This window comes from Pteronotus mesoamericanus, unplaced genomic scaffold, assembly GCF_021234165.1.
Source record: "Pteronotus mesoamericanus isolate MK-2021 breed Mesoamerican mustached bat unplaced genomic scaffold, CSHL_Meso_final scaffold_45, whole genome shotgun sequence".
Taxonomy (NCBI): Eukaryota; Metazoa; Chordata; class Mammalia; order Chiroptera; family Mormoopidae; genus Pteronotus; species Pteronotus mesoamericanus.
Window position 1 is genome coordinate 2,776,815 of NW_026555317.1, and position 144,179 is coordinate 2,920,993.

At 37.6% G+C, this 144,179-nt stretch overlaps 1 protein-coding gene across 1 annotated transcript; it reads left to right on the top strand.

The window, feature by feature from the left end:
- The first annotated feature begins 21,507 nt into the window (after positions 1 to 21,507).
- Positions 21,508 to 73,141, top strand: LOC129086821 (septin-7-like). Its single transcript, XM_054593540.1, is given in 7 exon segments — positions 21,508 to 21,543; positions 37,030 to 37,131; positions 38,121 to 38,277; positions 71,834 to 72,314; positions 72,316 to 72,382; positions 72,384 to 72,498; positions 72,501 to 73,141. Coding segments are annotated over 7 exon segments (1,599 nt in total).
- The last annotated feature ends 71,038 nt before the right edge of the window (positions 73,142 to 144,179 follow it).

A 144,179-nucleotide genomic window follows, 5' to 3' on the forward strand; every position in this document is an offset into this window, starting at 1 on the left:
GCAGTGGGTTGAGGGGGAGTCCCACACTCCTGCCAAAATCTCGTCACTTTAAGAATCAGGCAGCTGGACAGTCACCAGGGAAGTCAAATATGGGAGAATGTTGGCACTGAGACCCGATACGGGAGATAATATGAAACTTATATGCATATCCAATAACAAGTTCAGAAGCCCCAGTAACCTGTTACCTTGGAATATCAAGCAGGGTTGTCTTTTACATTTATACTCTGGCTGGAATGAATGTATTTGGGAACAGAACAAGCACCAAAAGGTGAAGACAGGAACTTCCTAAGCAAGCTAGTTTCTCTTTCCTTCCTGGGCATCTCTCCCCACCTTCTCCTACACCCAACATGTTTGTCTGTATGCAGTAGAATCCAGGTAAAAACAAATGCAACTTTAAGGATGACAAATGGTCAAAGAGGGACTCTTTTGAGATATTTGAGCTTAAAAATGAAAGTACAGGCACAAAGTTTAATTTACCCTCAACCCATGCACCCATTGGGTGCACTTTCCCTGGACTTAACCAACAGATGGACACCCTTCTTCTTAGTACAGCAATGCAAGTTTTTTTGTTAAAAAATCATAACAAAATATTGAACTAGAGAGAATAAAAACTTGCATTGAAATATCCATTCAGAGAAAAAATCGAGATGGCTCTATATGAAAACTCTCAAGTGTAGAATACATGAATATTTTGAATAATGTCCAAGTCATGAATTGTTAAATTTACTTCAATTTATACTCTGTAAATTATACTTGAAGAGGAAAAATATTCCTAAACAATATAAATATATATTTTTCCTTAAATTCTACTACTACTTTTGAATAAATATAGAGCCATGCAATGTTAAAGTGTTAAGAAAGCTTTAGTTGATATAACAGATAAATCCCAAAATTTCACATACACTAGAAGTCTTAAGGCCAAGAACAGCACTTAGGAATTCTTGTGTTCCATTTGGAGCCCCAGGCTGCCATCTGCCATCATGAATGCATGGCTCCTAAATGTTCCCTGGGCATCAGCATGTGACCAACAGAAGGGAGAAGAGAACGTGGAGGGTCGCAGGGTGGGTGGGTATTGGTTACAAGCCAAGCCTGATAGTTGTAGTCATCCCACGCATCCTACAATGCATTGGCCAGAGCCCAGTCACATGGCCATATCTAGATGCAAAAGGAGCTGAGAAGAGGAGTCCTTGGCTGAGGAGCCATGTTCCAGAAACAAAACTACATTATGGAATAATAACCCAAATCAGAGCCAGCTTTCTCTGCCAAAGCATATAAGAGAACATCTCTCTCAATGCTTTTCAAAATAAGCTCCTCAAAGTCCTGCAACTATGCTCCCTACTCTCATTTTACCTAGAGAAGCTTTCCCTTTATCAGTTTTAGTTACTCAAATTTCTTTTTGAGTTTCAATGGCTTTAAAAATGAAGGATGAAAATCATGATCATTTCGATAGGTACAGAGAAAAAGGATTTCACAAAATTCAACATTAATTTATGATAAATACTATCAACAAAGTGGGTGTAGAAAGAACATACTTTAATATAAGAAAGACTGTATATGACAAATCCACATCTAACATCATAGTTTTAAAAACTATTTTCCCATTGAAATCATGGCACAGAGGATGAAAGATCACATCCAAAACAATACCAAAAAATAGAAAACTCTAAATTTAACCAATAATGATATCAATTTTCATAAATTTTTCTTTTTTTTTTTCATTAGGGAAATCCTACCTGCACATTTGGGTCAAAGTGGAATATTCAGACATATGAACATAAGGAAATACAAATTAACTATAATCTAATAGTCCAGCAATAACCACAATTATCACTGTGCATATTTGCTTATACTTGTATGAAAAATATAGCAGACTACACATACTGCTTCATACTTCCCTTTATTCATGTATCATTCCATGTAAATGAATATATTTTTAAGGTATAACTTTTACTGGCAAAATAATCCATTATATAAGTGCATCATAATTTAATTAATTAACCTTTTAACATTAAACACGTAGGTATATTCCAATTTTTCACACTTATAACAAAAATACTGTGATTCTTTCACTCATTCATTTATTCAATAAGTATTTGTTTATTCTTGATGCTATAAATACTACAGTGAATAAACCAGGAAAAAAATATTTTAAAAACCTGATTCCAGTGAAAGGGACAGGCTATAAATAAGATAAATGAATAAAATATATGCACATTCAATGGTGATATGAAAAACAATAAAAGAGGAAAAGAAGTGAGGTAAGAAATGAACAAGTAGGTAAAGGGAGGTTAGAGAAGGTCTCACTGAGAAAGCAACACTTTTTATAAACTTCATTTTTCCATTATAGTTTTCATTTAACATTATTTTGCATCAGTTTCAGATCTATAACATAGCATTTAGACAATCACATGCTTTACATAGTGTTCTCCTCAATAATTCAAGTACACTCCTGGCACCACACATAGTTATCACAACATTATTGACTCTATTCCCTGTGCTGTACTTTACATCCCCAGAACTGTTGTGTAACTACCAATTAGTACTACTTAATCCCTTCATCTTTGTCACCCTCTCCCAAACCTCTCTCCCATCTGGCAACAGTCAATCTGTTCTCTGTACCTTTAAGTCTGTTTCAATTGTGTTTCTTTGGTTATTTTGTTTTTTAGGTTCCACATATAAATAAAACCATATGGCATTTGTTTTTCTCTGTGAGGCTTATTTTGCTTAGCATAATGCTCTCTAGCTCCACCCATGCTGTTCCAAATGGTAAGATTTCAATCGTTTTTATGACCAAGTAATATTTAATTGCATATATATATACCACAGATTTTTTTCCCACTCACCCATTTTTGAGCACTTGGGTTGCTTCCATATCTTGGTTATCGTAACATTTTTTAAAGGCCTAAAGGAAGTAAGAAAACAATCTGTGAATATTTAAGGAAAGAGCATTCTAAAAAGAATCAACTTCAAATGCAAAGGCCCTAAGGCAGAGAATGCCTGGCAAGTTGAGAGGGTTGGAATGGCTGGCACTGGTAGGAGATAAGTCAGAGGTGTAACATGGTAAAGGATCATATTGCACTTGTTTTCCTGGCATGAGTATTGATAATGCTCCACTTTCATTCTTAAACATGTTTCATTTGGGAGGGTAAGTTATAGAGTTGCCATTCTTTCTTTTTTTTAAATCATGTTTATTCTATTAAAGTTATCTCAGTTTTCCCCCCTTTGCCTTCCTCCACCCATCCCTCCCCACCTCCTTCTCCCATAGTCAGTACCCACTCTGTTGTCCATGTCTATGCATCATACATACATGTTCTTAGTCTAGTCCTTTCTCCTTCTTTCCATCATTGTTCTCCTTCCCCATCATTTCTGGTCATTTTCGGTCTGCTCCATGTAGAATTGTCATTCTTAATGCTATTGTAAGGTCTTTGACTCTTTTGTTTAAATCGGAAGCCATTTTGAACAAAAGAATGACATCTTATATTTTCTGAGATCACTCTGTTTCTTGGTCTGAGAACAAAGTATGGGAGAAATATGAAAGCCAAAAAACCCATTAAGAGGCTATTTTATTAGCCACACTAGAAATGGTGACTTTGACTCTGCTGGAGAAGATGAAAATGGATAAGATTCTTGTTATGTATGTAACATATGGCCTATAAGACTTGCTGACAAATAGGATATAAGATAAGAAAAAGATAAGGGAGGAGTGAGGAGCAATTCCATTATTTTTACTCTGAAAACTGGAGTTGCCATGTACTAAGTTGGACAAAACTGCAAGTAAAGTGGATTTAGGAAATGAGATGTTAGAAGTACAGTTAGAGAGAAATTGAGATGGCAGAGGAGTGAATGGAAGTCATGCTGACTTCCTCCCAGGACCAATGTGGAATTACAACTAAATTGTGGAGAAATTACCTGGGACAAACAACTGAACAATTATGAGAGAAGAGCCGTGTAACCTTGGACAGACAAAAGAATCAGCTTTAGCACAACCTAACTGGTAAGGAGTGCAGTAGAGACTCAGGAAGGCAGTCAGGGTGCCCATAGGTGGCAGCACCAGAAGGATATTGAAATGGCCAATTGGATCCCCCTGAGAAGACCAGGGTCTAAACCATAAGCAGGGATCTCCAGCCTACAGCACCAGAGCCCAAAAAGTACACAGATAACAAGCTGCAAAAAGCAGCAAGGTTGCTCTCTGCGAGAGACAGGTGGCCAGAGATGCAAATAGCCTTTTAAAGGGCCAACACATAGTTTTTATTTTCAGCCACTTACTCTGGTCTTTGGCAAAGGCAGGGGCAGAGTGGGCTAGAGACGCCTGAGAAGAGACTGGGGAAGGAGGCTTTGGGGTGAGAACTGAGAGAGTAGCCAGCAGGATCCCAGTGTTGACCCCTCCCCCATATGGCAGCAGCCATCTGGCTCAGGCAGACCACACCCTTGAGTGGCAGCAATAACCGTGAGAGGACTCAATAACCCCATTCCCAGGAGGGACTCTGCCCTGCCCAATGGTGTCTAAGCCTAACTGCTGAGTGCAGAGTGACTAGATTAACAACTGAAGGATACAGCCACAGACAGTATATTCCTGGAAGTCTCAAACAGACTGCCTAAGGTCAGACAAGGTCAACATCTGACATCATCAGAAGCAGATCCAGAAAGAAAAAAAAAAGAAAAAAAAAACAGCAGTACCCTACCATAGAAGTCCACACCACAAAGTCAGGAAGTCAAGACAAATCAATTTAAGAAGCAGAAGAAAAAAAGAAGAGTCTCACGAATAATGGGAAAACAAAGAAACAACCCCCAGTCAAAAGGAAAGGAGGAATCTCCAGAAAGAGAAATAAAAGAAATAGAGGCAAGTAAACTATCAGATATTGAGTTCCAAACAATTGTAAGGAAGCTCAATGAGCTCAGTGAGCTCAGAGAGTATTACCAAAAACTACAGGGGAACTATGAGGAACTTACTGCAAACTATGTCACCATGAAAAAAGACATAGAAACTATCGAAAAGAGATAAGAGGAAATGAAGAATACAATTTCTGAATTGAAGAACACAGTAGAAGGAATCAAAGCAGGCTAGATGAAGCAGAGTAACGAATCAGCAAGCTGGAGGATAAGGGAGAAAAAAGGTCCCAGAAAGAGCAAGAAAATGAAAAAAGACTCAAAAAGAATAAAAAGGCATTAAGGGAAATGCCGGACAACCTGAAACATAGTAATATCTGTAAAATAGGGATACCAGAAGGAGAAGAAGAGGAGGAAGGGATAGAGAACCTGTTTGAAAAGGAATGATGGAAAACTTCCCTAATTTGAAGGGAGAAAAAGTCACACAAGTCCAAGTAACACAGAGTCCCATTCAAGAGGAATCGAATGAGACCCACTCCAAGACACATTGTAATTAAAATAGCAAATATCAAAGACAAACAGAATCTTAAAGGCAGCAAGGGAGAAACACGTAGTAACATAAAGGGAGCCCTATTATGGCTAGCAACTGACTTCTCAACAGAAGCACTACAAGCCAGAAGGGAACGGCAAGAAATATTCCAAGTCATGAAAGACAAAGGCCTGCAACCAAGACTTGTCTACCCAGCCAGGCTTGCAATTAAAATGGAAGGTAAAATAAGGAGCTTCTCAGACAAAAGAAGGCTAAAAGAATATACCTCCACAAAACTAGCATTGTAAAATATGTTAAAGGGACTGTTTTAAGAGGATGAAGAAAAAGAGTCTATGAATACTCAGTTCCTTTCACAGTCACCAATACTTGATATTACCAATATTTTTAATAGTTATTAATCTGATTTTGACAATGATGTGTTATTTTAATTGTCACTTTGTTATTTATTGAAACTAAACATGTTTTTGTGTATTTCTTGTGTATCTCTATTATTTTTAAAAAGCTTTAAATGACTTTTTATCCATTCTTTAAAAAATGGTATTCTTTATCCATTTTTTGATTTAATGTTTGTAGCACTTTTTTCCTAAAAAAAAGAAAACTATTAACCTTTTTTAGATGTGTTTCAAATACTTTCCTATTCTATTACTTGTCCTTTAACTTTTTTATATGTATGTTACTGTATAGTCTTAAATGTTTAATATAGTCATATTCTTAATATTTTACTTTATAGCTTCGGGGTTTGAATATTCTATTTCAGAGTAAGAAAAATATTATTTTGTATTTTTTCTCCTAAAACTCCTTAGATTTTACATATTGATTTTTAACTCATCTGAATATTTTTTGAATAATTTGTAAAATAGGTCTCTATATTTGTTTTATTTCAAGTAACAGTGGTTCATGAACCTTATTTGTAGAATGAGCCTTATTTTCCCTATTGATTTGAAATATCAATTTAATCATATATTACATTGTTAGACAGATATATATGTTTATTTCTAGAATGCTCAATTTATTTCATTGATCTACTTGATTATTTCAGTGCTGGTGTCATGTTGTTTTAATTGCTGAGACTTTATAAAGGTTTTGATTACAAATTCACCCATAAATGGAATCTAATCAACAAAACAAACAAGCAAGAAAAATATAACCAGCAACATTGAAAGAATAAACAAACCAACAGTAATGAGAGGGGAGGAGGAGGGAGTAAAGGGGAAAAGAAGGGGAAGGTTCAAATAAAGGAATATTTATAAAGAACCCATGGACAAAAGCCAAAGGCAGGAAAGATTGAGAATGGGAGGTGGGTAGGGTAGGGGAAAGTAGTGGTGGGAAAATAGAGACAAATGTATTTGAACAATAAAAAAAAAAAAATTGTAAATAAATAAATAAATAAATTCTTCACATTTGTTTAATCTTAAGAATTTTTTTATTTTGCTATTGTAATTAGGATATTTTACTTTCATTATAATTTCTAATTAGTTTTTATTGGTATAAAATGTTACTAGCTTTTGTATATTTATTTTATAACAAATCACCTTTATAAACTCTGTTAGAAATTCTAATAGCTTTTTAATTAATTTTCATATGTTTTTCAGGTAGACAAGCATATCATTTGCAGATAAAATTATTTGTTATCTTCTCAATATTTACACCATTTATGTCTTGCTTTGCCTTATTGTTTTGCTCAAAACGCCCAGAACAATAAATATAATTATAGTTATCCTCACCTAATTTCAGGTACTTATTCTAGTGTGTCATTGTTAAGGATGATGTTGCGTGATTATTTCCGACATTTTTGTCATAGTAATAAACTTATTTTTCTGCTCTACCAAGATTTTTCTTTTAATCACTAAATATACTTAATTGTACCCAGTGTCTAATAAGAAAAGCCTGTATACTTTTGTCCTTTTTCATAATGTTAATCCTTTCTGGCTTCTTAACTAAAGTCAGCTTGGTCATTGTTTTTTTTGTTTGTTTGTTTTTGTTTTTTAATTAATTAATTTATTTTTTCAAATACATTTGTCTCTGCCTACCCCCCACCACTTTCCCTTGTTTATTATCATTTTACAAACTTAAGTTGTTAATACTTTAGGAGGATTTTCACATTTATAGGTGAGATTAATGGCCATTTTTCTATTTTGCAATATCATTTTTAAGTTTTTAACTGAAATGTTGCCTTCATAAAATGATTTAAGAAGTTTCTATCTTCTTCAATGTTCTGAACATGCTTTATTCATTTTCCTCTTTCAAGTTATTTTTATATTTATCAAATAACGCATGTGTATAATTAAAAGATAGAAAAAAGTTACTAAAGGCTTCTAATGAAATAAAGCAATCTTCTGACCAACACTTCGCTTCGTCCCACACTCCTACTTTCTTAGCTATTATTTTTCTGCCTCTATATTCCTGTATAATTTATACTGTTGTTCCTTGATTTACCAAAATGTTAATATTATTTATAATCTTATAGTTATGGTAACTGTGTTTTATGTACCCTCTAATTTTCCCTTCCCCAAAACTCTCAACATCATTTTATTAATATTAGTTTTTTTAAATAAACAGTTTATTGTGGTATGTTATTTACCACTGAGCCAGAGTGTTCTATGATCATGCTTATCTCCTAATACAATTTTCTCTGCTTTCAGTAACTGGTATTTTTTTTTAATTTATATATTTTCTCTGTGCTTTTCACTAATTTTTAAAAATATATCCATTGATCTATCAATAATTTTTTCCAAATGCTTAAGTACAGACCCATGACTCAGTTCTTTGTAGACCTAGCACACAGTTGGTCATCTGCAGACCTCATTACTCCTCTGTGATAAATGCCCTGTTTCTTATGCTGTGTCTCTCTCTGTCTTGTTTTATTCCACCATTTCACTAAAGAACAATTCAACAGTTTCTGAAAAAGAGTACATGAGAGATAAACTTTTTCAGTACTCTCATATTTTACCATAGGACTAGTCAGTTGTCTGAGAATATACAGTTAGCCACTAAAAATAATTTTCACTCAAATGTTAAGGTTTTACTGGACAGGTTTCTAGCATTCAGTTATATTTTTGAAAATCCCAGTATCATCTAATTATTACCATTTATTCATAGGTGACTTTTTTCTTTTTTTCAGAAGCAGCCTCAGATTTTGCTCTACAGCTGTTCTAAAGGGTCATGATGATATGGCGTAGGGTGAGCATTTTTCACTCACTGAACTGGACACATTGGTCCTTACTGTCTGAAGACTTGGATCCTTCACTTTTGGGATTTTTCTTCATGTTACTTTTTTCTGTTTTCTCAGTCGTCTGGTCTTAAAATGTCTATTATTTAGAAGTTGGACTTTAGGCAATGATTCGCAAATTTTATCTTTTCAACCTTTTTGTAACCTTCTTTTTGTTCTCATGTCTAAGTTCTTCATTTTGTCTTTCAGCCATTCAATTAAATTGATAGGGTTGCTTTATTTGAAATTTCTAAGACTTCCTTATGTTCTAATGGTCCTTTTCTTAAGAGATCATCCATTTATTCATGAATGCAATATTTTATCATATAACTTTCTTCTTATCTCTCTGAGCATGTTAATAACTGTTTTATATTTTGAGAGGGCAGCATAGTTTTCTTCTGTTCTTGATTTGCTTTTTATTTTTCTCAAGGTCATTTCCCCTAATTGTTTTTTTTGGTTTGTTTTTTGTTTTGTTCTGTTCTCCATCTTTATTTTTAAAAGCACTCAAATATCTAGTATCCTTTGGCTGTCTCTTCATCTATGAATAAGTCAATAAAGTTTTTGGAAATTTGGTGGGCACATGCAGTCTTGTTGAGTTGTGGTCACTATAATTCAGTGAGCCAGCATCCCTTATTCTTTTTGAGAAACTCAGGCCTTTTCTCAGGGGCTGTTCAGTTTCTCCAAAAGACAATCGACTCTCCTGCATGAGGAGCAAAGGGCAGCTTTGATCCTGACTGCGTACTTTCCAGAGACAGAGTTTGAGAAGGAATGGTGGGGAGCAGAGAAAAAAGAGGTGGGAGAACGTACCAAGGCATACTTGTTCTGTTTTTAGTATAGCATCTTTCATTCTTCACTATTCATAGTGTTCTTCAATACACTATGGTTCTCTGGTTCTATTTCTCCTCAGAACAAGATTTATTGTCTTGAGGTAGAATTCACATAGTAAGTGAGCGGCTACTGGCTATTATGTGGGCATAAAACCATTCTAGTTATTCTATGGACTTTCAGCCAATCAACGATCATTCAGCATTCAACTTTCTATGTCTTTCAGGATGCTGAGCCTTTCCTGAGTTTTGCTGGATGAATCATTAAGCATCTCTTCATTTTCCTCTTATGCCAAGTCTTAATATTTCAGCTTCCCTATGCTCTGTCCAAACAGTTTCCTTTCTGCAGCCATGTTTCATCTTCTAAATACAAGTTGAAATTTCTCTTCCATTCAGCTACTGTCTTTTCCCCAATTTTCTTTATCCTCACAAGTTTTCTATCCTTTTTATTTTTATTATTATTTCTTGATATCTTTTTTTGAATTTGGAAGAAAGGAAGACACAAATGGTTGTTTAAACTACTTAGTTTATCTGAAATATCCTGGAACATTTTTAAATACTATGAGAAATAACTTTGATTGTTTGCCCCAAATTCTCCACTATATCATTAGACCCATGCGTTTATGGGTCTACATGCACTGACAATTTTTCTCACTCTATTCTATTTATATATTTAGATTTTATGTTTTTGATTTAATTTTGTTCATTAATATTTGCTTAGAACACTTTCTAAGTGTTCCATTCCTTCAATGATTTTGAATCTTATTAAAGTACTGTATATAGCCATGTGTTACAGTTTTGGAAATTTTGCTATTCTTGCATATTATACTCCTGTTTTATATTCCTCGTGTACATTTGTCTGCCATTCTTAATTAGCTCTGTCAGAAACCTATATTTCTATTGAATGTCTATATTAAATACATATAAATATTCATTTTCATCTTTCATTTTGTAGTTATTGTTAGTTTAAATCAGTGTATTTTTCTTACATTTCCTAAGGTTATTTTATTGACATTTTTAAAACTTCATTCATAAAATGTCTTTTTTATTTTCATTTTCTCTATTTTAACAATAAAAGGACATAAGGCTACATGTATTGTTTGTCATTTATTTCTAACTACGTAGGCTATAAGTAAATTTTGATTTTTTTCTCTGTCTTGAGAGTTTTTTATGAAAAGTTTTGTTTTTACTGTTAAAATCTTTACTGTTAAAATCTTTCAGATTTCTGGTCTGGGAATATTTTTAAGACTTTCTTTGTGACCCCAAAATGGGTTTTTTCCCCTAAATATTCTGTAGGAGCTCAAAAAATACATCCTCACTGTGTAGCATCCACAGGTGGATGTACTTACGCAATTTTGTTGGTCTTTCCTGTCATTTTGCAGGAACACATACATTAATAACCACTTAATGGGAAAAAAAGGCATGAAAGAAAAATGTGTTGAGTGCTTGAGTATCTGAAAATGACTTTATTTTGCCACTTGATTGGTAGTTTGGCTGGAGAGGCAATTATATATTAGAAATAATTTGAAGGCATTGTTCCTTTGTATTCTAACATCCAACATTATTTATATACTCTACATGCAGATTTACTTTTGTCTACTTTATTTGGTAATGACTCAGGGAGAAGTTTGAGTGTCCCCATTCATCACATTTCTGTCAAATTATCCTTAGATGCACATTTTTGTTTCCTCTGTTTCAGTGTGACCTGATTTGGGGAATAAAGATTCATGATGCTTCACTTATTATAAACTTTACTTTTTATTATAAAATAATATTCACTATTCTGCTTAACATTTTTTCTGCAAACTTTACCTTACAAGATTGAATAATTTTGTTTGCATTTACCAAACTTGCCCTTGGCAAGCATTTATGGTAAATAATCTGTGTCATTTCTTAAAATATATTCTATTTTGTGAGGAAGATATAGTTAGATTTTGTTTTTTGAGCAAAGAGGTTGTCTATTAACAGAGGAGTGTTTCCTATTTTTTTACTTAGTTATATTACATTGGGTCCCACCTTTGACATCTTTAATGTTTCCTTGCTATTTTCTATCTTTTATCCATCTAAATTTGCTTGCATTTTCTTCATTAATTTAGAAAATATATATCATAACCATATTTAATTCTAAACTAAATGTAAATAAGGATTTATTTCAGTAATTTTTTAACTTATATTTATTTATTTCATGTTTAACCAGGACTACAATGGCCCCATTGCTCCCTCAGGTAGCTGTGTTTTCCTCCTTCGCATATATCAAACAGAAATTCCCTTTAGCCACAACCATCACCCCACAGTCAGGCTCACTATCTGGACCGTGATTCATCACTGAGGACTTGCTGACACACACTGAAATAGTGTTAATTGGGTCAGAGTGCTAAACAATTACTAAATGAAAAGTTGTTGGGCTTTTTCCTCTTTTTCCATAGAATAAAAGGTGCAGAATAGTGGCCATTTTTTATAATAAAAGTACTCGAATATGCATTTCCATTTATTTAAGAGTCATTAAGGAGTGTCTGATTCTCTATGGATATTTTTAACTGGAAAATTACCAATAACATTTATCCAGCAACATTTTATATCCTTTCCCATTGAAAACTATTAATTTGTATCAAACATGCTTTAAGGAAGTATATGGGGTATAATTTCAACAATGCAAAGCAAAAAATTAGGGATACATACTAACATGTTAACATTAGATATCTCTGGTAAGGATGCACTGTGACAGTGACATTTTTTTCTTAAAATTTTATATGTTATTCAATTTTTACATAGTATGTATCACCTTTATTATGAGAAATTTGCACATACTACATTATAACAATTATGTTCAGTATATCATAAATTCAAGCAACACTGCAACTTTTTTTTAATCCTCACCTGAGGATACATTTATTGACTTGAGAGAGAGAGAGGAAAGGGGGTGAGAGAGAGAGAGAGAAAAACATCAATCAGTTGCCTCCCATACATGCCCCCACCAGGGATAGAACCTGCAACCTAGGTATGTGCCCTGAATGGGGGTCAAATGGGACAATGCTCCAACCAATTTAGCCACCTGGTCAGAGCAAATAACACTACATCTTTGAGTCAAGGAAAAGATGGACTTCTTTTATTTAGTCTCAATTTAATCTAGCAGTTTCCTTATTTCTTCCACCCAAATTTCTACCTCTTGCTGGTAAATGAGAAAAAAAAATAAAGAAAGCATTAAATTGATTTCTGCTTCTGGCAGTGGTGAAGTTCTAAGAAGCAAATCTATGTTCATATTGAGAGAAGCTAGATAGTATTTTTAAGTTTTTCCCAGTCAAGATGGTGGCACAGGTAAATGCGGTACTCGAATCCTCCCACATCAAAATCATAACTAAAGTACAGAACTGTCCTCATTCAGAACCACCTGAAATCTAGCTGAATAGAAGTCCTACAACTAGGGATTTAAAGAAGAAGCCACATTGAGACTAGCAGGAGGGGCAGAGACATGGAACAGGCTGGTCCCAAACCCATGTGTGGCAGTAAAAATTGGGATGGATATCTTAGCTGCAGAAGGTCCCCTCTGAGGAGCAAGAGGTACCAGCCCCACACAAGGCAGCCCAGCCCAGGGTTCCAGTGCCAGGAAGAGAAGTTCCCATAACTTCTGGCTGTAAAAACCATCAGGGATTGTGGCTGAGTGAGACAGAGGACTACTGAAGTCCCGGGAAGCACCTCTTAAAGAACCTGCACAGAGTTAGACTTACTCCCTCTGAGGTCCAGTACCGGGGAAGCAGCTTGAAAGGAACCCAGGACATACAGGGAGGAACTGAATTGTCTGGCATCAGGTCAATACCTGGAGGGGTAGCTTTCTCACAGACAAAAGTTCTGGGAGATGCCTTTGTTTCTTTTCTAAGATCCTCCCTCCACCCCTTACAGAGCTGGCAGGTGGGCACCATCTCTGTCAACTGGATGACACTGTTCACCCCACCCTGGTGATTCCCTGAGGCTCTCCAATCCAAATTGCAAGCCCGCCCAACCTGTTTCCAGTGGCTTTTCTGTATGTATGGTCTGTCTTGGCTCATGCATCAGACTTTCCTATAATCTGTCAGACAAGCAGAATCTGACCTCAGTGTGCCCCATATCTCTTGTTAAGTAGCCCCGGGCCCAGCATTAGCAACAGCTGGACTTGGTTTGTAGCTTGGCACCTCCAAGCCCAGCGCAAGTAGTAGCCATATGCAGATTACTTTGTAGTTCATTCCAGATGGAACCAGGCAGAACACAGGTGACAAATGATCTTGGCTTGTAGCTCCCAGAAAGCTCCAGAGCCAGTACACCAGGTGGACAGTTCCAGACTGCACCACAACGCCACCGAATCACACCCACAAGTGACACATTTGAGAGGCAAACTCAGCAGGCACTAGAGCTCCATTGAAGTAGGCAGCTCTGTGGGATAATCTCTGTTCATAGCCTTAGCAGCTGATCAGACTGGAGAGAAATCCCTGTCATTGATGTGCTAACAACAAAGATTCAACTACAACAAGATGGTTTATGGAGTACCCAGCTCCAGTGACTGGAGAGGCTGTGTCGCTGGTTCCTATAGGACATCTACCATATAAAGCCACTCGACCAAGCCTGGGAGCCACAGAAGCTCTACCTAATACATAGAGACAAACACAGGGAGGCTACTAAAACAAGGAGACAAATAAACATGTCCTAAATGAAAAACAGAACAAAATTCCAGAAAAAGAACCAAATAAAAGAAACAATCTACTAGATGTATAGTTCAAAACATTGGTTATAAGAATGCTCAGTGACCTTAGTGAGAACTTTAACAGCATAAAAAAAACAACATGGAAACCATAAAAAAGAACCAATAAGAAATGAAGAATATACTTACTGATGAAGAATAATTTATAGGGAATGAATAGTAGAGTAGATGAAGCTGAGAATCAAATCAGCAATTTGAAATACAAGGAAGCAAAAAACACCCAATCACCTAAAGAACAACAAGGAGAAAAAGGAATTTTTAAAAATTAAGATAGTGTAAGGAGCTCTGGGACAACTTCAACTGTACCAATATTCACACCAAGAAATTGAAAACTTGTTTGAAAAAATGGCGGAAAATTTCCAATTTTTGAACTGAAGATAAAGTACAACATTGAGGCTGAGAGAGGATTCTGAATCTTTGTATGGATATTCTGGACTTCTCTAATATAAATTTATGCTCTCTTGCCCCTGCTGCTTGTACCCTTCATTTACAATAAATCTCTGATGTGTGTGTGTGTTTTATGAGTCTGGTAGGTTGCTGAGAACTAGACAATATATTTTTTAAAGCAATGCAAAATGCTTTTGCCTCTTTCTAACCACTGAACCATTTCTTTTTTGTTTTCTTTTATTAATACAGCACTGAGGTATTTCCAGATTCTACTAATGAGAAGCAATCTCTGTTATCCATTTATGTAGTCATTTAATGCATGTTGAGCATCTGCTCTTTACAATCCTAAAGCTTAGAAATTAAACTATAATGGTAGGAAAATATTTGATATGGAAAAGCAGTTGCAGAACTTCTGAGGAAATTGGAGAAAATATCTTGATAATTCAGGCAAAAGAGGAAACATTCTCTTTCTACTCCTGGGCACAACTATTTCATCAGAACATTGATGAAGTTAGGCCATGTTAGGCCAGCATGTATGTTTTTTTGCCCTACAATGTTTATTAAAATAACTTAAATACTTTTACTTGAAGCATGAACTCTGTAATCTGGCATGCTTTTCACTACTCCCTAATCTTTTATACCTTGCTTATTTTATTTATTTATGTTGATGATGTTTGAGTTTGTGGTCCTGAAAGCTTATTTTAAAACAGAATTGACACATGGAGATATGCTTAAACTTTCTAGTCGATGTGATCAACAATTACTTTAGTAAGCATTGTGTCACAGGTACTATTTTTTATTGCAACATGATAGTGACTATCAGTTTGAAGACAGCTGCTAAATTAAAAAGTATGTATCTTATTATACATTTTGAGTACCTTAATATAATGTTAGGTTTTAAAACCAACCTGATTATTAAAAATAAATATTATATGAGAGGGTGTCACTTTTACTTTAGATGTAGAAAACCACAATAGTACATCACTCCCACTCTCACAAGGAGAAAATTCCAGGTAGTCCACAAAATCATAACTCTTCTTGAGCTTATTAGAAAGCTGAAGTTGTAAGGCAACCAGGTAAACTAAATTTCAAAGGGTCCTTCCTAGGACAGGTGCAATACTATAACAGTATCACTCTTTGCAGAAAATGGTCAAAAAAGAAATAACCATCAAATACATCAAAATGAATACCTCAATTTTTTTTAAAAAAAATGCATAAAAGTTTTGAACAGACATTTCACAAAGAATACACTCAACTTCATTAGTCAGTATAGAAATGCACGTTAAAGCTTCAATGAAATAGCACTTCAAATGTACAAGAATGACAAAAAAGTTTTAAATTCACAATACCAAGTACAGATGAAGAAGGCAAATTCCAATACTACTAAGAACTACTCAAAAAAATGAAAATTGTGTTTACAGAAAAACCTACACACCACTATTTATAGGATTTTTATTCATAGTTACTCCAAACCAGATATAACCCAATGTCCATCAACTAGTAAACGGATGAATAAACTAGTTCAGAACTACTACTCAGCACGAAAAGAAACTATGATACATCGTCAATGTGGATGAATCTCAAAAGCATCATACCAAATGAAAAAAAGACAGACACAAGGCTACATAGTGTACAGTTCTCTCATGTGATATTCTAGAAAAGACAAACTATGGGGACAGAGTAAAATCAATTGGTTGGCAGAGCCTGGGAACATGGGAAGGGATTAACTATTCAGGGACATGAGGAAACTTTTTAAGATGATGGACATCTCTTATTTCTTGATGACAGTGGTAGTTACATGGTGTTCATTTGCCAAGATTTGTAGAACTATACATCTTTTAAAAGATAATATGTTAGACTCGATAAATATTAGCGAATAAATAAGATACTTCCAATATTAGCTGAATAACAATATTGCCATTTTAACCCCTGGAAATCATTAAAAATAAGAAAACCACATTACATATGTAGAATGATGCAGATCGGGGTACGGAGGTACGGTGAGTAAGGTCAGAGAAGGCACCTCTCTTGAGAAAGAAGACGGCATTGAGAAGTTTCTTATGGAGGTTATTTGAAGAATCTCCACAAACATGGCGCACAAAACTACAGAACCTTGAAGACACGTGAAATAAATCAGATAGAGAAAAAAATCAAACTCCTAAAAACAGATCGGTGTTACCAGACATGAGGGGCTGGGCTGGGGGAAATGAGTGAAGGCGATCAAAAGATACAAACTTCCAGTTATAAGATAAGCAATTCAGGAATCTAATGTATAGCATGGTGACAATAGTTAACAATACTGTATTGTATATTTGAAAGTTGCTAAGAGAGTGAATCTTAATAGTTCTCATAATTTTAAAAATATGTAAATATATAAATGCATGTATATACATGTATGCATATATATATATGTTGTACACCTAAAATTAATACAACATTACATAGCAATTGCATTTCAATAAAACTACAGGGAAAGAAATCAAAACAAACAAAAGAGTTTGCATTTGGACACTGAATATGATAGAGAAAAGCCATTTCCAGATTCTGAAAACATTTGTTATGTGAAAAAATTGCCTCTCAAATTGGTAAGACACAAAACAATATATAGAAGACAAAGATATATAGCAAAGTTGTAAAGGAACGCCTGAGTATTATGAACTCCTAATTCTGAGCAATAGAGATCTCTGCCAGCAGCAAAGGGAATGGTAATTCCCAGACTGCTTTTGTTATATAGATCCCTCCCTATTGCAACTGCAAAATTACAGAGCTCATTAGGAAGAAAAAGAAAATTTGACCTGACCTGACATGAGAATTCAAAGTCTAAAGTTATCTCATTTAGGCTAAATAGTCAAAAATTTAGGTTGTAGAAATATTAATGTATTTAACTAGAGTTATGGTCCCAGACCTCACAGGAATTCTTACATAATATATGGATTGTGCACAATATTAGGTTTTTCAAAATTTGAACTATTCTGAAATTTAAAACATAACGGGTTTTAAATAAGAGCTATGATAATGATATATTTCTTAGGCTGGGTAACTGGGACATAAATGTTGTAATTTTCTTCATGCCTTTTTTATTATATAATAAATGGCTAAAACATTACAATATTGCCAATTTACCTGGAGTCTCTTGACCTCCCTCCATCCCTGCCTTGGAGAAAGCAGGACAAACAACTGTTAAGGGTACAGCGGATCGAGCTTTCGTCCCTGCTGCCCCGCTACCGCCACCACCACCCCAGGTTCCCAAGGCTCCAGGTTATGTCAAGCTGAGAAGAGAGACTCTTTGAACTGGATGTGAACTGGAATTTTCATGCCCTTAATAGTGAATGAAGAGTTAAGGCTTCTACAAGAGATTTTGTCCAGGGGTAAGGGAAAATTATCAGAGAATGTCCATAGGCAGTGATGGGAAAAAAATAAAACTGACTCCTGATTATTCCTCCACTAACTTCAGCCTATTCGATAAAATGGTTGCTCAGAGTCCAAAACAAATGCATGTTTTGTTAATCTTGTCAATAGTCTCAGTGTTATGGCTGATTTCATTATTGTGTTATGATCGTAAAATGCAATCATCATAAAATTATGGACTTCAGAAACTGATTTCTGTAGACAGTATTGTGGTCATGGCTTTTCTCTCTCCAGCCAAGTGAATAAAATGCACTTGCTTCATTAATTCTCTAAATTCACTTCTCCTGTACCTTTGCTAATTGATTAAGAAAATATTTCTGACACAGTCAGAATATAGAATCTTTCTAGAAAATAACATGTATTTATTCTTATCCATATTGATTAATTCGGCTGGAAGACACCCACATAGCAAGACAGCTGTGGGGTAAGGCGATGACCTCTAGGGCACTGGCCCCCAAATCTGACTGGGTATGACAATCACTGAATGTGTTAAATTAATATATAGATATAGTGACACATATATATGTGGTGAATTCTAATTCACTAGGTTTGTAATGGGGCCTAAGGATCTATATTTTTTAAAACCTCTCCAGATGTGTCCTACATGCAGCCAGGTTTAACAACTGGTACTCTGAAGTTCTCATGTGTTTTCACAGTGACCTTGACGTAGCAGGCCAAGAAAAGGAAAACAATGTTTTATTCACTGAGCTGATTCATTCTTGTTCACTCAGCTAAGGCTTTCAGCACAGATTCTATGTATGTTGTCACTTTGCTTGATGAAATTCTTAAGATACCAGGCAATCAATAAAAATTAAATGAATTCTTCCTCTAAGGTTTTTTTCTCCCTCATTATTATTAGCAACACATGTGGTGGAGCTATCCCACATGCAGGCAACCTTAAGCTAACACATACCACTTTGTGTTCAGAAAAAGCAGTCCATCTAGGCCTCTTAAAATACATTATAAAATAAACCATACACATTTTGCTGGTAGAAAGTAAAAATGCCAGTTTGTATAAAGATGAAACACTACATGGAAAAATTGCATGCTGTGCCCCAGCTACCTGTGTCTTATAAAAATCAGCAAATGCCCTCACAATTCTGTGACTTCTTATCTGCCATTCCTCCTGTTTGGAAATTTTCTCTTCATTTTCTTTGTCCAATGCACCTTATTTTTTAAAAACTCTTAGGACTAGACATAAATGTTAAGTCTTTGTGACTGAGATTAGACAATGATTTCTTAGATATGACATCTCAAACACAAGCAATGAAAGAAATAGGTAAATGTAACTTTATCAAAATTAAGATCTTTTTGTGCTTCAAAGGACACTATCTAGAAAGTGAAAAGACAACACACAGAAGGAGAGAAACATTGCAAATCATATTTCTGATAAAGTTCTAGTAACCAGAATATATAGAGAATTATTACAACTCAACAATTTAAAGACAAATAATCCAATTTAAAAATTGGCAAAGACTCTGAATAGATATTTCTCCAATGAAGATATAAAATGGACCATAAGCACATGAAAAGTTCAACATCCTATTCCTAATGGAAAATGCAAATCAAAACTACCACAAAGTACCACTCATACCCAATAAGATGCTATAATCAAAAAATGAAAAATAACAAGTGGCGGTAAGAATGAGGAGAAATTGGAACACTCACACAGTGCCAGTAGGTTTGAAAAATGTACACCCACTTTGGAAAACAATTTGATAATTCCTTAAAAAGTAGAACATAAAGTTAGCATATGACCCAGGACTTCTGCTCATAGGTATAGATAAATAACCAAGAGAATTGAAAATAAATGTGCACACAAACACTTGCACATGAATGTTCTCAGCAGCAATATTCATAATAGCAAACAAGTAAACAGCCCAAATGTCCATCAGTTGATGAATGAATTTTTTTAATAAATGCAATATTATTCAGACATTTTAAAAAATCACTAAAACATACTACACCATGAATAAAACTTGAAAACATCCTAAGTGAAAGAAGCCTGACACAAAAGGACACAAACATATTAAATGATTCCATTGCTGGTTCACAACCTCCAGGGCGTCCCAGGTGAAATCTGAAAATGGCCCCAAATCACATAGTGCAAAGAGAAACTGAAAAAAGAGGCAGACCATTCCACATTGGTAGTGGCAGGTTTAATAAAGGAACTTACTTACAGGGCTTGTCTTGCGCGCTGCAAGCTGAGTAGATCTCTGTATCTACCTGCCAGAATCTTAAAAGTTTATATAGAGGACTTAATTGAGTCCAGTCACGTATGCAGTACAGATGGTCTCAACAACACATTACTATCTCTGTCCACAGGGCTGCTTCTAGAGAGGGGAAGACAAGCAGAACACACATTCCAAGGGCAGGGGAGGGGGTGAGGAATCTTGGATTGCCTGGGTCCAGCTGGCACGTCCTCCCGATGACCTTCTCCAACATCCATGTATCTGAAATACGCAGGGTATGTAAATCCATGGAGACAGAAAGTAGACTAATGGTTGACAGGGTTTGACAGGAGTAGGGAGTGGAGACTGTCTACTGACAGGTAGAAGGTTTCTTTTGGATTGAAGAAAATAAACTGGAATTAGATAGCAGTGATGGCTGTACAACAGTTTGAACAATCTAAAAACACTGAATTATATGCTTAAAAAGAGTAGATTTATGGCATATTAATTATATCCTAGCTCTAAAAAGTAAGATAAAAATTAATTTAATTTCTGCAACATTTTTCAGACATGGTTACTAGCCAGTTCTGTAATTCCCCTTGCTACTCTTTGTATATCTCATGAAAAAGTTGAACTGCTGTCATTTTCATATGATTTTTCTTTGAAGCCATGTAAGATAACACTTGTACATGTAATTGGGGAATTCCTTTCAATGAGTATAAATGACTCTAGGAACAGACAAAGCCTGGGACAGAAAACCGAAATCTGTAAAGCACATTTGGGATGAAAAGAAATGAAATTCCTATTTCTTTCACAAATGTCTTGTTGCTCTCTTGGCCTGATACTTCATGAAGTCCAGGAAGGTCTGAAGACACTCCCAGGCATGGAAGAAAGAGCTAACCGACTGTGGAGGGCTAAGTCGGTTGTCTAGGGTCAGTGTCCTCTTTATAAGGTCCTGTTTTTGGCAATAAATCTATAGTTTTGTCCTGATTTATTTGCTCTTCCATTTTGTTACACATTGCATTTTTTTTCTGCATTCCTAATATCAAACGCATGGCAAGAAATCAATAAATATTAGTGGAATAACTGACTAAATTACTGAAGTGGAGATAATACTTTTATAAATATATTAAGTTGCTTTTCTTTGACTTTTTCTGGTCTGTAACATCCCCCTTGTTATGCCAGAGACCCAGGAAGATGATGATTATCACAGTGGGAATCTGAAGGGAAAAAAGTAGGTTTCCATTTTTGACATATAGAATAAGATTATTTTTAAACTCAGGATATGTTACAAGGGAAAGCATTTGCCACAATGAAAGGGTGCTAGCGCAGCCTTCCAAACCAGGAGACACAGAAAAGAGAAAGGGAAATGACAAAAGAATTGTAATCAACTACAAACCCCCATGGGGTTTATCCTGCAGGCAGTAGAGAAGATTATGGTAAGAGCACTGAAACAAGTGTGGGGAAATCGGGAACAGTGGCTGAGTTCTCTGGGTATAGTTTGGGGTAGCTTCAAGCCTTCAGAGGAAGCACTGTATGCGGTTTGTTGTCCATCCCAATGCAGAAGTGGAGAATGGGGCCAACTTAGATCGCTGAGAAAATGTTCTGGTTCCCCATGGCCAGCAATGGATCCAGATGTTCCCATAAGCCCCAGCGCAGGGACAAAAGGGTGCTAAGAGGGCAGTGGAAGGTGGGCAAAGATGTTTCCATAATAAGAATCAAATGACTGAGAACCATGAGCTTCATTCAGTAGCTGGTGTCCAAGTAATACCTGCAAAGGCCAGAGGGTAACAGTGGAACTCAGGAAGACTTTTGAAGAGGAACAAGGACAGACCTGCCTGTGTCGTGAAGGTGGCCTAAGGGCTCCTGCACACAACTCAGAGGCTCCCTGTCCCAGACACCTAAGGTCATGTAAGTCCCTTCTCCACCCTCCTTAAAATCCAGATGATTTACTGGTGAGAAGCAGGGAGAGGAGGAAGAATTCTGAAAGGTTGAATATTTATCTGAAAGAATCAGAGTTACTTAAAAAGACGAAATCAGAAGAACCAAAGCAACATCATTTGATAAATTTAAATTTTCTTTCTTTATCCAACAGAGTTGAGTCTCTTTTAGAGTTGAATTTATTCAACTATTAAAAAATAAGACATTTTATAAAAATCATAGCAGTGCCAGGGTGCAACTCACCCTAAGGAAAGGAAGACGAGGAAGCGGAGATCCTGATTTCTATTCCCAAATCAAACAAAACAAGCGGCACAACCCTGGTCAAGAGAGTATTGTGTACCTCCAGGTACTTAGTGACTCTTTATTATTCATGAAATGAGCTACTATAAGGAGGTAGGATAAGGAAATCTGTAAAGAAACAAGTAATTCTGATATCCTAAGATTTATGTAAACACACAAGTTAAGGAAATACCATTTTTTCTGAAGACCATTTGTGAGAGACGCCATTGCTTGTTTGTATGGCAGGAGAATGACACTCTTTTTCTGATTTACACATAGGTTAAGACTCAAATCTCAACTTCATTATAATGCTACCTAATTGAATTAATTATTTGGTTACCTAGACTAAGAGGTTTATTTACCATCCTTCGTCTATTAAAGAAATTCAGCAACATTTGATCTCAATAATAGCCTCCAGTCCAATCACCGTGAGAAATATAGCAAACTCTAGAGAGTTTCCTAGATAGAACATTTAAATAATACAGTGATTATCTACATGCTACACAAGTAACATCAATGAATTGTTTTAATACATCTCTAGAAAATGCTTCCTATATAATGAACAGCACTTTGGATCAAAAATGTGATTGCACCTCATGTTAATTTCCAAATTTTCTCCCAAAAACTGTTGATCATTGCTCACCACAATATCTAAATGAGCTTAAAGAGAGAGAAACAAGAATGGCGAGAGCGAGAGAGAGAGAATATGAACTCATTCTAGAAAGTTTTTGCCACTTGTGAAACATATTGAAGTAGAGATCCACAGAAACACATTCAGAGGCATAAAGGAAAAAATTCTACATGGGAGGTGAAATGAGAGCACACACCTTTCATAAGCATGCCACTAACCACCTTCTCCGCTTCAGGGTATGGCAGTATGCCTTTAGGACTTCTCTCCCTCAGAATCAAATGAGCACCAGCATTGGAAAATAGAAAAGATTACAGTAGCTGAGGAAAGAGGAGAGCACCCAGTCGACAATCATCTATTGTCCAAGAAGTAATTTGAAAAGTAATCAGACATAAAGCCCAGTAGATGGAAAAGCTGTGATGTTATTGATTAAATTTAATTATAATTTAATGTAGGTTATTGAGGAAGCAGAGCTTTAGTCTTACAATATGTTATGTTGTAGCATCAAGCTGGTGTGCAAGTTTAAAACTGTGTGTGTGAGACAGGAAGAGAGAGGGAAAGACAGAGACAGGGAAGGAGGGATGGGGAGAAGGCAGAGACTGTGTGGTCATTCAAAACTGTTGTAGCTGGACTCTCTAGGCAAACATAACATTACTTACCTAAATTTTACTGCTAGCTAACTCCAATATAAAGAAATTGTAACAGCACTTTACAGGAAACACAAGCTCTCTCCAAATATCATATTTTACAAAGTCTTTACTTAGCATTTATCTTATGTTTCTTTTGAGGAATTCAGGATATAATTAGCAATGCCTGAAAACTTACATAATTATCAAAAGATCTTGCACTTTTGTTTTTAGTGCCTTTTAAACCCGGCTTTCATTCCCTTAAAATAACTACAGTAGTATTGTTTTATATACTTGTTACAAAAATAATCATGTGTCCTCATCTGCTCGAGCTGCCATAACAAAACTATAGACTGGATCGCTTAAACGATAGAAATTTATTTTGTTTCCAGCTCATCAGGCTGGAAAGTCCAGGATCAAGGTCCCTCAGGTTTTAGTTTCTGGTGGGGGCTCTCTGCTGCTTTGCAAACAGCCGCCCCCTCATTCTGTCCTCACAGAGTGGAAAGGGAAAGCAAGCCCCCCAGTGTCTCTTCTTACCAGAACACTAACCCTATCAGGGCAGGGTACTACCTTTATGACCTTATTTAACCCTAATTACTTCCTTAGAGGTCTGTCTCCAAATACAGTCGCACTGGGGATTAAGGCTTCAACATATAAATTTGGGGAAACACAAATACCATTTTATTTACTGAAGAAAATTTAGTAAGTTCCAATAAGCAAAAAGATAAAAAAGCTTAACCATAATCAGCACCCAGTGATGCCCACTGTCAACTGTCTAGTATATTTACTTTCAGGTTTCTCTTTAACCTATACACATGTAAAAACATTTTTGATAGTATTATATCAAAGCTAATGTTTTCAAATGCTTATTTCATGTAATGATATTAAGAAAATTCAGCAAGGGAAACAATAGAGACATGGCCTAAGGCACAGGTACTAATGGAAGGAAATCAGTAGCCATTACAAAGACTTGAGCACATCATTTACACTTTCAAGGTGAAATAATAAGATTTCTTAGAAAGCCCATCAGTAGCTAAAATTGCCTTCCCTGATCACTCTGTCAGTCTGCTCAAGGGCAAACTGCTTTTAGCCATTCCCCCAACAGGAGAAAGAGTTTTGTCCCACAGATCAACTGTGATTCTAATTTTCACCCAAAATACAAAACCAATTTAATAGGGAAAAAAAAGATAATTATATTAGTCAGGGTTCATGCAGAGAAGAAGAACCAGAACAAGAAATTGGTTTGTGTAATTGTGGGGGCTAGATAAGCAACCCTGAATCCATAGGCAGATGTGAAGGAAAGATCACACACAGTCCAGAACCCCAGGAGCATGAGTAGGAACCCTGCTAGCATGGACTGAAGCCAGTGTTCATTCTTGTCGCCTCTGACCTTGGTGATGAGAGTACCTTATAAAAACCAGAGCCCTTCATCATGGAGCTGAATACGTACACTTGGCCCAGGAGTCAGAGAAACTTAAGAAATACAGGAGGGAGGGACAACAATTGCAGCCCTAGCTGCTGCTTCACACCAAGGTAAATCAGCAGCTCAGCAATGCAAGGTGATTGTGAGGGTCTCAGAATGCAGAAACATTCTACAGTTTTCTTCCCCCTCTGTATTCTGGGGCCCCTGACTCTCCTGTGAAGGGCCTTAAAGTCCCTCTTTAAAAGGTTTCCAGTTGTTTATGTCAAGCCCACCCAAAATATTCTCCTTTTTTATTAACTCAAAATAAATTGATTATGAATTTTAATTATATCTACAAAATCTTTTTACATCTACACCTAGATTAGTCTCTCATTTGAATAAATAGGAGAAAGTTTGTATATGCTCACATTTTATACAAAAATTGGCTCAAAATGGGTCATGGATCTAAAATGAGATAGGAAAATATAAAAGTTTTGGAGAAAATCTTTGTGACTTAGAGTTAGGCAAAGTGTTCTTCCATAGCACCAGGAGCATAATCCATAAAAGAAAAATTTGGTAAGTTGGACTTCATAAAAAATAAAAACTTTTGTGCTTTAATAGGCCTGTTAATAGGATGAAAACAAGCTACAGACTGGGAGAAAATATTTCCAAATCACATATCTGACAACGGATTTGTATTCTGACTATATGAATAATTCCCAAAACACAACAGTATAAAAACAAAAAACTCAATCTGAAAAACTAGCAAAGAAATTGGACACCTTACCATTAAAAAAAATCTGAAGATAAACACATTAAAAGTTGTTTAAGATCATTTGCGATTAGGGGAATACAAATTAAAATCATGAGGAGACACTATAACGCATTTACTACAATGGCTAAATTTGACAAATGTTAAGAGCTAGTGAGAAAATAGAGCAACTGGAACTCTCAAATAAAGTTACTGTGAGATCAAAATGGTACAACCATCCTGGCAGTTTCTTATAAAGTGAAATATACTTTTAATTTATAACCCACAATCCCATCCATACATATTTATCCTAAGAGTTATTAGTTTCCTAGGATTGCCATAACAAAATACAACAGAATGGATGGCTTAAACAACATAATTTATTTTCTCTCAGTTCACAGGTTAGAAGTATGAGATCAGAGTGTTGGCAGAGTTTGTTTTATCAGAAACTTCTTTTCATGGCTTATAGATCACCATCTTCTTCCTGTGTCTTCACATGGTCTTCCCACTATAACTGTCTGTACCCAAAATTCCTACTATTAAAAGGATACCAGTCATATGAAATTAGAGCCCACCTTAACAATGTCATTATTACCTCTATAAAGACCCTATCTTCAAATACAGTCACATTCTGAGGTACTGGGGGTTAGGACTTTGATATATAAATTTGGAAAACATAATTCGGCCCATAAGACTTTACCTTTTGGCCCCCCCAAAATTCATGTTTGTGTCACATGCAAAATGCATTCACCCTATTCTAAGAGCCTCCAAAGTCTTGACTTATTTTAACATCAACTCTAATTCAAAAATCTTATCTAAATAAAGTGTGTGTGAGACTTGAGGTACAATTCATTCTGAGACAAAATTCCTCTCTAGCTATTAACCTGTGAATCAAGAAAACAAATTATGTTTCTGATATACAATGGCATGGAATAGACATTCTCATTCCAAAAGGGAGAAATCGGAGAAAAGAAAGGGATCACAGGTCCAAAACAAACCCAAAACTTGGAAGGGCAATTTTCATTAGCTTTTGAGGCTTGAGAATAATTCCCTTTAACCCAGTGCTCCATCTTTTAGGCCCACTGGGGTGGCCCTGACTTCTCAGAGCACAAACATGGCAGCCCCAAGCGGTGGCCACTTGGTCCACTTAAACCAAGGAGATGCCCACATTCTCTGAAACCTAGGAGGTGACCCTGCCCTCTGAAACCAAGAAGGAGACAGTCTCACCTCCAAGGCCAGTATCCACCCTAGTGATCACTAAACCACCTTCAGGGTTATTCTTCCCTTTTCTGGAAGTATAATGCAAGTTACGGCCAAGCAGCTCTATTGATCTATCTTGTAGAATCCCTGAAACCCAGTAGCCTGTCTTCATTTAATCCTGTCTCTGTCCCTTACAGTCTAAATTGGTAGCATTTCTGCTAGTATGAAATTTTCAAAACCCTTGTTAGCCTCCAAGGCAATTAATTCATGGGGACACAAGCCGTCCATAAAGAGAGTCATCCACAGATCTTTCCTGGATCCTGAATCTATTCCTGGCTTCAGCTGAGATGATTGACTGCATCCAAGAGTCACACATGTAATCTCTAACACATGGTTGTCTACCACACCCCGGATGTTTGTCCCTAGAACATGTTTTCTTATATTTTGCCATTTGGATAAGCTGATTATTTTCCAAATCTTAAAGTTCTGGTTGCTTTTTGTTTAACAATTTCTTCTTCAATTTATCTCTGTCCTCTGGAATTTTACCATAAACAGCAAGGAAAAACTAGGCCATGTCTTCAACACTAAATATCCAAGTTCATTATTTTCAATTTCTACTTTTGCAAAACACAAGAACATAATTCAGCCAAGTTCTTTGTCATTTTATAACAAGAATAATCTTTCCTCCAGTTTTTAATAACACAAAAACCTGTCCACAAATTTTATAGCAACTATATACATAATTGCCCAAAGATGGACAGAATCCAAATGTCCTTTAACAGGTGGCTGAATAAACAAACTTGGAGACATTCATCATGGAACTCTACTCAGCAATAAAAAAGAATGAACTATTAATACACACAATAACTTTGATTACTCTCAAAGGTATATGTTAACCTAACAAGGCAATTTTAAAGATTATATATAGTATAATCCCTTTTATATGATATTTTTAAAAAAAGACAGAACTATAGTGGTTTCCAGGGGTTAAGGTGGGTCAAGGATGTGGCTATAAGGAGAAAACATCGAAGGAATTTTTTGAGTGGTGGACTGTCCTGCATTCTGATTGTGGTGATGGTAGTAGGAATCTATATGTTAGGGTGGTTGGTGACCTGGGCTCTGAAAGAAATCACAAAAAGAAGTGCAGGAAGGAAAGTTTTTATTTTTACTTTCCCAAAAGAGGGAAAGGGCTAGGTGAGGAGAAAAGCACCAGCACCAGCCCTGAGGGGTGGGGGCTGTGAGTTTTTATCAGGTAACAGGGTGGCTGCAGAGCAGGATGTTTCAGTTAGGCTGCCATTTGTTTCGATGTTATCTTTGGGTGCAGGGTCAGTGCCCTGGCTGTGGTCAGTATGTCTTGTTTTTGTAAGTTCCCGGAGCCTCTGAGCCTTCAGGGCACTTCCAGTAATTTTCTAGTCCTGAGGATAAAGGCTCATAAAACAATTAGGGTCAATCATGCTTTATGGGGTCCAGCCAGCTCTGGGAAAGAGGGTCTGAGAAAGTGGCTCTTGTCCTATTACTATACAGATATTGAAATTCCTAGAACAATACACTACAAGAAAAAGAAGTCAATTTTGCTGTGTGATGATTTTTTTAATAAAATAAAACTGTCAAAATTTTCAAGAAGTTAATCTCTCTTGGCTTAAGTTTCTAATCCTATCCTAAAGAAACTGATTTACACCATAAAATTCCCTTAAACTCTCACCATACATCATTATTACCAAAGGGGAGGAGGGACTGTAAAACCCAGATTGACTCAAGCTCTGACAGATTTTATCTTGCTCAATTCTGACCTTTGTGATCCTAACAATATTAATATTACTGTCATATGCCCAAGAGATGTAAGCTGCCTTCCAAGTATCCCCAGATGTACTTCTGCATGATAACAAATAAGAAGGGAGGATATATTGAATAAGATATAAAAATCTGCCTTAAAGGGACCACTTCAAGTACTTTTAACCCCAAATCCTGCTCTTAAACTACAGGTCATACAACAGTGAATTCTTGTTTCCTGATGCAAACAATGCCCTGGATCCTATAACCAGGTTGTCTGTTTCCTCTGGAGGGCAAACTCTATGGCTCATTAAAAAGGAAAGAGGAGGATGAGGGGCAGGGCAAGGAGAAGAAACAGAGAGCTCCCACAAGAGTGGATTAAAGAGAGTTTTACCCATCAACTTTTAAATCGAAATGAATGTTTAAGGCAAAGGGCTTTGTTTACTTCTCTTACTGCCTGATTCTTTTCTTTCTTTTGGTTCAAAATAGAGGGCTACAATTCCCTTCCCCAGTGTTTTCTACAGCTCTCTTCATTGTCTTTGTTCCTATAAAAACTGAATTACATAATTCACCTCTCCCAGAGTGGCTGTCAACTTTTCTAGCTGCCAGATTTGTCATCCAGCCCCAGATCTCCATAGTAAGAAACTTATAGCTATACCCAGAAGTCCAAATGCCACTGCACTTCACCCCAAAACTAATCAACACATCCCCTCACATATTGAGCATAGAAATATCATTAACCTTGACATATCTTAATTGGACTTTAATCCCCAACAATCAACTGCTTGTATACATGTCTCCCAAGCCTCAAAGAAACCTGAGAAACATCAGAGAGAAGAATGGTTATCGTCCAGTTATTTTATCAAGAAGCTCTTTAGAAATCAATATACAATCTATTTAATTTCATCTAAGGTGTGTGTCCTCCACAATGATGCTAATTATGTCCAGAGAGTGCTTGACACTGATCTGTTACACAAACAGTACATTTATATCCTCTCAAAGTGTACACTCAAGAATATTCTTTTGTGTAATCAGTTGACCCTTCCAAACTTAGCATACACAATTGAACTACCACTACTACTCATCTACCATCTACCTCTGTTGCTCATCTTTCTCTAAAAGCCCAATATATTGATTCAATACAAGGGGTTTGAGGTTTTTAATTTCCTAGATTATAAAAGGACTTCTACTATGAATAAAAATTAATGTGCAAAAAATGTATAAGCTTGAGTATTTTCCTAAATTACCACCCAGATAGCAAATGAAATGGCTCAGACTTCAGAAGCAAAACCAGCATAAACTCACTGATTAAAGAAGTCCTGTAATAGATGTGTGCCTGACTACTTATTGGCCAGTCAAAGCAGAGTCTATGCAATTAATAATATATGTTACTGTGCCTGGGTGACCACTTCAAGGAAAGGAACTCAATCCATAAACTAAAAGAAAGAACTACTTCATTACCTAAAGTTGACCAAACTATCCCATAGAAATTGATCTCTGGTTAGTTCTAGTCCAACTAGAACCCTGAATATGAAGTGGGTTCTAATATTTTTGTTGTTGTTGCCTCTGTACTTCTTGCTTCTCTACTTTTAATACCCAAGTGCTTAAATGATAGTAAATTCTTGTTATCCAAAACCAATATCCCCCTGATCATGGTACATTGAAAAGGGACCAAGGTTCTCATCATGAACTTAGTATCACAGGGAGCAAGGGTTGACTGAAAGGGGGAGACAGACATCACAACACAGGCAGTGGTGTAGAGGCAGCTAAATTAACTGAGGTGATGGTGTTAATGGAAGGACATCCACAGCCAACAGATAAAAACGCATCCCTTGTGCTCCACAGCAGTCACAAGATTTCCTTGGAAAGCCACAGATAACTGCAATTGCCTTTCCGGAAACTCTGTCAGCTTGCCTAAGGACAAAAAGCCCTCTTTGATGGCTTTCAGTTGTTTGGCCTACCCAATGGGAGTAAAACATTCTGTTCCAGAGATATAGGCAAATTTGCCTTTTTAAATCTGTCCTTATTTAGTCTATAAGGAATCTATATTTGATATTTCCCCCTTGTATGAGTTAACTTCATGGTACTCCACTAAGTATATTATGGTCAGCTTATCATGATATAGATATATATATATTCCACTGTACATATTAAACAAATTTTAGTGAACCATGCCTTAATGTAAAATTAGTTTACTTTCACTATTATAAAGCAACATTGTGGAAAATTTTTTACACTTTATATTTTCCAGATTATTTCCTTTGAGGAATCTTTGAAAGTGGATATACTTGATAAATGAGTGTTCAAAATGTTGAAAATTTGAAAGAAATTACCAATTTGTGTTCCAGAAAGATTCTACCAAATTTACTTTCCTGCTAGTAATATATGAGACTCTATTTTACTACATCCTTGCTAGAGACAAACATTATTGCTCATTTTAATCTTTGTAACTTGGAAAAAATTTTGCCTTTTCACTCTAATTTGTATTTTCACTTTAATTTGTATTTTATTGATTATTCTTTAGCTTTAAATCCTTTATGTAAGTTTTCTATGCCATTGGCCTTTTGATTCCTCCTCAGCTAATTTGCTTCTCATGTACTTTGCATATTTTCTTTCTTTGATTATTGATTGAAATAGCTTCGCATATATAAGGGATATTAAGTATATTAATTTAATGCAGTAAAATTTTACAAAAATATGTATTCTTTACACATGTAATCTCAATCAAAATCACATTAGGAATTTCTATGGAACTTGATGACCTGATATTAAATTACTCCATAAGAATATATGAGAGGAGTTGAAACATTTTGCAAAAAAAGAGTTCACTTCCCCTACTGAATATACTATATTATATAGCAGCATTTCAAAAATAGAACAATTGCCTATCCCTAAGGGGGAAAGAAAAGGGTGTTCTACTTCATGCAATACAACAACAACAACAAAGACACGTGTTTGGTCTTAATTCTAAAACTAAATCCCAATCTATAAACACAATCAGAGAAAAATACATTTTAAATATAATTTTTTATTTTAGAGTAATTTTAACTTTACAGGAGAGTTGCAAACATAATACAGAAAGACCTCTGTACACCTCCCACTCAATTTCCCTTATTGTTAATATCTCTTAATACCAAGGTACATTTGTTAAAACCAACTACCAAAATCTTGATTCATTACTATTAACTGATTATCAGACTTCATTCAAGTTTTACAAGTTTTTCCACTTTTTCTTACACATGATGGGAAATCTTATAATGATGAAAAAACTTTTCTAAGGAAGAAATGAAACACAGATATTATAAAGAAAATATGAATAGATTTGGCTACATAATAATAAAAATGTTTACATATGAAAAACCTTGTGCATTTAATGAAAAGCCAATTAAAATTTCAGTGTATTTTATTAATATATTCATCCATTCCAAAAAATATTATTGAGACCTTACTCAGCCCTGGAGACAGAGCAGTGAACAAAATACACAAAATCTTGTGTATCCACAACACTGCCTTTTAATAAGAGAAGAGACAAACCAAATACATAGTACAGAATCTAGTCTATTAAGAGATGTTAAGTGCTATAAATAAATTAAGCAAGGCAGGAACGGGAGTTCAAGGTGGGAACATGCGGCCAGAAACAGTATATCATTTTGAGCACAGTGGTCAAGCTAACCTTCAATGAAAAAGTATGGCATTAAAAAAAAAAAAAAAGAAAAAAACTTAAGGGGTAAGAAAGAAGAAAACTGTGTACACCTTTGGGATATTGGTCCAGGCAGAAACAAGAGCCACAACAAAGTCCTGGTGCATGTTTCCCTGTAGTTGAATGGAGGACATGGGAGAGTCATCCCAGGTGTTATCTGAGAGGTAACAGGAGCCAGATTCAGAAAGACCTCCAAGGCCAGTTAGGATTTTTTTTGTTTGGTTTCTGTTTTGTTTTACTTGTTTTAATGACAAAATGTAGTATGTCTAATATTTAAAGCACACACAAATAACAATATTATTAGCAACTTTTAGGAAAAACACAAGTTAAAACTAAGAAGTTTAACTCTCCTTGTTGAAAATTAGGGAAGAGATTTTTCTCCATTCCTTCCCCTTACAACACTTATTTTAAAATACTTGCAATTGTACCATATTTTCTCATGTCTTTGAAATGTATATAAATACTTTTTAAAACTACATAGGTCTTCTGATTCAGAACTATCTTTTTCCAGGGACTGGGAGCTGTCTTTTTGAAGCATAATCATCAAAGGAGATAGCATCCCATCTCCCAATCTTGTTGGAAACTAAGAGCCTAAATTTGATGGGCACCTTGCTCCAAATTGCAAAATTTCTTCTTGTTATAAAAATTTGATGTTTGTTTTTTCTCTGGATAAAACCAGTTAACTAACTCTGATATTCACCGCAATTACCAGGTGAATCTAGGATAAACCACGTGTGACATACGGTACTGTCTATTCCTCTTACTTAAGGACTAGTTATTGTTTGCCTTGAAAACATGTATGGAACAGGTTGTGCCTGCTTGGCTATGTGAAAGGCTATGCAAAGACAGATTTCTTTCTGTCTTTGCAATCACTTCATGGATTTTCTGTAATGTGAATCATATTTTGGTTAAATGCTTTTTCAATATTAAAAATGTTTTCTTTCTGTGGAGAAGTTTTCTGGTTTAGGAGACTTTGTGATTATATTTCCCCAACAAAATCATATTGAGTGCTTGCTATGTGTTAGGCACTGCGCTGAGTATTTAACGTATTTAACATCCTCATATAATCAATAAGAAGAGTCAAACGACCCACCACTAGGAAATTAAGGAAGGATATTCACATGCAACTAATGGAAGAAAGAAATATAAATGGCAAATAAACATAAAACTATATCAATCTTTCTACTGATAAGAAAACTAAATCAAATTAGTTTTCTTGATTGACAAAAAAGTTTTTTAAAAAAGTAATATCCTTGGTTTGACAAGCGCAGGGAGACTCACATACTACTAAAGGGACTCTAAAGTATGAAAAAACATTTAGAGCATGCTGGCAGGACCTATCAAATGAAATCAGAGGTATGCATACACACGCACATATGTATATAATTTTTAATGTGTTTTTCTCTTTCCCTTTCCAAAATACAAGACTTTTACCTTTTCTTCTGTAAGCATCTATCTGCCTGTGACAACATTCATGTTTACTTATTTTATTTTATATTATTTATTTTTAAAAAGATTTTATTTTTTATGCTATTAAAGTTGTCCCAAGTTTTTCCCCTTTGCTCCCCTCCACACTGTTTATTTAAAAAGAAAGACTAAGAACATGTAAAGCTTGTCAAAATAGAAATACAAGGGTGGGCAAAAGGAGGTTTACAGTTGTATGTATGGAAAATAATACAATAATTAACAAACAATAATACAAGAATAAACAACTGTAAACTTACTTTTGTCTACCCCTGGATATAACAGACAATAGCTGGGCAAGTCAGGATACTGCTTTGCTAAGTACTTCCCAGATTCCTTCATGTCTCTCCAGTATAATAACCACCAGGTTTGGAGAACTTAGCTTATAAAGTTCTTTTCTAATCTAATCTGACCCTGGTAAGCCTTAGCAGGAGTCACAAAGGGGGAAAATGTTACTTGAGAAAAAAGAAAGGAAACCTGCCTTCTCCATTCAGGAACATTTTGCGGGGAGAAAGGAAAAGATGTGAGTTAAAAAAGAAAAGATGAGTGGCCTGCTTTGCCACTTCTGGGTTCTAGCTCAGAGATAGGAACGTATATTATGTAATGTGGGATAATAATAAAGTTTAAAGGAGAGCTATTACCCCACACATACTGAGAAATCCAGAGAGAACCCCTCTGGCTGCTGCCTATCCCTCCCCACAAAATCTGCTGGCGCAGCATTACTCCACAGGAGGCTTAGGCTTCTCCACTCACTCTCAAGTACCAGGTGGTGTGGACACTAATAATCGCCAGGTTTGCCGTGGAGGCCGCCAGAGCAGGATGAAGTCGGCCTGCCGCGGAGGCTGAGGGGAACTCTACTCGGCAGAGTGATGGAAGGTTCAGCATTCCCGCAGGGGCCTGCAGCCAGTGAGATGTGAAGCAGGGGCAAGTCGGCCAGAAACTCTGCTGGGCTCCAACCAAGCCAAGAGAGAAAAATTTTGAGTTTTACCAGCTATAGACTCCAACTAGCCATAAATGTCAGCAGAACAAGTGGCTTCAGGAAAGGCTACTTAGAACACTTGTCTCTGGCTCTTCTCATCTCCAGAGTTCAATTTTGCAATCCCGTATGTGAATACTCTTAAACAAAAAATTCTGCTCCTGGAGTACCTATTATACAAAAATTCGTGCATATGTGCATGAGGCATTTCACTGTAGAATTATTTGCAATCACCAAATCTTAGGACAAAAATGCAATGCCCAAATAGAGAAGAATAGAATTAGATACATTATGGAACCACCATACTATAGAGTACTATTTGAAAGTTACAAATAACAAATAACGTGTAGCTCTTTATATATTGTCACAGAAGAATGACAAAAAAAAATTTTCTATTATAAAAAATCAGATTGCATAACAATATGTATAAATTGATCAGATTGTTATACAACATATGTTTACATTGTAGCTTTTATCCACATGGTGGTTTTCTCCATTGCTTTATGCATAATTTTTCGTCCTCTCACATATTTATATAAATCAGGATAAAGCTAATATGTTGTAACAAAAATACCCCATGACACAGTGGGGTATTTAAGGAAGAAGTTTCTTACTCACATAACAGTTTATATGTGAATGGTCCGGGTCAGCAGAACCACCATGTTCCTCATTGAATGAGGAACCAAAGTTCCTTCCAAGGCATTGTCCCCCATGCACTTGGGCATTGTTGCCACCTTCATGGTTAAAACTGAGATACTTCCATATCCAAAAGGGCATGCCTAATGTCTTAAGTTCCAGGCCTGAGAGTGGAATCTATCATTTCTGCTCTTTTCCTTTTACAAGAAGAGTCAATGGGCACACATATTCATGAGAGTGAAGTATGTATAACCTACCACGGAGACCACTACACGCTCCCTTTCTGTCTCAGGAGGGCTGAATGGATATCAGTGGACAATGAACAATCTCCACCACACCACCCTTACCTCCTAACTTTTGTAGGAATAATGTGGAATAATTTAAAGATATTATTTACTATTCCATTCTAATTCTATTTTTCAAAATCCTACAATAATAATAAAAATACTTAGCTTTGCCTCTGTTTTATTGGCTTTCTCACTGCCATTTATGTTTTTCTCCTTTCTCATTTATAAGTTCTTCATTTCATTGCATTTCTCATTTAGTTACAAATATTTTATTGATTTATATTTTCAGGAACAGCACATTGATCATTTTCTTTCTGATTCCTTGCAGCTCTCAGAATGGCTTTCTTTTGCTCTTGCACATGAATAATCTTTTTTAATCTTGATTGGATACATAATTCTTGGGTCACAATGAATTTTGCTACAAAAGTCGGACCGTGCTGTTTCATTGTCTTCCAGAATTAAATGTTTCCAAGGAAAAGTTTGATTGGCAGCCACCAGAATTTTCTGCCCAGATACAGAAATTTCAATAAGGTAGTCTGCATATGGGTCATTTTAATTAATTTTTCCCAATTACATAACTGATCTGAACATTCGAGTCTCTCTTGAGCCTCAGGAAATTTTGTAATTTTTTTTCTTTATTGTTTCTCCAGAATCATCTCTCTTTCTCCATCTGGAATTCCCATTACATTCAATTTCACTAATAAGTTGATCATAAGTCTCTCAGTTCATGGCAATTATCATTATATCATTGTTAATGTGTTCTGTGTTCTAGCATTCACATCTAGCTTTCTGCTATAGAGTACAACTGCTCTATCTGTTCAGTATCACATGCTGGTGAGGGGAAAATTTTTATTTTGATTAAATTCAAAAGCATAGAAAAATTCTTGTGGTATTTTTATGTTATAGGGCATGAGGCTGGGTTTTTTTTAATCATCTTTTACCTTAAAGTGCTCCCTTTTCATAGATGTAATACCTTTTAAGCCTTTTCAAAAAAAAAAAAAGTTTCTGAAGTTACCTCCAGTTCCACATAGCAAGTCCGCTTCACAGGGAGATTTTTGCTCTAATTCTTTCAATCCTTTTCTCACGAAGGGCTGTGACTTTTTTTTAGGTCTGTTGACTTTTCTCTACACTTTTTGTCCATAAAGTGTGGGTGACTGTTGGTGGTTGGGTAGGAGGTAAGAATAATCTATTGTCCAGAATTAGGAAAGGAGGGTTTTTAAAAGATTGTCTTGTTCTCTTTGTGAATTCTTTGTAATCCCTATAAGGGAAAGAAGTCAGCCTTCGGCTTTGCTGTGTTCGTTTCCACCGACCAGACCTGGACCGTCTGTGTGGAGGCAGAAGATACAGAGGGGCAGAGGTGGCCCCAGGTGAGGACCTCTACAGCTGTGGTAAAGAGCTCCTTTTCAGTTTGTCCTCGAGTCCCTAAGTGAGCAAGAATGTTCCTTTCCTTTTCTAGCAGACATGAATTCTCCTATTGGAAGCAAGACATGGGCAGGACCATCTTATACTTAGCTCAGCCTCATTACGGATTATCAGGGAAAAACCAAAGCGAGCCACAAGTTCCCCTTAACTCCGTCCAGGGAATAATTTGTATACATTATGAGAAAATATTTTTAAACTTTTTTATGTAAGGTGTTTTATGTTTCATATGAAAACCATTTTCCTAGGTATAATAAAGTTCCTGTAAGAGAACTGTGCAGGTGTACTAATAAAGAATAAATCACATATGTAAATCTAATGCATGCTATATCTTGATTAGAAAGTTTGTAGATGTTTAAGGCTTCTTTATGAATCAAGAGGGAAGCTGAAGTTTACTCAAATCAAATGGGATCCAACCAGGCAGGTTTAATAGATCATTACCTGAAAAGAGGCCCTTTATTATTAAACACTGGATGACTATGAATAGATTTCAACATCAGGCAAAATCTCTGCCCTCTGTCCCCTGAACAAAGGAGCAGAAATGCTAGAAGAGAAGCCCAGCCAGCCCACTGGGACTCTCTTTCCTGTCATTACTCTCATCTCCTTTCTAGCACTGTGGGAACATGCAGTTCTGGGGCAAAGGACCTTCAGACAAGTCAAGCCTCCCACCTTTAAGCCGAGGACTAAAATGAGAAGAAACGGCCTAATATGTGTAGGCATTGCAATCGTTAAGAAATACAAGTGTGTGTGACAACTGTTAGACAGACTCTGACTATGAAACCCAGAAATTTCACTCTCAGGTACCTGATGTAGCCCTGAGAGAGAAACATTCCCACTGCTAGCAGCTCCCTAAAGCTCATCCTTTCTGCATCCAGTGTTAGCTGAGAATGGACGCAGGGGACTCTGACTCTTTGTTGACACTTGCTCATCCTCACAGGTTCTGGAAGAACTGAAATTTGCTCGCCACCATAACTTCTCGGGCTGGCTCCTGCCTTCGCTCTACACGGCTCTCAGCACAGAACGCTACTCAGGAAGGACTGTATCCACTTACTCCACTGGGCAGCTTTACCTCCGACACAGTGATCTGCAGCTTGGTCAGAGCCCACTGCTCTCACTTGCAGTGTCTCTTCCAGAGATTCCTCTGGCATGTGGAGTGCACTCGTTCTTGTTCTGCAACTCACAGAGATTTTTTCACGTTTTGTTTTTGTATTCCTGTGGCCATGTCAGTGGAATTCGGGAAAGAAACAGGACTTGAAGTCATGGAAACAGTTTGTCTTCTTGAAGCAGGCTTCAGATCATTTATTTTAGACTCCTGTCCTGAAGCCCTGACAGCCCATTACAGTGTTAGGTGAAAGTGTTTGGCAGCTAGTGCTGTGGTAAGGCCACTGGACCTGATTTACAGAAGAAACTACGAGGCCAAGATGAAGAGGAAATACAAGCTGGTATTTCACAGGGCTGGGAATTAGAAAGCTCCGAGTTCTTGTTTTTGGCATTGAGTCGGGCCATAATTCAAGGCCAATGTCCTCATTTCTGCATCTCAACCTCACCATCTATAAAGTAAACAGAAATGCACAATCCAGTCCCTGATGCCACCTGCAGGGAAATGACTGTGCATAAGGAGCAGAAGGGGCAGCCTGTGCATTAACATGAACAGTTAGGCGAGCCAGCACAGGCAACACCAGCGCGCAGAATAACAGACCAAATCAGGAGTGCACCGCAGGATGCTTGCTACCTGGCATCCAGATGGCCTGAGATAAGCAGCCAAAGTGATTAGTGTCTCAGTCTGCCGAACACCATATATTTTTATTTATTTGTGTATTATTTTCCTATTTTCCTTCTTTTCTTCTTGTAAAGACATTTAAAAACATCCAACTGTACAGAAATGCATCACTGTCATTTATCACATACATCAAAAAGCAAATGAACATTGAAAAGGAAGAATAATTCCAGAATTAGAAATCTGACTCTTTCTGGTTTGGGAGCAAAACACCACACATTTATACAGGGTCAGTCCCTATCGCACTAAGAACAGGGTGAGTTATAAGAGGCTACAACCGGAAATTAAACTCACATTTCTTCCCTGACAACATAGCATATTAGACTCTAATCATTCAGTGTTGCATTGTTATTTACTATTTTCCTGCCATCCACATTCATGTATATTTATGTGAAGTCCAAAAATATCCAGCAGCATTTACTCCCGATGATTATCTATGTCCTAATCAGAAATACTAATCAGGAAACACATAACATACTCAAACCCAATTGTGTAAGACAAACAACACCCAGAGTACAGAAAAAAAGTCCTGCTTAGATAACATGTTCATCAAAGTATCTTCCGCTTTTTACAGAAATAAGAAGAGAAAATAAAGACCATTTTCTCCTTGACAAAGATAAAGATGGATCTTTTGCAGGATCTTCTAACCAGAGAAGAGCAGAGATCAGCACAGTGCTAATTCAGACACACGTTTTCTCCATGCATTCAGTCATAGAGAGCAAAAGTTGATTACATAGATCCTCAGATGTTTTCTTCTATACATAAATGATTCAGCCATTCTAAGGTATTTTACTACTGTTAATAATAGCCTTGAAAACCTAATGACTTTCCTAATAAATTCAGCTCAAAAAGCAAACTATTTTGAAATGAGGAATTATGAAGTTTTATACAGTACAAAAGTTTAACTAGTTGGATCTTTCAAAACCTTCAAAGCAATTCTGCATGTCCATTTAATGTTTGTCTTTCTTAAACTGAACAACCTGGTGCTTAGAAAATTCTTTTATATGTTGCACAATCACCTCTTTAAAGTTTTCTCCAGGTGTTGACAAATGATCCCGTTTGTTTTTCTTATTTATTGCAACAGAAGTGGAAACATCTATATCAGAGCATTAGACTCAGGCCACCTACTCAAGTTTCACAAAGCTCTCCTGCTCATTCAATCCACTCTCCTACTGCTCTCCTGAGACTATAATTTAGAATTACTGTAATCCTCTCTTATCCACGGTTTAAATTGCTGCAGCTTCAGTTACCCATGGTTAACTGAGGTCTGAAAATATGGAATGGAAAATTCCAGAAATAAGCAATTCTTAAGCTTTAAATTACATGGCATTCTGAGTCATATGATGAAGTCTCCCACCACCCCACTCCATCCTGCCTGGAATGTGAACCGTCCCTCTGCCCACCACACCCACACTGTGTACACTCCCCACGGTTAGTCACTTAGCAGCCGTCTCAGTTATCAGAATGATTATCAGGGTATCACAGTGCTCGTGTTTAAGCCTATTTTACTTAATACTGTCTCATTCACCTCACTCCATGTCATGACATAGGCATTTTATTATCTCACTTTATCACTAGAAGGGTGAGTACAGTAAAACAGGTATTTTTGAGCGAGAAAACAGACCCCATTCATATAACTTTGATTATGGTATACCGTTATAATTGTTACATTTTATTAATAATTATTGTTGTTAATCTCTCACTGTGCCTAATTTGTAAATTAAACTTTATTATAGCTATGTATATACAATTAAACTTTATTATACCTATGTATTTTTATAGGGTTCTGTACTGTCCACAGTTTTAGGCATGCACCAGGGATCTTGGAATGTGTCCCCTGCAGATAAGAAAGGACAACTGTATTTTCTTTTTATCTGGATTTTAGTCTTTAAAAAGGTTTTTTTTCCCAAACACATGTATATATTATATGAATTTAAATGGTTACTACCAAAATCTATAGCAAATTCTCCTGTGGTCTTACTACTCAGAGCATGTGGTTGTTCAATTATCAGTACAATTGAAGACAAAGTTTTTAGACAGTGGAGCAGTGTTCTTTCTAGATGCTATTTAATAACACTGATTTGCATTTATCAGGAGTTAGGCTATGGCTAACCACCTTTTAAAAGGAAATCGTTGCCGGGTCAATCTGGCTTTTTGGGGCTGAATCCGATTGTCCATCTCTTACCAATCCAGTTGGTTTCCATTCAATTGCTCACTGACAGAACTGAAAATCTGACCTTGACTATTTTACCATAAATATTGGTCATGGCAAGGAAACATAACCGTAACATCCGAAGTAATTTACAGAGGACATGTTAAATTGAAAATGGGGTAAATTCATTTCCATCAATGCCAACAGGTCACTGTGTAACACTGAAAAAAAAAATGAGGAGAGTAGCTAAATCTCTCTATGGCTTAATATATCATCTTTGAAAATAGTTTTAATAATTTTATTTCTCCCATTGGTTGGTAGGTGTGAGAGATCATTAAGGAAAAGTCAACCACTTTTTAGGTGCAATAGAAGAAAATCCATCTATCTAACATTTATGAGAATGAGGTACAAACAAGAATGTACCTCATTCCCCAAATACTTTCATTTGGGTATGAGAGTCTATTAGTACTCCTGATATCTATAAATTATCAATCTTGGACTAATGCTTTATGTAAACCAGAGTTTTATTTACTTGGTTGTTTGAGTCGTTGGTTAGTGTTTGTTGGTTTGTTCTCTACAGCCCGTATCTGCATACTAAGTACAGTATTTGGCATGTCTGATCTAAAAGCTCAAGAATTTGCCCTGGCTTGGTGGCTCACTTGATTAGGGCATCATCCCATGCACCAAAAGCTTAAAAGTTCAATCCCTAGTCAGGAGACACCTACCTAGGTTATGGGTTCGATCTCCAGCCTGGTGCATACAGGAGACAACCAACAGATGTTTCTCTAACATCAATGTCTCCCTCTTCCTCTCTACTGAAAATCAATAAACATATCCTCAGGTTAAGATAAAAGAATATTAAAGATAAAATAATAGCTCAAAAATTTGAGTAGTTATAACTTTTTTAAAAATTACCTCCAGTTTGATCTAAAAAGAGAAAAAAGCTTAATTCACCAAGAGCATAGTTGTTCCTTAGCCCCGAGTCTAGTTACTCCAGTCCTTGACCTCGGTGTACCCAGGACTAGACGGTAATATGGGAAATGTGAGATGATTAGAGCTAAACCAGAGGAAACACTGTAGTGATATTAAAAATGAACAATACATAAAAGAACATTTCAGTTTATGAAAATGAAAGCCCCATGAACAAACAGTAATGCAAATGTCATCTTTAGGATGACAATCAGTGTCATAAATGCACAGATCGGTGAAGTTACAGGCAAGAAGTTGGTTACACGCAGTCCTGCAATGTCCCGCAGTGACTGCATATAGATGCATGTATTTGAATTGCATTTTCAGATTGCTTAGTCTGATCCTTGAAAGCCTCTAACAAAATCCACCCAATCCTATTGGTTTATTACAGAGACTGACTCTTCATAGCAGTTGAAGATTGTCTGAAAATACTGTCTCCCAGGTTCTTAGCAAAGCATATTTTTCATGCTAGTATCATCTTCAAATGAGTAGCTAGAGAAACAAAATACTTAAATAAAAATGTTACTGAAAAAGTGGTTACTAAATTCAGTGATTTCTCCAGATAATAGGAGTTCCTTGGAAAACATATTAAAGAATACCTGAGGCTTAAACAATTTCTCCTTAGAGAAAGTCTACATAGTTAAACCTTTAAAAATTTATTTGTTGAGAAGATTGACTTAATGAAGACATTCTTATTTGATATTACATTCATCTGTTTTGTGAAATTACAAAGAAACAAGAACTAAATAATCTATGTATATACAGAAAGTTGAGTATTAATGAACCATAGCCATTTCTCATTTTTATGAATGCTTTAAGATGTTTCTAGCAATGAACTCACCTTGTAGTAGTTTAAATAAATAAAGGCTTTTTTTTTGCAGGTATCAAGAAGACTGAAGGTAGATGATTACAGTATATTAGCTGCTGAAAGGTGTCATCAAGGACCTAAGTTCTCTCTCTCCTTCTGCTCTTCTATCCTTAGCGTGCTGGCTTTTATTCTACACTTGTACTCTATGACTACAAGATGTCTACTTTAGTTTTGAACATCACCTCTGCACTCAAAACAGAAAGGAGGAGGCCGGAGGCAGGAGGGAGGCAACAGCCTCATTTATATTCTTATTGTCTTAATCTGCTTGGGCTGCTACAATGAAATACAATAGACAGAGTAGCTTTAAAAAAATGAATTTATTTCTTATAGTTCTGGAGGCTGGGAAGTCCAAGATCAAAATGCCAGCATTTTTGGTGACTGGTGAGAACTCTCTCCCAGATTTGTAGACAGTCACCTTCTTGCTGTGAACTCATGTGATGTTCCCTTGGTGCTTTCTCATGGGGAGAAAAGAGAGAAAGAGAAAGAGAGACCCCATTCTTTCTCTTCTTATGAGGGCACTAATTCTACCATAAGGGTCCTATCCTTGTCACATAATCTAAACCAAATTATCTCCCAAAGGCCCCTACTCCAAATACCGTCACATTAGAACCTGAACGTATAAATTTGGTGGAATACAAACATTAAGCCCATAATAGTCAGGGGGACAAAATCTTACCCAGGAATAGTCAGCAGAATTCTACTTAATTTTATTGGTAAGAACTGTTTAGATCAATCCTTAGTATAAGGGCCGGGAAAGTGAATGTTTAATGGAGCACATTTTTACCTGAAACAATATTTACTTCCCTAGCAAGGAAGTAAAGAAAGAAAATAAACACTTCTGATGTCTGCTATACTTGCCTAACCCAGTAGAGTATGCAAAAGTTCTAAGATTTTTTTTTTTTGCTCTAATGAAAAAGATGCAATTCCTAAAAATTTGCAAGATTTCAAGAAAAGAGCAAAAAGAAAATAAACTAGGAGCAACTTAGAAATCACTCAATAACACAGCATTTCGTCCTCCAAATAAAAAAAGTTACAATTCTCTTGAACTTCTGTGATGTTTCTAAATCACACCATGTATACTGTAAATATTATATATATACACAAATATATATATACACACACACACATATATATGTCTTAGAAATTATTAAGCAGTTTTAAGGATTTCAACTTTGTATTAGTGTATTGAATTTATAAAAGTTGCACCATGAGACAGAGGATGTCATTCAGTAAAATGCTGTGTCTGGAGGAAGTAATAAAATATTTCTTATTTATAATGAGGATAACTGTGATGAAATAAACCTCTACCAGCATCAGTCCTTTTTACTAATGCTTAAATCCTGTGCTGCAGAGAATTCTCTTTCTAAATAAAATTCTACTGAAAAAAAAAGTTTATATTCTAGGGTTTAAAGCCTTCAGAGCAGTTCTGGGGGGCTTCACTGCATGCAACTGTTACATTTCATGGGTTGGAACTAGGCAGCTCTGTATCTCCATTAATGTAGCAAGTCAGCTTTATAACAGTGTCCTACTTCATTCTTATTTTAAAGTAATGCCTTGAAAGAAATAAAAATAAGTTTCAAAAGTGAAGAAAGCATCCCATCATTGTTCCTAAAGCAAACCCAGTACATAATTGTGGCACCGAGTGTCTCATTGAAACACATTTGAATTCACCATGCTTGCATGTCTTATCCACAGGAAAGCTTGTTAGATAAGAGGCTGGCTCTCATAAGTAAATTTGGCTTCTGGCAACAGCAAATTTCTTCACCACTTCCATCCATCCATCCATCCATCCATTCTTTAAAAAAGAAAACAAAACTCCTATTGTATGTCAACTATGTAATGAGCACTGTGCTGGAACTTGGAAATACAGAAAAAAATTAGACACTACCAGCCTTCAAGTTGTCCAAGATCTTTGGGGACAACAGACACATAAACCATTCAAGCCAATAGCCCTGGCTGTAGCCACATCTCTCAACCTTTCCGATATATAGCCTCTTTCTCTTATGCACAATTGTCTGTGGGTGCAAAAACCTTTCATGAAGAAACACTCCTGCCCCCAATCTCCCTGTGAAAATTCTAATTTCCAATCAAGTTCATAATATTTTCCTAAATTATATTCAATACTATTCAGTAAAATTTGATAAAACTTTGCATTGTGCTTACTATTTTTTCAAATTGGTCATATATTCTACTCTGACATAAATACAAGCAAAGAAATCAAGACAAAATTCCCTCAAAGATAAAACTCCTCTTACCTCCCTCACAGTCAACATTCTACTCACCTTGTATTTTTCTGTATTTCGCAGCAACTAAGAAATATCATTTCTTCAACTCCTAGTCTTTGTGCAAAAATAGACGAACAAAAAGAGTAGAAAGAGAGACAAGTTTAGCAAGCTAGAATGAAAGAAATTGTTGAGAAATTAGGTTTCAGGTATTTTTTTATAAAATATACCTAAGGTAAAAGTGATAAGGTCTGTTTTCTGCAACTCACTTATCCAGGGATCTTAATTTTACAGGACATAATTAAGAAAACAAAAAGAAGCAAAAATGTCTATGACTGGCCAGGGTAATTGCCTCATAGTACAAACTCCTTGGGATGTTGTCTAGTACAAACTAGACAAACTCCATAGTACTGATGCTAAGAACAATGATTTTATACATAGTTCTAGGGAGTTTGGTTGTCTAGTTTTCTAGTCATCAGGATATTAGACTTTGAACATTGGATATGGGTAGTAGTAACTAGCTTGAGAGGCAATCACAGAGAGAGGAATAAGAAGTGACAGCTAAAAGCCTATTGATGATCACAAAAATGTAAAACTGATAAAAATTAGATACAAGAGCTCAAAAAACCACTACAGATGAGGCTGTAGGACAAATATCCTTTAAACATCAAAAGTCCATGAGTGCCTTCAATTCACATGACAACACTGAGTTATCTAGAACAGCTTGAAAAATATTTAATATCTTTTGTTATAGGAGTTTATGATAATAGCGATAAACAGGATCATGCAAATTGCAAAAATTAAGAAGGGTTGTATCAGACAATGGAGACAGGCTTAGGTCTGGGTGAAGATTCAATCCCTTCCTCCTCTGTGTTCTTAGAGGAGTTACTCAATCTCTCAGAACTCTAGTTTCTTCCCTGTAAACTAGACAATTAATATACATTTTTAACATGTATATTAATACGTATTTTTTATGGTTATTGAAGGGCTAAATAAATCAAGGTCTATTATACATCTAACACCATGCCTAACAAGAGCTCAAGAACACTAGCAAGCACTATTCTTCATTTGCCTTAAAAGGGTCAATTTTAGTTATCTGAAATTCATTCCTACGAAACAACTTATTCTACTAAAATGTCACATTAACAAGGTATTCTTGCAGTTAGCCCACGTTCCAAAGGATGAGGTGATTTAGCCCATTTTATCATGCTTACCTGATTCTCTTGGTAAGTTGAATGAATGTTAAAGACTATACAAGCAATAACTTCTGCTTTATATATTAAAAATCTCTGTAGCTCTGGTTTCTCCTGATTTTTTTAGCTGAGTCTTGCATCTATAATGCTAAAATTATGGGAGCTCACTAATGAAAATGGCTGTTATCATCTATTGTGTTACTATTGTATTATGGGAAGAGGACAGTGAGGAGAAGAGACAATTTGGGGGCAAAACTGGCCAAGATGGGGCCCCTTTCATAGGGAGTTCAGTAGAGTCTTGAAGAATACACAATTAAGAAAGAGGGTCAGAAAGTCACTGAAAGGGTAAAACGAGACAATAGAGTGAAGGTAAAAGCTTGGAAAGCATCAACAGAATGCTGGGATTTCTACTAGACAAACATTCCCCCCTCACTGGGTGAAAAAAAATTTCTGTAAATTCCTTTTAATTGCAATTTGTTACTTCAGGTGTTTATTTGCCTTTATTCAGTTTTTGTCATATTTCCTTGAAGGTGTCATAATTTTCTTAAGCATTTGATAGATGCTAAAAGAAAAAGATGCCTTACAATTTAATAAAATTGATTCCCCATGCCCCAAAGTTACAACTGCACCAACCAGAACACATCGGAGTCTCCCTTTATATCTTTTTTTAAGATGTTTTTACTTTTAGATAGAGGGGAAGGGAAGGAGAAAGACAGGGAGAGAAACATTGATGTGAGAAAGAACTATCAACTGGTTGCCTCTTGTACATGCTCCAACCCAGCGGGACTGAACCCGCAACCCAGTCATGTGCCCCCACTGGGAAGTAAACTGGTGACCTTTTGCTTTGCAGGATGACGCCCAACCAACTGAGCTACACCAGGCAGGGTGTGAATATCCCTTTTTATCTTCTCATTAATTTCAAACCATAGTGGCTACCTCATTACCATATATGTGTGTGAGTGTGGGGTATGTGTGTGTAATTGGGTGTAATTGAGAGAAAGAATAAATCAAAGACAGAGAGGCTACATCAACTCACCAGTTACCAGTAGGAATGTTCTATAGTCCACTGTAATTTGTAAGGGACTCTAGAGTTGAACTAAGCTATCCACTTGAAAGAGATACTTTCTCCCCCAAGTAATTTCCTTATAAACATGGATTTATTGTTTTGTTGGTGTAGAGCAGGTTCACAATTCTCTAGATTATGAGTGGCAAAATATCATCTTCTTTCCACATCTGACAAAATGTCAATATTTACAAATGTATTGCAAATTTTGTAAATAAAGTTTTATTGTAACACAGCTGCACCCATTTTTTTATGCACTATCTGTGGCTGCTTTCACACTACCATGACAAAGTTAAACAGTTGCAACAAAAAGCTGAAAATATTTGTTATCTAATCCTTCACAGGAAAAGGGTACTGACCCCTGTTCTGTTGACAGGTCTCAAATCCAGTCCAGCTGATCCAGCAATGTGAAATAAAATGTTGACAGGTCTATTTTTACTTATCTTTTCCCTCCAAACAAGTAAAAAATTATACTTTACAATTTTTTGATTCATGGATTGATCAGGATATCTCCTGCTTGTCCATGGGTCACTTGGTCACATTTATGTGAGGTGGATGAAGTGTCCTAAGGAAAGAAGTTTCATAAATGGGAGGATCAGTTCAGCATCCTTTCTCACATGCTCACTTCCAGTCCATGGTGACATAGTACATTTTATGTGTGGTTAATTAAGTGGGAGTCAAATTAGCTGATCTGTCCAAATCAACCCCTACAAAATGAGCAGTTCACTTTAAAGATTCCTGCAAAGAAACCAAATGGCATTCTAAACATGCAAGCTCAAGCGACTAACAAGTAAATAACAGAACTGATACCTCCTTCTTCAAGTACGATACTATCTAAAACAATGACAATCTAAACAGGTTTGACAAAAAGTCAGCTCAGATCAGTCCACAGTCTTAAGAAGGCTAAAGTACAAATTTACATCCTCAGTCATTTCTGATAAAAGTAGCCCTATATTCAGATTGTGCTGTAAAATCGGAAAAGTATAATAACCTGAAACTATCATACTTACCAAAAGATTTTTAAAATATAATTTACTTAACTTTTACCTCAATCTTTTTATATCTATTTAGGGCACATTTTATAATATGTAGTAGAGGGCATGTTAATGTCCACACAGAATGTATAAACAAATACACATAAAAGGGTGAAGAATCTTTTTTTTTTTACTGATAAGGTGTATAACCTAAAAGTGTTTGTACTAGCACTCTAGAAGGTAAAGGGAATTAAAAGATAACTGAGGCATTCTAAAATTTTGAAGGACTCATGGACAAAACCAAAGGGGAAGAGCTGAGGGAGGGAAGGAGGAAGGGGGCAAGGGAAAGTGGTGGGGGGTAGGCAGAGACAAATGTATTTAAAAAAATAAATTAAAATAAAATTTTTAAAAAATCAAATAAATAAATTCCTATTTAACTGGGGAAAAGAAAAGAGTTTATTTGAGCAAAAAGTCAATTTCAATCAGGCAACCCTTAAACCCAAAGTGGTTAGGAGCACTCTACCAACAGCAGTTAGAGGGAAGACTATTATAGGAAAGACATGGAAATCATTTGATTGGCTATTGCCTGAGAGGTTGCCTTATTTGGGAAGGACTGGTTGGCTGTTTATGAATTGTTGTCCTTAGGTTTTCATTTCTTAACTTTGAGGCATTTATAGCCTTAGATTTTGGTTTGTATAAGTAAGCTGCAAAGACATTAGAACCGCCTCAGCCTAATGGCCTCCTTGTTTAAATTTCACGAAGGGTAGAGAGAGAGTCACCTTCTGTCTAGACCTCTGTCTGCAGTTAATTTTTGAAATCAGAGAACCAGAAGTTTTTTCAGCAGAAGATCTACTAAAATCAGGGACACAGAAGCACCTACGTTGCTTTCCTTATTAAAACAAAATAATTACAGTCTTTATTTCAACTATTTAACTAAAAGAAAAAATCTTTTATTGTTCTCACAGTTGATCATTTATTATCTGTGACAGAGAATTACATTTTGAAAACCCATTATGCTAGACAAAGCCCCAAATCCATGACTGTTAAACAAAGACTGATTTTAAAGAATTCTAAAGCATAATAACACTTAGTTAAGACCAACCTCAAAAAAAGAATTGGTAACAGAGATATAAAAGAAACTGTACTTGGAAAATTAAATATCTCCTTAGCATCAGGTTAGTCTGCATTGATATATAAATTGATAAGCAATTTTTCCTTCACAACAGTAAATATTCTTAAGTAATAGATTATATCAAGAGATTGAGAACCAGAGGACATGCATCTGTGTTAAGCACCTACTGTGTACCTGGAGTCTGCAAAATTTGCCCAATTCATGCTCATCATACTCTGCATTTTATATATTAGAAATTTGAGATTGAGGGAATGTGACTACATGGCCTAGGTAACCCAGTTTATAAATAGCAAAACTGAGATTTTCACTTACACCTGTCTGGTACCCAAGACAGGGCTCTTTCTATCAAAGAATGCTTTGCTGAAGGCTTTTCTCCAGGAATTACAAAAATGATAATACCTCACAATTGATTCAGTGGCCTTAAATACACTAAAATCTTATACTGAAAACCATTTGTTCAAAACCTCTCCACTGACAAAATGGATCATGATTGGGTTGTCTGGTCCACACAAATCTATCTACCTAATTGTATATTTGAACAATAATTGTAGGTGCTTACTGTTTGCCAGGCCTGGGTCTAGAATCCTTATATGCATTAAATCATTTAATTCTCATAGCTATATAAATATATCTCATATTTGTCAATTTTTAACTATTTTGTCTCAATTGGCAAAAAATTGGAACATACCAATGCTTTCATTTACTATTTTAAATTCTCACTGAATCCTCAATCTTTTACCATAAACTGGTTTAGAGTATAAGGGATATCCTTCTCAGACAGTCCAAAAAGTTTCTAGATTTGACAAGAACCTCTATGTCAGATAGCTTTATTTTCCCCTCCCATAAAGAAGGTATCACAGGCAAAGAGATCCTTTTTGTGGTGCATGGAAATCTCACTGATGAATCCAACAGAAATGTCAGCCCCAAGGACATGTTTGATGTGCTTCTCGGTGATTTACCCAGCATCACACAAATGGTATGTGCTGGTATGTCACATAAGAAGCCAACTCCAGCCCCTCAAAATGTCAAGATGTTATGCTCCCTAAGAACTAACAGCTAAATTAGTGTCTCATCAATAGGATTGACCTTAATTAGCTAAGCCATCTTGTGGTTCCCATCAAAGAGTAAGATCTCCTACGTTACCTGTTGCTCTCTTACTCTTTTTAAATTTTGGGTTTAATCCATTTCATTCTCGTTTGTGTAATTTACAGCATTTTTTTCTTTCTGAAACTTCTCATTCTCTGATATTATCAGCAGGTATTTTTAATTTCCTCTGATCTGTACATGATTTCCCAGTAACTCTGAAGAAAGCAAAATGAGGCAGAACAATAAATAGATTCTTTTTTTTAACATCTGTTAGGTTTTCTCTCCTTTCATCTTTAATGACAATTTCATCACTTGGACAACTGATGCTCTAGAATTTGCAATTATAATCATGCTTTTAAAAACCAACAGAGTGAAATTAAGTAAATCAGTGCACTTTACACATGGAACAAATTGAGTAATTTTTTTGGCAATTTAATTCCTCTTCCTCTTAAACACCAAGGCTTAATCCAACACATTCAGTATACCTGGCCTAAAGATAAACATTTCACTCTAGTGGAAACTTTGTGAACTAATACTTAAACCAGAAAGCCCTTCTACAAATTGTTCACTTAAAATCATGTGCTTAATGGAAATTTAAATTTAAATAGATAGATCAAAGGGAAAAATAATGTTACCACTCTAAATAAGATGAAAGTACTGTACAAACTTTTGCTTTCTGAAGGCTTGACCTTTAAAGACAGAATCCATTCCTCTATCTGAGTCATAGGGAAGATCAAAATGTTATGAAATTCCATCTTACTCAGTCCAATAAAAACACACTTTAGATTTGTGTCATCTTTTTACTATTTGCAGATTGTCACTAGCCCTTTCTCATTCAGTTTTAAACTTTGTTAGTCAATTAAAATCACCCATGTACAAAGTTTCCTTTTTCTTAGCAGTTTCTTGTTAAATACTTTAAACATAATAATGTTACTGAAATTACATTTCTTTTTGTCCTGAAACATCAAAGAAAAATTTTCTAACTTCTGACGAGAATACCAAGCAACAGTTATTTCTCTTTATTTCAACTCAGAAATGAGGTTTAGAAGGAAAAGCACCAGAAGATGATATAATTAGATGTTCTTTCCTTTTAATGATGAGCCATTTGTTTCTTATTCTGGACATTTTTTCTTCACACACAGAATAAAGTAGTAAGAAAAAACTTTGGAGGTGTTTTTAAAGAAGCTCCATCTCTATGTTTCACAGAAGTCCTTGATGATTTTATCTTCCAAAATCATAGAGAGCATTTTGTTGTCATTATTTTTAAAATTCAACAGAAAATGGCCCACATACTTGCATATGCATAAGCACACTCAAGTAACAAATACACACAATAAGCTCATTGCATATCCTCTACTGCTGAATGCCATACTATCTACACACATACACGGATATATTAAGCCAAAATCAAATGCATGTGTGGGTGGAAAAACTTTCTTGCAGTTCCCTGCTCCTCTTGAGTCATAATTAGTTGACTGAATAATTGCTAAAGTTCTTAAGATCTTAGTTGACTCAAACTTTATTTTATATAAGAATAACATAGTGTGCTTGTCAAAACAGATCAAATTTCCAGGTCCCCTTGAGAAAATTCTAACTTATTTTATCTCTTTTGGGATGCCCCAACACTGAAACAAGTGGTCTGTGGACTATAATTTGATAAACATTCTCCTCGACATTTTGCCCTCATTTCCAAAGGCTATTTATAACTTCTGGAAGGAAATTGGCTCTTGCAATATTCTGCTACCTGAAAAATTATCTGAAAAGTCTTCCTCCAGAATCTGCCCAAGTATCACCTCTTTGTGACAGTTTCCCAATTGTCCAAGGCACAATCTATCCATGCGCTAGCACTAGTAGTAGCAGTGATCATATTAGCAGCATACTTCATGTATGGTCAATGAGTCATTTCTTAGGTAGATTCTGACCAACTGTCAGAGTCTCAAGCAGGGCAGCAGCAGGCACAAGAGCTAGAGTTTCCTCCCAGGGACAGTAGCTGCTTCTGACTTCTTTTCTCCTTCTTCCTATTCTCATTCATTGTTCTTTTGTTCTTCCAATCCATCCACTACCTGTATATCCAACATCTTGTTTGAAATATCAGGAGTGGTTACCAAACTTTTCTTCGTTAATTGACCAAAATCTGACCTCAACAATGACCTAAATTTAATGTTTTGAAAATGCGATATTTTTCTTGGCATAATTTACAGAAAGGATTCCACACCCTGTCACCCAATAAAGTCAATAGGGTACTCCCTTCTCAAGGGCAATGAGCAAGGTATTAGTGACCTACAGTTCTGCATTTTTGACAGGAGCCCCAGTATCCTTGAAAAGTCCTGCGGCAACTGTCACTCATATATGAGGAATGACAGTAGACGATCCTGTTATTATACTGGACACTCCTAATTTCAATAGAGCCAGGCGTGAGTGCTTAACTGGCAAGTATCATTACTAAGGCAAGTATAATTACCCTAATGAGTAATAAGGACAAAATGGTGATCAGAATGCTTTGTCACATAGGGATCTTTGTGGATGACTAATTGATTATTGTATTTTTATGAATGAAGTAGATTAAAAAACATATATAATTTATATGTTTTTATATATTTTATATATATATATATATATATATATATATATATATATATATATAATGAGGGGGGAACCAAAAGAAAACTGAAATTATCTTCTGAAAGACAGGCCCCTTGTAATACAGGCTTCCCCAGCTAGCTAGGTGAGTGTTCTAGGAATCCATCTGTGCCAGTGAACAAGCTGGCATTGTTGTGAGAGGATGTGAGAGGCTTCAGTGAATTTTTTTTAAGACTCTTTCAACATGTTTGCCTATTTCATAATGGGTAATTTTTGAGCACACCTGCCCACGCCGCAATGAGTGTTCAGCAGTTCTTGACCAAAAACAGCATGATCCCATGACCCCACCCTCCCTATTCACCTGATCTTGCCCCAAATTACTGTTTTTTGTTTCCCAAGATGAAAAAAAAGTCCTCAAAGGAAAACATTTTGCCAATGTGGAATAGGTGAAACAAAAAACCACAGAAGCACTAAAAGACATCAAAGTCGACGTGTTCAAAAACTGTTCTGAGCAGTGGAAAAAAATGTCTCGATAGGTGTATTGTATCAAATGGAGAGTACTTTGAGGGTGACTGAAGTTTAAACATGTAAGAATAAATACACAATTTTTATCAATAAATTTAGGTATTTTGGGCTCTCCCCTTGTACATAGTCTAGATCTGATGAGCAGAAACTTTGAGGAGTCATGGCCTCTTAAGCCAGTTCAAAGACCCAGGGTTCCCTGAATAAAGTTGAGGAAAGGTCACAGCGAGGAAGAGCCTTGCTACAGTGTTACAAAATATATTCGGTGACTTTCTCTAAATATTTTCCCCAGAAGAGTCTTGACCCTGTTTACTATGATGACTATACAGAGGAGAAAGGGTAGTAATCTTGATCATCTGGAACTAGACATAGGCTCTGAGTTCATCCTGACTTCTTGATACCCAAAAACACTTCTATTATCTGCCTGACCTAATAGGTGGTTATGGAGGTCACGTGGTAAAAAGATGGGCTCAGTGTGGGCTCTCTGGGTCTATAAACCATCCTATCTTTATTTTCCTAGTTCTTGATTGTGCAGTCACAAGAGTCATATTGAAAGGATGACAAAAATTTTCCTCTGGTTTCCTGATAAATGCAATGATGGCTATAAGAAGGACCAATGGTAAGTTCTTCATCTACCTACACCTATTAGAACAGTAGACCAAAAGCAATTCTACATCCATGGAGGAATTGCATGAATAAGTGCCACCATCAAAAATTTGAAAGGCTATGTTTTGCAGTTGCCATCATCACCTTATTTGACCTGTGCAGAAGATATAAGACTCTTAGATAATGACATAAATGTAATAAAGTGGTGATTTTAATATTAGCTATTTTCTAAAGCTAATCAACACAATAATACTTTTATTATTTATATCATTTAGCAAAGGCCACTATAAGTAGTTTGGTGTACATGACAGGAACCTCTAGGCTACGTTAACTTTTAGCTTTCTATCATAATCCAACACTCAGTTTGAAATCCCATGAAACTCCACAAAGACCAGCAGTGGTCGGTTTAGCCTTTCACGTCTCTCTCATGCTGACTTTCCTGCTTCCCTCTAACACATTTAAAGACCCTTGTGATTACAGTGGCCTACCCAGATGATCCAGGATAATCCCTTAAGATCAAATAATTAGTAACCTTTATTCCATCTGCTACCTTAATTCCCTTTGGCCGTGGAAGGCAGCATCTTCACAGGTTCTGGGGACTAGGATATAAACATCTTTGGGAGACAATTATTCTGCCTACACTAAGGCCTTGTGGCCCAGCAAATTCAACAATGCTTGAAGTCCTGTGGCAAATTAGGGATGTTCTATGAAGATTCTGGAAGTCCCCATTAGAGAATCAGAGCAGAACTCCCTAGGATTTTGGAGTAAAGCCATGTTCTTTTATGCATATAACTACCCATTGACAGAACAGCTCCTGTCTTTTAGTGAGTCCTGTTACAGATGAATGTCTAACCAAAAGATACTACATGATCCAGCATCCAATCTATATATAATGAATTGAGTGCTGTCTTAGCCACAAAATTCATGAAGTTGGCCATGCACAGCAATATTTCATCATCAAATAGACACAAAATTGAAATTGAACAAGTCCTGAAACACAAGTAAAATTCTCTCAAAACTTTCTCTTGCTTCTCTCTCAACCCACAAGTACTGCTTTATAGATTATTCCATATAGCCAATTGACTAAGGAAGAAATATCTTGGGGCTTGTTTACAGATACAGTGGCATGACATGCTGGCACATGTTAGAAGTGGGCTGCATGAAAGTTGCCATGGAAGGCAAACCATCCTAGTGAGTAGAGCTTCAAGAAGTCTATCTGGCTGTCCCCTATACATAGACAGAGAAAAAGCCTGATGTTCAGATCTTCAGTGATTCATAGTGAATGCCTCTGGTTTAACCAGGTAGTCAGAAATTTGAAAGATACACAACAACCTGAGTGGTTATAAGAAGGTCTTAGGAAGAGACATGTAAATGTGTGACGCAGAATAAGCAAGAATGAAAGAAAGTCTGGGTCTCATGTTAATATTCACTAAAGGCCGTCTACTATAGAGGAGGCTCTCAAAAATCATGAGGACAAGATTATACAGCCTATAGGTGAAAACAAGTCCTTTTTCCAGCCACCACAATGCTTATTCAGCATACAAAGTGTACACCATAATAAGTAAGGAGAGCCCAACAACATGTACTTCCCCTCACTGAGGCTATTTAAGTAACTACCCCCAATGAATGCTCTACCTACAGTTATGTCACATGATAAGAATATATGTGCTCGTCTGTACTGTAGTTCTTCAGATCTTCTGTGTCCAGCCTCCCCCCAATACCTGTGCCCACTATGCCTGAGTTTTTCCATCCCCTGCAGCTAGCAGCCAGGTTTGGAAGTTGTTGAGGAGATTTAGAATTTTGTACATGACAGTCTTGGGGAGTTGTTCCCACCATAGCATACACAGTGAGACCCCATATTTACTTACTCTATTTATCAATATGACTTTCCCAAAGCACTATTATTTATTCCTACTGCACCTGTGCAGTAATGCTGTCAGAGCATTAAATGGTTCTCAGAGGTTTCTCAGTGTGGCTAGGTCTGCAAGTGTGAACGCTGCTGTTGAGTCATGTGTATATGTTTCCTGTTTTTAAAATATACATATAGTGTTAGGAATAAATTAAAATGTGTGTACTTACATTTAAAAAAAAAAAAAGGACAGCACAAAACAACGTGGATCCCTCAATATGGGATCAGCCAGAAACCTAGTGGCAGATTAATGACAATAGATCCTTTTTATCAGGGCTCATTCACAAGGGGCTGTATAATGTAATGGGTTGAATAGTATCCCCCAAAATTCATATCAACCCAGAAACTCATAATATGACTTTATCTGAAAATAGGGTCTTCACAGTTGTAATTGGTTAAGGATATCTCAATGAAATTATCCAGGATTTGGGGCAGGCCCTAAATTAAATGACTGGTGTCTTTATAAGAGAAGATAGATATAGGAAGAAGATAGAAATTTGAAGATAAGATTCATTGGAGTTTGAAGATTAGAGTTCTATGACACAAGCCAAGGGCCATCGGAAGCTGGAAGAGACAAGGAAGGATTTTTCCCTTGAGCCTTTGGAAAAGGCATGGCCCTGAGGTACCTTTATTTCAGACTTCTAGCCTCCAGAACTGTAAGAGAATAAATTTTTATTGTTTAAAGCCGTCCCATGTGTGGTTTTGTTTTGGTAGCCCTATAAAATTAATACAGTACCTTATTTATTATCATGGTATCTCATACAACATAGCTTCTCACCAAGGAGCTCATTTTACATCAAAATAGTGTAACAATAGACTCACATCCAGAAAATCCCCTATCATTAACATGGTGTTCCTGCAACTAGAAGCAGTTGGTGTGAAATAATAGTAGACCAGCCTTTTGATGACTCAATTATATGAGGGGGAGATGTTGTCCTTCACGGTATGGCATATATTTGAACAGATCACTAATGCAGAGTAGGGCAAAAGTAGGTTTACAGTTGTATGTGAAACAGTTTATTCTTGTATTGTTATTTATTAATTATTGTATTATATTCCATACATACAATGGTAAACCTAACTTTGTCTCACCCTGTATATCATGCTGTCTTGCCATGACCGTAAAAGACAACTCATGGAACAAAATGGTGGAATTGATAGTGGCTCCTCTATTAACCCTAATAACCCACTAACAGAATTTTTGCCAGTCCCCTATAATATTGGTCTCTGATATTTTACAGGCATTCATTCCCAGGAGAGAAACAGTTCCACTGAGGGCTTCAACAAATAGTTCAATTGTGTGAAAAGTTGAGACCACCACCCAGGCAGTTTAGGCTTCTCATGTCACAGAATCAAATGGCAAAAATGGTAGTTAATTATTTGTCAGAAGGAAATTACACTGCCATCACACAGAACAAGGAACACTCTTTGGGAAAATTTGGGATTTCCTAATGCTTCTCTTACGATTTACATTCCAATACTAAAAGCTAAAATAAGACAATAGCAACCCAGGAAAGAAAATTAGTAGTGATTCAGATACTTCAGTAATAAGAGTGTATAATTTTGACCAAAATGGAGACTGCCTCAGAGCACAGAAAAAAATGAAATGTTAGTGGAAGAAGAAATGTATAAATCTACATAGCCTTGTGAGAAATTACAGAAATGATGACTATAACAACTAGAAATATTTTACTTTTCTTCCTTGTTTTTTAAGTACATATATTTGTGTATATCAACCAATTTTACTGTCCCCTTTCATCCCTATTTCTTTATTCAAAGAGAATTTGTAATAGGTAACTTTATAATTTAACTTGTAACATATGAAATACTCTGGAAGAATTATTCAATGAATTAGAAGCAGAAATTGCATCACTATTTATTTTAAAATATGCATTAAATCAGACAGAAGTGGAACCTTGTATGGAAATTAAATGTGTATAGTAGGAGAAAAATGGATGCTGAATAGCCAATAAAGTGGACAGTGTCAGAAACTTGTGTCTCTGCTGTCAGCTGTTATTCCAGCCCTTCTTTGCTCTGCTAGGAATAATAGGAATTGTGGAAGCTTGAAAACCACATATCCTTGTCTCACTTGTCCGCTGGACTCCAATTAGATTCTGCCAATAAAAGGCAACATGAGATAATGAAAGGAGAAAGAGGGGAGAAGAGAACCTGTCTACAGTTATTAATAATACTTTGGCAGCAAAAGCAGTATCTACAGAACAGCAATGATGATAGCATTGATGGAGGTTCTAGCCCCGGTTGAGAAAAAGAGGATTTCCAGAAACCTTCAGCAAATTTGGAACCAATGGCTACAGAGTCTCTAACACTAAAGCAGTATGTGCAGACATATTGATTCTAGCCCAGAACACTAGGTGTGCTTCTTTACCCCTGGATATCATCTTGATTTGTGTTTTCTGCTCCAGTTCCATTCTTCCTCTGTTTCGCTCTCCCAGTTTTTCCAACAAATGTGTGTAAATTCTCTATATTAAATTCCCTGTCTTTGACACACCTAGAGAGGCTTCTGTTTCCCTGATTAAACTCTATTATACCATTGCAGCTTTTGGAAACCTGTCAGCCCTCCTGGTGTAACTTTAAACATTAGAAGTTACACATCCTACTTTTCACAGGCAGCTTGACTTTAGCTTTTGAGTTTCTAGATTGTGGAAAATGCCAAAGAAGATTAAGCTATTTATCCCCCAGGTCTGTACCTGTGAGAAAGTAGCATTGTCTATTTCGAATGTGCCCAAAAGTCCTTCTTCTGGACCTTCACTCCTTTATTTCAAAAACTTATTTTTCTTAAATTTACTTCATTTTTCACCAATTATTTTTCTAAATTCAAGAGTGATCATTGTAGAAAAGATTTCCATAGTGACACATCCAGGTAGCCATCTATTTATCTTTGCATCTAGAGCAGGTCATAGTGGATAGGAATAAAGACACTGCAGTCAAACAGACCTCAGTTTGAGCCCTAGCTACATGGCCTTGAGCAAATGAACTTCTCTAAGCCTCAGTTAAACGATCTGTATAATAGGGTTAATAAGTGTATTAACCCTATCTCATAAAGGTGTTGTAAATAAAGAAGATAATGAATGCAAAATAATTAGCACAGTGCTTGGCTGGTGCCATTACTTATAATGCCTGTTATATTATCTGTATAATATCAAGACCCTTATTGTTGAATATTTAGTTTGTTTATATCATTTTTATTAAATAAAGCACTGTTATGATAACCCTTACTGCTACATTTCTTCAAGCATAAATTTATTATTTTCTTTTAATTAATTATTTATTATTTCTTCCAGGAGGTTGTGACTCTGAAATAGTTAATATGTGTAAAATAGTTAATAGCTCAAACATACCAGACACTAAGTGTTGTTAGGCATGCATTTTCCTCCATCTTTCAGTGGAACTAAAATTTTGATTAATTTTTTGATTAATTTTTAAGTACTGATATTCTATTTTTTAACCTTTTTGATTGCGGAAAATGACTTTCTTATAGTCTTTCCACATGAAGGTCACCATGAGTCAGTAATAATTCTTTAATTTACAACCTTTCCCATGCCCTCCATACTCTGTGGATGTAATGCCATTGTTTTCAGTATTTTGAGTACTATTCAATATACCTATTCCATTCAATTTTTTAAGTCTCTTTTTAATAATCTGCTTTTTTGCTGGTGGATAAATGCAAAAAGGTTACAAACAGGCCATTTTCAAAAGAAAAAAGAAAGTATATAAAGACAAATGGGAAAATGTTCACTTTTATAAGTAAGCACAAAAAGTGAAAATTAGAATAACACAATATCCTTTAGCGTAGCAAGTTACCAAATATTAAAATAAAATTACACAATTCTGTGGCAAATATTTGGAGACATTCACACTCTCATTTCCACAAGCGAAAATGCAAATTAGCATATCTTTTCTGGCACATAGTTGGCAATTTTCTATATCCGTTAACCATATAAACCTACTTTTAGTTATTTATACTAAAGGAATGGCTACAGATCTATAAAAATGTTTTAGACATAATAATTTTTATAATATTTATGTCTAAATATTACCCAGATTCATTACAACATAAAATCAAAAAAACCACATACATATCTGACAAAAATAGAAAAAATATATAAATAATAATACATCTAATCACAAGATTGTTAAAGAATCATTAAAATAGAATAAAATAGATATACTAGTGTGGATCAATGTCTTGATTATATAATGAAGTGAATAAAGCAGTTTCCAAAAACAAAAGTTGATGTTATCTCCTTTTGTTGAGGAAAAAGAAACACCTTCATCTGGTAGATTCCAAAAAAGCAAAAATAGTTACCTAATGTAGGAATGGGAAGTTTTTGTTTAGTTTGTTTTGTCTATTCTTACTTTTCTAAAATTAAATTATGTCATTTATATAATTAAAAAATAAAAATTGCTGTCATGGTGAGTTATACTATTCATAATTAGCATATCAAAGTCTGTCTGGAAAAAGTCCAGCTGTTGTTAACATAATGAGAACAGTTTGCATGACATCAATGTAACCTGGCAGCCAAGGAGAGTGGACTGGAATGCACATACATGAACAGTGAAAACTTCACTGTACTAGTCAGTGGTGGCAGTAGACAACATTGAGTGAGCATGTGTACTCTGTGGCTATGGCATTAAAAATGACTGAGTGACTAGAGCAATAATCTGCACCAAATTTTGCATTAAGCTTGAACATTCTTCTGCAGAAACTATTCAGATAATTCTGAAGGATTTCAGGGACGATGCAATGAGCACAGAGTAAATAAAAGTGTGTCACAGATGCTTCAAAGATGGTTGAGAATCTGTTGAAAGTGATCCACACTCTGGATGGCCTGAAACAAGCAAAACACCTGAGAATGTTGAATGTATACAAGCTGCACTCAACAAAAATTGGCAACTTACAGTGCAGAAACTAGAAGCTTATCTGGGGATTCCAAAAACTACTGTGTCTGAGATTTTGATGCAGGATCTTGGCATGAAACACATTGTAGCAATATTCATTCCATGGCTTCTGTTACTAGAGCAGAAGGATCATTGTGCTGCAGTTGCTAATCACTTAATTCAAGCCACTACCAAAGAACCAGATTTCCTCAAGAAGGTAATAGCAGATGAATCATGGGTCTATGGCTATGATCTAGAAACAAAGGCCCAGATTTCCCAGTGGAAGTTGCCTTGTTCTCCACGCCTGAAGAAGGTGCAGCAAAATCGCAGCAAAGTTGCAGCAAGGTAGGGAATGTGTTGTCCATCACGAGTATGCTCCTCCTGGCCAAACAATTTAATAAAAAGTACTACCTCAATGTTCTTCATTGGTTGAGAGATGTGATACAATAAAAATGGTCACAGCTATGGGCAACTTGTGATTGGCAGCTTCATCACAACAATGCACCCACTCATTCATCACATCTTGTGCAGAGTTTTTTGGTGAAACATCAAATCAACCAGGTGATTCAGGCCCCCTACAGCCCAGACTTGGTTTCCAGCAACCTCTGCTTTGTCCCAAAACTAAAATGACCTTTGAGAGGGAAGAGATTTCAGACCATCGATAAGATTCAGGAAAATACCATGGGGCCACTGATTGAGATTGGGAGAACTGTGTGAGGTCCCAAGGTACCTACCTTGAAGGGGACTGCGGCATCATTGTCCGATGTATAGTGTTTCTTCTGTATCTTCTTCAATAAATACCTCTATTTTACAAAAGACATTGATGGCTACTTTCTGGACAGACCAAGTATATCAAGATGTTTTTTCTTTTTTAATATATTTTCAGTTTACCTGTAAGGCTTTATTTCCTAGGGAAAATGTGTGCTTTTAAAGCAAAAGAGATTGCCATAAATTATTTCAAACCTTGGAGTATTACCTATTTGACAATTTATATATTGATACCCTTTATCCATAGAACTGAAATGTCTATAAATCTATGCTGAGTGACATGACCAAATGAAGAAAGAGACAAAGGAGGCCCATTCTATTCTTATGATGAATATGATTATGGTAGCAATCATGGACATATCTGACTTGCATTTGCTGTGCAATACCTTCATATAACAAATTAAAATTGTTTCCTCAAGAAAAAAATCACAGGGTAGTTTTCATTATATTTTCATAAAGGCAATTTATCCAAATCATTTGGGAAAACATATTAAAATAAAATAATGACAGAAAGAAGATAAGCAGTAGATAAAAGCAAGGAAGGAGACTAAAGTAAAAAAGTATGGGTCTTCACTTGATCTTTGCCCAAAAATCAATACTATTTGATAAAACTCTGTACCTTCTGAGAGGATCTAAATTATGTAAAGTATTGCTCTGGGTTAGAAATCCAAATCAATTCATACTTCCACTCTTTATCAGCACCTTAAGGATCCATATGCTAGTTTAGCCAGTTTCAATAATGCAAGAATCCAGTGATCTATGCTAAGAGGGAATTTTTTTTCCCCAGTCGAAGCCAGCACTATTAATTTTTCAGCATCCATTATTGCTCTAATGAGCCATTTCTTATCATGTTTAGATGGTCTTGGTATGGGATTCCTATAACTTAGAACAATAATTTAAATACTAAGCTAGATAAAAACAGTTAACCAAAATGAAATATAATTTCTCACACATTTGCTTCCATTTTTTGTCCTTTTTGTTTTTGACAACACTTATATGGTCTAGGCCAAGTAAAGCCCACCACTGAGGAAATTATAACTCAGCACCCTACATATACTATCAGATGCTGAACTTCCTAATTCCAACTCTTTCTTCCTTTGGTGAAATTATGCACTAAAATACTGAATTAAAATGTTATCAACAATAGACTCTATGTCTGTTTTAAAGATTAAAATTTCAGCAGAACAAAGAAAAATGTTAAAAATGAGTTGTGAATTTTTGGAGAAAACAGTACTTTAATCATAGTAATCATAGTAAACAGTAATTTAATCATAGATAGTAATCATAATAATCAAAGATTGATTTTATATATATACATATCCTTATATATATATTTAAGGAACATCCTTAAATCAGTGTTGTTATACTGAAGAGGACTCAATCTAAGGTGAGGGAAACTCACACTGTCTTTTCTGATTCAGCATCCATGTTTCACAGGAAGATAGAAAAAAATTCTCGCAGCACATTACCACAAACATCCTTAACCTGAACAGTCAAAACCTTGGGGTAAGGAGAGGCTACAAGACGAATGAAGAGCAATCCTCTTGAAACTCACAAACACTCCTACAAAACATACCTAAATATAAAACTAAAAAATTAAAATCCATAAAAAGAAAGAACATAAGAACAGCTTTGAATATCTCCTCCCCAAAGCTAAATTCCAGAATATAACAGTACAAATTTTTTTAGAATACATTATTTTGTCCCAAGACTCTATAACTAGTCGAGTCATTCTTTAAGTGAGGCCCCCTCTCACAAATATTACTTATCTTTGTTCTGAAGGTTTTACTTGATGTGAAAATATAAGGGATGTAGGCAGAACCATAAAAGTAACTATACATGATGAAATTGTACAAAGTAATCTTTGTTCCATTACCTTTAAAATTTTTGGTCAAGACATTAAAATCTCACTTGCTGTCAGTTATAAGTTTATGAGAATAGAAAATAATAAAGCTAATATTTATTTAATACAGTGTAATTTAAAACATTAGCAGTATTGAGAATTAAAATGTTTTATTTATTTATAAAAACCTTATCAAGTTTCAACAGCCCCTTCTCATTGTATAACTTACTATACAGAGCAAGCATCGTCTTTATGTTTTGATAAATTATGTTCTTTTATGACTTTGGATCATCTTCCAACATTTCATCTTTTGTACTTTCAATGTCATAAAAAATCTCTGAGTGTTCCTATAAAGTTTTTTCTCTGTGTCACCTCCTCTAGGACATATTTATCCTTCCCATGACATTTTCTTCATTTATGTCAGTAAGTTGGCCTTCACTAACATGCTCTGGCTGCACATCTAGAATCACTGGAACAGCAACAACATCTGCATTGCCATGATCAATTATTTCTTCTCTAATTTCATTTATGTTCGATTCACATTTTACTTCCAGTGTTATCAGTTTTTGTTTCTTTGCTACACTTAAATCTTTGCTGATGAAAGAGAGCCACTTCCTTCTTTCAATTATTCATTCTTGTAAAATGTCACATGGGTTTTTCACAAGGAGACAAGAAAACAGGCTAACTATATGTTCTGTTGTCTCTGTGTGAACTAACAGGTACACAGAGACAAATCACTAACAGTCTGTGAAAGAAGTGATGTGATTGGCCACTGTTCATGGTGTGCACCTATTGTTAGGTAGCAATTGGTAGACTACAGAGCTAGCAGAAAATTTGTACTTTAGGCAATTATAGTTAATATCTCATTGTCACTGAAATTTAATCTGTGTTATCTGGGGACTGGTGTTATTTAACTAAAGCATGGTAACTGGCTAATACTATGAGTTCAAATCAAAAGAGTAAATTGAAAATTTACAGCTATTATAAATCTGGCAAGATAAGAGATAACAAGATAATTTTATAAAATTTAATAACTGTCCTAGGTTGTAACAACCTCTTTTAAGATTTAAGAGTAAATGATCAATTTCACAATAGCAGCATGATGTGAAATGTGTAGAATGACAGATATTGTAAACCCGCTCACCTAGCACCCATTTTTATACCCTTCTAGCTTGCCTCCCTGTATTACTGAGACTAGAAGCCTTAAATCTACTTGTTCCAGCCTCTATTGCAGGTAAGCTTTGATAATGTGGCCTGGTTTCCCCTAAGGAGAAGCACTAAATGAAGCCTAGGAGAGAAAGTAAACAACTCCCATGAGGCAGCTGCTGGAGGCAGGAAAATCAGATCTTCTGGCAATCTTGGTAGCTAAGGAATTTTATCCCTCCAGAGCACCCGTGGCAGGGTCTCAGGCATCCAGAATGTGTCAGAGGTGCTGCCGGCAGTGACACATGAGCAGCATGCTTCTTCTAGAATGGCCCCATGCTGTGGTCAGGCAGGTTCCACTTGGCTGCTTTCTTCCTGCATATCTGGCATCTAAACCTGGTTCTCTAACTTTTCCAGAGGTTCTGCAAATAACTCACTCTTTTATTTCAATAAACAACCCTCTTTCTGCTGACACTTATTGGAGGATTATGCTGTCTATAAGAGCTCTGAACAATACACTCAGGGATACAGTTACCAATAAACATAGAATCCATACTATAAATTTTTACTGAGTTTTCAGCAAAATGGGAATCAATGGGGCATTCCTCAACATAATAAAGGCCATATATGAAAAACCTACAGCCAATATCATACTCAACGGGCAAAAACTGAAAGCTTTCCCACTAAGATCGGGAATACGACAAGGATGTCCGCTCTCACCGCTTCTTTTCAACATCGTATTGGAAGTCCTAGCCACAGCGGTCAGACAAGAGAAAGAGATAAAAGGCATCCAAATAGGAAAGGAGGAAGTAAAACTATCATTGTTTGCAGATGACATGATAGTGTACATAGAGAACCCTGTAGACTCTACCAAAAAACTCCTCAACCTAATAAGTGAATTTGGCAAAACAGCAGGATACAAAGTCAACATTCAGAAATCAAAGGCGTTTTTGTACACCAGCAATGCAATAGAAGAAGAAGAAATCAGGAAAAATATACCATTCGATATAGCACGAAAAAAGATAAAGTACCTAGGGATAAATTTAACCAAAGACACAAAAGACCTGTATGCAGAAAACTATACAACATTGAAAAAAGAAATTAAGGAAGACACAAATAAATGGAAGCATATACCATGCACATGGATTGGAAGAATTAATATCCTTAAAATGTCCATACTACCAAAAGCAATTTATAGATTCAACGCAATCCCTATTAAGATACCAATGACGTATTTCACAGAAATAGAACAGACATTTCAAAAATTTATATGGAACCATAAACGACCTCGAATAGCCACAGCAATTTTGAGAAAGAAACACAAAGTAGGAGGGATCACAATACCGGACATCAAACTCTACTACAAAGCCACTATACTCAAAACAATCTGGTACTGGCACAAGAACAGACCCATAGACCAGTGGAACAGAATAGAAAGCCCAGAAATAAGCCCAGGTCTCTATGGACATCTAATATTGGACAAAGGGGGCAGAAGCATAAAATGGAGCAATAACAGCCTCTTCAACAAATGGTGTTGGGAGAGCTGGATGGCTACATGCAAAAAATTGAAATTGGATCATCAGCTTACACCATACACAAAAATAAACTCAAGATGGATAAAAGACTTAAATATAAGTCGCAACACCATCAAAGTCCTAGAGGAGAACATTGGCAGGAAACTCTCAGATATCCCACACAGCAATTTTTTCACTGATATGTCTCCTAAAGCAAGGGACATAAAGGAAAGAATAAACAAGTGGGACCTCATCAAAATAAGAAGCTTCTGCACGGCTAAAGAAAACATCAGCAAAATGAAAAGGGAGCCAACCATTTGGGAAAATATATTTGCTAATGATACATCAGATAGAGGTTTGATCTCCAAGATATACAAAGAACTCACTCGACTTGACTCCAAGAAGACAAACGATCCAATCAAAAAATGGGCAAAGGACCTGGGCAGATGCTTTTCTAAGGAGGAGATACAGAGGGCCCAGAGGCATTTGAAAGGATGCTCTGCATCACTAGCCATTAGAGAAATGCAGATCAAAACCACCATGAGGTACCACCTCACACCGGTCAGAATGGCCATCATAAACAGATCCACAAACAACAGGTGCTGGCGAGGCTGTGGAGAAAAGGGAACTCTAGTCCACTGTTGGTGGGAATGCAGACTGGTGCAGCCACTATGGAAAGCAGTGTGGAATTTCCTCAGAAAGCTGAAAATGGAACTGCCTTTTGATCCAGCGATTCCCCTGCTGGGACTATACCCTGAGAACACCAAAACGCCAATACAAAAGAACCTATGCACCCCAATGTTCATAGCAGCACAATTTACAATAGCCAAGTGTTGGAAGCAACCTAAATGCCCATCAGTAGATGACTGGATCAAAAAATCATGGTACATATACACAATGGAATACTACGCAGCAGAAAGAAAAAAAGAAGTACTAAACTTCGCAACAGCATGGATGGAACTGGAGAGCATCATGCTAAGCGAAATAAGCCAGGGGGCGAAAGACAAATACCATATGATCTCACCTATAAGTGGAACCTAACCAACAATGCAAAGAAGCAAGGCAAATATGACCAGCAACACTGAAAGGAAAAGAAATCAACAGAGACAAGAGGGAAGGGGGGGCAGGGAAAGGGAAGGGAAGGGGAAAGTCAAGGAACATATAGCAAGGACTCATGGACAAAACCAAAGGGGAAGAGCTGAGGGAGGGAAGGTGGGAGGGGGCAAGGGAAAGAGGCGGGGGAAGGCAGAGACAAATGTATTTAAAAAGTAAATAAATTAAAAAAAAAAAATTTTTACTGAGTTTTATGAAAATGAAGACATTAATAAATGGAAACCGCATGAGACTTCTTTTGCTGTGTAACAAAGCACCACAAAGTTAGCTGCTTAAAATGACATCCATTGACTAGCTCAGTGACCTTTGTAGGTCAGAAGTCCAGATATGACATGGCTGGATTTTCAACTCAGGATCTCACAAGGCCAAAATCAAGGTATAAAAAGGCTGTATTTTCATCTGGATCTCAGAGTCCTCTTCCAGGCTCATTTAGGTTAATGACAAAATTTAGTTCTTTCCTGGCTATTTGTCAGGGGGTACTGCCTACTCTAAGAGGCCACTCCCTGGTCCTTGTAATGTGGCCCCTGTCCATTTTCAAAGCGAGCAATACAGAATCTCTCTCATATGGAATACTTCTCCCGCCACTGCCCTGAACTTTAAATCTCTCTTTCAGGAAAGGCCCAAGCCCTATTAAGGGCTCACTAGATTAGGTCCAGCCCACCTGGAAAATCTCCCTTTTGATTAACTCGAAAGTCAACTGGTTAGTAACCTAATCACAGAAGAGATACTGCCTAACATTCCCTGGTCCTGCTCACACACAAGGCTCTCTGCCTAACACACGTGGGAGCCCTAATAACCCTAAATTAGTTCATAAGGACAATGTAAATTTTATAACAATCCTACCAGAATGTTTATAGATAACTTTAAAAGACACTGACTTTCAAATTTAAAAAACATAGAAGTCAGAAACATGCCATCAATTTTTAAAAATTAATGGATTTAATAGATCAGATACAAATTTATGTTTGTATTGATGTGAAATTTTCCATTTCAAAGTCATTGTAACTGAGAGGGCTGCACTAAAACAGGAATAAGGGGAACAGGTCATTGGAACAACAAGAAAAAAAACAATGGAAAGACGAGAGAGATCAAAAATAGATCCAAATATTTATAAATGGTTGCATATGATTTAGGACTTCTGTCCAATCCATAAGAATGGATTATTTATTAAATGAGATTGGTGAAAGTGCTTAGTATCTGTTTAAGAATATGCCTACTTTACATTACACACTAAAATAAAGTCTATTTAGATTTTAAATATAATCCAGAAAATCATACTATAAAAATACAAGAAGGAAAATAGGTGAATATCTCATTTCTGAGTGAAGAAGAGAAAAAAAAATACAGAAAAGTACATATGTATGATGACAAATACAGATCTTTTTGGACCCCAAATGACCACTTAGCAGGCAAGCAACAAAAGGTTGCAAGTTTTATGAGATGCCTTAATTGTTCTTTAAAGAAAAATAATTAACAAAAATGGACAATTTATCTTAAGGAAAAACTAAAATTGCCAGCAAGCTTTTGAAAAATGTTCAGTCTAACTATTAATCAATCTAATGTAGTTAGTTAAGTAACAATGAACCATTTCTTTTTTTTTTTTTTTTTTGCCTTGCAAAAATGAAATGAATTTAAAATATGTAGGTAAATACATCCTCCTTACTAACTACCAATGAACATAACCTTACTCACTACCCATGAACATAAAAGCTGGTGATGTTTGTGAAAAGCAATTTGGTATTGCTAAAGACTTTTTAAAAATGTGTATACTTAATGTCTTCAAAATTCTACTTATGATTATTGGTAGCTTGTTATGTTTATACAGTCAGCAAACATTTATATAGTGCACTACCTCCCAGGCTCTGTTTCAAGAACTTGGCAAATATTGACCATTTAACCTCATGAGACAGGTATTATCATTTTCCCCATATTACAAATGAGGGAAGTAAGACACAGCCTGGTTAAATAACTCACTCAGTGTTGTCACACAGCCACTGAGGGGGAGAGCCGGCATTTGTGAACCCTGCTCCACAGACCAAGCTTCTCAACTCTGTGCTATACGGCCTCTCGTACAATCTATGAAATTCAAAATGAGTATTCCCAAAAGTTGTCACACAAGAATTATCCCATCAGCACTTATCTTTATAAGGCCCTCTTCACAATGTTCTCCTTCAGCTAAAACTAAACTTTCTGCTCTCTCACAGGAAAACTTCTTGAAAAAAGTTGTTCACATATGTTGTTTCCTCTTCTTCACCTCCCATTTCTGACTGGGCTCAATCCGACCTGGCTTTCACACCCACTACTTTACCAAAAACATCTTCTTCAAACTCACCAGTAAACTCCTACTGCAAAATCCACTAGGCACTTTTAGGTCTCACCTTATATGACATCTAGACAACATTCAACAAAGTCAACCCCTCCATTCTTCTTGCTGTACTTTCCTTTTGGCTTTTCCCTTCCCTTTCAATTTGTTCTCATTTCCTTCCTCTTATTCGAGCAATTTCCTTATCACTTTGCTTGCTATGCCTTCTTTACCCCACTTTTCTCCCAACACTCTCTCCTTTGATGATTTTAGCCTTTCTCTTGCTTCAAATTTCATTTATGTGTTAACCACTCCCAAATTTGTTCTACATCCCAAACCTTTTCTCTGAGCTCCAGACTCACTAGTCCAACTAAGTATTTGGCAACTGTAATGATTAGTATCATGTGTCAATGTGACTGAGCTAAAGGAAGCCCAGATGGCTGATAAAACATTATTTCTGCATGTGTCTATGACGGCGTTTCTGGAATAGCTTAGCATTTGAACTGGTGAACTGAATAAAGCAGATAGCCCTCCCCAATGTGGGTGGACAGTATCCAATCCAGTGAGGGCTCAAAAAGAATAAAAAGATGGAGGAAAGGCAAACTCTCTCTACACTTGAGCTGAGATACCCACCTTCTCCTAACCTCAGATATTGGAGCTTATGATTCTCTGGCATTCAGAGTCAGACCATGATTTACACAAACAGCCCCCCAATTCTCAAGCCTCTGAACCTAGACTGAAGTATATCACTGGCTTTCCTGTTCTCAGGCTTGCAGATGGCAGATCGAGGGACATCAGGGCTTCCATAACCCAATGAGCTAATTCCTATAATAAATCTCCTCTTTATATCTACATATCTATATCTATGTCTACATCTTTATCTATATCAATCTCCTATTGATTCTGTTTCTCTGGAAAACCTTGACTAACATAGCATTTCTACCTGGATGTGTCACAAGCCTATCAAAGCTAAATTGTCAAAAACAAAAGTCCTGAATCCAACCCCAACCCAAATATTTCTAGCCAGTCCCCTTCTAAATCTTTTTCCCCCATTACTGACTATATCACAGTAAATGGCACAGACATCTACCCTACTGTTCAAGGCTTGACGTTAAATGATGCAGGAGGTCCAAGCCAGGGACCTCCACTGGTGTTTGTGATATTCTGAAAAAACCACCCAGAGGACCAACAGATGTGGAAATGCTGGGGACATGCTCTTTCCCACTCCCGTTACAGGGGAGTGCACCAATGGCATCAGATGGCTGAGAGAAAAGGCCACACCCTGCCTCCAGCCTCAGTGCTACTTACAGGGTTAGGAAGAGAGTAGTGTGTGAAAATTCTACACTTTCGTAGTAAACACGGGAGCCTTGACGCACAGGGACATTGAGAGGGCTGGGACAGCCAGAGACACACTGTTCTCCTCGTTCCTTCCGGCTGCTGACCAGTCAGCCACCTGTTCTCTGAGGTGGTGGAGGGGCCGTGTCCTGAGTTACTCCACAGTTGGCAATTCTCTACTCACTCCTTCCATTCAGCCACAATGTCCTAATCATTAACATCCTAAAAAAATGTTTAATCATTCACTTTGCTTCATCTTCACTGCCACTTCTCCAGCCCAAAGCATCCCATCTCTCCTAGGCCACTGGGATAACCTCCGAGATAGTTCCCCTTCTGCCGTGCTTGGCCCTACAATACAGCCCCCACGGACCGAGCAGTCAGAGAATATCAGTCATCTGCTTAAAACACATCAGTGGCTTCTTGTCCTCAAAATACAACACAGACTTTTTAATCCCAGGCCCTGCAGAATCCCGTTCTTTCCTGCTTCAACAATCTCATCCTCGTGCCTACTCCCTCTCTTTCATGACCTTCCTCGGACATAATGAACTGTTTCCGACTTTCACATGCTATTTCATTCACAGGATTCTCTCCTGGCTCTTTTCATTCTTAACCTCTCAATTTATATGTTATTCCTCAGCACAAGCCTCCCTAACCCTAACCCCATCTAAATAAATCAAAAGCAAAAACCTCTCGCTTTAACCTTAGAGGCGATGTTGAAGAAACGTGCACAGGGGCCCCAGCCACCTCCGACCCCGGAAGTGCCGGATTTCGCCCCCACACAGAAGCCCTGCAGGCCACGGAGCCGGCGGCGAGGAGGGAGCGAGTCACCTCGCAAGATCAAGCCAGCGTCAGTTTGGCCGAAGCCTCTTCAGAGGAGGTGCGGGGAGCTGAGGTGGGGGAGGGGGCGTCGGAGGTAGTGGTGGGGCGCGGAGGAGGGAGCGGGAGCGGGCGAGAGCCAGGAGGTCCGGCCGCTGTACGCAGCGGGAGCGGAGCAACCACGCCGGCTGCGGCGCCGCGGAGCTGGGGCAGGCGACTTGGGAGAATCGGCGACTGCGCCGCTCCTAGGCTGGTCCCGGAGGGCGCAGGGCTGTCTGTCGGTCACGGAGAGATCGCCGCTGCGGAGCGGCGTGTCCGCAGCAGCCCCGTGGTTCAACAGGAGAACCCATGTGCGATTTGCAAATGTTGCAAATCAAGCATACAGAAAATCAGGGAAGAGAGGGGCTGAATTCCCAACTTAGGGTTGTGGTTGAATCGGAACTGGGGAAGTCAACGTTAATCAACTCATTATTCCTCACAGATTTGTGTTTTCCAGAGTATCCAGGCCCTCCCCATAGAATAAAAGACTGTAGGTGGAACAATCCCAAGTTTTAATCAAAGAAGGTGGGGTTCGCACAACAGTTGATACCCCAGGATCTGGAGGTGCAGTGGATAATAGTAGTTGCTGTCAGCCTGTTATCGACTACATTAGTAGTCAATTAGAGGACAACCTAAATGCAGACGAGCGAGTGAACAGACATCAGATGCCCAATAACAGGGTGCAGTGTTGTTTATACTTCATTGCTCCTTCAGGGCATGGACTTAAACCATTAGATACTGAGTTTATGAAGCGCTTGCATGGAAAAGTGAACAGTATCCCACTTATTGCCAAGGCAGACACACTCACACTGAAGGAGTGCCAGCAGTTTAAAAAACAGATAATGCAAGAAATCCAAGAACATAAAATTAAAATATATGAATTTCCAGAGATAGACGATGAAGAAGAAAATAAGCTTGTCAAAAAGATAACAGACCGTTTACCTCTTGCTGTGGTGGGTAGTAATACTATCATTGAAGTTAATAACGAAAGGGTCAGAGGAAGGCAGTATCCTTGGAGTGTTGCTAAAGTTGAAAATGGTGAACATTGTGATTTCACAGTTCTAAGAAATAGGTTGATTACCTTTCCTACATTTTCTTTTTTTATTATTATTAAACAGATGTATTCAATTTAATGCAAGAAAACATTTTACTATTGTACAATCATATTCTGGTGATTTGACTGTGACTGTTTACAAGATATTCCAAAAGAAAAGAACTCTGAAAGCTTTTCACTGAGGATAAATTGCCATAATATGATGCAAACTATGCTTCTCTATGACAATTATAATATAAAAGTTCCATCCAATGCAGCATATACAATAATGTAATTTAATCTAACATAGTTCACCTTATTTATTTTGACACTTCCATTGTTTGAAAATACACAAGAAAAAAAAAAAAACTATGTGCTTACAATGAACCTAGAGCTTTTTTTAACAGCTTTTTTTGTTTTTTGTTTGTTTGTTTTGGATTCTTTAAATATACGTTATTCTCATTTAGTGCCTCCTTTAGCCAGAATCTCATTACTGCTCATTTTTGTAATAACATTTAATTTAGGTATTTTCCATATGTTGTCCCTGCTAAAGTAGAATATAACATCTTTCATATGGTAGGAACCAACAAGGAAACTTTCCTTTAATTCCTTTTTTACACTTGATAGTAGGTAGCAGAGGGAAAATGCATTTATAGGTCATTTCTAGGTAAAATTGTGGAGCTAATGACCAACGTATTTTTACCTACGCAGTCTCTTTATTTTACTGGAAATGGGAATCATGGCCTCTTGAAAAGAGGAAAAGTCACCAAAAGCCACCATTCTGCATTTAGCTATATTCATAGATTGTATTTATGTATTTTTGTTTATATTGTAAAAAAGTCACATAACAGACCATGTTGTGATGTAAAAAGAAATCTCTACATTATTATTTGTCTTCACAGCATTCCTCAGTTTGTAATTACCTATTGCAATAATCTTTAGATGTGTGTGTAATAAAGAGACTGACACCTTTCTTTTTATTGCAATATAATTGATATGTAATGAACATTGTGTACATTTAAGATGTACAATATGTTGGTTTGAAATGTTTATGTATTGCTAATGATTCCCACCATACTGTTAGCTAATACCTTTATCATCTCATACAATTATCATTTCTTTTCTGTGGTGAGAACAATTAAGATCTAGTTTCTTAGCAACTTTGAAGTCTATAATACAATATAGCTGACTATAATCACTATACCATGTGTTAGATCTCCAGAACTTGTTTATCAACTAGTTGCAAGTTTGTACTCTTAAAAAATATCCACCTAATTTTCTCACCCCCCAGGCCCTGGTAACTACCTTTTATTCTCTGTTTTTATGGGTTTGATTTTTTTAGATTCCACATACATATGATAGCATACAGTATTTGTCTTTTTTATTTTTTTATTGTTGACACTATTACAGATGCCCTTCATTTCCTCTTTTCCCCCCTTCCAGTTACCCTCCACCCAGCCTTCACCACATTATTGTCTATGCCTATGGGCTATAAATATTTACATATATGATATAGTATTTGTCTTCCTCTGTCCAACACACCTCACTTAGGATAATATTCTCATGGTTCATCCATGTTGTCACAAATGGCAAGATTTCCGTTTTTATCATAGCTGAATAATTTTCATTTTATGCATTTATGTATATGTATACCACTTTGATAGTTCCTGCGATATCAATATCACATTGACCTTAATTTGCTTCCAGTTCTACTTTTGTTGCCCACACTAAATGGTGACCTTGCCCCCAGATTCAGCCTTACCCCGCCTCAGTCCAAAGTTGACTCATACCAGCCTTGACAAAGCTTTGTGACCTCACTGGCTGTCTGAGAAGAACGGACAAAGGGAAATAAACGATGTCAAACAAAATTTAGTGTATTAGACTCTTCTGTTCTTCTGGAAGTGGGGCAGAGAGGGGATCACAAGCTGAAACAGCCAAATGAGCAGATTTGCCACATCCTATACTGAAAAAAAATATATTTATATTAGAGAATCTAAAATACACCTTTTGTTTTAGTAACACCATACATCTTTCAAACATATTCTTAAACATTAGTGCTCTCTTTTACCACCACATGGTTAAGCAACAACAGCAAATTGCAGCCGATGCTCACAGTATTCGTTTTTGCAAAATATCTTTGCTAAGTGCTCCAAATTCCTACTGCACCGGGTGAGCACAGTTTTGGTCAACAACATTTCCAAACTGTGCTGTATGATAAGTCCCAAATAAGCACCATTTCTGCAGGGGATAATGCTTGCTCAACCCCATTAACAGTAATAGTATGAACAACCATAAGCCATTAATTTTGATGAGATTAGGTTCATATCACCTCAAAGATTCAACAGAAGCCACAGGAGACATTGACGTATTCCCACTTTGGTGCCTGTGATGAATAAAAATGTGAAAGTAGTTACAGTCCACCTGACAGCCAGGCACCACAGGCCCAAGGAAAAGTTCACCCTGTCAGCAACTGCAAGAGAAAAGTGTCAAGGAATTATTGCATTAACCCTCTAAGAGTCTAATAGCCAAAAGGTGGGGGTAAAAGGCACTGCACACACCAGGCGGAAATTACCCTGGAGTCCTGAAAAGGGTTCTTTTAGGGTGAGTAATTTTATTTCTTAAAAATTCAGCAATACGGAACAAATTATTTGCTCAAGACTCTGCAGTAATCCTGGGAAAATATATCAGGATTCCAGGGCTCACTTCACCACCTCAAGAACAGCTCTTTTCAAAATGAAGTGAAGAGAGAAGACTTAAATGTTGTTCTCATAACTCATGAGCACATTTCCAACAGGCAATTTTGTTTTCAACTTTCATTACTCATTAATATTCAATTTAAGCTCCATCTTCTTTAGATGTGTGTGTGACATTTGTGAGCATCTAGTTTAATGTTGAGTGTCTGCACCAGCTTACTTGAGTATGAAACAGAGTTTCTGACCTGCCAAAAAATGAGATTCACTACTCCCCTCCCAAAGCAGTGGGGGAAGGGAGAAAGTAATGATTTTGCTTCTCTGACTTGCAAATATCTTATAAGAGGAAAATCATAATTCATAGTCCCATATGTACAAACATTTCCAATGTGTTTCATTTTGGAGATATAAGCAATGAATTTTCTGCTAAATAAAGCAGATCCAGTCACTATACTAATAAAACAAAATGCATTTAGATTCCGAATATAAAATGTAATCTCTGGTGCAACTAATTCCAAATAAACATTAAAAAAAAACATATGTAAGAGCCTCATTAGAAAATGGCTTACAATTACTAATTATTGTACTATTTTGGGTCCCTTTTTTTTTTTTTGTAAGTTATGTTCAGGTAACTACTGTAAATATTAGGTACTGAGATGAATCAATAAACATTATCCTCAATTTTTGTCTCCAACATTAGAGATACAGTTTCACTGTTTTTCATGTTACTGGTATGATGAGCTGAGTAACAACCCCTAATAATATCAGGTCCCAATTCCTGGTACTTGTAAATGTTACCTTCTATTTCAAAAGTGATGCTGCACTTGTAATTAAGTTAAAGATCCTGATGTGGAGATTATCCTGGATCATCCAGGTGGACTCTAAATGTTAGAAGAAAGAAGCAAAGGGAGATTTGACTAAACAGACAAAAGAGGAGAAAGTGATATAACAAAGAAGCAGAAAGAGACCTGAGATGCTACACTGCTGGCTTTAAAAATGGAGAAAAAGTCCATCAGTCAAAGAACATGAAGAATTCAACTCTAAAAACTGAGACAGGCAAAAAGAATAGATTCTTTGCTTGAGTCTCCCAAGAAAGCTCAGGCCCCTCCACACTTTGGAGGCTAATTTCACTCTGACTTACAGAACTGTAAGAGAATAAGTTGTTATTACAATCCACTAAATTTAAGGTGATTTCTTGCAACAGCCATAGGAAATTAATACAGTTTATTATCAAATTTTCTGTTTTTATACTGCTGGTGGAATATATGGTTTCACTTGTCTATTCGCGCCTTTACCTTTACGGGTATTAGTACCAAAAATCTTGGTTTCATGGACATTTGGCTATATGGTAATAGGGATAAATCTCTAACCTACTTGTCAGATATTTCACAATAAAAGGATTTTTTAACTTTATTAAATTAAATGGAAAATTAAATTGAATTTAAGAAGATAAATAAGCAAGACATATAAGGAAAAAGAAAAAAGAGATACAGGGAGAATGAAGAAAAGGAGGAAGAGTAGGAAAAAACGGGGGATTGAGAGAGCCAGGTGGAATGACAGACACTTGTGCTGTTTGCTAGGAAACCAGTTCATCCCCTCAGGGCACAGGAAAGCACTTCCCCGCCTCTTAGATTTAGATTTGAATAGTCAAGCAATGGTTTGCAAGCAAAAGGAGACTTGCATCACTTCTACATCAGAGCTTTTAATTTCCTGTGAAATACCCCTCCGAGTCCCCTTCAAATTACTGCAGTGACCAGGTGGTGGAGGCTCCAACAACCAGGGTAGAGTTTTCACTGAGAACAATGTAACATGCACTCCTTCTCCATCAAAAACCTGGGTGTTTTTGGAAATAAAAATTGTATTTGTTTTTTTATTTGTTTTTTACAAGTCTACATCATCTGTGTTTTGCATTGTGTGTTCACTGCCCAAAGTCTCCTTCTGTCATCATATATATTTTATTGTATTTTTTCCATTACCATTTAGTCCCCTTATACTCCTTCTACCCCCCACTCCTCAATTACCGTACTGTTGTCCATGTCCATGAGCCCGTTTTCCTTTTTCCCCGATCCTGCCAACCCCTACCCCCCGCCCCGTTAGCTGTCATCCTGCTCTCTATGAGTCTGCCTTTATTTTGCTTATTAGTTCAGTGTGTTTACTAGACTCCACATGTGAGTGAAATCACATGGTATTTGTCTTTCTCCTTCTGGCTTATGTCACTCAGCATAATGTTTTCCAGGTCCTTTCATACTGTTGCACAGGGTAAAATTTTCTTCTTTTTTATGGCTGAGTAGTATTCCATTGTGTAAATGTCCCATAGTTGTTTTACCCACTTATCTACTGATGGACATTTGGGCTGCTTCCATATCTTGGTGATTGTAAATAACACTGCAATGAACATAGGTGTGAATATGCTCTTTCAAATTAGTGTTGGGAATATTTTGTCAGCTATATCCCCCCTGGCAAGGGAAACAAAAGAAAAATTTTTTAAATGGCATTACATCAAACTAAAAAGTTTTTGCATAGCAAAGGAAAACATCAACAAAATAAAAAGACAACCTACAGTATGGGGAACATATCTGCCAATACATCTGATAAGGAGTTAGTATACAAAATTTATAGAGAACTTAACAAAACTAAACACCAAAAAAACAAACAACCCAATTTTTAAAAAGTGTGCAAAGGACTAGAATAAACACTTCTCCAAAAAGGGCATACAAACGATCGATAGACATATGAAAAGATGCTCAACATCACTAGTCCCTAGAAAAGTGCAAATTAAAACCACAATGAGATATCATCTCACACCTATGAGAAGGGCTATCATCAATAAATCAACAAACAACAAGTACTGGGAAGGATGTGGAGAAAGACGAACATTTTTGTAGTTTATTATAATCAAAAAATTATTTTTTATTGGTCAAAGTCATTGATTGATATGGTAAAGTTATTGGTTGCAATGGCATAATTTAGCCATTAGTGTTACAGATGGATGGGTGGGTGGATGGATGGGTGGGTAGATGGAAGGATGAGGAATGATAGACAGATAGATGAATACATACACATTACATCAATGCATAAAAAGATACATAGATATGTAGAGCAACTAAGGAATAGTGACCAATAAAAGAATAACTGGATGATATAGTTTCTGCAGAATGTGTAGCAGAATGTTCTCTACTATGTAATAGGGAGAAGTCATGAAAGCTTTGCAGACAGAGTGCTTATTTTTGTTTCTATTTATATCTCTAGCACTTAGCACAATGTCTGGCACTCACTGGGCACTAATGATTTAACAAATAAAGTATTTTTGAAAGATGACAGCATGAGGGCAAAGGTTTCTGACAGTAAAGCCCCCATCACGACCTCAAAAGATTTGGTTCAGCCCAACCAAAGTAAAACTTGAGTCACAACTGAACCTAAGACAGCCCAGGTCAGGCTGGAATTTGAAGATGCTCTGCTTTCATCAGAATCAGAGATTTCCAAGGTCCCTTCCCAATATCCCATGGATATTAGAAAGAGAAAAAAAACAAACTTTGTGTTTATAAACCTGCTGTACCCAAAACCCATAAACCTCATGCCTGTGATCCACTAGTCTATTCCTAAGTGAGGTAACGTCTGATATTCTGCATTTCTGCCTCATATCGGTCTATCAGAGTCATAAATATTGTGGCCCACAAACTCTCTTTTAAAAAATGAGAGTATATGGCCTGGCTGGTATGGCTCAGTGGATTAAGTGCTGGCCAGCAAACCAAAGGATCACCAGTTTGATTCCCAGTCAGGGCATATGCCTGGATTGTGGGCCAGGTCCCCAGTAGAGGGCGCATGAGAAGCAACAACACAGTGATATTTTTCTTCCTCTGTCCCTCCATTCCCCTCTCTCTAAAAATAAATAAATAAATCTTTTTTACAAAATGAGAATAAATAAACATATGACTAGTCTAACCTTCCCAGCATTTTATTTTTACTGCTTTTAAAGTGTGTGTGATATAATAGAAAGATGATCAGGATGTTTTTGAAAAAAACCGTCCATTTTACATTTATGAAAAAAAAGGTTGTACTTTCTCGGTTACTTGAGGGCAGTTTGGATTTAGTACTTCCCATACTAACCTTATGTGGAGAAAATAATACCAAGGTAACTACAAATGGCCATGTGGATAGATAACGAATAGGATCATAACAGGTTAAAAAAAAAAAGTCTTGGCACAATTCTTTTGGTCCCATGTAACAGAAACCAATTCTTTGTAGCTTAAGAAATAACAAATTAGCCAAAAGTAAAATTTTGAAGAGTAGGGGTAGAGTGGGGTGGAGGGTAGAAGTGTTGTTGCACAGAATCAAAGGAAGAAAGGAAGGAAGGGCAGGGGAAAGGGCAGGAGGGAGGGAGGGAGGGGGGAGAGAGAGAAAAAAAAAGAAAGAAACTTTGAAAGAAGCCACTATGGTTTCAAAGACCTGCAGTAGGGAAAACAACAAACCTTCTCTTACAAGCTGTCTCAGTTTAACATTCTGTATTTCTAAGAGAAATGACCCAACTGGCCCAGCTTAGGTGAGCCCAGCCCTGCGTCATTCAGATTGGTCTAGCCACAGGAGGTCTTACAAACTACACATGAGGAACATGGTGCCCTCTTCTGTTAGGGGAAAATTTTCAGTCGGTGTGAAGTCACTGTGCGGAGGAACATCAGCCAGTACATGAAATGCCCACTTCAGGAGAGAAGGAAGAAGTGATGAGTCAGAGAACTGTGCTTCATGATACAAAATAACAGAAAACCCTTAAATGATTATGGTTTGGGGGTTCAATCAGGGGGTGAGTTTTCTGTTTTTTGTTTTCTGGAGGATTTTTGGCATAATAAGTCCAGTCAACTATTCATTGCTAAAATCTCCAAAGTTATGTAGGTTTCTCCCTCATAGTCGGAAGCCAGCTGCTGCGTCAGCAATCATCACCTCTGCAACCCAGATAGGACGAAGGAGAAAGGGGGGAGTGGTGCCTGCGACAAGGAAGTGTGACTGTCAACCGGATATCCTCTTGCAAAATATGACGTTGGTCTCTTGCCTTATACCATATTCAAAAACTAACTCAAAATGAATCAAATGCCTAGATATAGGGCTGAAACTATAAAATTCTTAGAAGAAAACATTAAGATAAATTTTTTTATCTTGGATTAGGCACTTGTTTATTACATATGACACCTAAAGCACAAGCAAACAAAGAAAAAAAAGTAGATAAATTGGACTTCGTGAACATTAAAAACTTTGTGCTTCAAAGGAAAAAAATCAAGACAGTGAAAAGACAATGCACAGATAAGGAGAAAACATTTGCCAGTCATATATCTGATAAAACTCTGGTATCCAGAACATATGACTGTTTCAGCTCAACAACATAAAAACAAATAATCCAATTAAGAGTTGGCAAAGGATCCAAAGATGTAAAAGTGTCCAATAAACACATGAAAAGAAGCTCAACACCCCATTCTTAATGGGAAATGTAAATCAAAACCACAATGAGGTCCCACTTCACACCGATGAGGATGCCTATAATAAAAAAGACACAATAACAAGTGTTGGCAAAGATGGAGAGAAATCAGAACCCTCACAAATTTCTGGCTGGAATGTAAAACAGTGCAGTTACTTAGGGAAACTGGCAGTTCTCCAAAAAAATGTACATAAGGTTAGCATATATCCCAGCAATTCCACCCTAGGTTCAAGGGAAATAAAAACAATGTTACACAAAACCTTGCACACAAATGTTCATAGACAAATAGCACAAAGTTTAAACAACCCAAATGCCCATCAACTGATGAATAGATAAATAAAATTTGGTATATCCTTATAATGTAATAGTATTCAGCCATAAAAACATATGAAGTACTAATGCATGCTAGAATGTGGATGAATCTTTAAAATATTATAATAAGTAAAATAAGCCTTACACAAAAAGCTACATATTATACATTCCATTTACATGAAATGTCCAGGATAGGCACGGGCATACTGATAGAAAGTAAATTATTGTTTGCCAGGGGATGAGAGAAGAGAAATAGGGAGTGACTGCTAATGAGTAAGAAGATTCTTTTGAGGGTGGTAAAAATATTCTAAAATTTAATACTGTTGTGGGTTAAAAACTGTGAATATATAAGTCATTGAATTATACACCGCAAGTGGCCAAACTGCATGATACGTGAATCATACTTCAATAAAGCCATTAAAAACAAAATGTACAAACTAAAAAAAAGAAAGAAGAACAAAAGAAAATAATAATGAACTCCCCTTGGAACCCCAAAGCAGAATTTTTGCCCAACCTCATTGACATAACTGGTTTTCCAAGTAGATAAAAGCACCTTTCTGGGATTATGACTTCAGGGGACCAGGAAAAGTCTCCCACAAATACTGCCCAGGACATCTGAGCATTCCCTGGAACGAGAAAGACAAAGACCCAGGTTTGGAAGGGAATTAGACCCTGGTTTTAACTGTAGTTCTGCCACTTTGAAGAAACTCACATCCTCTCATTGACCTCTGAAGCATGCTGTCAGGATTCTACCCATTTCCCATCTGACCCCTTCCCATTTTTCTGCAGATTGGCCTATGTTCTTCCTTCTCAAAAGCCTATCAAAGATGTCCTCAGGGTGACAGAAAGAGCGAAGTGCCTGAGGATGCACACAACCTTTGGCCAGTGACTGATGGTACAGCGGTATAAACCACATTCACTTTGCCCCTATGAAGACACCTCTGAGTTAAGACCTAGAGCTTCCTATTAAGTCTTATTAAGACCCAGAGAATTCTAATCGAGATTTAAGAGCTTCCTGTGTGTTTTGAGCCAAAGCTGAGTACGTTTGTTTGATCCCCTGCCTTTCTCTGTCCCAATTTCCTCACCCTTCTCAGGAACATTCCTAAGATGCCTTCTACCGGAATCTTCCTCTCAGAGTCTGCTTCTAAGGGAGTCTCAGCTGCCTAATCTACAAAACAACAATTGTAAGGATAACAGAAGAAAAACTCTGTGATAACTACAGGGTAGGCCCTTGATAAATAGAGATTCTTCTCTGACTTTCAGCATCGTCACCAGTCAGAACATTTTTGTCCTTGAATAACTTTCTTTAGACCAAGAACACAAAGACTATGAAAAAATTAAGGATATAGTGGAATGAGTGAGTGAATAAATGAGTAAAGCAAGAAAAGTCTTGGATGCAACATAGCGTAGTGGTTGAGAATAGGGACTCAGGGAAGTCAACCTAAGATTCGATCTCAAGTATTCCAGTTCCCTGGGCACATTATTTCTCTGAGTCTCAATTTTCCCCTCTGTAAAGTGGGGATTATAACAGCACATCTCATAAAATTGAGAGAACTAAATGAGCTCGTGAGTAGACAGCACCTGGCCTAAGTAAAAATTAGTTACCGTTATTGTGGTGGTAGTAGCAATGGTAGTTATTTTTATTGTAGAGTGCATAGCAGTAACAGCAGAAGTAATCTCGGGGCACCAGAAACAAACTTTACTGACTTCACAATTTTGCCACAGTTGAAGTTAGATCCAATTTGACAACTAAGCTAAATTCCAAACACCTTACAGCAGATGCAGTTTTAAATTTCATTCCAAAGAATGAAACCCTGTGCCTCATGTTGAGTGCTGGAAGTGTTTTGCCTGGTGACAGAAGGCACTAGGCTTCTGTTTCAGGCAAGTGACGCCAGGCAGAGAGATTTTAATCAGCCCCCAAGGGGTCTTCCTAACACCAACCAGGCTTCCGGTACTGGGAGAAGCACCGAAGCTGTCAAACTGACACTTTGCTGAGCAGGAAAGTATATGTGTATATGTATATATACTTGTTTTTAATTTCAAGGGGCTGAAAACTACATGGCAGTAGAATTCAGCCAGGCATAAATTATACAGTGTGGCATGTCAGTAAGGAAGCACAACAATGAGGCACGAGAAGTTTGAGGAATAAGTAAACACCTGTCGAGGACTGCCTGCACACAGCTCAGACACAGCACCCTGAAAGGGCATGCTGCGGGGATGAGTAATATGAAAGCCATCCCAGGAAGTGACATACAGCTCACCCACCCAAAGCAACTCCCCTGGGCAACCAGAGACAAGATTCATGTACCTGTGTACACAGAGTGACTTCATACATTATGACTCGGGTTAAGTTCAATAAGTGTTCTTGCTTAAACCCTGAACAGTCTACTCTCCCCCAAGGGCCAGAGTGATCCCTTTACAACCAATACCAGTTCATGTCACACCCCTGCTCAAAAATCTTCCAGTGGTTTCCATCGCACCTTGCATAAAATCCAAAATCCTTACCACAGCCAGCAAATTCCAACATAATCTGGCCTCTGGGTCCTTTGTTTACCTCATTTCCTGCTTCTCCTCTCCTCTCGACTTTACTGCAGCCCATCACCCTCTTTCGTCTTCCTCAAATTTGCCAAGCACACACGCCTGCTCCAGGACTTTTGCTTTGGTTGTGCCCCCTGCTGGGAATGCTTCCTTTTTCCCCAGCAGGTGTTTCTGAGGCTCACCTCTTGTTGCATTCAAATCCCTGCTCCAGCATCACCTGCTCAGAGTAGCCTGCTACCCAAGATGATTTATTTATTTGTGTGTGTTTATTTCCTTCTGACCCTGGACGGTAAGTTCCCAAGGACAAGGAATTTGTTTTATTCCCAGTGCCTAGAATTGAGCCTAACATATAGTTGGCACACAGTATTTGTTTGAGGAATATGTGACTGAATGAATTCATTGAGTGCATGTTACACACCAGGCAACTGTGTTCAACAATACAATTCTGCATGATAAAGGACCTTAGAATCTAGGTCTATACTGCCTACACTTTCACAGGTAGCTATTGGACACCTGAAAAGGTGACCACCAAACTAAAATGTGCAGTAAGTGTAAAATACACACTGGATTTTGAAGACTTAGTATGAGAAAAGAATGTAAACGGCCTCAATAATTTTTTATATTTATTACATTTTGATATGATATTTTGGATATATTGGGTTAAATGAAATATATGATTAAAATTAATTTCATCTGTTTCTTTTCACTTTTTAAAATGAGGCTGCTAAAAAATTTTAAATTACATATATAATTTGCATTTGACACTTGAATTTTATTTCTTTTAAGCAGAGATTATTCAAGGGGAGTGGAAGATTGTAAATGAATTATTTCCAAGTAGTGAGTTAAGAAAGAAAAATAAGTTTTTTAATTATGAACAGGATGATATAGGGAAAATAAATGAGAGTCCGTGTCAACAATCTGGATGTTCAGAGCCTACTGGAGAAACTGATGTATTAAGTGTGTTTCCAGAGCAATGCTGAATTGAGTGTGCACCAAATCACCTGGGGATATGTTAATGTGCTGCTTCGGACTTGGGTCTGGGTGGAATCTGAGATTCTGTGTTTCTTACAAGATCCCATGGCTTTGTGGACTACAATTTGAATAGAGAAGTTTCAAAGATCTGTCTGTATTTGACCAGATAAAGAAGGATGGGAAGGAATTCAGACCATTAGAAGCCTCATCCAAGGCTCTTTCAGCATCTCCCACCTGCTTGTGGCAGGATCTGATTTTGTAGTTGCAAACACTGCATTTTAAAAATTCCCCGCTGCCCAAAGCTCCTGCCCTGCCATGGATGCCTTGAGGAAACAAATCAGAGAAACTGGAATTGGGGACTCACATAATGTATAATTTACTAAGACATTGCCAAGTAGCTACCCAGGGATCCATACATTGAGTCTGAGACGTGGACTGGCAGAATTTCACCCAAAGTCAGGGGCTTCCACTCAGGACACCCTGCCCCCTTTCCTCCAGACCCACACTCTTGACTCTGCGGGTCCCTGAGAGGAGAAAATGGGGCACTTAGGGTCTATTCAGCCAATGCTCAATCTAAGCAGTTATCTTGCAACATACCTACCTTCCCATCAATAAGATAGTTCTGAAGCTTGCAGTGAAGGAACACTTCGGGACATGACAGTTTTCGAGTGCCTAGAGAATAACCAAGTTCACTGATAACAGCAAACTCTCAGACACATGACAGAAGTCAAGAGAAAAGTCATAGCTGGATACAGATTTGAGAGTCATCCCAACAGATGGATATTAAAATCATGAAAGCAGATAATACCGCCCAAGGGTAGTACACAGAAACAGGCAGGCTATCAGCCAAAAACAAATGAGGAGGAGGAGAAGGAAGGTGCCGGGGATGAAGCGAGGTATGAGCACAATCAAGACAAAATATCAACAATGAAGAAGGGTTTCAAGACCCCAGAGTAGTTAACATCATCAAATGTGGGACCCATCAAATAGGAATAGCAGAAGTCCATTAAATTGGGCTATTAGGTCATCAGTGACCTGTTCAATAGTTGTATCAATAGAATATTGGGATCAGAAGTCAAACTATAGGAAATTAAAAAACAATGAAAATTTTAAAAAGTAGAGAAAGTAAATTTATTCAGTTCAAAGAAGCATGGTGAGAGGGAAGGATGGAGCAAGAGAGTGACTCCAGAAAGACATGATTCATGAGAGGATTTGAAGTCTTTTTTTTTTCTTGTTTTTAGTTGTTTTAGAATGATGGCACATTTTCTACTTCAAAATGGAAGAAATTTGAATTTTTTTTCTGGGGCTAGGGTTTGGCATCTGGGAGAGAACTTTCGATCCATAGATAGAACACACAAACATGCACACACCAGTATATCACATAGTGATAACATGCATACACATACACATGCACACGCACCCTTAGTTATCCCAGTGGTATACACACAGACATGCAACACACACACACACACACACACACATATCAAAGTTATATCAGAAGGTAACACATATACATCAAAATTAATTTTGTACTATAAAGTCCATTCATTTATCCCAACTCTGAATTTTAATAGGATAGACTAGATTAGTTGATTAGAGAACCAAAGACCCAGGTTACATTCTTTTTTTTTTTTTAATTAATTTATTTACTTTTTAAATACATTTGTCTCTGCCTTCCCCCCACCTCTTTCCCTTGCCCCCTCCCACCTTCCCTCCCTCAGCTCTTCCCCTTTGGTTTTGTCCATGAGTCCTTGCTATATGTTCCTTGACTTTCCCCTTCCCTTCCCTTTCCCTGCCCCCCACTTCCCTCTTGTCTCTGTTGATTTCTTTTCCTTTCAGTGTTGCTGGTCATATTTTCCTTGCTTCTTTGCATTGTTGGTTAGGTTCCACTTAAAAAATTATGGTACATATACACAATGGAATACTACGCAGCAGAAAGAAAAAAAGAAGTACTAAACTTTGCGACAGCATGGATGGAACTGGAGAGCATCATGCTAAGCGAAATAAGCCAGGGGGCAAAAGACAAATACCATATGATCTCACCTATAAGCGGAACCAGGTTACATTCTTAGCTCTTCTTCCAAATGGTCATGTGACCTTTCAGTTCACTTTGTTCTTCTGAGATTCAGTAACCTTACCTGAAAAATTAGAGAGCTGAACTAGATTAGGAATGTCACAGCAAATACCAGCTCTGAGGGGTTGATCCAGGCTGCTCTGCTCACTATGTTGAAAGGTTTCTGAGGCTATGTCTAAGCTTAGTAAGCAAGATTATTTTAACAGACTAGCAGTGTCTGCCATGGGAAGGAAAATATAATAGTGGTAAGGGTTTATCAATTCTAAACTTTTCAATGAGAACATACCATGATTCATTAAGTGCATTATCATCCTATCATACATTATGACTTTGGCTCAGTAAAATGCTCTATTGTTGTTTTTACCCCTTAATTCAAAGCCCTTTTTTTTTTTTTTTACCAAGGGAATAAATGATTCTTAGATCACTACTTCTGTGACTCTATTCAGAAATTAGGCCTTTTTTTTCTGTTTGTCTTTCTAATAGGCTTCTGTAACAGCCATACCGTTTAGGGAAATAAACTGTTTCTTGCAAAAAGTGTCTTCAGATATTCAAAAATTCAATGATTATTGACTATAGGAGACCTCAAATAGAGTCTAGAATATCTTTCCTGTAACATAATTTATTTTCAAGCCAGATCTACTTATTTTTTTTTGTTCAATTCAAATGTCCTATTTACAGCATTTCTAATACCCACGTGGGGGATCCAATGCACTGTCCCTTACATCATGGTCCATTGCCTTGCAGTGGTACAGGTGCAGCACAGAGGTGTGTGACAACCAGTTCTCCAAAGCACAATGAAAGATTCCCCTCTCTCAGCCACTCCTAAGCTCTCATGGATATTTCTTTCCTAACTGGAAACCATAAATATAGCTCTGCTGACAACTTCAAGTGGACACAGGCCCTGTCATTAACATGTGACATTTCTATTTGGTGGCCTATAATTTCTGATAATACTGCCTATAGCACTGCGAGAAGCTCAAATGAAATATGAAGGAAAGCATTTTTTCAAGTTCAGGTCATTATATTCATGAACAGTGTTATTGTCTCTACTCTGTCTCCTACCATAAAGGCCCTAAACAGGGAAAGATGGGATGTCGTATAACTGTATGCATGACCAGTCCTTCATCAAGGATCCAGACAGGCAATTCAATGGGCTTTCCACAAAACATCCTGATACCCAACATACTTAAATCATACTAGTCTACAAGACCAGTGAAATTTGCCATTAATATCTTTCCTTATTTCTATAAATATCTATAAAATGTGTTTTTATTTGTAAGAAAGTCTTATTTCATACAAAACCAGGGGGTCCCCGACTCCTTTTGCCATGTGCCTGTCCCCTTGGGAGGCAAGTAGGTCATGTCTGGCTGTCTATGAATATAACTTCCGATCCATTTGTTCCTTTAGCTCCTGGAGGAACTTCACTAACCTGTGCACTTCTCCATTGCCCCTCTTTGATAGCTTCCTTCTGTCCAGTCATTTCCATCTCATTGCTCTTTTCAGCATTTGGAGAATCTCTCAAGCGAGTTCTCCTTATTACTGATGCAATTATCCACAGGGTCTACTGTATGATTCCTAATTCATTACAAGATTCTGCCAGCTCATTTTTTATATCAAAGCCATTATTCTTGTTTCTGTCTGGCTTCGTTTTTGATTTTTGCCTTCCTGTAAGCAAGCTCACTTTTGATATTTATTGTCTTATCTCATCTTTAATCTCTTGTTTCATAGAATCCAGGCTTAATTGAATTTTATTGAAAGTACAAGCAGATGCTCCTTTAAATTACTTTTGTTTCCTACAGTAAATCTCTTTTCAAGTATGTCCTTTCTTCACCTCCTGTGGGCTCTGTTCTTCTTTTATGCTTCAAAATCTTTTCATAGGCCCTAAATTGATATGTCTGGATTTTTCCACCAGTTTATCCATACTCAAAAGTGAGAATTCTACACAGGCCTGAAATCTGCAAAAATGAATGTAATTAGGATCTACAAACCAGATGCTTTCCCAGTTTCAAAGAAAGTGTCCATTTTAATAGGGGCAACGAGGACTAGCTACATAATTTTCTGGACCCACTCCAAAGAAGAAATGGAGGACCTCTTGTTCAAAAAGTATTAACTTCAAGAAGATGACAGCAGCATAGTGATCCAAATATAGGGCCCTTTTGAGTGAGGGACCCTGTGTTACTGCAAATGAGACCACCCATGACACCAACCTTTGACGGCATGACCCCCACCATCCAAAGCAGTGTACTGGACCACCAAGTGGGGCTTATACAGAAATGTCTGTAAACTGGTGTCTGTAAAAAGATTTTCTGACCTTAGCTCCTAACCCACCTAGAAGATTAAAGAGGGTTGGATTGTAGTGGCTAAAGAGTTGGAATTTGGAGATTTCTCTAGAGCAAGATACGAGTGTGTTGTGAGAAGCACCCTCCTCAATGAGTTTGGCAGTAGGGAAATCTCTTGCAGAGTTGTACATGGGAGGAGATGTAAGCAGGCAGTGAGAGAAATGCAATGGTGTTCCCAGGGAGAAACTCCTGAGAACCTATACAAGTGCCTGGGGAAGAGTCTCAGCCTTGAATGTCTGCCAAGCCAGGAGAGCACCAAGTAATGGGAGTGCCAGCCAAGAATGCCTATCCTGCCCCTGCTTCCTGGTCTGGGTGTGGAGTCCAAGAAGCAAGCAGAGCAGCGAAGGGAAAAGAAAAGCTTTCTACCGAAGTTTTGACTATTACCCAGAATTGAAATGAAACTGCTTTGTGACTCTAAGTGATCAGAACATTTTCTGTTTTCTGAGAGGAACTTGAAAAGCCAGATAGTTCACCAGGGGGCCAAGGAGAAAGAACCACTATAGTGGGTTTGCATAGAATTGCTTTCTAATTGGACTGCATCACATTCTGCTTAAATGCACAGGGTTTGTAAATCTTTCATGGATCTCTTTAAGTTCCACTTGTTTCCTGAAGAGAGACCTCTTGTTAGATCTTCAGATGAAACACCTGTTTTGTTATTCAAGCTCCGGCATCACAAAGGGAGCGGGAAAGAGCAGGGCCTTTGGCAACTTCCCTCAGTCTCCTGCAGCTCCAGCTCCAGGTGCCAGGCCTGGGGAGATATTGCTGCTGCCTCAGGACACCCTCCCAGGTCCCTACCCTCCCTGAGCAGGGCTGACACACCTTCCTGCCCACCCTATCCATCTTCCCATCTCCCTGAATCCAAAGAATCTTCTGATTTGAGAAGTTGTGTCTGCAAGCCTTCCACTTCAGGAACAGCTTCCTCAAATTCTGTCCCTGAAGGTTGGAGGCAAAGGTGCTTCTGTCCACACTCAGCGTAAGCAGCAGAGACTGGGCACTGCTGGGGAATCCACACTCAGGTTGACTTGAGCCTTTTGTGCACCCACAAATCTCTACTACTCTTGCTCCTCAGCCTAGCCCTCCCTCCAGCCCCAGACCATGCTGCTCTGAGCTACAGCCCGCCGGCAAGCTTCAGTGAGGACACTGGATCCTCATCCTGGCTATTCAGCAGAATCACCTAAAGAGCATTTCAAACACCAATGCCTGGTTTTCACCCCCAGACCAGCTGCAACCAAACAGCAAGGGAATGAGGCTCAGACATCTGGGCTTTTTATTTCTCTCCAGGCGATTCTAATGTGCAGGGAGACTCGCAGGCTATTTCATTTTTTGCTCAATTCAGTCTCATGTTGCAGAAATTTCTCATAGCCTTTGGCATGCGGGTGACAATGTTTCCTATTTTTCAGTGCTGACATGGGTTTTTTTTTCATATTATTATATTGAGATCAATTCAGATTTGTCTGCAATACAAGGAAGGCTCTCCTAACTGTCAGTGTTAGGAAATGTCTGTGTAACCTAAGGAAAACATGAAATCTTCCTCCACAGAGCTTGTAAAAACAAGCCAGAGTCACCTCATTTTTCTGCAGCTGTTTAGGTGGACAGTTATGGGGCCCAGGTCCTTTCTCATGCTGCGGATTTGCACTGGAATTCTAATCATTCATAGAAGTAAGAGTCCCTCCATCATTAAAAATTCTCCATGGGTGATCCTTTCTTAGTGAGGGGGCAGAAATGAAGGATTGTCCCAGTGTACAATAACTAAACATATACAGACACTTTTGTGATCCAAATTCCTCACCTCTCCATAACTGCAATATTTTATGGATGTTTGGATTTGAAAAATACATTGTTTATTGCAAGAAAATGTAGAACTTCCCCCAGAGGAATGAAATTGATCTTGATGTCTATTCCATGCAAATTTACATATTAAAATTCAACGATCACAAAATGTGTTGTATTAGGTTCAGCCTCTAACTTGTCTCTGTCCATTACCCTGAGCATCAGCAATTATTGTCACTTTGTGCCTTAATAAGCTTTCGCATTTGTCCACTATTTAGGCAACTGAGCATGCATTTCCTCAAGGATTTTGCTCATCTTCATTTACCTTCAGAGCCTTGGATGGAAATCTCACCATCTCTGATAACTGGCTTACTCACACAGACCTCCTCTACCCCAAGTACAGCAAGCAGATTGCTTTGTTCCCTTGACATCCTGAGCACTATCCAGGTGCAGAACACAAGAGGCTGTGAATAAATGATGAAACCAAGTTTTAGCTTAGAGCTTGCTGTGTTCTATTTGCATAGCTATAATGTCAGATTCATTATTCATGAGCATATGCTACAATGGCCCTCCCCTTATAGCTCAATCCTCCACTGCCTCTGACTCCCAGATGTGTAAGATGAACCACCTCTCCTGCAGCTTGAAGCAATTTTTCCTTTCCAAGTGCACAAAGGAATGATGGCCCTATTTTTTATGCAAGTGTGGATCCTTAGATGCATAACATTTACAGCCTAACATAAAATAAAACTGAAGGTTTTGATACTAAAAGTCATAAGCATATTGGGTCAACAGCAAAAACAAAAAACCTAAGGAGCAGGGACTCCCTTTAGAATTATGGTGGAGGAAACGGTGGGCCTGCTCGTAAATAGAAGTAAACTATGAAGGTATAATTTAAGGTGACATGCTGGGAAGCCTTTCCTAATCAAAAAAACTCTCCCCTAAATAGTGCTGTTCAAGCCTGGGACTTCACTATTAAAAATTGTCAGGAAATGTTGTCACTTAGAAGGAAGAAGATCCGGAGAAGAATGACATTCTGAACACTGTGATTTACTTTAGCAGATCATTATCCTGCCTGTTAATAAGACCAGTCTACTCTTATGTGGCATTTCCTATGTGCCAGGCACTGTTCTAAGTGCTTTCCACACACATCATCATGTGATCCTTAAATAGTCCTAGGATATGGATAATATAAACATCACCATCATCGTCATCATCCCCACCACCATCTCCATTTTCATATGAAGAAAGTAAAACATAGAGACCACATATGCAAGAGTCAATATTTAAACCGACATAGCCTGGTTACAGAATCTGAACATAAGCATGCCACTATATGGCCTTCAAAGGCTGACACACATATAACCAGGGTGAAGGGCCTCTTTCTGGATATATGGAGATAACATAGACAGTGGAAAATATTCTGAAAACTATAAATGTAAAAGCATGCTGGGTTGGTTCAGCGGACAAAGCACTAAAGTTACTGTTGCGAAGGATCTGCCCTCCAACCCTATTACCTTTGTTCTCATCTCCTACGTATCACCCCTTAACTTTTTTTCTTTGTATTAAATTTATTGGAGTGACACTGGTTAACAAAATTATACAGGTTTTAGGTGCCCCCTTAACTTCTCACCAGTCTGGCCTCCCTGGAGAAACACGATGCACCATGAACGTTCCCACTTCAAAGCCTTCGCGTCACTGTTCTCTCTTCCTGGAATGCTCAGAGATCCACACTGATCCCTCCTTTACCTCTTTCAATTGTCACTCCATCAGAGAAGTCTTGTCTAACCACCCAAAATAAAATAGTGTCAGGCCATCTACCTCTCTAATCTATCATCCTCCGTCCCCTTTCCCAGCTACATTTTTTTCGCAGTACTTATCATCATCTGACATATACATTTTCTTATTTGCATAATAGCTGCCTCCCACCACATGCCACTGCAATGTGAGCTCCATGAGAAAAAGAACTTTTTGTTTACCTGCTTTACTGATGTATTCCCAGCACCTAGAACTCTTCCTTCCATATTAGATCATTACACATTCGTTAAATAAATGGGTGAATGACTTTATAATTCTTCCAAAGATGACCTCCAACTGAAAGATAAAACTTGAGATACATTATAGGTCTGCCATGTTATATTTGGTCATCTGTGTCTAGGGCCATAATTTAACAAGGCTCATTGACAGATCACTAATCTTCCTGGCAGTGACAAGTTTAAACCAGATAAATTTTTAGATGGAAGAAATATAATTATGGTTACTGCAGCAAGGTTTTTGGCAGAAATGCTGATGTGTTTTTTCTAGTACAGAGCTTGAAAGACTTAGGCATGCAATCTATGGGGAATGGAAGTAAGAAAAAAATAGATTGGGTGTTGCAAAAACTATCAAAGTCTTACAGTTAGATATGGCTTCAAGTCTAGGCCTGCAGCTCATTTTTTATAGCTTTTAGCAAATTAATTAACCTCATTGGGCTTCATTTTTCTCATCTATAAAATGGGTATGAGTAGCAATATGGCAACATTGACTTTGCAGAACTATTGGAAAGATCAAGTCAGACAATATAGGTGCAAGTGTTTAGCACATAATCGGTTTCCTATTCTTACCCTGAGTCTTAAGTAAAGCTGGCAAGATTTAGTGCAAGGTTGGAAGCATAAAACTATCAACAAGATTCTTTATTTGAAAAGGAAATACAAAAACATAAAATTCACAATATCTCTAACCAAGTATAACTGATCCTCTTCTTTGTTTTTAACAAGTGCATTGAAGTAAAATGAAGTTTCACTTCATTAACATACTTAACAAATCATTAAAAAAATTAATTTACTGGGTACTCACTAAATGCCAGATATCACTACTTAGTAATTGCATCCTATTAGTTTTCTGTTATGATTAAAACTCCACTGATTAAAGACACCTTTACTATTCTTCCCTTTTTCAGATGCAAATGTAGAGGGAGAAAACATTGTCAGTACTTAAGATGCTCTGGATTGGATAAGAAGAAGAGGGATACTGCATAGTAAAACAAACAACTAAAAATACCTTTAGAAACCCTTTGTTTTTTTTAATATTAGAATAAATCTATGGACAGCAAAGGGTGGATAATGCAACTGCAGCATAGAGCAGAAATGAAATGATTAGTCTGAGCCCAGAGTAATTTGTACTTTTAGTTTATGTCTAATCACTGTCTACTTCTCTCATGGAACCATTAACTTCCGCATGCATGGCCTCAAGTCTAAGAAGAAACGTTGCATGTAATAAAGTCTTATTTTATTATTAATTAGCTCTCCCCGGGCTCAGGGGATGCTCCATGTATTTCTGTTTCTGTTGGGAAACAGACTGTCTCAGGGCTGTTAAACTGGCAGAACTGCATGAAAAAAGGACTCCCATTTATTTCAAGGAGAGAGCTGCTCCTACCAACTCCAGGAAAAAAATCACCAAAAATCACAGCTGAGGTAATAGGGGACATGACACTTGCATCACTAAGCACGTTTTCACCTTCTTCTACGTACTATAGGTAGTGTCTCACGTAAGGTAGGTAAGTCAGGGCTGCGTCTTGCCTCTCCTGACCAATGCTAAGTTTGGGAGGTATGAATAATGATCTATGAAGTCAAATCCTTATCTCAGAACTTACAACTAAGTGGTGGAAGAGTTGAAACTAGATTTCAATCTCTTAAATCCTTATCAAATTGTCCTTTTCACAAGAATCCTTCCCTCTTTCACCCACACTCTTTGGTCCACATGTTGAGCTTTTTTGATTTCTCTCTGTCAAAAGTAGCCCATAATTTTATAGGCCAGGTTTCTTTGAGTGACACCTCTTTGAAGTGGCATAATAGTGAACCACACAAAGCAAAGTTGTTTTTAAGAAAAGTCCTGAAGTAGGTAAAAATTATTTATCCTCATAACTATTATGGTTTCTACTTATATGATGGGAGGAGTGAAATACAGTCTTAAGGAACTAATGAAATGTTTTTCATAAACTAAGAGCAGAGTCAACCAATTACTGTAAAAAAGTGACACATTAGTTCTAGCCAAAAAAGCAATAATACCCTTGGTTATAAACATATTTATTTAATTAAAGTTTTGGAACTCATATTGTTAACAGAAGAGAACAAGAACCAGGGAACCAGTTGCTTTGATGGAAATAAATATCTGGTTTTTCATAAAATCTTATGAAAACCAACAGAAGGGGGAAAACGAAAAAAGAATACCTGAAGATTTCTAGTGGATTTTCATTTTATTGAGTGAACTCTTTTTTTTGTTTGCCCTTTTCCAAAAATGTAAACAACACATGTGCATTCCCATCAAATTTATAGCAAGTTTTACAGTCCAAAAGCAATGAGAACTACCTCAGAGAGATGATTGTGATTTACAATTCCAAAAACCACTTTTCATTAAGGGGAAACAGGTCTGAATTATCAATTAATCTAAACACAAAATAGCTTTAACTATTATGTTATTTCAAATATATTACAGACAGCTTGAAATTAACAACCATATCTTTCTACATGGTTGATTTAATGAGTGAATGAGTCATTTATAATGGGCATTAAAAACAATCTTGTTTAAATTTTTTAAGTTTTATTACTTAGTAAAAAGATCCCCTCACCATTATCCCTCCTTTCGCCATAAAAAGAGAAAACATGTTGACACTTGATATTTTCTCAGCAGCTCTGTATTTCTAACACCTATAGAATTATCTCTGAATCTTATAACTAGAGCTTAAGTCAACAAGATTGAACAGAATATAAATTTAATTATATAAAAGTTTCAGTTCTCAGAAAGTAAATTCTGAAGGAATCACCAATAGTCTTTAGCACCTGAAAACCTATAGTATATACCTATGATTTTCATCCACAAGGACCTAAACTTGCTCTAGCTTCTTGGATCCCCTGCTCTTGGAACACTTCCTCTGGGAACTTAGCTACCATACTGAAAGGAGCCCAAAGCACATGGGGAGGTAATGGGGAGGTGCTCCAGTCTATAACCCCAAATGAGCTCCCAGCTGAGCCCTTTGCCACAGCTGGCATCAACTGCCAGCCATGTAAATGAGCCAGCTTAAACGTGCAGTGCAGACAAGCCTTCAGGAGACTGTGGCCTCCAACACCTTCAGGAGAAACCCTGACCAAGAACATTCCAGTTGAACCTAGTCAATTCACAGGACTGACAAGATGATAAAACCGTTTTCTTAAGCCATTAAGTTTTGGAGCAGTGTTTTGTGCAGAAATAAATCACTGGAAAAAGTCCCTATAGCTAGTCTTTTTGGTCCTTATTTAGTTTCCTTTAGTTCCATGCTGCTGGATCTAAAGTAAGTCTCTGGATCTGCTTATTTAATATCTGGAAAATTTTCTAACTAGCCCCATCTATTTCCCTATCCCACAGCCCTCCTTTCTTCACAGCTGAAATCATTAGACACACACCATAGTTCAGCCTACAAGTATTCTGAAATGAAATCATCTTTCTGGACCTCTTAAATCTCAACTCCTTGTCTTGATCAATAAATCTACCAAGGGTGTCAACCTTAACACATATTGAATCACTTGGGAAGTATTAAAAATATATATGGTTATTAGTTCCACCCTCAGAGATTCTCATCTCATTTGTCTAGAACATGGTTTCTCTATACTGTCACACCAGACCTTTTGGTCCAGATGATTCTATGTCTTGAGGGGCTGTCTGCCATATATTGTAGGATGCTTAGCAGTATCCTGGCTTCTATCCACTAAACCTGAGTAGCACCCTTCCAGCTTTGACAACCAAAAATACCTTCAGATGTTGCCGAATGCCCAAATGTTGGGAGCAAAGTCACCCCCAGTTGAGAACTGCTGGTCTAGGGATTAGCCTGGGCATCAGATTATTTCCAAACTCCCAGAGAGATTCTAACATGAGTCAAGGTTGAGCACTGCTGATCTAGAGTGTGCTGCTTTTTCAATTTATGTATATGAACTACCGGGGACCTAGTTAAAATGCAGATTCTGATTGGTCCCAAGATTCTGCAAGCTTTTAGGTGATGCCAGTGTGGTTCTCAATCCAATGGTATAGCAAGGAAGCAGGATTTGGAATTTGCCTAAGGGTTGTACTTACACTTAGTACTTTCACCTGAGTACTCCCAAGTACCTTACCCCAATTGCCTTCAGAGAAAAATGGTTATTGGTGATTGTTGAAACAGGTTACCTATATTCTCCACAGTAGGCAAAAATGCCTGAAAACATGGTAGCAGAGAAATTACTCGGAGTTAATTATTCACTTCTTAGGGAACAGTGTACGGCAAACTACATATTGCATTTCACCAGGGTAGAAAGTGCCAGCAGATTAGGAGAAAACTTCCCTACAGTTTGCTGCTTGCAGTTGCCAAGGAAGAAAGCCAAACAATGCCTTGAGCTGCCAGCCTTTTTCAATAATACACTTCACATTGCCAGTCAGCAGAAAGGCTGTGTGTGGGACCAAGATTACCCTTGCTGCTCGAGCCCACCTTCAGCATCCCATCCACATTTAAAAGTCTACAACTTTAACATATGTCACAGGGGTTAAACAAATGAGTCAAGAGAGCAGATTTTTAGTTTGAAGAGGGATTTCAGGAAGTCAATTCTAGTCCCTGCAGGACAGAGGTCAATCTACGATCCAGTCAAGACAAACTCGCCTTCTGGAATTTACACAAAACTGTGGAAAGGTTACTCTTCCCACACTCAGGATACAGGAATGCAGAGGGTTTGAAGAACTCTGTTCCGCTTTGGCTTTTACCCAAGAGAAATGCTCTCATTTCATTTTGGTGGTATTTATTTGCACTGAAATCACTTCAGAAGAAATTCCTCTCTCACCTATAAATTTCTCCAGGAACATGACAATGCTAGTGGTTAAGGAGTCTTCTGGGCATATTATTTCAATCGTACTGGCTCCAAAGAAGAAAAAGACATTTCACTGTTTGGGGATCTACAGTGAAGTACATACCTATCTGTGGATCCTCTGGATGGCTCACTGTGTGATACGCAATACCACTGTGCTTGGCACCTAAAAAAAAAAAAGTAAGGGAGGTCTATAATCTTGACTATTGACGGTCCAGAAAAACAATTCAAATTAATATTAGAGAGTTCTTTGACTATAGAAGCTATAAAGATTTCTCATCTTATACTTTTCTTCATGTCCCTTAGTGACAATTCTAAACAAATTTAAGTACACGGATACTACTTAATGCTGAATAGATCTGCTCTGAAACCCATATCTGCTTCCCTACTATGGAGAAGGGGATTGACAGTGAGAACAAAAGCTCGTTTTCACGTACCTCTTTCTCTGGAAACCATATACCCAACCAGACTCATGAATTGGCTCCCAATTCCCTTTCCTCTCGATTATACATGGGCAAAAGTAGGTTTACAGTTGTGAGTACTCAAAACACAATGTTTATTCTTATATTTTTATTAATTAATTATTGTATTACTTATTAGTATTACAATTGTAAGCCTATTTTTGCATCCATCTATCCGAGCTCCTTTCAGATCAGCCTCCAGGGACATTTAGCAATGTCTGGAGACATAATTGGTTGTCACAACCGGGGGATTGTTGCTGGCGTGTCATAGTTATGGGCCGCAGTGCTGCTAGGTGCCCTGTAACACACAAGACAGTCCCCCACAACAAAGAACTACCTGACCCAAAAATGTCAGCTGTGCTGCTGTTGAGAAACCCTGTCTTAGATTTTTAGAAGTTCTAAAGGCTGCTAGAAACTGCAGGCCTCCTCTCACCACCTAAAATTCTACTCTGATATAGAAGAAATAAAAAGAAGACAAGAAAAAAGAAAAAAGGAATCATACAAGTGATTCCTTTACTTCTCCACAAGACAGAGATCCTCTCGTTCTCGTTCCTCTCTGTTACCCGAAGGGCAACAGTGACTGAGACATAGTAGGCACTTAATAAATATTTGTGGAAGAAAGAAATCAATCCCACCCCTCAGTTCAAGGATGTCCTCATAGAAAAGCTACAAAATTAGCTTTCCTGTGGTCAGCAGCCTTTTTCAGCCAGTGTGGTACAGCACAGTGCTTCCCAGACTTTAATGTGCATATAAATCACCTAAGGCTCTTGTTAAAAATGCATAGTTAAAAATGTAAGTTTTGATTCACTAGCTCTAGGATGAGGCCTGAGAGGCTGCATTTCCCACAGGCTTCTAGAAGAAGCTGACATGGTGTAAGTCACACTGAGCAGCAAAAGTAAGCTCTGTCTAGACCTGGAGCCAGGACATCGACCAGCTTTTTCAGCCTCCATGTCTTATTGCAGATAACAGGAAAATAAAATCAATGTTATGCCCACATAAATTATTGTGATAACTGTGAACCCTGACAAACAAAAATAAAAGACAACTATTAATAAGAGCTCCTGATGGCTAACTGGTCTCAAATTTTTAAATACAGAGCCCAGCAGCCATCTTTACAGAGGGTTTTCATGCAAACTCCATGGAGAAGCTGATGTTCAACTGCCTGCCTCTGTGCTGAACTATCTACCTGCACTGTGTTTCTGCCATCTGAACCATCTCTTATAAAGGAGTTTGTGGAATCCTATTTCAACCATTAAGACAGAGGTTTTCCCCATCCAATCATAGATGTGTAGCTGTGGCCACTCAGAGCAACTCTATTCTGACCAATCAGGACAGGGCCTTTGGACCAAACAAACTGCAAGGATTTGGAGTTATCATTTGCATAAGGATGAAGCAGTCTGGGACCAGTGGTAGGAACTCCTATCCATATAAGCCAGCTCCCCTCTGGCTTAGAGAGGGCACTATCCTTTTCCACCAAAGACTGATGACTGCATCTCCCTGGCTGAGCTAAAACACTGAAGCTGTCTCATCAGAGCAAAGCAGACCAGCATGGAGTAGAACAAACCATGAAGGGGCGGAGCAGAGCTGTCTAGCTGGAGAGGGGCTGGGCCCCTGGGCCACCAGGACCCAGGGCTGCTTCACACTGCCTCAAAGACCTTCTGTTTTCACAGTCGGGCTGTATCACAATTGAGCTCTTTTACACTGAACTAAATTTCCCTCTTCACTGCACCCCAAACTGAGGATTCCTGTTGGTGTTGAATTGGTACCAACAGCCATCCCTTGATAAGACTAAATAAAAAAATCATGTGCTAACATGATCTAGAAACTTCACAAGGGATGTTACAAATCATATAAACTAAACTCTGTTTTTTAAGTGAGGAAGCAGGCCTAAAGGTCTTGACTTGCCCAGGGTTACACTGGTGATTGGCCATGGAGTTTAAACCAGATCCTCCCCCAACTCCAGATCTAGCCACGGGGTCCCTCTCTGCGTGCTGCCTGCACGTGATGCCTGGTGCCTAGTAGTGGCTGTTTTTGTTGTCTCTGCTTTTCTTTTGATATCTTGGCCAAAAATGAACCCCAAATGCTCCTTCAAGTTCACCTGTTACTCCATCCATATCCAATTGCCACAGCCAGTGAGATCAGTCGGCTGTGGCCACATCCCTGAAATCAGTCATTATATTCTGCTGCTCCATTTTGTGCATTAAAATGTCCTTATACTGGGTTTTGCTCCCTTGATGTCTGTTAGAAACGCAAACAAAATTAACCACAGGCGAAAAGAGCAGTTAGCCTGGTACCAAACAACAGAGCAGGCACCAAGCTGGGATTAAACCCCACATTTAGATTCCCTGTGCATGCCCAAACCTCTTCAGAGAAAACACAGCCCTTCACTGTTTATACCAAACTCTCATTAGTCCAACAGCCTGTTGTCTTAATACTAAAAACCTGCTCATCAATAGCAATTTAGGTGAAGGGAAATTATATTTAAAGAGAAATGTCCTATCATTTACAGGTTTGCTTTAAGAATCCTACTCTCTAATTGTCTCTAAATAACCTTGGGTCTGCTTTTCTTCTTCTCCTGCAAAGTAGATAATACCGTTCTGAGAACTCAAGTTGTATTTCTGTCCTGTGTCTTTTACTTCCCTGTTGAAACAGTCCTTAGAATCTCATGGATTTTAAGTGCCACCTAGTGGCCAATCTTCAAATGTTAAAAAATAACGCAATGAAGATTAACACACAACATTGGGTCCCAGGATAATGGGATAATCTCTTTACCTAAGACTCACCAGATCCGCTATATGGGAATTAACAATATTCAAACATTTTAAATACTTTTTTCAAATAATATGCATATAAGTTTGAGCATTCCGCATAAATCTTAATTTGAAAGACAGTTTTTTTTAAACCATAAGAGTAGCTTAGTCCTTCTGAGTATCTTTCCTCAGTGTTTTCTGTTTACTTTGACAATCCTCCCCACTTTTTCCATTACAGAGAAAAGCAACAACTCAAGATTTCATTCTACAAAGAGACAAAAAGTTTCTCCTTGCTTCCTCTTCCTTGGAAACGCAAGAGGCTGTAAAAATGTCAACTCCCTTCTCTCCCTCCACCCACAGAAGTCCTCAGTTACTGTTCCTTCCTAGGCTTGGATTCTCTGGACACACCGCCTGCACGTGGGTGAATCTGGCTGACTGCAAGACTCGGACTCCTCTGTCCATTTTCTGTACAATGGCACGCAAACCAGGGTGGGCAGAAATCAATAAACATGTCTGCACACTTATCAGCAGATCATAACAGAATTGGAGTTATGATTATATTTCCAGCTCCTGCTATGATTCTTATTCAAGATCAAAAGGAGTTATAGTAGAAACGCACATATAAAAGTAGATCCCAGGTCCTCAGAGAAAACATGTACAAATGAAACACAACCAGACAGATACGAAAATAGATGTCCCTTTGGCAGCACAAATGGAGAGTTCAAAAGGAATTTTTATTTAAAAAGATTGGATATCTTTGAACAGCAACTACTATGAAATGCTACCTCACTACAATTTACTTCACTTTGGTTTTAATAACATTTGTTTTCTGAATAAAAATGTTAACTATAGAAAATAACAATGAAGTCAAATATTTGTTATTTCTTATACATTTTATAGATATAACCCTATTAAAATCCTTTGATTTTTCTTTTCTCTGTGTGTCTAGATGCAAAGATTGGGATCACACATACACAAGGTTTTGTGTCTTTTAACTTAATATTATATTATATGCATTTCCCATGTGATTAAATATATTCACATCAAAATATTCCATCACATGAATGTACCATGTTTAGTTTAACCAATACTTATTGATAGACATTCATGTTTCTAAATCTCACTCTTATATCTAAATAATTCTGAGATGAACATCCCTGTAAACAAATAAGACAAATCCAAATATTTATTACAAAAGGACTCCTAGAACTTAAATTGCTGGGTCAGAGAATGTAAATGTGTTGAAGTTTTGTGATACATGCAACAAACTGATCGCTAGAAGAGAAATGTAATCATCAATGAACTCTCACCTTGTATGAGTGTAAGGATGACATTTTCTTTGACATTTGCTCCCTACCCACCCTCCCCTCATCCAGGTGTCTCCCTGAGCAGATAGTAGGCCAATTAAAAGGCTCAATCTTTTCAATTCCTAGAGCACATTTGTGGGCCTTCTGACCTTGAAAGCATAAACACCTCCAAGATTAGCCCAAGATCTCTCACGAGGTACACTTAAGGCAATCAAAAGTGAAGTTTCTGGTCTCCCAAGGAAATAAGAAAAGTTTTAGTTGTTCTATTTTTTAAATAATTTTGTGCAAAATTCTGTCCAAACTTTTTAGTCACTTTTTTTTTTCATGTAGTGCTACCTTATGTGCATCCACTTCTAGTAATTACCCAACGTTAAAATTATGTTCTCTATCTCTCTATTCCATATTGGTATGAAGGTGTCTTTTGTTTGAGGCTTTTATTTCCGTAACAAGCTCATGAGAATACCTATGTTCTACAACCAGTTTCTGTGGACACAGCTGCCTGGTAACAATTAGTAATGACAGAAGCCAACAATGTCATTTGGAGACATTCCATCTGAATTCACTTGATAGAATATTTTCCAACGGACAAATTTTAAGAACTATCATCAGGCTTTCTCACTTCTTATGCACCATCATTTTCTGGATAACAAGTGGCAGTCCCTTATTCTTTAAAAAAAAAATTTGAAATAGTTTTCAGTATGTATCAAAACCATTACTCCATTTGATAAATTCTAAATCTAAAGAAAAAAATTCTTCATGTTAAAGTTTGCCTTCTCCTCTCTAAGTTTCCTTCAGTAAGCAGGGGAAGCTGATCAGTTTTGCCTAATTACTAAACCAGAGCAGAAGTCAGGGCCTTCAGCTGAAAACCCCTAATTTTTCTCCTTTCCAAAACTGTCAGAAGAGGTTTTTGACTCTGAACTCAAACAAAATAACAGGATCGGTTGAGAATCACTAATTCTGCACTTAAAGCAAAATGCTATTCACTTTCCAATATTTGGCTATTTTTATTCAGTAAAAACGTACCAGTTCATACGACATGAGCTAGTAGAACAATTTATAATTTATAATTACCAAATCATAAGTAGTGGACCACTAGAAGCAAATATCCAGAGGTGTCGCTAAAGGAGGTTGTGGTGTTTGCTACCAGCCCCTCGTTGGACATGGGCTGCTGACCGCCGAGCACGGAGAGCTGGAAGAGCGGTATCTACCGGGCTTTGACCCAAGCCCTCTTTTTCTGGCATCATCTTTCTGGGAGCTAAAAAAAATAATAGTACTTTTCCCCCACCTTCTAAATTCTTCTAGCTGTGTTAATAATCAAATTAATAGAGACAGATTAACAAGAGAAAATCCAAATTTAACACATGCCCATGGGGAACTCCCATAAGCATGAAAACTCCAAACAGCGAGGCAACATTGGATATGTAAGACATTTTGGATGAAGGAGAAAGGGGAGGTTAGAGTATTAGATTTCAGAAGTGAGAATGGGCCATTTAAAGGCAGGTGAGTAAAAGGGGAATATACAAGGCAGACAAAAGTAAGGGTACAGTTGTGAGTACATGAAACACAGAGTTTATTCTTGTGTTAGTATTTATTAATTATTGTATTATTTCCATACAAACTGTAAACCTACCTTTGCCCTACATGGCTGGTAAACTGTTGCCAGGTGACTCAGACACAACGGTACACAAGTGGTATCTAGCTAACAGGGCCCTGCCCGAAGCCCTCTTTTTTTTTTTTTATAATGTTTTTTTTTAATTTATTTACTTTTTAAATACATTTGTCTTTGCCTCCCCCCCCACCTCTTTCCCTTGCCCCCTCCCACGTTCCCTCCCTCAGCTCTTCCCCTTTTGTTTTGTCCATGAGTCCTTGCTATATGTTCCTTGACTTTCCCCTTTCCTTCCCTTTCCCTGCCCCCCCCCTTCTCTCTTGTCTCTGTTGATTTCTTATTTACCATTCTCAATTCAAATTAGGCTAAGGCAACACCCTAAGAGCTCCTTCCTGAAGCAGTTTTTTATGTCTGCATCGCTTGGGCAGGAAAGGGGGGAGGGTCCAAGGTTCTTTCTGAGTCTTGTTTCTTAATAACCAACTTAACAGGAATATCCCAAAAAGAAGATTCAAGGTGGCAAAACTTTGATTCCCTTCCTCTTTTTTCATCTGGTTCTTCACAGATTCCAATGTATGGCCCATGCTGGTCCAGGCTATTATACATCATGGTGGTCATTTCCTAATATAACAAATGGTTAAGTAGAGGCAAGGACAAGGTAAGGATCCCACCATTCACATAGGTAAGGGAAACCACTGAGCTGGACACATCCTCGGGCACCGCAAGAGGCAGCCACACTGACCCATCTTTGCCTTCCATCATTGCTTCCTCCAGTGAGTGTGTGGGGTTCCAAATGAATCCTAAGAGTTGGGAGCCATCTAAAGATGAGAGCTTCAACTTCTCCTCTTCACCACATAGAATGGAGAGAGGAAGTTTCTCTACCTCCAAGCTGAGAGGCAGAGGCCTGCAGGAAGGGAAGACACATCTCATTATGAGGCAGTTTTTGAGGCAGACACGCTAAGTAGCCCTCCTGTGCCTATTTGAGCTAGAGGAGAGAAGAATCGGTGAAAGGCGGCCAGACAAAACGGGGACGACAGGGGGAAAACCTGCAATCCCACCCTTCTTCATGCCAAAGAGACGTCATTTCTATTGGGTCAGGGGGCATATAGTCAAGGTAGCTGGGCCTGAGCTGCCTTATTATTATTCAAGTAGAATCTAAAAACTGTGGAGAGAGAACTGAGAAGCAAGAAGAGGGAGGCAGGGTCAAACAGCAGAAGCCAAAATCACATCTCCTATAGAGGCAACTGTGCAGCTTGGAGGCCTTCCAGCAGGGGCCTCTGAAAAACCCACACGTAAGTAGATCCCAAGATAAAACAGCACCTCCATGCTTACACATAGAGAGATAACCCATCCAGAACTGTTGGCTGGGAAACCTGCAGTGTGTAAGGAAGAATTACAATGGCAAGCCAATAAGTGCAAAGTCTTCTGCCTTGCCACTCTCTTCCCTCCCCACAGCCCCAGCTCGGAGGAGCCAGGAGAAGTGTAGGAGCTGACCACGCCCCCTTCCCAGTACAAACCCATCCAGCCACAGGCCAGGCATCTGTTGGGAATTAGATGGAGATGAGATTCTAGTTGAACTGCATTGAGTATTAACATCTGCAAGTGCCCAAGAGGCAGTTTTGAGGTAAGAAAGAGAAATGCAACAGAGTGTGATTAAAAGCAATGGATGGAGAAAAACATTTTCATGCTCCTATGTCAGCAAGCTCAGACTGTTCAATAAGCCAGTCACACTAACATCTGGACTGTCAAACTCATTGCAATTTCTGGGTCTCTTGCTAAAATTTCAGTTTTTACAGTATAATTGAGTTCAAAGATGAGGAATCACCAGTACCAATTACAATATCAAGGAGATGACGATAAACTTCATTTGTAAAGAAACTGCATCAAATTAAACTAAATAGAATTTGTCATTTTGTTTCAGCTCATGCCTGTCACACCCAATGCCCAAGGAGCAGAAATAATCAAGTCCAAATAGCATTATCAACAGGGGAAAAAAAAGATGCATTAGGTTTATTTAATTGTTGGGGTGTAGAGAAAAGAATAAAGCTAGTTGCATCTTGTGTTAAAAATATATATAGTTGCAAGAGGGTGGGTGGAGCTGGAAGAGGATGAGGATATAGAGAAGATAGTGATGAAAAAATGAAAAATAAAATAAGTCAGGGTTAGAAATATATATATATATATAGTTGATTAAATGATTTTTCATTTTTCAGTTCTCTCAAAAATTTTGATCTATAAGTCACAAATCACAATAACACATTTATTCTAACATGGCCACCTTTTATAATTTGATTTCATAAAGTTGAAGAAATTGAAGCCAGGTATAATGAGGCTACTTCATACTTTTGGAAGTGCTTTTCCAAGGTTATAAAAGGTGTTAACTACTTTACAAATCTTCACCATAGCCCAGCCACACGACAAGGTAAAATCAAATGAACATTATTTACTCGTTATTAAAGATATGTCTTTTGTTAGAATCATTAAACCCAAATATTATTCTCTCCAGGTCATTAATTTGGAAATTTTCTTATGAATGTTAATAATATACTTAGCTTCCTGTAAGACCTTGTAACTATATTAGTTATTTTACTCTCTTTGCCTTGGGCATTTAGAATCTTGGAGTTTAATAGCTCTGGAAATTTACGAAGCTTATCTAAAGAGATGGCCACAGTGATTTAACATCTATGTTAAATAGCAACTAGATTATAGTTAATTCCTCATCTGTCCAGAACTTCTTGAACTTCGAATTGTTGCATTCTTACCAATTTTCTTAAGACAAACCTCTGTTCTTCAGACACTTGAGACAAGTATGTTTCTTCAAAGCAATTTTAAAGTTCAAATATAGCACATTTCTAACCATCTGCCTTCTACAAAACTTCAATGGATATTTCAAACATTAGCAAGTTTTTTGTCTCCTGTAGCTGGAAGCAATGTCTGCATGTCCTTTCCATAAGAAACAGGTAAGGCTTCTATTTTTTCAGCAATATATGAGGAATGGAGAGTTGAGAGAGGCATGAAATTTACAAACTATACTGTTTCTGGCATAAAATTTATAATTTTTTTATTTCTTCAAGGTTATCATTGCATTTCATAATTTGCTAATACTCAATTTCACTTTCAAGGATCAGAATACACTTATATAACTACCCTTTGGGTATGACTAGCTCTCCAATGCTGTTACTGAACACTACAAACCCAACATTTTGAATTCCTGACAGACTAGAAATCACACAGATTCTGTACAGATTTTGCCATTCATTATGTAAGTCTCAAATTAATAAGATGGTGTTTTTCTATAAATGATCTATAATTATAGTCTTTCACTAATCTAATTCAATTCAAATTGGGTTTCTCCTATTGTAAATATAAAATAGCTGGATTTTACCCTTCATGACTAAGTGGGATCCAATCTCTCCTTCAGATAAGCCAGAGCTGAAGTGGCAACAGGCTGACATGAGCCTACTTCAATGGTCTGGGGTTGCAGCGTAAGAAACTTAGGGCTACGTTCAAGGCAAAAAGCTCAGCAGGGAGCTAGGATGCAGCAATAATGCAACAGGGACAACAAATGAACAAGAACATACCCACTGAGTTGTTGGAGGTAGAGCCTAGATAAATCCCCAGGTACTGGATAGCACCCATTGGCACTTTTTATATAGGACCCATGACATTAAAAGAATATTTAGAGGACTCACCAAAATATGTTGACATTTGACACGAGATTAAAAAATACAAGGTAAACCTTAGCCTAGAATCCCTAGATTTTTCTGGAGATGACTCTAAAATCTTTGGACTTAACTTTGTCATTTGGGAAGTTTCTCTGCTGTCATAGACTGAATTATGTCCCTCCTCCAAATTCATTTGTTTAAGCCCTAACCCCCAATGTGACTGTATTTGGAGAGAGGGCCTTTAAAAAGGTAATCTTTTTTAACCTTAAAAAAGATTAAGCAAAGTCATAAAGTTAAGGCCCTAATTCAATATGACTGGTGTACTTATAAAAAGAGGAAGAGACACCAGGAATATGTGCACACAGAGAAAAGGCCACATGATGCCCCAGAGAGAAGACAGTCATCTACAATCCAAAAGGAGCGGCCTTAAAAGAAACCATATCTACCAACACCTTGATCTTGGACTTCCATCCTTCAGAACTATGTCTGAACAAGAACAAATATTTAACTTACATGTGCTGTGAAGAAAATGCATAAGGTACAGTGAAAAAGAATAATGAGAGGTGGGGAGTGTTAGGCAAAATAGTTTCTAGTGCTTGACATGACCAATGCCTTCTAAAGAAGCAAATTGTTCTCAGTGACCACCAGTCCATCCCAGGATGGGTGGGTCCGTATCACCAGAAAGGAATCTTTGTACATAGGTAAGTTAGACTATTAAGTTGTTTACTGCTTTAAGAATATATAGTTCTTAACAAGCTCATGACACTAGTTAAAAGCCACCTGTGATCCTGTAAAATATATACACATATATACATACACACACACACACACACACACACACACACAATAAGTCCCCATCCCATTTTGGGAGCAGAGATCCGCCGTCTTACTGTCGCCCAAGACTCTGCTTCTGCCTAAAAGTTCCCTAATAAACTTTGTTTACTTTTGGAGTTGTCAGCATCTTTCTTCAGTCTCTCAGCCCTTTCCTCCTTTAGAGGTTGATTCCAGAACACCTTGGGAAGATTTCCCAAACTGGGGAAAATGAATATACCTTGTTCATTTATTTTTGTTTTGGGAAGGCTTTAGTCTAGTTTAAGGTAAAGCTAGAAGCTACTAGAATAGATAAACTACAAAATGTCAGTGTTTTAACACAACAGATTTTTATTTCTCACATATAACCTAATCAGTTGTTTAGGAGGCAGCATTCTATATAGTGATTTGAAGACCCAGGCCCCTTTCCTTTCATCTCCTCTGTCTCTGACATCGCCTGAACCTCTCCAAGTCCTTTTTTTTTTTTTTTTTTAACTATTGGACAGAAACAGAGAAGACAGAAAGGCTAAGGCCACTTTTTAAACCCTTCAGCACAGTAAAAGTCTCATCGCTTCTGCACATATTCCATTGGTGAAAATTGTTCCCATGACCTATCCAGATGCAACAGGAACTGGGAAATGTAGTCCCTGGTTGGTCAGCCACTTCCGAGAGACAACTATATGCTACAGAAAGGGAACACAAACGTTGTGGGGGACTCAGCCAACACTGCCATCCCCTTTGAGAAAAAGACATCGCAGAAAAATGTGAAGGATAAGAGTGGTGAGGCCTATGAAGAGCTGTGAAAGTGTGGGTCCAGACAGCATCAAAATAGAGCCTTCTGCTTTCAAAAGTTGGAAATAAGAAACTGAAGTAAGGTAAGTAGGGAAAAAGAAGAATTTACCAATGTTGAGGTAGAAAGGGGACAGATCTTGGGCGATAATAGGCCACACTGAGGAGTCTGAATGTTTTTATCCTTAAAATACCAAAATGTTTTTAGCAGCATTATAGTCTGATCTGTTATTTTATTTATTTGTTTACTTATTTATTTTAATCTTCACCCAAGGATATGTTTTTTATTGATTTTAGAGAGAAAGGAAAGGAGAGGAAAAAAGAAACTTCATGGTGGGAAAGAAGAATCGATCATTTTCTTCCTGTACACACCCAAACCAAGGATCAAACCCTTAACCTAGATATGAGCCCTGACCAGAATCAAGTTCCAAACCTCTTGGTGGATGGGATGATGCTCCAACTAACTGAGCCACCCAGCTAGGAACCAAGTTATTTTTTTAAACTATGTATTTAAAGTTATAAGAAGATTGGCAAGGGGCAAGAGATGAGATTGAGAGACAAAAAATGAGTCTCTATTACTATGTAAGCCAAAGACCATTGTGGATTGAGTAAGTGTAGAGATGGTGCAAATGGGAAGAACAGAAAATGGCATGCCCGAGAAGCAATGGGGTCATTTGCTTGATAATGTGAACATTTTGCTGGGCTGATGGGAGTCATAAGGCATGTGGGTGTCTGCCGGACCTTACATTTTGGCAAGTCAGACATGCCCAGAAGTCCTAGGACTCAACGTGCTAAAAAGTGGTGCAAGAAGAGACACATAAAGGCTAGAGGAAATAGCAGCATCCTGGTGCTCACATTTAGGAAGAAATCCTAAATGACAGTGAGTTTAGAACATAACTCTGGCTGGTGTGGCTCAGTGGATTGAGTGATGGCCTGTGAACCAAAGGGTCATCGGTTTGATTCCCAGTCATGGCACATGCCTGGGTTGTTGGCCAGGTCCTCAGAACAGGGCACATGAGAGGCAACCACACACTGATGTTTCTCTCCCTCTCTCTCTCCCTTCCCCTCTCTCTAATAATAAATTAAAAATAAAGGCAAGATTTGCTTTAAAGGAAAAAAAACATAAATACTGACAAACAAAAATGAAGAAATATGTGTTAGGCTCCATGAACAGAGGCAAAAAATAATAACAATTTGTGTTTTCAGAGTAGCCATGTTTATTTGGTATTATCAAACTTAGGCAATAGAATATCTTTCCATTATCTGGACTTTTCAGAATACTGCTGTGGATGAGGATTTTAAATGTTAAGGTATATGCAACCTTTTTTGATCTAAGACTTTGGTTTTGAAAAGTAAAAATGTTAGGGTTCCTTTTATACATCGAAATGTCTCACCACATGAGACATAGATGAGTATCAAAGGATCTGAGAAAAGAAGGTGAACATAAGGGCTCACTGAAGACACTTACCTCACAGGACTCAGTGTATTTGTCTGCCAATTTACCTGGAAGATTACCTGCCAGCTTAGCTGCCTCTGACAAATTTTTTGAGAAAAGAAACCAGCTCTCCAGCCTATTTCAGAAACCCATGGGTAAGAAGTTCGTTAGTGCTTCATTATGTTTCTGGTGTGTTTTAAGTAACCCAGGATTCTATGTGCTGTGTACACAGTGTTTTTCAAGAATACAGAACATTTGCTTCTGCCTTAAAAGGCTAAGATACAGGTTATTTGTCAGGAGACCTGCTTACTTGAGAAAGGTTTCCTGTAAATGGCATCAATGGAGTAAGATTGGAGGGCTTTACCCAAGGCAGGCAACCTATTATCTGACATAGAAGCTGTTCCGTTCACAGCAGTAGGTATAACAACAGAAAAAGGAGCCCAACATTAAATTATGGTAATAAGAAAAGAAAAATAATCATACTTTCTGAAACAACACCTCACTGAAAAGTGAGGCTTGATAAGCCTTCTTGTGGAAATTCTGGATGATTCTACTAGACTTCCTCACTTAAATATTATTATATGACTACTTCAAAATTGACTGTGGGAGCAGGGGGTAGGCGGGGCAGGGGCGAGCAATGGGGGAAAATTGGGACAACGGTAATAGAAAAGCAATAAAAAAAATACTCTGGCAATTTTCACTAAAACTTTTGAAGAGATTCAAAGCCACCAGTATGTAGTCATGGGCAGACTCTCATTAAAAAGAATGCTTAATTGTGTTTGTTTTTATTTCACTTCTTGGCTACAAGGACCTCAGTCATTTTGCAAGAACATTTGTTTTAACTGTTTTAGGAGCAGACTAACTTGCTAAGAATAATGAACACCTGTAAAAGGTGGTAAACCACAGGCATTCCTCTCTGCAGGTTCCAAACTCCAAGCATAAACTCATGAGAAAAAAAATACAATAAAAAAACTATTAAAAATGTTTAAATAAAAATACATGGTACACTGTAAAAAAAGAAAAAGAAAAACAAAGAAAAGATACCTTAAAAAATAAAAGGAAAAGACAACGCTTTGGCCTTCATTTGCAAAGGCAGTGTTGTGGACTAGGAAATTTTACCCAGGACTGGATGATCTAGATTGTCTCGCCAGTGGGATGACTCTGGCAGCACGGTGGGCCTCTCCTGGCCAGCCACACGTTCCATTTCTACAAAGTGAAGGAGTTGGAATGAATGCCCTCTAACCCGAATCCTGTCTGTTCTAATGTGGAGCCCCTCAGACATAGTAATGGACTGGAAGCTTCATGTTGAGTAGGCAAAGACAATAATAAGTGTCATTTAGGAAGGTCATTGAAGACACCAGCAGATTTGGAGGCTTTGTCTGTGTCTCTCTGGATGGGAGGGTCCCCTGTGGAGGCTCCACATTACAACGCTGAGTTTCCACCTGCAGATCTAACCTTTTACACACTCAGAGCTCCAACCAATGTTAATGGAACCTGTGTGCACACATCGATGCTGGAGCGGCGGCTCGGCTTCAGAAATCCCCAGCATGGAGCCAAAAGGAAAATCATGGCTTTAATTTAAAACTTGCCTTTTGAACAGACTAAATTTGAGTTTAGAAGGAATAAAGTGTCCCAATTTTATTACCTCCCTGAAAATACATTTCACCTCATGGGCAAAAATAGAAGTAGAAGCCATGGGTTTAGTAAATTAATACTCTCTAAAGAATGGTCTCAAAGAACAAAAGAATTTCTCATGGTCTCCCAGTGTTTCTGTTTTCACTGTATGGCTTGTCTCATGGCATAATAATAATCTGGGATGCAATACAACAGAAGAGAATGCAGAACCATTTTAAATCATTGTTTTATTTGTTTTCACTAAGTAGCATTTACAGAATTAATAGCACACTGGAAGAGAGCTTTGCAAATCTCAGTCAAGAAATCATTTCAATTGCCTTTTCAGTTTTTGATAAAAATTAATTCGATGATCAGCCAGATACCATCAGCATGTGAGATGCTTAGTATATAGAATATAATATGAGAGGCCAAGGCAGGAATTAATAGCTTTTCAGGGTTTTCTGGTGTCAGATGCAATTTTTAAACAGATAGTGGGAAATAGAGAATATACATCATGTAGAATAAGGTTATGCTAAAAGACGTTCCTAGTTTATCTGAATACCTAAAAGAGGCTATTTTCTATCTACTGCCTTTTAAATGCCCTGAATTTCTTCCTCTGAATGCAACAATAAGAACTAACATTTATTAAGTATGTCTCTGTTTTGGATGCTGTTTTAAATATTTCATTTACTCATTCAACAAGTAGTTATTGAGCACAGACTACTTGTTTGGCACAGTATAAGGTGCTAGGCATCGGGTGATAAAACCCTCCCTCACCTACACCCTCATGGACCATACAGCAATATATACACTCATCCACACACAATTACAAACTGCAAACAGTGTTATTTAAAAAAAATAAATGAAGATGCGCTGGGAGAATATAACTGGAAGGGAGAGGGGGAAACCCTCCCTGAGAAAATGTCATTTGAGCTGACAGCACCTGGCAGCTGTGGGGAGGAAAGACACTGCAGGCAGAGAGCTGAGGACACAGGCTTCAGTTGTCAATACTATACTTATCCCCATTTAACAAACAGGCAAACTGATGCTTAGAGAGATTAACTTTGCCTAAGGCAATGCAGCTACTAAGTGACAAGCTAGGACTCAAACACAAGTGTAATACCAGAGCTCCAATGAGAAAGCCTGTGGAAAATTCATTAGTAGTTATTACACTGGTGAGTTTGTCACATCTCCTGCTTCAGACTGAATGCCTGTCCTCTGCAGGTATCAGGAAAAAAAAACCCACATCATGTACAGCATCTTACAACGCCTGGGCAAATCATTATTGTCATTATTATTATTATTTGGCTCCCTCAGAAACCCCAGGCATTGGAGCACTGCCAGTGACAGAGGCTATGAGATTCGCTGAACCAGGAGAATCAGATCATAAATCCTGATGCCATTTTGAGAACAGTAAAAAGCAAACAGCCCAGAACACCATAGAGCAAGAAGATGAACAAATATCACCTTCCCCTTGAATATCAGAATAAAGTGCATTAGGCAAATAAAAGGGTGACCATCAAATATAAAGGACATCAAAAACCACTAATGGAACATATGTGAATAAAATACATCCCATCCTCCTGACTGGACAAGCCAGGTTACCCAGCAGTTATGTATGGAGCCATCAGAGACATCTGACCAGGTTCCATTCCTGGTCAGTGTCCATTTCTATTTGTTCTTAACCAGCACCTAAAAAGTTAATAATTTGTTAACACAAGGATCTCTCCAAAGTCACACAGCCAAGTGTTGAGCTGAGAATGTAACTTGGGAATGCGGATAAGACTGGATTTATGCCGGTTGTAAAGGGGTAATTTTCAAAAATGGTAAAATCCTGACTCTCACACAGATATAAAATGAACACATGTTAAAGTTTTACTTAACTCATCAGTCAGTGAGGAAGCTAGCAAGATGGGAATCTGGTTCAAAGGAGAAGCCAAGTAAGACACATCTATTGACCAGGAAGAATCAAATGAATGTGGAAATGGAGGCAAAACTGGCATCTTCCATAGTAGAGGAGGGAAGTCCATTGAACTTCTACTGGGCAAGACAAAATTCACACATGTATATACTGAAATTATTTTGCATTGCTCTCAGTTATCTACAACTTACAGCATAGCAAAATAGTGCCAAGGCAACAGAAGTCTAGAATTAGATAACCCTGAAGATGGGCTCTAGAGAGTGCAGAGCAAACCCAACGTGGCAGAACTGGCCATTTCCATCAAATCAATGCATAATGGAAAGAAAAAGAAAAATTTAAAATAAGAGGCTTAATTCTCCTTGTTGAAAATAAAAAGATTCCCCTCCTTTCCTTTTTCTTAGAGGATTGACTTTAGAAAACATAAAATTGTAAGTACTTTCTCCTCTCTTTGAAATCTACATAAATCCTTTTGAAAACTAGATGGGTCTTTTGTCAGCTTTATAACCCAGAAATGTCTTTTTCAAAGACCTGGGAGCTACTTTTTGAAATGCAAACATCAAGGGAGATAGGCTAGAAGCTAACTTCGGTAGGTGCCTTATTCCAAGTCTGCAAAACCAGCTCTGTCATAATGACATGAGAAGTTTGTTTTTCCACTAGATAAAGTCAGTTAGCTAGCACAGGTGACCACTCTAATTACGAGATTAAGTGAGGATGAACTATTTGTGACCAAGAGCTCTGTCAAGTTCTCTTACTTGAAAACAAGTGATCATTTATCTTGAGAAAATATATGTAATGAAATGTATCTGCCTGGCTACATAAAGGGGTGAGGTTCCTTCCTGTCTTTGCCATCTCTTAGCAGATTGCCTGTGATGAGCATCACATCCTGGTTTAATACTTATCCGATAATAAAACCGTTTCCTTTTTCTATTACCTTTGTGGAGATGTCGTCTGGATTGGGAGAATATTTTTATTTTTAACTATATTTCTTCCAAAATAATCAACCTATCCAGGCGTACCATGAATCTCAGAAGCACCCAACTAGATAAAAACCCTGTGAACTAAACTGTTTGCTGCTGCTAGCCATTGCCTCCTTGTCTCCAGGCACAATGTAGACTCCTTTTACAATCAATGAAAGAACATTAAACAAACTGCGCCCCCATGCCAGACATTCAGTAGCTCCGTCCGTAAAGTGTATGGGCTGATGTATTGCCATCAGGAGGCCTGAGGACATGAGTTAGCCCAGGAAAAAGGGAGACACTGGGAGCAAAGATGGCATCCCTTGATTGTTTTGTTAAAAACTACAGGCCCAAAATGATGACACCACACCTAGATTTAACACCTGATCTAATTGTATTTCAACCTTTCCCAGAAATGTAAGTTTAATCAGCCAGTCCGGCATTTTCTGGTCAAGGCCCCATAAGGTTATCCATCGCAGAGGCTCTCTCCATCCACTGGCCCCGCAGTGAGGAGAAGCGACCTGCCTGACAAAAACCCTTGCCTTTCCCTCCCCCACCCCGCAAAATAAAACGCCCTGGTGTAAAATAATCCTTTCTCTTCTTTTGTTAACAGCTCTTTTGCCTCACTCTTCTTCCTATAAAAAACTGTCTTTTTGTATCTAGTTTTGTAGCAACTAGAAGGGATGCTCCTAATTCATGAATTGCTTAATAAGCCAGTTAGATCTTCAAACGTACTCAGTTGAATTTTGTTTTCTAACAGTTGTTACTGCGATCACTGAGCAGGGTTAGTCGGCTCCCCATGGTGACAAAGCTGAGTTGATTGCTTACCTCTGTCAAGGGAGAAAATCACCTAGACCTCCTCTGGCAGTGTCAGAAATGGAGAAGGCAAGGTCAGAATGTATTGAGAAGTGGAAGTTTGATTTCAGGCAGGTCCGTCATGAGGGATTGAAGGGACAACTTTGGGGCTTGATTAGGGCTGTGCAAGAATTACAATATGGCAGCCCAAGACAGGGGGAAACAGTAAGGTGAGGATTTTGAGAAGGATTTAAAAGAATCTTAAGGTTTAAACCGTCTATTGGTGGTTTTCATTGAAGAGTTCATGAGTCTTTTGGGAAATTTCCATAATGAACACTCAAACCATTTGCCTAAATAGAACAGTTATGCTAATGAAGACAGGGGGATAGTACAAAGTCATATTAATGCAAACAGTAAGGCACAGCTTCAGTTCTCAATGTCCAGCCTGAATTTGGGGGCAGATGGTTTTGACTATTGGCAGCTCAGGCCAAAAACTCCAGTGCAGAAAACATTCCTTTATTTTTCTCTAATTCAGCTTATTTTCTGTTTTGGACCCCGTTAAGTTTTTAATATCCATATTTATTAATATTATCCTGAGTACACACATGAGATTTCTGAAGCAGAGAAGATTATCCATGAACACAGAATATAGAAAGATTTATTTTCCCACAGGCCCTAGTTAACTGGAAAATTAATTTTAGCCTGTTAGGGTCCATCATGCCATTTTTCCCAGGGTTGCATCCTGGTTTCAGGGGATTTCAAAGTAAAAGGCAAGGAGAAGAAATGATCTCTGGTCCTCTATGCTCTCTGTCCTCCAGGAGCCCTCCCACCTGGCCCTTGGTCATCTGTCCATCATTTACCCCTGACGTATCCTTCTTCCTCTTGCCTGGCATGGTCAAGCTACACCAGCTCTCTCTGTATCTCTCTCTCCCCCTTCCCCCCACCCCACCCCCTGCAGTGCCAGGATAACGTAGCTTTGGGTAGGGCATGGTCGCCTCTGAAGCTGCGCACCTGTCCCTCTTCATCCAGACCCAGCTTACAGTCCTCCCCCTCTAAGTCCATCTTTCTCCCCAGAGGTCTATCCAGGGAACATGGTATAAGCATCTCCATATAGAGAAATACCCTTCATCTCTTTCTTTCTGCCTTTACTCCTGCACCACAGGGAATCTTCGGGAATCTTAGGGAATGGGGGGAACCATTGCTGCCTAAAACTCTTTGCATTTCACCTGTGCCTCTCTACTCTCCTATACCAGGCAGGGTGTCTCAGCCGCAGCACTACTGACATTTGAACGCATAATTCTTTATTGGTGGAGGTTTGTCCTGCGAATTTTAGGGCATTTAGTAGCATCCTACCTACCCATGAGCTATCCCTAGTTGGGACAACCAGAAATGTATTGTATAAAACGTTCCCTCCTGCAAGAATAGCCCCGTGTTAAGAACCACTACCATAAAAACTTGAATTTTGGTGAAACAAAAACCAAGAGAAAATTCCCTAAGTATTTCCTTTCTGCTTGCCTCATTTCTCCCTTGAGATACTGAAGTCAGGATAGCCTCCCTGCATGTATGGGAGCAAGGCAAAGGGAAAAAAAACTTGATGAGGGAAGAACATAAATTAGTATTTAACACAATACCCCTTCATCTGACCACTCCATCTCAATGCTATTCAAGGTCATCTGGGGGTTCATTAAAAATGCAGATTCTCAGGCCCTGCCCCGTAGCTACTGAATTAGAATCTTGGAAGTTGGAACTCAGCAATCTCTTTTAACAAGACCTCTTATTAATGATTCTTATGCCATGTAGAAGTAAATGAAGACCATCCAAATGAGAACAAGCAAAGGCTATTTATTCAGAATTTGTTATAGCAAGGAAGTCAGCCACCATCAGTTACATTTGGCAGTGACTCAAAGGCAAGCGCAGGAGAAGGAAAGCTTTATAATGGAAAAAAAGGAAGGCTTCAGGTGTGCCCCAGCTGGAGATTATTCACGTGAGGAGGCTAACTAAAAGTGAGATGTCCTAAGTGATGGGTTGGGAAGCAGAATTCACTCTCTTGCTTGGTACTGAGTTGGAAGAGGGGGCGAAAACTGGTGAAGCTGGCAATTATTGATTAAGTTCTCAGTGCTCTGTGCTGATTGCTGCATAGCTTGTGGTTTGACTTCAGGTCAGGTTCTTTTGTCATATATAGCCTGGCCATTGTCTGTTTGTATATATCATCTCTCAGTGATTAAAGCTTGAGATTCATGACTCTTTCAAAAATATCTGGCTGAGCCAGGTGCTGCAGATTTGTAGAAGATGCCCTTAGGGGACTGACAGTTGAGTGGAGAGGAGAAGGACACTGAAACCACCTGCCACTGAACCACACTGAGGCCGAAGGCCATAGGGAGGCCCTGAGAACAGGCAGGAGGGTGGCATTCCCTCTGACAGGGAGATCAAGTGAGCCTTCCAGGTGGTGAGGCATGTGTGTTGAACCTTGAAGGACCAGTGGGATTTGAAAACAAAAATGGAGAACTAAGGTAAACCTGCTACTTCCAAAAAAATAAAAGATTTTTTTTTATCAAGAGGGAGTCTGTAGAGCTCTAAAATGAACTCTGGTCTCTTCAGGTTGGAGAGAAGGGATGGGTCATATAATTCTCCTAGCAGCCCACCTGTTATTCTTTGCTGTATCTGTCTCTTTGTACCAGAAGGTACATAAAGGCCAGAGCCAGTTACAGATCGACATGTGTTCAGAAGCCATCAGCCCTTGCCTTCTGGCAGGGAACATCTCTCTCCCTGGCCAGCCCTTAAAGACTAAAGACACTCAAATAGCAGCGTGTGTATATTGGGGGTAAGCCTGGGAAAGCACCAAAGCCTAGAAGGGAAAAGAAGGTGAGACTGTCATAGGAATAATTTGTGCAAAGTGGAGAAGGGAGGAAGAGAAAGGGTCAGAGGGAAGAATGGGTCCAACCCAGGGACAAAAAAGAAGACACAAAATGTGGAATGCTGATGACAAAAGAAGGGCTAGAGGAGGAGGAGCCTTCCCCGAGAACCCGTGAGAGCCCAGGAGGAAGCAAAGCTTCCATGGGAAAAGTAAAGGAGCTATGGACTGCTTCATACCATTGGGATTACAAAAAAGTAAAAGAGGGCAAGTGATCAAGTCACCAATGCCATGTCCCCTTCATGCAGAAAGTCCGAACACTCAGAGCCTGTTGATGGCCATCCGCACACATAGCACAGAGGGGGGCACCCATTGGTTGGAGCTGCCCAGTGAGTCCCAAAGCAGGTGAGGAGGGAGGGGACTGGCAGAAGCAGTAACACAGGGATCTGCCAGGGCTTCCTTTCCAAGGAATAAGGAAAATGCAGCAGCCTGTCTGCCCATCTTCCCTTCAGTACCAATAGTTCCTCTACTTTCCCCCTTTTATTCCTGGGTGTTCAGCTTTTATCTTTACAATCCAAAGAAAGCAAGGGGGGATTCAACTATTCTTTTAAGCTCTCCTGTCCTCCAAGGGATATATTAAAAGACAAGTCCTCCTAGATTTTAATCAAAATCCAAATATGGATTCTCCCTCAAATCCACAAAAACATTTTCCCTAATTCTTTTCTCAACAGAAAACATTGTTTCCAATTAATTTTTTCAATGAATATCCTGAAGCAAAGAGACATGGCACATTGGTCAAGCAGGTACAGTTGTCACTGACTCAAGAACTGTCCCTCAGCTAAAGGGTTCATTAAGTTCATCTTTCTATGAGGGAAAACCAAAGAAGAAAATTAATATTTGACAGCAGCTTTATGTGCCAAGCACTGGGATGGTGATTTCTAAGTCAAAAAGTAAGAATGTGATAGCTCCTAGGAAGAATTTTATTGAGAAAGGTAGGATAAACACCTTTATATAAATTCATACTTAATGTCAATAACAACCTTGTGAAGTCAGCACCATGCTTAATGATTGACAGCTAAAAAACAGGTTAAACTAGATGGTTAACAAACCAAGCCATGCATCAGAAAGTGGTGGGATGAGGCATGAACTCTGCTGAATCTCAAGCTCTGCTCCCTTTGCCTTTATGACAGCTTATCCCTGCCAACCTAGGTGCTCAGCTTTCACATTGTCTCCTAAAACTCCCATAGAAACTTGCTCTTTGAAAAGAATTGGTTGCTGATCATTTAAAACTGAGTATGTTTTCCCAAATGTGTTCTAGAGAACACTGGTACTATGAACTATGGATTCCATGGGCAAATAAATTTGGAAAACACTTGGCTAAACAAATTTAAACAGGTTTTCACTGTAGGACTTCTAAGAGCCTTGGTTATACACATTGTGAAATAGAAAGGCTGATATAGCAATAAGATGGAGTCGGGTATTGCAATGGTGCATTATGATTCTCCAAAAGGGGATATTGTGAAATAATATAATGCAGTGGTTAAGCTCACAGTCTCTGGGGTCGGACTGATTAGGTTCAAATGCCAGATCTGTCACTAGGGTCTTGGGCGAGTTACTGAGCTTCCCTATGCCTTACAAAATGAATATAATAATAGAACTTACCACTTTCATAGGCATGTCATAAAGATTAAATGAAATGATACATAAAAAGTACCTTTAGAATAGAGCCTGTGTAACTGCCATGAAAATGTGCCTCTCAGACCTCCTGCTGCAGGGAGCAAAATTGAGTGACTGGGAGCCTCAGCTGCCAGTCGTCTGGATTCATCACTGTTCTTGTGCTGAGAACACTTTTTTCTCTGGCAGTGCATAGTGTGGGTACTGGTACAAGCCCATTCCCACAGGGCATGAGACTCTTCTAACAAGTGACTCCAGCTCTAGAGCTCCCACCCTCCCTGAAACTTTCTTAGCTCTGCTTTATAATCTGAGATTCTGTCAACCCAATTCTCCTTCTTTCTCCCTCTCCTTTTCTTTTTTTTTAATTTGTTTACTTTTCAAATACATTTGTCTCTGCCTTCCCCCCACCACTTTCCCTTGCCCCATCCCTCCCCCCCTCCCTCAACCCTTCCCTCTCCTTTTCTACCTGCGACTGCTTCTTCCCCTTTATTCTTCAGGTATTTCCACAATAAATCTCTTCTGTGTCTAATTCAGTTTTGACATCTGCTTCCTTGAAGACTTGAATTGGCATAGCCTGGCATAGCCCACAAAGTTAGTTGCCCAGGGAATCACTTAGTTAGGACGCATCTCATGGCACATTCCATGCAACACAATTTGAGGAATGAGTGAATATACTTCTGTGTTAAGTTTACCTGTAATAAAGATGTTTTAGGCATCTCTTACTGAGGAGGGAATATAGAGGAGCTAAGAGCAGAAGAATCTTCAAAAATCAAATTGCATATCCACCAATTACCCAACTAAGCAATATGATTGGCTCTACCTGGCATAGTAAATAGACTCTGCAGCATTTGGAGATGTGAAATAGCTTGCGATACTCTAAGTTCTCTTCCTGCCCTAGGACTCTTTGTATTTGAATTTGCTCCATGATAACCCAATTTGCCTTCGTGAAGCTAGGAACCAAATGGAGGAGGGGGCGGCGGGGGGGCAGAAGGAGGCAGGGATTGTATAACAGCAGTTCTCAGTCATTCATGGGCTCATTCACTCATTTAACAAACAGGTATTGAGCTCTCATTATGTATTGCAAGTGCTGTTTTCATTCCTAAGTGCTGAGAGATGAAGTGATGCAAGAATCAGATGCAGAAACAACTTCAGTAAATGTCATAAACTCTGTAAGTGAGTACCAAGTACTACAGGAATGCAAAGGAGAAAGAACTTGACTTTGCCTAACACTGATAAAAACACTGTTTTTTTTGGGGGGGTGGGGTTGAGTTTTTTTTAGAATGACAGAAAGGTAAAGGGCATCTGGGCAGAGAGAACACTGTGTAAAAAAGATTGGAGATGTGAAAGAAAGAACACAGATTGCTCAGAGAGCTGATGCTTATCGTAATGTCTAGAATTAGAGTTCATGATGGAAAGAGATCATAAAGACAGGTCAGATTTCAGTGGACTTCCTGTAGCACACGAAGGGTTGTGCAGTCACTCAGGGGGTCCCAATGAACTAGCTGGACATAATGAAATAATAAAGTTTCTGGAGATAATGTCACTGAGAATGTGCATGTACTGCCATGTGAGGAATCCATTGGAAAAACAATGTAAAAAACTGTTGACAGTAGCTACTAAATTTGTACATATGCATGCTCCATAACACAACAGTAATGCATGCACCTGCCTGTTGAAATAAAATTAAAAATTTTTCATATCAAAAAATAAAAAATAAAAAGATTGTACACTTCCCATGTAAAAGAGTCCTACTTGGAACTGAGCCCCAAACATTCAGCATAAGAGCACAGAAAATCTCCCTTGGGTGAGCCCAAACCAGTTGTTTAAGATCCTATCAGCTCATGACATGTTTGTAATAAAACAGGAATGGAACCCATGAGAATTTGCATGGGAATAGATTACATTAGTGCTTTGTTCTCAAAAGAAAGTAAGCACATTCTGTTGAAAACCATCTATATAGAATTGATTCAAAGCACTTAGAAGTAATAGAAAGGCCCATGTTTTTTACCATAACAATAAAATAAATACTAAGAAAATATGATTTCTGAGATAGTTGAGATTTCAGAGAAGCCTCTGTTTTGTTTTGTTTTTTCTCTAATAACAGGGGAAATTGTAGTTAGCCAAAAGCAGAGAAATTTTCTAAATTTGAAAAAAAAAAATTAGTTCCAGCATCCTTGTGTCATGTGACCACTCTTTGTGCCTTTATTTTACTCTATGTTCAATTTTTTTAAAACTCTCATTTTAAAAATCCATGAATATTTTATGAGCTGAGCCTAAATGTCCCATTATCACTAATTTCTGAGACTTTTTCTGCTCCATAACTGATCGTTAGTGAATTCATTTTGTATCCTAGTGGTTGTTGAAGGCAGTTCTAAAGGTGTTACACTGAGGGGTTTTCTTTTTAGTGAATTTATTGGGGTGACATTGGTTAATAAAATTATATCGGTTTCAGGTGTACAATTCTATAACACATCATCTGTATATTGCATTGTGTGTTCACCACTGCAAGTCAGAGTTTTGACATTAATTGATGAACACTTAAACTCATCATAACTCTGCTGGGATTCAGAATGGCAGAAATTAGAAAGATGAATTTCAGGAGATGAATCCATTGAAAAGAAATGTGACTTCAGAGTCATTACTGTTGAATGCTCAGAATTCCGTGACATACACACTGAATGCAATAAGGGCTCCTGGCTGCAGTCAAGCATAGGGCTCTAGTGGGGAGAAAAAGGGCTTATTCTGCATGTGTCAAGCAGAACTGGACCAAATCAGCAGTCCAACTTCACAGTTCTATGTCCTGGGCACACATGAGAAATAGGTTTGCCTTATTCTATTAACTAGTTAAAGATGAGTGTCTCCACAGAGTGGGAAGAAAACTATTTAGGTGGAAAAAATGAAGAGTTCTTATTTCTATTACTACCAAAGGATTTGTAGAAATAGAAAATGTCAGTCTGAACCTAGCAGACAGGAATCAGGGCTGCGGAATTCCATCAGCTTTGACAAGCAAGTATTAAATGAAATTAGGGAGTTAAGAGGGAAATAGAGCAGTTTTCCTTGGAGACAATGGGTACTTGCCTAGCTGTGCTTTTTGAACAGCTCATTGGGAGCTGGGTAAGTTTCTTGGTATGACAGAGCTTTTTTAAAATAGGAAAAAATAATGAAATTATGATGAAACATGTTAAAATCAATAACTATTCAAAAGCCATAGATGTCATCTCAATGTGGGTACAATTTCTCTGAGGTCACATCCTTACAATCAAAAACCCAATGAACACAATGACTTTTATTTCCTTTACTCTTCAAAACTCCACAAAGGAGTTTGTTTTGTTTTGCTTTGTTTTTATTTGTACTCTAACCTAACAGGCTTCCAACTGGTAACAAGAAAAGCCATGGGCCAAAAGCTATGAAGAATAGCTTAGAAGGTTTTATAAAGACCCTAACTCAGTGAGAGCAAGAACATAGTTAGCTAAGCTTTTAGGAAATGCTGAACTTATTAAATAATTAATAGCTACACCTCCTCTGGTCCTCTCTCTATTTTACTTCTCACAAATTCTGTATGAGGAAAGGGATAAAATTGTGTCTAATTTACAAGTGAGTAGGCTCAGGCTTGAAAAAGTCTATTAAATTTTTAAAGTCATGAAACTGGTTAACTTTGTACCCAGGTTTCAATCCCATGCACCTTTATCCCAGAGCCCAATATACCATTTTATCTTCCAACTTCTGGGTGAGTTGAGTTATTCATCAGGAGTATACAGTGAGCCCGTCCAGCTGATGGCAGAAAAGAATTGTTCTTACTACCACTAGTGTTCCACGCCACCAACCAACTGACTTATGCTATGTATTTGAGATGCAATAATAAGTTTTGGAATAGACTGGTATTCTTATAGATTCTAAAGGTAACACCTTTGGTACTAGTGATCACAGTAACATAAATCAGAATTGTCAAATAGCCTTCTTGTGAATATTGCATTCAATCTTGCCCCTCAAAACCATTCATATATTTGGAAGCCAACTAAGTAAATCATCACAGTGATGATATTTTCTTGAGTCTAGAATGTGCCTCACATTCCTGTCAGTTTCTTACCTGTTTTGTGTTCTTTTAAACATTTTTTCTGGTAGTGAGAATAATATGAGCTAACACAAAGGATCATATTGTCAAATCAGATTCACAAGTACAAGAGATCTTATCCAGTTTTGACCTTTAATAACTTCAAGAATTCAAGTAATCACAAGGCACAAATAGAGTGTGAAATGTTTAAAACTACCAACAAACACCGTGGCTGAGGTTCTTTTTTGCTATATTAGGACATGCTCTTGCCCAGATTAAATATACAAGGTTTTTCTGTGATGGGTACAGGTAGCTTTTATACAAAAGGGAGCTAATTTAGTGAAGAAACATCTCTATGTACTTCGATAAGTACATAATTTATGTGATATCTTCCCATGAATTATGCTCCAGAAACCCATAGATTCCAGGTTTATTTACTATAAGCAGCAATTCCAGACAGACCAGGTACCTCTTGCTAAAAATGTTTCATAGATGAATATCTCTCACTATTAAACATCACTAATCTGTTTGCCAGAAGGTCTGTCATTAGCACATTTACAAATGACCTTGACCAGGTCATCTTTCTCTCTTTTCCCCAGACTCCCCTCCATAAAGTTAGAGAGTAAGTGCAGGGCAGCCGCTAACCCTTTCCTTCCCCAATACTAGTCATCTTAGAAAACATAGAAAAATGCAAGATGAAAATAGAAATCACCTATAATTACTAAGCTTCCCAGCTGAGAAATATTTTACTATTAAAAATACTTTGCTCTGCTTCACTCTAAACATTTTGCTACACAGATTATATTTCTATGCAAATTGATTACTGAGAATCATGCACTCTCTTTATGATGCATTCAAAACAGCTTATTACACTTGGCAATATATTGAGACTATATTCCCATATTTCTAAATAATCTTTCAAAATATTATTTTTAATGGTTGTATGCTCTTAGGGCATTCGGATATACCCTTCATATTTAATAAATAACCATCATTGTATATTTAGATTGTTTTATGCTGGTAGAGTTTTTCTCCCATAAAATATTTAATCTATTCTAAACTCCCAGTGAGATATTCAAATAGAACTCAGCTGTTTCCCAATGCTAAATTTAACTCGATCACTCACACAGGAACGTACAGGAGCCTGGGTCTCTGAGTGGCTACCACTGGAGGGGCCCTCCTATAGCTCCACATGGGCCATATTGCATGAACAAGAAGTAAACTGTTGTGCTAAGTTCTGGATATTTAGGGACTGTGGAGTCTTTACCTAGTCTGCATGTAGGAAAAGTAGGATTTCTGTCCACACAATTGATTTCATTCTCTCTTTGGTCTTGTTTTTAGTTTATCCCAGAAATATTATTATGACTTACGTTCATCATTTCAGAGAGCCTCGCTTGTATAAATTTTTATTCTCCCAATATTATTCTGGTAACATAGCTCATGTCTAATTAGTTCCATATATTTCAATAGCAGATGATAGTCTGGCTCAGCTTAATTACAGCTATTGATGTAAGATAATAATATAGTGGTAATAAAAAGACCACATCTTTTTTATATTTTGGAATTTACTATAAGCTCCTCTGTAGCTGAGAGAGGATCATGTTTTCATTGCTCAGCTCTGAGACTAAAAAGAAATGTCAGAAATCACATTTCAGTATGCCATTATTTTTTTGCCCAGCTGTCTGTGTGGGCTTTCAGATTGCAAACTAATCTGTTTTATAAGCTTTTTTACCTAATTCTTGGCTTTATTCCCAGATTATATACTGAATACAGTTTTAGCTGCTAATTTCCTGAACGGAACATCAGTAGGACAAAATAGAGGCAATGTTTGTCTTTGCAGTCACTTCTCAAGTCACAGAGATAACTCTTATAGTTGGCAGTAGAGCTAGGAAAATACATAAATTAGTATCCCACTGTTCATAGATCTCTTAAATGTCATCTAGATAAAGTGAATAATAAAAGGGTGGACAACTGTCATATAAGAAGAGGCAAAAACGATTGGGAATTATCTTATATTCGTTTTTAACTTAAAAATGCAAATGTAGACAAGATAATATAATTAAAACCTTTAAATCAGAAATGCTATGAAGAGATGGCCAAAGAGTTGCTGGAGAAATTCCAGAATTCACTCTTTGTATTGAGAGAAGGTAAATGAAGAAGAATAGAGATTCCAGATAATACCAGATTAAAACTTGTACAAAATGGGCTCATCACACACTTATTCTATAGATGATATGCAAATATATTTTTTAAAAAATACAAAAGTTTAAAATAGTCTGTCATTATGGGTCCTTATGAGATATGAAAACTGAAAAATGAGGACTGAACTTAGAAAATTAAAAATGGAAATTTACCAAAACTATAAAAAACAAGCCTTAACCCCAGTTGCCACAGATTGCCCTGTGAAAAAAAAGCTAAAACTCTAAAACTTTTTATGAATAAACAGTTGAAAACGCCATTCTATGCCCTGTAACTATTAAAAGTGACTGCAACCTGTTTCACCTAATCCTAAATCGTTAATATCTGCCCAAATCACCCAAACTCTAAACCTAATTTCAATCTTAGGCTGATAAAAACCCTCTGTAAATTCTCTTTTCAAAACACTATTGAGACTTTGTTTTTAACGGTTCTCTCACTTGTTTGGAAGAACATAAATAAACTGTCTTCCATGGTCAACACCAGCTTCCTCAATGATCTTTAAAAGGTTTATAACACATATTTGTTAAGGTTTCATTCTTTTCTGGGGTTTTTTTTCATTTGTTTGTTGAAGGTATTTTTTAATTTTTTTTTTATTGTGGTAAAAACACTTAACATGAGAACCACCCTCTTAACAAATGTTTAAGTGCATTATGCCATATTGTTAACTATAGGCACAACATCCTATAGCAGTTTCCTAGAGGCTTTACATCCTGCAAAACTGAAACTCTATCCTGCTGATCACCAACTCTCCATTTCCCCTTCCTGCCAGCCCTTGACATCCACCCTTCTAGTCTAACTATTATAAGTTTAACTATTTTAGATATTTCATATAAGTACAGTCACACAGTATTTGCTTAGCATAAGTATTTAGTTAGCATAATACACTCAAAGTTCATTCACATTATTGCATATGATGGTAAAGATTTCCTTCTTTCTTAAATCTGAATAATATTCATTGTATGTATATATCACATTTTCTTTACCCATTTACCCATTTACCACAAATGCAGGCTGAGGAGCATTTAGGTTGTTTCTACATCTTGGCTATTATGATATTGCTGCAATGAATATGGTAGTTTACAAATCTCCTTGAGATCCTGATTTCAATTCTTTTGGATAAATAGCCAGAGGTGGGGTCACTGAAACATACGATAGTCCTGTTATCAGATGGGGCCCGGGGCCTGGAGAGGGTCTGTGTGTGGCCAGCCTGCAGCACGTGGATTCTTGACTTTGTGTAGGAAGGATATCACAAAACAATTCTTGGTGCAGCCAGGTGATTTTGAGACTATACTTATTAAAGCTGGGACAGTGAAATAAAGGAAAAGACTAGGGTAGAAGAAGCAACAGGAGAGCCTAGAGAGTGCTCTGGTTTAGCTCCCTAGAAATGTTATAGGAAAGAAGTGAGCCATGGCAGGGCTGCTTTTAGCTTACTGGGAAGCCAGAGAAGAGGGAGCCTTGGAGACAGGATGAGGGGTTAAGCCGAGGATGAGCTGCCACTCTCCATTGATCATCTTGTTGCAAGTCTCACGGGGACCCTTAGACTTTAGAAGGGGGTAAAAAGTCTATGGCTGAGAAGGTGCATGGGCATATTCTAGAGCAAGCCTGCGCCAGATCTTTGTCTTGAGGGTTTTTCTCTCTCTTGTACCGGTGAGAACCTTAGGGGAGGGTTTCAGCAGATTATTCATTAGCTTTCCAGGTGAGTTCTTAATATGCTAATGCATCAAAATGAGCATTTGGAGGCGGGGGTGGGGGGGTGGATTATTCTTTGGTCTGCTTTTACCATTTATCTTGGGTATGTCTGGCTGTCATCAGGTTTTGTTATTTGTTCCCCAGACTTTGTTCAACCTAGGGTTCAGCTGACACAAATGGCATTAATTGGGCCTCTGTTCTCTATTTCCCCAACCAAAGTGATTTAAGCTATGTATTATCTGGAAGGGAGGAGAGATATAAACCATTTGTTCTCAAGTGTCCTTGGATAGGGAAGATAAGGTATTACAATTCACTAGCTGGCTATAAGTTGTTCAAATTTGTTGGCCTTTGTTTAATTTTCTTATCTCAGTTTCCCTATTTCAAGAATTTTCCTAGCTTTTTCCTATCCTACCACAGTTCTATTTTTAGTTTTTTAAGAAACGTCCATACTATTTTCCATAATGGCTGTACCATTTTTATTCCCATCAATAGTATGCCAGGGGTCCAGTTTATCCATACCCTAGCTAACATTTGTTGCCTTTGGGTTTTGTTTTTTTTTTTCAGTTTCAAATTTTATTTCATTAACTTAAAAGGGGAACAAAATGTGTTTCAAATCTTAATAAATTCATTTATCCCAAACATGTTTTTACATAAAGGATACAGGATTTCAAGTAACTTATGATAGAGTCCATTATCCATATAAAAGTAAGTTTCTCCTACAAAACCTCTGCATTGAAAGACAAAAACATGTTTTTTCTTTTATACTGCGGAAGTACTAGATGCAAACTTCTGATGTAAATTTACTTCATTGTCAACTCTGATGCCGGAGTTGGGAGGCACAAATGTTCAGTCAGTTAAATGATACAAACCAAAAGCTCCTGTGTCTCTCAGATACAAATTAGAAACCTCCACTCATCTCTTTTACAGTAGTACCACATACTTGCTTCTCATACCAGGTCACTTCTTCTTTCCTTTCCCGTTTTTACTTCCCTCTTCTTGCTGAACACTTTGGTCACCACCTCCTGTTTTTTATGTCCTTGTTTTTAGTTTAGGAATCATTTCCACTGCATACAACATTACTGACTTATGTGATGGGAATTGTACAAGACACAGGCTGCCGTCTTCCTGTTTAAGTTGGACCCAGACTCTGCCCTTGTACTGAGCATCACAATTCCATTCTCTGGAGTACATTTTATTTTTCTCAAGAAAGGCATTAAGTCCAACTGCTGAGCACACATCTTAAATCTCTGTAGCTGTAGTATTCTCAACAGCCTTCCTTATGGGGATTCGCCAGCCCTCTGTGATGGTCTTCTTGTTATTTAAGTAAGCAGGATATATACAAATAAACCTGTCCTGGTTGGGCCGGAGTTCGCACCACCCACCACCCTGCAAGCTATTTTCACCCGTGCCCACCGGGTGAGACACTGCCGGAACATCCACTAGAACTCAGCTCTAATTTTTTTTTTTTAGTAATAGCCATTCTGACTGGTGTGAGATGCTGTCTCATTGTGGTTTTGATTTGGATTTCTCCGCTGATTAGTGGTGCTGAGCTTCTTTTCATATATACCTGGTGACTATTTGTATGTCTTCTTTAAGGGAAAAAAAAGTCTATTTTAGTCCTTTGCACACTTTTTAATCAGATATTTTGCATCTTTTGAGTGCGTTGAATGGTTTTTTATTTGTTTATTTGTTTTTCACTGTTAAGCTGCAGAAGTGTCTTAAATATTTTGATATTACCCTCCTATCACATATACAGTTTACAAACATATTCTCTCATTCTACAGATTGCCTTTTTACCCTTGAGTGTTTCCTTTGCTGTGCAGAGGCTTTTCAGTTTGATATAGTCCCACTTGCCTATTTTTGCATTTGTTGCTTGTGCTTCTGGTGTCATATCCAAGAAATCATTGCTGAAACCACTATCATGAAGATTTTATATCTTGTTTTCTTCTGGGAATTTTACAGTTTGGGGTCTTATGTTTAAGCACTTAATATATTTTGACTTGATTTTAGTATATAAGAAAATGATTCAATTTTATTCTTTTCTGTTTAAATATCTAGTTTTCCCAATACCATTTGTTAAAGAGACTATCCTTTCCCCCATTACAATAATTTTGAAATAAACTTATGCATATATGACCAACTGATCTTTGACGGAGGTGGGAAGATTATTTACAATGGGGTTTTTTAATTGAGGATTAAAATAAAATCAATGTAACATCTACTTGCCATGGTGCAAACTGTTCTCCCACCTACTCAACAGTCCTGCTACTGTCTTAGTAAGCAACTGAATACTCACACAATGGGACTTGCTTGCCCTTATACTATGCCTCTCCACAAAACATCTACCCAGTGCTGGGAAACCGTGGTTCATATGCAGCATACTCAAGCCATTCACTCAAAAGTTTTATCACTAATGAATATCAGATTCTTGCAAAGGTTTTCTTCTCTCCTTCATAATGTCTCCTCAGCCCAGAAAAGCAGCATAAATAATGTGAGGAAGTACCAGATCAAAGTTTAAAAGACAAGCTCTAGCCTAATGTCTAACTGCTCTACAGAGTTCCTTACTCAGTACCACCATTTTCCCTTTGGACGGTTATGCTTGCGGAGTGGAGAATGAGTACATACATGCATAGAGACTTCATAAATTCAGTCACATGTACTCAGGCTCAGAAAATTGCTACCCCACACACACACACACACACACACACACACACACCCCAACAACAACCATTTCAAAATGACTCAAAAGTTTTATTTTTCTGTCTTGAAGAACAGAAAGAGATCTTAGTTTTAGTACGTAATCTACAGAAATGTTAAATCTTTATGTTCTTCATATGCAACAGGGCTTCTCTCTGAAACCTCTCTTCCATCCCCAGCACACCTGGCTTAATTGTCTTTTACCTCTTTTCCTTTCTCATTATTTAATTATGTAGCATGTTAATGTGCATCAGAATCAAATATTCTATACTATACATAATTATATATGCTCTACTTTCATAGGACAGGCAGTATAGTAGGTTTGTTTATACCAACATCACAACAAATGTAGGAGCAATGCATTACTACAGCTATGACGTCACTAGGCAGTAAGAATTCTTCAGCTCCATTATAACAATTGTTGGGGACCACCATCATATATGCAGTCCATTGTTGACTACAATGTAATCATGCAGCTCATGACTGTAATCTTATTAACAACCATTTTACTGTAACTTGTATAAAATATGGAACACCATGGATGACTCTCAAAAACATTATGCTAAGAAAATAGTCAAACACAAAAGATCACATAATTTCATTTACATGAAATTATAATGTATAATTCATTTACATGAAATCTTAGAAATAGCAAAAGTATAGTGACAGAAAACAGATTAATGATCGCCCCAGGCCAGGGGCCTGGTAGGGGGTTGACTGCAAAGGGGCACAAGGGAAATTTCAGGAATGATGGGTAGGTTCCAAATCTTGATTATGCTGGTGGTTTCATAAATGCTGTCAAAAATCATTAAATTGTACAAGTAAATAATGAATGAATTTATCATATGTAAATTATGTCTCTAAATCAGGGGACACATTATATACATATATACATAAAAACACATATATTATACATAAATACATATAGGTATAAAATTATATGTATATAAAATTTTGAAATGTCTCCAAAAATAAAAAGATTCCATTTAAATTCAACTGGTTGAGTCTGCTCAATTTTCCTCTAATTTTAAGAGGTTTTTGGGGGTTTTTTGTCTTCTACCCCATGTGCTAAAGAATATCCATTCAGGTTATAGCACACATAACCTTGTCTAAATAAATGGAAGTGAATGAGGGTTACTCCTTGACTCAGGTTTAAAGAGAGTCTATAGAATTGCATCTGTGTTGTTTGTTTCTTTGTTTGTTTGTTTTCTTTTGTATTTCCTTTTTATTGAATTTATTGGAATGACACTGGTTGCCAAAATTACACTGGTTTCAGGTCCGCAATTCCACAATACATCACCTATACACTGCATTATTGTGTGTTCACCACCCCAAGTCAAGTCTCCTTCCATCATCACTTATACCTCTTATGCCCTCCTCCATTCCCCCTCACCCTCCCTCGGGCATTCACCACACTGTTGTCCGTGTCCATCAGTTTTTCTCTCTCTTTTTTTCTTTTTTGCTATTCCTCTACCTCCTCCACCCAGCCCCACCTACCCAACAGCTGTCAGCTTGCTCTCTCTGAGTCTGTCTCTCTTTTGCTTGTTAGTTCATTTTGTTCATTAGGTTCCAGATACAAGTGAAATCATATGGTATTTGTATTTCTCTGAAAATGTAAACAAGTTGAATAAAGGAACCACAGTTTAGGGCAGATCTGCACATATCTCTCTTTGTGGCAACGGCTGCTGCAGTCCTTCCTTTTCCATCTCCCAGAGGAATAATTACACATGTTCTGCTTTCTGCTCACCTGCCTCCTCATGTCAAATTTGGCATCTCTATTGCAAGATAATTGCTGCCTAGAATATTCAATTAGCTTTTAATTAAATATTGCTCATTATAACTGCAAGACAATAAAACATATGTCATTTGATTAACCAGAAATTCTAATATAAATTTCATTTATTTTTATGCCAACATGCACTTTACCTAATGAGACATTTGTCGTCCTGTTATAAAAAGAGTGCGTGTGATCTTATTTTCTTTTAGAGATTTGTTAAGTGCCTGCAAGAAAAATCTAAATATTAGATGCAACAATTTGTATTATTTTCTTTATCTCTGCATTAACTATCTAGAACAGAAAGGTATATGCAGTTATATACCATGAAAATTCTTGATAAAATCAGGTATTCGGATATTAGCTTAAATCCTGATTTTTTTAAATATATATTTTATTGATTATGCTATTACAGTTGTCCTATTTTTTCCTCCTCCCTTTATTCCCCTCCACCTGAACCCCCGCTCCCACCAGCATCTCCCCTGCCTTAGTTCATGTCCATGGGTCGTACATATAAGTTCTTTGGCTTCTCCATTTCCTATACAGTTCTTAACCACCCTCCCCCCCAGTCTATTTTGTACTTACTGTTTATGCTTATTCCCTGTACTTTTTCCCCCATTCTTCCCTAGCCCACTCCTCTCTGTTCTCCATTTCCGTGATTCTGTTCCTGTTCTCATTGTTTGCTTAGTTTGTTTCTGTTTTTGTTTTTTTTAAGGTTCAGTTTTGATAGTTGTGAGTTTGGTATCATTTTATTGTTCATAGTTTTTGATCTTCTTTTTCTTAGATAAGTCCCTTTAACATTTCTTATAATACAAGGGTTTGGTGACGAGGAACTTCTTTAACTTTACCTTATCTGGGAAGCATTTTATCTGCCCTTCCTCTCTAAATGATAGTTTTGCTGGGTACAGTAATCTTGGGTGTAGGTCCTTGCCTTTCAGGACTGAATACTTCTTGCCAGCCCCTTCTTGCTTGCAAGGTTTCCTTTGAGATATCAGCTGATAGTCTTATGGGAAATCTTTTGCAGATAACTGTCTCCTTTTCTCTTGCTGCTTTTAAGATTACCTCCTTATCTTTAATCTTGGGTAATTTAATTACGATGTCCCTTTGTGTGTGCTTCCTTAGGCCCAACTTCTTTGAAACTCTCTGAGCTTCCTGGACTTCTTGGAAGTCTATTTTCTTCACAAGATTAAGAAACTTCTCCACTAATTTTTCAAATAAGTTTTCAATTTCTTGCTCTTCCTCTTCTCCTCTGGCACCCCTATGATTTGGATGTTGGATCATTTAAAGTTGTCCCAGATGTTCCTAAGCCTCTCCTCATGTTTTTGAATTCTTTGTTCTGGTTGAATGTTCATCTCTTTCTTCTGCTCTCAGTGGTTGATTTGAGTCCCAGTTTCCTTCCCTTTACTGTTGGTTCCCTGTATAGTTTTCTTTATTTCACTTTGCATAGCCTTAACCTTTTCCTCCATTTTGTGACCATACTCAACCAATTCTGTAGGCATCCGGATTACCAGTATTTTGAACTGTGCATCTGATAGGTTGGCTCTCTGTTCATTGCTTAGTTCTATTTTTGGAGCTTTGATCTGTTCCTTCATTTGGGCCATGTTTCTTTGTCTTAGCGCACCTGTTAAGTTGGAAAGGGCAGAGCTTTAGGTATTTGCCAGGGTGGAGCAACTTGGTTCACTGCATCATGATGCTATATGTGGGGGAGGGGTCCAAGAGGGAAAAATGCCACTTGCTCAGCTCTCTGCTGGCTTTCAATCACTTCCCCTGCAACCCACAAGAAATTGGGCTCTTCTGGTGCTGATTCCTGGGTGGGTGGGTTTGTATATGTTCTATGACTCTATAGGTCTCTCCAACAGACTCTCCTGTGAGGCTGGGAGTTTCTCCCACTGCTGCAACCCCCACAGGTTTTTACATCTAAAGGTTTTGAGGCTTTCTTTTCCTGCACAACCCTGGATTGCATGGTCTGTCTTGCTCTCCAGCTGTTCCTCCTGGTCTATCTGCATGCAAATGTGGGACCACCTGGTCTGCCAGCAGCAGTCTTGCCCACCTGGTCCTCCAGCCACTGCCTTGGCATGCATTCTCTCCACCCTGGCTGCCCATCTCAGTCCCTCCTATTGGTCTGGATGAATGTTTCTTCTTTAACTCCTTGGTTGTTGGACTTTCATACATTTCTGATTTTTTGGCAGTTCTGGTTACTTTTGTTTTTAAATTTGTTGTTGTCCTTCTTTTGGTTGTGCAAGGAGGCAAAGTGTAACTACCTACATATCCATCTTGTCTAGAAGTCCTAATTCCCAATTTTTGATTATGTCACTTTATATATCAAAATTTATTATCTGTTAGAGGACAAATGCTTTTGATTTAACAGTGTATTTTTTTCCTGATTGTAACAGTCATATGTAATTTCACAAGAAACCTTTGAAAATACAGAAGGGAAACATATTAATATATGGATGTATTTTCTTACAGTTCTTTTTTCTAAAATATGTTTTCTATGTTTCTTACTGTTTTTTTAAAATTAAAATTATAGTATGTTTTGTAATATTTAATTCTGCTTTTTAAATTTAATGTTATATTGTGACCAAGTACCATGTCACTAACTATCCTGAAAATAAAAGCTACACAACATTCCATCACAAAGGTTGCATATAATTTTTGGATATTAGGGTTTTTCCATCAATTCTTTACTAATATAGATAATAGATTATTATATTTATGCATAAATATTGACCACATCTCTACTTATTTCCTTAGAATTGACTTCCATAAATGGAATTATTGGCTCAGAAATATTAAGGGAGCACTGTATTCTCAGCTCCTTGTGCCTTTATGGAGTATGGACAGGCCAGGTGCAAACACTTCCAGGTACTGTGTAGACTCTGAATCTGATCTTCCCATCAGGAGGAAGAGTGACCAATATGTTTGGAGAATTGGACAGAGCTGACGGCCCCTGATACAGGTATGTTTTCTGTGATGTGCATTTCATTCTTTAACATCTTGGCTCACTTAGGTCTTCCTCACCAGTGCAAGAACCCACCGCCACCACCACCACCTCAGCAAGAAAACACTGAAGTTTAAAGCCTCAAAACCTACAAGAGAGGGATAAAGAGCGGGTGGGCAGTAGGAAGTCAGAGTTACCAGATAGATCCTAAGGTCTATGACTGGAAAGAAGAGAAAAGGCCCCAAGTTCTCCAATACATTTTACTTAACAAGCCTGAACATTAGAATGCTTTGTATTCCTTGACTTAGCTTGGGACTCTATCTATTGGGTTGGCCAAAATGTTTGTTTGTTTGTTTCCATACAGTGGCTATAGTAGCACTTAGTTGTCTTTAACTTCATTTGAAACAATTTTGTTAAACTGTATTGTGACAGCTGGCATGTCAGCATGCATTTTTTAAAAACTTATCAAAATTAGTGAATATTTGTGAAGCCATTTTAATACTGAAAATGGAAGAAAATACATAACATTATTGGCATATTATGCTTTATTATTTCAAGAAAGGTATGGAAAAGGTACTGTGACTGATCAAATGTGTCAAAAGTGATTTGCAAAGTTTTGTGTTGGAGATTTCTCACTGGACAATGCTCCAAGGTTGGGTAAACCAGTTGAAGCTAATAGCGATCAAATTGAGACATTAATTAAGAACAATCAACATTATGCCACACGGGAGATAGCTGACAAACTCAAAATATCCAAATCAAGAAAGTTATTGGTTAAAATTAAAAATGTTTTTTATTTTACAAGAAAAAATATATATATATGAACTTTTTGGACAACCCAAAAATTTGGATAACCAATACAAAAACCCAAGTGGGGCAACAGGGGCAATCAGCAGGATCCAAGCAAGCAACAAACTCTTCACTAATCTTCCAACAAAAAAGTATAAAGCAAGAGCTCAGGGATTGTAGAGCAATCAAGTCACACTTTGAAAGACTCCTTTAGTAGCAAAACCTACTGCCCAAAGACAGCGTTTGATGAAGAATATCCAATTCACGAAAGCAAGCTAAAGATATCTATTACCATCTCTGCCTAGAACTACAAATTATGGAAGCCATAGGAGGACAAAAGACATAGATAAAACAAAATTTTAAATAAAATGCTGATATTTAATGCTTAAGGTAAAATTTCATACATTTAAGTATGATCTTGAGCTTATTCCAAGTGAAATTAATTTAATAGAAGAGTCTGAATGAGTTTTAAACAAACATGTGAGATCCTTCAATGACAAAAATAAAGAAAGTGCAGCCATAAAAGGGCAAAAGAAATTATAAAAGTAAGCAGAAATTTTTAAAAGGACAGGAAGACATAGAAAAGAGAAAGGAATCTCAAAAAATAAAAATATGAACATTAAAATTTTTTAAATCAATGAATGAGATAAATTCTAGAAGGGATACAGTTGAAGAGTAAATTAAGATGAGGATTCACCAAAAGCACAAAAATTAAGACAGTAAAAATTATACACAAGTACACATACGTTCATGTACGTACATATGTACATGCACATAGACAGGCATGCATATAGAGCAGTAAGAGACATGGAGGAATAAGTGAGAGATGCCAACATATGTCTAATAGGAATCCACAGATTACAGAAAAGGTAAAGGAGCATTTTTTGACAAGCTAATGGCTAGAATTTTTCCATTATGTCCTCAGATAAAATATGGACTCTAACTGCTAAGATAAATTATAAATAAATTCAAATTTAACCACAGAGTAGAATTATGAAACATCAAAACAAAAAAATCTTAAAAGCTCTCAGAAAGAAAAGATATATTATTTCAAAGAAACATTAAGATTGGCAGCAGATTTATCTTTTTCAGAAAATGATTTCAGAGGATAATGGAGTAAAATCTTAAAAGCACTAAGAAATAATAACTGTCAGTCGGGCCCTTAATTATTTATTTAGTGACTTTTTTATTTATTTATTCTGCTTTGTTCTTCATGATCTCTCCAACATCTAAATGTTGGAACATTCCAAGGCTGAATCCTTGGATCTCTTCTTTCTTTATCTTCTCTGACTCCCTCCCTCATGCTAGCTGATCTAGCCTTGTAAGTTTTATGCGTTATTCAAGTGCCGAAGAATTCTTTTTCAGTTACCTATTGTTGTATAACAAACTACTCTAAAACTCCATGGCTTAAAATAAAAGTTTGTTATTGTAATTCACTGCTCTGAGGGTTGACAGGCTCAGCTGGGCAGACTCCTAGTCCAGGGTGATTCTGCAGTTAAGGCCAGTGAGGCACAAATATCTCCATGAAGGGTTCTAACTTCCCTACAGCACGGCAGTCTCAGAGTACTAGAGCTTTTTACACAGTGGCTGATGCCCAAAGTAAATGTTCAAGAGACCCAGGCAAAGGTTTTTATTACTCAACTTTGGAAGTCCTAGACAGAACCTCACTAATGCCACGTTCCATTGGTTAAGGAAGTTGCTAAAGCTTAGAGTCTATTTTCAACACCGCTGCCAGAATGATTATTTTAAATGCCATATCATGTTATTTCTTTGCTCTAAACTTTCCAATGGCTTCCCATATGATTCACAAAATAAAAAATAATAATAATAAGCTAAGTACTTCTGCTGAGTGACATTACCTTATCCGGTGTGATTTTTTTCTTTGACTTTATCTCAAGCTATTCCTCTCCACCACCTCCCCAGCCTTCATCTCACTCAGGCACAATATCCTTGATGTTCCTTGAACACATGGATATTGGATACCCTCTCACCTCAGGGCTTTGTGCTAGTTTCCTCAGACCATTCTTTCATCAGATATCTTCCACCAGATCTTGTTCCCTCACCTCCTCAGAGCTTTGCTCAGATACCCCAGTGAGCCTTTCCTTGCAGATCTGCTCACCACCCAACACTCCTCATCCCATCCTCCACTTTATATTTTTACCACAGTAATTATGATGACTAGAAGTATTATCTATTTAATCTGTGATTTCTATCTGTGTCCACTAGAGTATAAGTTCCTGAAATGAGGACTTTTATCTGTTTTATCCCCTGATGGATTGATCACAGAATTAAACAGGGCCTGGCATATTGTAGATGTTCAATATATGGTGATGTGCTGGTAAATGTTTAACGATCAGCTCTCAAAACCAAAAATATTTGTCAGTTTCCATGGTGTATGTATTTCCAGCATCTAATTTCAAGCTAAGTATCACTGAACATGGATTTGGGAAGCAATAGGGACGTTTGGTTCTCATGAGAACCAAAAACTAGACACTGGCTCCAGCATGCCACTGTTATATTTGTTAAAAGTATGAGGGAAGGAGGAAGGAAAGAAGGAAAAAATATATCTATACTATAATCAAAATGGAAGAAAACAAAGACTTCTTCATATAAAGACTATGGGAATTGACCACCCACAGTCCTCAATGAAGAAACTACTAAAGAATGGTTTATTTAGAAAAAGACTAAAACCGGAGAGACTTCAGGAATACAAAAAAAATAATGGTAGTGCAGAAATTGATAAATATAATTAACTGTCAACTTTTAAAAACTTTTTAAATAATAACTAATTTTGGAGGATCCAAGGTGGCAGCAGAGTAGGTAGAAGCTACACTCACATCTTCCCAGGACCAAACTGGAATTATAACTAAAATATAGAAAGTCAACTTCAATAATCAACAAAAGACTAGCTGAACAGAAGTCTTTTAACCAAGAATTCACAGAAAAAGCCACAGCAAGGTGAGTAGGAAGAGCAGAGATACTAAAAGGGCTGGCCCTGCTCACAAGGGCAGTGGCCGAGATGCCAGGGGCATATCTCATTGGCAAAGATTCCCAAACACACACATCCTCTTAAAGGGCCAGCATACAAAATTTCATTCACAGCCGCTAACTGTGCTCCGGCAGAGGGACAGTGGAATGAACTGGAGTTATGTGAGGAAAGACTAGTGTTTGTGGCTCTGGGGAAAGGTGAAGGGACAGCACCAGGATGCCTGTGCTGAGTCCCTCTTCCACACTACCAGACACCGTCTTCCTCAGGTGAAGCACTGCGTCTTACAGCATCAACCTAAGGGAAGCTCACATGCTGCTGATTAGTCAGCTGCCTGGGCAGGGATGTAGGGGTTCAGGCAGACTCAGAGGGTGTCAGTGACTGAGCTGTGTGGTTCTGAGTCAAAGGCTACTACTCCCTCCTTCCCCCAAGCCGAGCTGTGCTCCCACCTATGGGAGAGGCACTAGCATCACACTCCCAACTCCCGGTGGCCCTGCTTTACAGAGCTCGGGCTCCTAGCAGATCTGGGACAGACTGAGTTCTGTGGCTCTAAGACAGGGACCATTTTTCCCTCACATGCCCAACTGGTGCAGAGCCCTCACTTCACAAAGTCAAATCTTGATCTATTTTGGCTTGATAAGCTATGCTGGCCTCACCCTGATAATTTCTTGAGATGCCACCCAACCACAAGGTCAGCAAGCCCCCAAGAGATGGCAGCTACACTTGATGTGTCTTGGGACTTTTGCTGAGTGGCCTCAGACCCAGCACTGACACCAAGATTGAACCTGTATCAATCTGGTGAACATCCCTTACCCCTACTAACTAAAAACCTTCCTCGTACAACTCGAGTACCACCAAAGCACCTTCCAGTGACTGAGCCTAATAGGCAGCTGGCAGGCAGAGGCAGGCAGAGGAGGCTTCAAGGTGCCTTGAGCCTTTTCCTGACCAGCCTCTGGACTTGGTGCTGGTGGAATCTGGCCTTGGTGCACAGCTTAGTCCTTCCCATGCGCATCCAGGCCCAGAAGAGGAAGCCACAAACTGCTGACCACTCTGTACCTCCAAAAAGGTTACCCTGGCCCAGTTGCAGGCAGCGTGTAACACTGGCCTGAACCAGAGTCCCTCCCAAGTTCATTTTACGAGACCAGCATATCCTAATTCCAAAACCAGACAAAGACACTAGAAAGAAAGAAAAGTATAGGCCAATATCCCTAATGAACATAGATGCTAAAATCTTCAACAAACTATTGGCAAACTGGATCCAGCAATTCACTAAAAAGATCATACACCATGATCAAGTGGGATTTATTCCAGGGATGCAATGTTGGTACAATATACAAATCAACAAATCCAATACACCAAATAAACAGGATGGATAAAAATTATATGATCATATAATAGATGCAGGAAAAGCTTTTGATAAAATCCAGTGCTCTTAAAATAAAAACTGTTAGCAAAGTGGGAATAGAGGAAACATGCTTTGGTGTAATAAAGGCCATATACAACAAACCCACAACCAACATCACACTTAATAAGCAAGAACTACAAGTATTTCCCATAAGATCGGGAACAAGACAAAGATGTCCACTTTCACCACTCCTACTCAACATAGTACTGGAACTCTTAGCCACAGCAATCACACAAGAAATAAAAGGCATCCACATTGGAAAAAAAGAAATAAAACTGTAGATAAAATATATGCACCCCTATGTTTACAGCAATCTTATTTACAATAACTAAGATTTGGAACCAGCCCAAAACCTTACAGTAGATGAGTGGATAAAAAGGCAGTGGTACATTTACACAGTGGAATACTACTCAGCTGTAAAAAAGAAGGAAATCTTACCTATTGCAAGTGCATGGATGGTCCTGGAGGGTATTGTGCCAAGTGAAATAAGCCAGTCATAGAAAGATGGATACCATATAATTTCTCTTATGTATGGAATCTAATGAACAAAATAAACTAACAAGAAAATAGACTCATTGATGCAGAAAACAGACTGACAGCTGTCAGAAAAGAGGACTGGTGATCTGGATGAAAAAGGTGAAAGGATTAACCAAAATGGAAAACTCATAGAAACAGACAACAGTATGGTAATTATGAGAGGGTCAGGGGAAGGGGTAGGTAGAAGAAGGTAAAGGGGGGATAAATGGAGAGAGAAAGACACTTGACTTTGGGTGGTGAACAAACAATGCAATATACAGAAGATGTATTATAGAATTTTACACTTGAAACCTATATAATTTTATTAACCAGTGTCACCCCAATACATTCAATAAAAAATTTTTAAAAAACTAATATGTTTTACAATGTACTCACTAAAACTCTCGACAAAAGAAAAGGGATTCAATAATAAAGAAACTATAGATAATGGCCTTTATCCTGTTTAGAAGTTGGATAGAGTTATTGAACAACTGTATATTAAATGTTTAAAGATAACCTCTAAAAGTCTAAAAAATATAGTCTATTTTTTATATACTCTATAAAGACTAGCTTCCAAGCTTTTATAGTACAAAAACAGGGGAAAAATATGGGAAGCCTTACATTGCAGTAGACAGGGATTGGCAAAAGTAGGTTTAGAGTTGTAATACTAACAAGTTATATAATAATTAATAAACAGTAATACAAGAATAAGCCCTGTTTCGCTTACTCACAACTGTAAACCTACTTTTGCACAACCCCATAGTAAATAATTAGATTAAGGGAAAAGGATAGTAAAGAGAACACATAAAATAAAATTGTAAAAATAATTCATAATACATGTACACAGATCAAATGCCTCTATTAACGAACAGAAACATAATTCCAATTTTATGGAATTGAAAGAGACATATACCTAAATAAAAAAAAATTAGATAATTTGAAAATGAATGGATGAAAAGCTATACCAAACTTATATATAAAAAAAGAAATGAAATACATAAATTTACTTATGATCCACTAAAAATGTCAGCACAGTCTTAATGCTTCCACCTAAAAAACAAAAATAAAAATATAAGCAAAGACAATGGTAAAAAGAATATTAGCTATAAAATTTTAGAAGCTGTAAAGCACGTGGATTCTTGGTAACTGACACCGCTGCTCGTGAAAAAGCAGGAAAGCAGCCTGCTTTACACAACAGACCCAGAATACTTAGATCGGTGGCACCAGGGGTCACCGAAATGGGGAGAAAATTGTACTGCAAATAGAAAGACTGGTTGAAAGTGTTTAAGAAGCAGTTCTCCTAGATCTTCTCAAAGGTCGTTTTAGATTTCTGTGAATAATATATGGGAACCACAGAGAAAGGTACCTGGCACAAAGCAAGTGTTCCAAATATGTTTGCCATTATTACTCCATAGTGAGAAGCTAATAAAGAATTCTCCAAAAGAAATGGAGAAGTAGTAATATTAGCATACTATATAAAGGACAATAAATACTAAAAGACTCCTCTAAAAGAATTTAAAGTTGTTTCATCTGGGTGAAGAAAAATAGAATGTTGCTAGGTTTTGGTTGTTTTTTGTTTTGTTTTGTTTTTTACCAGCATCAAGGAAGATTTGATTCCATAGGTATGTTAAAAATAAAAACCTAGCCCTGGCTGGTGTGGCTCAGTGGATTGAACGCCAGCCTGTGAACCAAATGGTCCAGGTTCGATTCCCTGTCAGGGCACATGCCTGGGTTTCAGGCCAGGTCCCCAATAGGGAGCGTGTGAGAGGCAGCTACACATTGATGTTTCTCTCCCTCTCTTTCTCCCTCCCTTCCTCTCTCTAAAAATAAATAAATAAAACATTTTTAAAAATAAAATAAAAAAATAAAAACCTAAATGGTAATAAGGAATAAAAGGCAGAGAAACTGTCTGGCATACTGGCAAATACTCACCAGAAGAAAGCTGGTGGAACAATATTCACAGCAAATAAAATAGAATTCAATTATTTAAGAGGGATAAAGAAGGGCATTACATAATTACCAAAGTATAATACTTTCGAACTGTGTGTTCCTCGTAGTATAGGTTTACCATAGATAAAGCAAAAACTGACAGGGTTATAAGAAGTAATGTTTTTAAAAACATACAAAATATTATTACCACAGTCAGAAGTTGTTATATCAAGCAAAGGAAAAAATAGAATATTGATTATTTAAGCAATAAAATTTATAAACTGTCTGCTAGATATTCACAAAGCTCTAAACCCAGCAAGAATTCAATTACACATGAGATATTTACAAAGTTGGCAAGGCTCTAAGTCACCAAGAAAATCTCAACAAATAAAATGAAATTTAAAACTCCAGAGCATATAGATCTAATTCCATGACCACAGTGAAATTGAATTACTTATCAATAGTAAAAAGAATATTTTAAAAAGATACCTATATGTTTGAAAACCTAGAAAAAATAGTCAGTTAAATAGCTCATA